The sequence below is a fragment of the Spea bombifrons genome, chromosome 12 (genome assembly GCF_027358695.1).
Source record: "Spea bombifrons isolate aSpeBom1 chromosome 12, aSpeBom1.2.pri, whole genome shotgun sequence".
Classification (NCBI taxonomy): domain Eukaryota; kingdom Metazoa; phylum Chordata; class Amphibia; order Anura; family Pelobatidae; genus Spea; species Spea bombifrons.
The window spans coordinates 21,798,043-21,921,234 of NC_071098.1; the positions used below are offsets into that span (position 1 = coordinate 21,798,043).

Genomic DNA, 123,192 nt, shown 5'->3' on the forward strand with positions numbered 1-123,192 from the left:
AAAGTCCTGTTTGTTTTCTGTGTTTAACAGGAGCTTCCATCATTAAATTAAGTATATACAGCATATGTATAGTGGCATATATTCATTGAGCCACCAAACTTTACAAACATGCTGTTCATTTTACAAAGCAGTAATAATTTAAGGTTAAAACCTGCTTCCTCCTACTATCAGGCACTGCTTTCTCCTAAATCAATAGTGAATATTGTAACTAAATCTCATTAATTGGGTTAGAGTGGAAACAAACATTTCTCACTGCGAGAGCCACAAAAGAAGATACTCCATTCTGTCCTGTGCATACATTTCATACAGACCATCTGTGAAGCTGCATGGAAAAACCTGTATTTTACATGTCCTTCTATAAACAAACCACTCGTTTTAAGCTTTAGAGGCACTTCAATAATCAAAGATGCTTGGCATTCAGGACAAAAATGACTAAAGGCTAAAGGATCTTAATACATATAGCTTGCAGAATAAAAAGATAAAAAGATAGGAGATGTCATAGAAACATTTAAATACATAAAAGGGATTTAACAAAGTGCAGGAGGGAGGTTTATTTCAAACGCGACATGTCAGACATAACAAGAGGTTATAATGTAAAACTAGGGGGTAATGGAAGTTTTACATTACTGAAAGGGTCGTAGATAAGTAGAACAGCCTCCCAATATATGTGGTAAGGACTAAAACAGTTATGGGAGAAGGAAAATGCTATCCTGAACCTAGGATGGGATCACCGACTGATTAAGGACCAAGTCTGTGTTGAATGGTTCTTACCTGATGTTATATTCTAAGTTCCTATATTTAAAATAGGAAAGGTAGCATAGTGAGTTTTATGGTACTACTACTAATTTAAACCTTTTTTAATTGGAAAGGATTAAAGTTACAAGATAAGCATATATATGACTAAATGAGGATTCAAGTTCTGTGACCTCACACAGTGTTCTATGTGGTTGTCCAACATGCAGAACTGCTTGTCATCCCATTACCCAGACCACACACAGCCTTAGAATATGCGTTTGTATCCTGGCCTTGTGCACCGCACTACCATGCCAACGACTCAGTTTTTGCAGTTCTCAATTGCAGACAACACATAAGGTCATTGTTGGGTTGTATAGAGTTGAATATTAGAAAGTCAAATCTACCAACTTGAGCCCAAAATAAATTCCATGTATATGCGTTTGTGTTTTAATGTAAAACGTTCGCTCACAAACAAGAATAAAGTTAATGCATTCCAGTCATTTGGACTGCATGTGTGTTTTTCTTTTTGACAGACATGCAAAGGCACCTGTGTCAGACAGATTTAGTAGCACTTAATAATTGTGATGTTGGCATTTTATGAGGCTCCCAGGACAGTTAGTGAGTAGCCGAATGTAACGTAGAGGTAATTGGAAATTATTCCTATTAAGTACTATATGTCAGAATGACAGCAGGGAATCTGAAACGATTTAGAACAAGTAGCCTCAGATTTTCTTCTTTCAATGTTTGCCAGATCAGACGTTTGTATGACTGCATTTCTGGGTAAAAACTGGATTCAAGTTAACCTTTCAACAAACTTGGACCTAAATTAACTTTGGAAAATTGGCTGTCATTTCAGTTCTGAATGCGGTGAAATCAATATCTTAACACGTTAAAGTTCAAGAATCCATTTTAAACTCAATGCACAAATAAAACTAATACACACAAATGCCTACAGTACACATGCACAGCATAACTTTTTGTACTGAGTAAGTCTCGTACAGACAGGCAGACTCTGACAAATTATTCCAGTAGTCACTTTCTGAGCTACTATGTAACCATTAACAGAATAGTGTGTGTTGTTTTATGACATCAGTGAGATTATTTACCTAATGAGCCTGCTAACAGCTTGATTGCTAATTGCTGTTTAGTGTACATAAAATATAACACGTATTTAGAGATAGGGTTACAATTCACTGTGTGTCTAATAATGCAGACAAAACTGGTCCATGTGTTATTACCGAATATTTAACAGGAATTGCTTACAAATCTAATTCAACATGCTCATGGATACAATTCTTTCATTTTCATAAATACTGCCTGGGTTTGCACACATGTTTTAAGCCATTCATTTTTTTTAAGGTTCTCAATGTGTATGGCTAGGTACTTAACCCCTTAAGGACAATGGGCGGTCCCAAAACCCATTGAAAACAATGCATTTTGAGCCCGTCCATGTACGATGCCTTTGTCATTAAGGGGTTAATACATATTTGATGCTACTGGAATCAGTAGATTGTACATGATTATGGATTATAACAATTATTATGAGAAGTATCACTATTCTATGCATTGGCTGTGGTTAGTTGAGCACTGGTTTGAGTATTGCTATAGTCAATATAGCCTCATTAGATTATAAAAAAAAGATGAACAAAATTAAAATTATTAATAAAGCCGTAGAATGTATTATCTACAACAACACTTTCAACAGAGTTATGTATTTAGCTGGTATTAGTATTGTAAAACATTAACTGGTGATATGTATGAAACGTATACACACCAGAACTATAATACATTGATGACCATGTTGCAGGATTCAGTGGTCATTTCTGAGTTCTGGCCTTTTGAGTCACTTTAATTTTATAGTTTCCATTTTTTATGTTACTTTCATGTACCTGTTGTGCATGAAGCTCAAACTAAGTAATACAAACGTTTCAAATTGGTGAACAACTATACCGTGTGGATGCACTAAATTACAAAACAACATAGAACACTACGTGACAAATTCTCCCTTTCAAACCTGTGTTATGAAATATTTGTAATACCAAGGTAAATGTAGAAGGAAACAAAAGCATGGTAAGGCTGAAATAGGAGACAAAAAAAAGGTTCAGACAAAGCGAAGGTTAAAATGACATCATATGATTTAATGGATGTTTGCATAAGTTGACTAATTTAAAGAAAGCAACAAAAAGGCAAAGGAGTAAACTTTGAATTTACTTCCTTTTACATATCTGGCAGCTAAGCCCGACGAGTCTGCCAGGGCTGCCAGGAAAAAAATGTCACAAAGGGAGGGAAGTAACAGAACTGAAAACAAAGGCTTACAAAAGAATGTTAATTCATACCGATCTCCAGTAATTCTGGATTTGTAACGCACACATTACTCAGTGAGGCAATCAAAAGAAGGGCTTAGCAGTAGTGCCACATATTCCACAATAAGGAAAATCTTTGCATATTATTTCACAGATGATTTTAAAAAACATGTACAATTGCATGCATCATAAGATTTTGTCAAATAAAAATTAGTATACCAATAACACAATCATTTTGTCTACCTGTAAGTAAATAGTTTTTTCACCACTGATGGAAAGGTAATCAAATTAAAAAAAGATGTTTTATAAAATGATACATAATAATAAAAATAAATCTTATTGTTTCCTCAAATGCACTAGGGAGATACCACAAATAAAGAGACTAAAACTCATAGTCGGGCTACAAAACAAATGAGAGGAATGGAATACCTTAGTTATGAAGATAACTAGAGATGTCGAATGTGTTTATACTAGAAGGACTTTTAGAGGGTATTTGGCATTATTATCATACCTGGGAACTCTCTGGGTTTTTACCCGGAGATCTCCGGGTGAAGCACCACTTCTTCGGTCCCCCGGGTCAACCCCCGAACCCTCCGGGTTGCGGGAGCGGGGTCTTGACATGCCCCGCTCCCCACCCATTGCCCTTTAAATGGGAGCGTGTCCCGTTGACATCAGCAGAAACGCCCCCCGACGTAAGCAGGAACTCCCACCGATGTCAGCGGGACCGCCTGCTGGCGTCAGCGGGCAGTCCTGGCCGCGTGCCGCAAGGGTAGCCAGAGTGAAGAAGTTACCAGATATGATTATTATACAAATATGGCAACAATAATTGGCACTCTCTGGTGACCTGTTTATAAATAGGACTGTACAGAGAACAAGAGGTCATGCATTCAGACTTCAAAAAAGGCATTTTCATCTAAAGGAGAAGAAAGGGTTCATTACAGTAAAAAGTTTAGTACCCACATTGGTTGTGCTTTCAAATTCAGTAGATGTCTTCAAACATGGGTTGGAAGATTTTTTAGCAATAAAGAATATACAGGTATATAATTGGTTATGATGACATGTTTAGTTATAGCTTGTTGATCCAGTGAGAAATCAGAAGTCAAAAAGAAGGAATTTTCCCACCTTTCTGAGACACAGCAAAAATGATTGTGGGCTGCAAAGTGAAATTATTTCAATACTTTCAATATGGACCTGTCTAAAAATAATCCTTCCCCGAATTCAAAATATGCCATGCCAATGCACTGTAAGAATTCTGGGCAGAGAATGAAAAAGAGTAAAAGGCGTGATATAAGATTACTAATCTTATATTATACGATTATATACGAAGGTAAAATGCAAGTAGGGTACATTTTTAGTGTAGATTACCATATTTCTTGTTATAGAATTATGCCATTCCAGAATATACATTTATATTTATATGGATTTTCTCAGTGAATAATAGTTCCATTGCTAGTATGTAATTAATGACTTTCATATTCTATACTTGTTATATTTCCTACATCCTTGGTGTTCCCTAAAATGGCATAGAAGGAAAGTTGCATTCTGGGTGGATGACAGCCAAAATTTTGTTATTCAGCTGTTCTAGACCACTTATATAAACAGCATGGGCCACACACCTCCTTCTCTTTTAATTAGGTGGCATGTTTATAACAGTGGTTATGGCACTGCTACAGGACCCTTATTAGTTAGACCTGACCTTGTGAGATTTTAATTTTAACATAGTCCTTTTATCCTTTTTTATACCCACAAGTATCTGCTGGTCTTCCATAGGATTCTAACCAAATGTTGAAAAGTTAATTTGTCCCAGTCATTATGAGAAATTCTATTATAAAAACATATTTTGTAATGTTATTTTTCCTAGCTGAAGTTGAGCAATGGGTAAATCTTCACTTCAATAGTTCTGGGCTATTTACTCAACCTGACATTTTGTTATAGACAGCTGTAGAAACTCCACAGCTAGGAAGCAATAAAATTTCTACCATTATTGTCAAATATGTAAGTTCTATGCAACTTGGTGGGTCTTGGTGGGATGGGAATATTTACTCCTAAAACTGGTGTAACTGGATTAATGTGGGTCACCATGGAAAATCATGTCATAGTGTCCATTACAGAATAATAACACACTTATGCTGCATAATCCCACACAAGGCAACTATAAATCTATGTTCCTTAAGTTTAACCATTCTTGTTCATGTAGTGGTATACTGGTGGTGGGGCAAGACAGGCACTTTCTTCATTTTACAAGTTGTAAGCTACTTGCTGTAAAGCAAGCTGCCAGTCCATGTAGAACCATCGAGGACCCACCTTGTATAAAAAATAATAATACTGTGAAAAATTTTATTTTAGTGTGTGTACATGAATTGATATATTTGTGTTTTTTCTTTTTAAATAACGTTGTTGCTTAATAGCTCACATTTACCTTTCTTTCGAAGCACCTAATAACGCTTGGCAATTAGCAGCTCTCTATCCATTTGAACATGAACAACTATATTATTTTTCTAATTATTTTTTCCATAATGAGATTCATGCTTTCTTAATTACTATTTCTTTTTTTTATATTTACAGGCAGTTTCTGTCAGCTAGCTCTAGCTATATTGAGCCTTTGTGAGGGGTTAAAGGCCTTTCCTCACTTGAGAACAAAGCCTTCTGACCCAAAAGTGGACTTTGAAAATATACTAAGCATGGCTAAGCATCTCTTAAGTGATACCAAACATCTCTACCATAACTTTGTAAGTAAATGTAGTAATTATCCGGAATATGTTATTGATAATCGCTCACTTTATTAGCAAAGTCACCATAGCATTTAACAAAAAAGGTTGTGCTTGCACCAGTGTCTCCAAATAAACACCACACAGGATTTCCATCTGTTTCATTGAGGCTGGGAAGTACAAATTGATTGAATTGCACCTTTCTTCCCAATAGCCCAGATTAGTTTTCATACACCTGCTCTAAGGGGCAATTCCATGGCAGTTCTAATAAATTAGCCTGGGAGTTTATATAAAAAAAGAAGAAACAAGTGTAACAAAGAAAACAGGAAGTAGGAGATAACAACAGGAGGTATCAAATGAAAGTTCTGACTCCTCAATATAGAAAATAGATTTTTATTTAAAAATTATAATTCACAGCATGCTGTGTAATGGCAGGGGTGCACCTCTCACATCAGAGTCATGAAGAAAGCCACCTAATGTGTTTCACACTGTTCTCAGCACTTACTCATGTGGTGGTGAGCATAAAAGGCTGAGGTGGCCCTGCGTAACATATCATTAATGAGAAGATATTCTAAATCCCACAACATTTATTATAGAATAGTTTTGTACTGTGGCATATTCAAGGGTGTAATGTGGACCCAATCGCCCCTTTGGGTGATCATTCTCATTTTATTGTCACCAATAGTCCAGATTAAACAGATATCATTGTTCTTCCCAACTGGCCCATTAACACTATGGGGGACTACAAAAAAATATAAAGAATAAAGTCCCAAAAAGGAAAACTATCACAAAATATTCCCACCAACCCAACATCAGGTTGGCACTGTAGACTACCTAGCTAATCTGAAACCACATCAACTTCAAATGCTGTACCAAGAGCTAGGAAATACTCTGCAGTTTTGCTTTGTCATATATCGTGAAAATAAGCTTTGTAGAATTGTTAACTTCAACTTTTTTAATGACATAGTGGGAAATTCTTAGCAAGCAAGGCATGGATAAAGATCTATGATATGAGTTTTGCAGTTGGTTGTGTTTCAGAAAAGTATTCACAGTACTTTCAGAAGTACAGTACTGTTCTATGGAATTACAGAACCAATGGAAGTTATGCAGTAATGTAATTTTCAGTTTATCACAGCTTTGTTCCTATGAGCTCCCAGTAAGTAATTCCTGCTCTGGCCGCAGTCATGTTTCTGTCACATCAGTTAGACTATTCTGCTTCTGGAGCAGTTGTGATCATTTTAGTTGCAGTCAGCTTCCCTTGTCAATTTACGCTAAAGTGCAAAATAATAGAATGTATTCCAGTTACTGTGTTGGCACTTATAGTTTGGTGCTATTTTAAATAAACATTCATTTTTTAAAGAAAAAATACACAGTAGTGGAATGGTAAAAAAGTATTTTATCTAATGAACAGGAATATATGTATTTTAACAGTTTTGGTATCTATTATGCAGTTAGTCCTGCTTTTGAGAGGATATGTTATATACAAACAGAAATTTGGAAACCAATAGCCATTTTAAGGTCCATCCCCCTTAATTTATAGATATGACACTCTGCCCCCCCAGATGTGCCCTATGCCCCCTGATATGCCACTCTGCACCCAGATATGCCATTCTACTTCCCAGATATGCCATTATGCTCCCCAGACATGCCACTCTGCTCCCCAAACATGCCACTCTACCCCCCCCAGACTCACAGACTGTCTAGTGGGGGCAGCCGGTGGCCGACTGCAAAATGCCCATAGACAACTTCCGCTGCTGCCTGGCACCTCCACTGAGGCTTCCATGAAGGAGCGCCGGAAGGTCATGTCACGCCGAGGCTTCTATGACGGACTGAAGTGCCGGCAGAAGCAGAGGTTGTCTGCATTCATGGTGCAGACATCCACCGGCTGCTAGAGAGGAGGACCCAAGTCTCCTGCAGCGCTGCGCGGGATCCTCCTCTCTGGCAGCCGGTATTTCAATCTACGCATTACCATATATGCATTCTGAACAAATATTTAGATATTTGAAATGTACTTTAAAGCATCCTGACAGAAGACTCTAGCTGTAATGAAAGCAGGTGGTAGACTAATACAAATGTTCCTGTTCTTCTTTTGCAGAAATTCAAGTATCCATTAGAAGGGGAGCATAAACTAGATACATTGCCTGTGCTCTCTATAAATGCAATTGAATTATCTACTATACAGGTAACATTATCATTTCCAGGTTTTATGTCTTATCATAAATATTTTAAGTGAATACAAAAAAATATTTGTTATATATATATATATATATATGTGTGTGTGTGTGTGTGATTTCAAACCATTAACCTTATTACCAATAAAGGTAGTGGGTTAATATTTACTGTATTTACGGTCTTCAATTCAGTATTCAATTTGACCACTTTGAATACTATTGCTGCTTCACAGAAATCTCTTTTTCAGGCATACTTACATTTTCCATTAGCATTTACTGTAAACCTGCAGTGCGATTTTATCTATAAATGACATTCATTTGTTGCTTGACCTCATCATTATGATCCTACTATTATGCTGGGAAATGGAAATATGCTGCAAATTAATTTTAAACTTGAAAGCAGCCGTTATAGTTTGATTAATCACATGGTTGTCTAAATAATAGTTCTATTTTTGTTGAGACTGTGTACAGATGATATCATGCTTAAAAGATAATAACACTTCCAGATTAAGCTGTGTCATTGGTGTTAACAATAATGCACCAGAGGAAGTTTACATCAGTGATGCAGATGAAATCACAAGGGATAGCTGCTGTAGCTCTGATTATATTATGTGGAATGTCATGCTCAGGCCACTTGATGTAATCAACAGCTGCAAGATTTTGGAAACAACTTCCAAACATGGATCTTCCTGCACATCTTCTAAATCCAGGAAGTCAAATGCTTAAAAACCTCCCACGACACTTAATAAATGTCCATCTGAAAATGCAGAGGAGTAGGAAATAGATTCTTGTCCCCACTCATTGCCCTGCCTGAGAAGGATGAACCACACAAACGTGCAAAAACAAAAACTAACAAATACTTTTTCAAAACAATATATGCTAGAAGCAAACCACACAGTATTGTCAGTAAAAAGTAAGAATAAGTAGAACTCTGGGAAGAGTAGTGAAACTAATAATGCAGATAGTGTGCTGTGCTGACACCATGTGGCTCAACTGTTTATGTTTCTGCTTCAGTAATGTTGGTCACTAGCAATAAAGATGAACTGAATGTAGACAATGCCTTTTTGTCTGTCATTGTTGGAAGGTTAACATTTTAAAAAGTTTTTCCTAAATGTGCATAGTTCTCCAAAAAAAATACAAATAAAATAAAAATGCATTATTAAAAGAAAATCTAAAATGAAATTAATAGGTTACCTTCCATATGTTAAAATGTGTACCAGCTTAGATAAGATATCAGACCTATGAATAATAATACGTTTATTGCCATGCCTGTTTAATCAGATAAATATGGTATTATTGGTAATATATTCTTATAAAAGTCTTTATTGGTGAAAAATGAATTTTCCGTGTTGAAGAAGACATTTACTCTTTCAAAAAGTATATATTCTGCATAAATAAGGGCATTATATCTTACCCCATTGTTAAATATTGCAGTATTCTAAATGACTGATTTCATAAATTGTTTAGCACAGATTGTACTAAGGATTTTCTGCATAAATTCTCTTACCTAAACTGCTCCATTTCATTTTGTGCCACTTTTTTTTCCAACATTCGTCTTAGAAATGAAAACCTTTTTAAAAATAGGGGCCTGTGCCTTAAGAGTTTCCATGTGGTTGACTCAGTTGCTCCTTGGGTTTAGAAACAAAGTAACCCTTCATCTGCCAGCAGTTTTCTCATTTCTACCAAATGAATGTATCACTGTTTCAGTTTAATTTCCATAAGCACACTGAAAGCATGGGAATAATTCCCAACTCACTTTAGTAATTTCTAATGCAATAAAAGTGTTCCACACTTTAGTCCCTTGTGAATTGACCACTCATCAAAGAATGTTAAAAAGATGATATTTATACCATTTAAGAAGTCCTGCGTTAATGTTTAAATCTACATTTGCTTCACATTTCAAATTCCTCCACTTATTGTTTAGTCTCAAGGTTCCACCAAGTCCTACATAAATATTTTAAACGTTTTTTCAAAGAGAAATAACAATAAGGCAGGCTATTAAAACATGTCACATTTTTATAGCTGAGCAAAGTGCCACAAATTGGAGGAAAATATAACACTATTAGTATGAAACAGCAGCTTGTTTCAGAAGGAAAAGCAAACTATGATGTGATTTTCCTAGGTATCCTTTTATGAGATAAGGGATCATTATACAATTAGCACAACCTCTCAGTGTGAATCCAAAACAGTAACGGTTTATTTCATTTGAGTCTCCAAAATCATCACGTTCTATTTTATATCCAGAATTAGGAGACATGATCATTTGCAGGGGTATTTTCATGCTGGTTAAAGGTCTGCTAGGGTAAACACACAATACATTTGGCAATGTCTTGGGCAATTACACTGTTATTTTTCTCTCTAAGGAAAAACTGATATCTGTGCAGCATTTTCCTATTTGGCTATTGAATGGACACTGACATATTACTTTATATTTAATGCATGCCTTGCCATTCAGACTTTTGCTATCCTTATGCTCATAATTAATGTCCTAACACTAGTAATTTTAGCCTATGTTAGACTGGATTCTTCTTGTTTCCAGTGGAAATTGTCGTGGAAATATGTACTATTCAATTACTTGTGATAGATGTATCTCTGAAACATATCTCAGTCCATGACAGACAGTAATGTCTGATGTTTGAATTCTCTTCCAGATTCCGACAGGCCTCACAAAACTCAGCTCTGACCTCTTCCTATATCAGAAACATTTTGATTGGCTTAAGAAGGCAGCTCACGTCGTTCGGCCTATGGACCATGAATTTACCAGTGTCCATAACCGCATTGACAAGCTAGTGAAAAAAATAGATTTGTTGGTAAGAGAACTTTGTATTTCCACATAGTAAAACAAGGACAAATTATATAGGTACAGTTGTGTTTAAACATAAAAACACATTTGGTATAACGTAGGTTAATATTTGTTGAGCTACAAAAAATACATACATTTATAAATGATATAAAGTTCTATGAGTTCCTTTCTAGTGTCTACTGAGGGGAAAACTATATCTCAGCATGCAGTTCTTTTCTCATTACTTTATATGTATGGTAATATATAAATAAAACCTATACAATATTTTAGAGTAGTAGATTAAATATTTACCCTAATACATCCTGACTAGTGAAGATACAGTTGGAACAGTAAACAGTTTCAGTCTAAACAGATAAAGAGATAAAGAGATAATATAGCACTTTACTTGCAATAATTCTGGCTGCTCAGGCTTGAAAATAATTAGTAATAATTAAGCATCCATCTGTTCAATGAAAACATTGCTCAATAATATCAAACTTTGGCTTTCTTTTTCTCCACAGATTATAAAGCACAACATAGTACGTGTCAGTGATCCACCTCTGCCTCAGCTACCCAACACAACAACCCAGTGGGGGGTAGTGCAAATGGGCCATGCTATTTTCCACCATTTCCATCTATTTTTGGACTATGCTACCCGTGTTTTGGTTCTGATGAAAAACAAACTGTGAATGTTCTTCAACTTGAACTTCTTCATCCAGAAATGACAAGCATGTTGCGGTAAAAATACTATTGGCCTGAATTTAAATTGAGACGTGGCTTTGATCAACTGGAATCCAAGGGCCTCTTAGAATGCACCTATGCCCTCACCTTGATCAGATTGGATTCATGGGCCTTGTGGGATGCATATATGCCCTCTGCTTCATCTGAGTTGTGTAAGCACATAAGAAACACTACACGTCTTTTCCGTGTAGACTAGTGATGTAGCGTATCTGTTTTAATGACCAACTATTTATTTATTTATTTTTTTAACTGGTATATTTAAATGTATATTTTTTTCCTACGCATTGAAAAAATATGTTAGTGGCTGATCTCCATTGTAAGGAGAATATGGATAACTGGAGCCTTGTTGTTTCAAAACCTCTTTTCTTTAATTCATCAGACTGTCCAACAAATTTGTTTTTATTTCCCCCTTTGTTTGGAAACACTGGGGTGGTTGTGTAATAACATGCTCAGTACCTCAATCTGCCTTTCATTTTTCACTTTACCAATTTTATAATGCACTAAAATGAAAATGTTGTCTTGTCAAGGATGATTTATCAAGGGTAGACCAACAGTCCAATTCCCTTTTCTGGAAAAAAAAACTTGAATATGGAATGTAGTTTTCTATAGAATCAGTGCATATAAAATTGGAGAACGGCTCTTTACGTTATGTTGGTCTTATGGTCCCTTGAGCAGGATAACATTTCTAGGTTTTGTTGTATTATAGAATCTATGTAATTTTTTTGATCCTACTTTTCATTCCCCTGACTGATAAACACAACACTGCACCCTAAACATAAGTAAAATGCACATTGGATTTTTTTTTTATATATTCAAGTTGTAAGATAAGATATCTGCCTAATTTAACCTGTTTTTTGCACTGTATCACATATACACAAGTATCCCTTTGGGATTTCAACTCACATACTTGCAAGTCAATGGGTAGTTTATGAGTTGAACTCACCATGGCTTCAATGGAACACCACCTTCCATACTACTAAATTTAACTGACATGTATTACAGTGCATGCACTGGCAGCGCATAAATGTATATGAATTGCTTCAGTAGAAGCAGACTGAAGAGGATGAGAATGAGACAAATTATTAATTAACATCCTTATTTTCTAATTCCAATAAAAAAATGAACGCATACACTCTTCTCCATGCAGTAAATGCACTGGTGTCCTGGCAAAATCGATTCTGGTGTGCACTGAAAACCACATTTAGGAACTGGAGTATGCTTTTTTAATAAATTAGACAGCAATTGACAGCATGAATATTTTGCACGAAGCATCAAGACAAAAAAATAGTGAAATTATAAATGTCCTCTGAAATACTCATTTAAATGCTGTAAAAAGTTAACAGTTATTATAATATGTTATTGTTTTATAAAACCAAAATCTAAATGACTAAAAACTGCAAAGAAACAAAATGCAATCGTACCACAGTTTGTTTTATGCTTAGGGAAAAATTATGCTGTGTATCATATACATTTTCCTTGTATTCTTTTTTTTCTACAACTTTTTTATTGTATTTTATTTAATTTTGTTGCTCACATATTGCTCTAAATGGGTGTGACCCAAGCAGCCCAGTACTCAATCCTTCCACTTAGAGATGTACGCAATATTATGCCTTGTTCTAACAAACTGGTTAGTTTCAGCCAAACTGTCTGACAGTTCTGCAATGCCAACAGTTCTTTGCTAAGCAGTGGGGACACCTTGTGACTGTTCTCATAATTCCATATCTGCCTTTTACCTGTGTTTGCTGCCTTAAATTATTCAGCACAGTCCCTAGCATTAATGAAAATCTATTTTGTGAACTATGTGATATGTTAAGGAAATCTATTAATGTATTTTGTAGCTAGTTCTTACAATTTAAAAAAGTTAAGGTAATAACAAATGCTATTTATTATTGTTACTGGTTTATTTATTATTGTGTATCTATGGTTCTAGCTATTTATTTATAGTAGGATTAATTTGTCTGCCTCTCCAGCATTTCAAAACAATGCTGCTAACTGGTGTTTAGAGATACCTTCAAACTAATAGTATAAAGCAGTGCAAGTATAAAGCAGTGCAAGTATAAAGTATAAAGCAACTCAAGTTACTGTTTGCCACCTACTTGTACACCTATTTTCAGTAATTATTCCCATAAAGGCTTCACAGTAGGAGAAGCATGTAGACAATAAAGCTTGTATAACTGAACACAAGTTGTTTATGAACAGAGGAATACACCTTTCTGGTATTGATTGTAGTCAATTAGAACAGTGCTTCTGAAACCAGTCTTCAAGGACTATTAATGCTTCAGGTACTGACTATATCTCTATTTTAAGACAATGGTTAAATATCACAGATTGTTGATGGTTCTGGAGGACCTGTCTGCTAACCACTAAGTTTTTGAAGCACTGTATAGGAAAAGCTCAACAGTTTTTCACAAACCAACTATGAAACATTGTACCTGCCATAGCATCATGGCCAAACTGGCACTTTGATGGCCGTCTGATGACATAAGCGCGTACGACTAGATTTGAATGGCCGTACGCTATGTTTTTATGCTGACGGAGCATGCCACTGGGCATATCCAGCTGGCAACGGCACACTGCAGCACCCGATCTGCCACTAGAGAGGCATTGGGTTGAGTACTGGGGTACTGTCGGCCTCCAGCCCATCAGGTATTTGCCCAGTGTGCCAGATGGCCAGTGCAGGCCTTAATTGTAGTCTTATAAAATATATACAATATAGTGCAGGAACACAAACACATTAATACACACTCTTAAATATACACAAAAAAGAAACCGTCAAGTGATTTGTGAGGCAAGTTGCTTTTACATGTGTATAATACAATTCCAAGTTTCCACAATTCCCAGAAGTACATATTTTCATATACTTACTGGTGAAGAAAACAGTATCACAAAACATTGTGGCATAGGCAGTGGTTATTGTACTGTAGATGATCTCAAAGAATCCTAACACAATTTCTCCAAAGGTGTTTTGAGGGTTGAATAAAATATCAGATATTTCTTTCTTGATAAATTATTTTATTTATTATGTTTTTATTGTACTTATTTATTTGTAAAAATATCTTTTTTTATATTAATATTTAATAATAAAATAAATAATCAGAAAGTATGCTGGTCTTTATTTTACTAGATAGATGGCACTTTCCTTATATAAACGTGGTTGCTACATGTGTGTCACCTTTTCTGAACATCATTAGGATTAATGGTTTTATTTTTATACATCTGATAAAGCATTATGGCTTATGGCACATTTATTGATAGATGTCACATAATGTGTACTATACAAAGTGAAAAACAAAAAAAAAAACAATACCTAGTAACATGGAATAAACTGAACTAAATCTTATGATTAAAAACAAAATCACCAATAAGCCCCTCTTCCTGTACCTAAAATATGTCGATAAGTGGTAGGAACGATAGACTTCAAGGACAAACCATGGTGATATTAAAAATGAGGCCACTAGAGATCAAACATGGGCTTCACTAGCTGAGCTCACCCAACGTCCATAATAATGTCCTGCCTGAAAACAAAAAACACAGGGAATTAATGTTCAAAATGTCCTTATGGAGGTAATAGAATATGCCAGGTAAGAGCTAAGGTAACAAGCAATGTGTATTTCTATGGCCAATGGCATCTCCAGCTTTCATATTTAGGGGGGCACATGGGGGGACAGGGACCAAAGTGTGTGTGGGGGGCAATTATAAAACGCCAAATGTACACATTATATATATCTATTTACACCAATAACAAAAGTTATGGCGGGTAAAGGTGATGGAAAACCCTTCCACCTAAAATTAAGGGGTAGTAGAAGTATTATTAAACACTTTTTCCACAATTACCAGACAAGCCAGAAGGCTTATTTTCCCCCCCAGAAATCCCATGGTGGTGCCACAACCACAAGGAATTCTGGGTAGGCGAATGCAAATAAGGAAAAGAAGAAATGTCGGTGCGCTAAGCTAGTCACAGGCTCAAATAATACAAATGTATAATACGAGGCCTACCAAACAGGCGTAAGCATGCTGCAAGAAACTGTGTATTGGCTGTACAATGTATACAAAAAACAAAAACTGTCTGCGCTTCTTACCCTAATAAAGTTGGCAACAAATATATAAACATAATATAAATGAGAGGTTTTGGTTATATGAATTGGCCAAAGCATAATTAAGCTCACCCGCCACGTCAAGGCACACTCTCAATAGGTAGTGGACACAAAAAACAGGTTTTGGTAGCAGTATAAACTGCTTTGTGTGTCCACTACGTAGGAGGTGAGAGTAGGTTCTCACCCTATTGAGAGTGTGCCTTGACGTGGCGGGTGAGCTTAATTATGCTTTGGCCAATTCATATAACCAAAACCTTTCATTTATATCATGTTTATATATTTGTTGCCAACTTTATTAGGGTAAGAAGCGCAGACAGTTTTTGTTTTTTTAATGCAAATAAGGTCAACAATGATCACCTTTTGCCTCTATATCCACTTTATAAATGGATCCCTTAAAGGTAAATGCCCACTGTACAAGACAGCCTTTAGACAAAACCCATAATATGTACTTATCTCTTTGAGGTAAAGACCTTGATTAAAATATGATTTAAAAATAACAGCTGAACTGGCAGTTAGTTTTCATTCTTTAATATTAGACTCTGCTGCCGATATATACTAATATTATACCCTGCTGCTGATATATATAAAAATATTAGACCCTGCTGCCAATGTATAAAATATTAGACCCTGCTTCTCATATACAGTATCTCACAAAAGTGTGTACACCCTCACATTTTTGTAAATATTTTATGTGACAACACTAAAGAAATGACACTCTGCTACAATGTAAAGTAGTGAGTGTACAGCCTGTATAACAGTGTAAATTTGCTGTCCCCCTAACAATAACTTAACACACAGCCATTAATGTCTAAAACTTGGAAAAAAGTGAGTACACCCCTAAGTGGAAATTACCAAATTGGGCCCAATAAGCCATTTTCCCTCCCTGGTGTCATGTGACTGACAGGGCAGACGGCAGGAAGCCCACTGGCAGGGTGGATGGCAGGAACAACACAGGGTCAGGTACTGGGCCAAGGCAAAGCGGTCCAAACACATTAATGCAAAGGCCCTGACTGAAGGGCAGGGCAGGTTTATATTGGCCAGGTTCCACTCAGGTAATCATACTCAGCTGTCCCAAGCAATCAATAACTCAGGGGTGGGCAATTAATTTTCCCATGGGGCCACATGAGAAATTGGAATGGTTTTAGAGGGCCAGACCTCTACAAACTACAAACTCCGAAGCCTTGTCCATTTTGTTAACTTATGTGCTGTTTAATAAAGTTATTCAAGCCTACGTCATTGGTAGAGGTGCTTGAATAAGTAAGGCCTGAATAACTATTAGCACAGCACAGAAGTGAACAAAATGAACAAGGCTTCGGAGTGCATACCGTATTTTTCGCTCTATAAGACGCACCTGCTGATAAGACGCACCTAGATTTTAGAGGAGAAAAAAAAGGAAAAAATATTTTGAGCTAAAAAATGGGCTAAAATATTTATTACAATAACTGAATAAGCTATGAACACAGTAAGACACACGCAGTAAGACACACACAGACACAGTAAGACACACACAGACACAGTAAGACACACACAGACACAGTGAGACACACACAGACACAGTAAGACACACACAGACACAGTAAGACACACACAGACACAGTGAGACACACACAGACACAGTAAGATACACACAGACACAGTGAGACACACACAGACACAGTAAGACACACACAGACACAGTAAGACACACACAGACACAGTGAGACACACACAGACACAGTAAGACACACACAGACACAGTAAGACACACACAGACACAGTGAGACACACACAGACACAGTAAGACACACACAGACACAGTAAGACACACACAGACACAGTGAGACACACACAGACACAGTAAGATACACACACACACAGTAAGACACACACACACAAACACAGTAAGACACACACACACAGTAAGACCTCCCTCCCTAACCCCCCTTCTCAGTATCTCCCCTCTAACTCCCTAACCCCCCCTTCTCAGTATCTCCCCTCTAACTCCCTAACCCCCCCTTCTCAGGATCTCCCCCCTAACTCCCTAACCCCCCCTTCTCAGGATCTCCCCCCCCCCGCCCCGGTCACTTACCTTAAACTCCTGTGTTGGAAGCGTGAGGCGTTTGTCTCGGGTGCCGGCGCTTCACTGCTGATCGCCGGCGTCTGACGTCATATGCCGGCGCCCAGCGTAAAGCGCCGGCACCCGAGACAAACGCTTCCAACACAGGAGTTTAAGGTAAGTGACCGGGGCGGGGGGGGACACCGGACTCATTGGTGAGTCACCAGGACACTCTTTGCGGGCCGGTCCGAGCTATTCAGCGGGCCGGATGTGGCCCGCGGGCCGTGCTTTGCCCAGGTCTGCAATAACTGGTGCTCCAGAGAAGAGCGGCCACTAGTGTGTGCAGACACACATGACAGCAAATAATTATTGCATGGTCCGGGCTAGTAGGGTGGAATCCTGACAGGTGTACTCACTTTTGTTGCCAAGGTTTAGACATTATTGGCTGTGTGTTGAGTTATTTTTAAGGGAACAGCAAATTTACACTGTTATACAGGCTGTACACTCACTACTGTACATTGTACCAGAGGTCAATTTCTTCAGTGTTGTCACATGAAAAGATATAATAAAATATTTACAAAAATGTGAGGGGTGTACCCACTTTTGTGAGATACTGTATATTAATATTAGATGCTGCTGCCGATATATTTAACCCCTTAATGACAAAGCCCGTACATGTACGGGCTCAAAATGCATTGTTTTCAATGGGTTTTGGGACCGCCCACTGTCCTTAAGGGGTTAATATCATACGCTGCTGCCGATATATTTATAAATATTAGCCTCTGCAGCCAATATATATAAATATTAGCCCCTGCTGCTGATATATACTGTATTTGCTCGATTATAAGACAAATACCCCTCGTCTTATAACCAAGGTCGTCTTCTAATCAGACCTTAAATGAGGTCTGACTATGAGACTAAGACCCAGATCCCCCGCAGCGCTGCAGGGGACCTGGATACTTCTGTCTGGTAACCTCAGCTGCTGCCGGCACTTACAGTGGGCGTCTGTCACTGAGCGAAAGTGCCGGCAGCAGCATTGGAGGTTGTCTACGTACATCTCACATACCTTCCCCAGCTGGCAGAGAGGAGAATTCCCCGCAGTGCTGCGTGGAGTTCTCTGCCAGCCGGCGAATGACTACTCGATCAACGCAGAACCCCCGCTATTGCTTTTACTTCTGCTGTAGCATCTATGACACAGCACCGGCGTCACATGACCTTCCCTTGCTCATAGAACTTCCGGTGGAACACCCGCTGCCCCCACCACTGGTAAGTCGGGGAGGGGTTGTATGGGTGGCATAAGGGTTTTCTGGAGGCAGAGTGCCCCATGATATTCCTTTTAACCCCCTGTATGCCACTCTGCCTCCAGAAATGCCCGTTAACCCCCTATATGCCACTCTGCCTCCAGAAATGCCTTATACCCCCCTATATGCCACTCTGTCCCATGATATGTCTTTTAACCCCCTATATGCCAGAGTGGTAGGGGGTAGGGGTAGGGGTATAAGGCATTTCTGGAGGCAGAGTGGCATATAAGGGGTGTAGAAGGCATAGCAGGGAGGCAGAGTGGCATATAGGATGGTATACGGCATATCAGGGAGGCAGAGTGGCATATAGGGGGTATAAGGCATATCAGGGAGGCAGAGTGGCAAGCTTGGGGGCAGATGTGCATAACTGGAGGGGCAAGTTGGCAAATAACAGGAAATAAAAACAAAAAAAATATTTTTCTCAATCATAGCTTTTATTAAACATGAAAAAATACTTAGGCTTTCTTTTTTTTCCTAAATTAATTATTCAGATTTTGGGGGGTTGTCTTATAATCAGCAATAATAAGCAAAAATGGTATTAATATTAGCCCCTGCTGCCAATATCTATGAATATTATACGCTGCTGCCGATATATATTAATATTTGACCCTGCTGCCAATATATCTTAATATAAGACCCTGCTGACAATATTTTTTAAATATTTGCCCCTGGTGCCAATATATTTTATAGTGAAAAGATTGGGCCCAGGAAAGAATTTCCTTGGACCCTGCTCCACGCTCCCTAGCATGCAGTCACTCCTTCCGCTACCACACAAAAAAAAATATTTGCCACATTGACTGCAGATCAGGGGAAGACTGTGAGAGTCAGTGCAGTCTTCCCTCCTTCTGACTGCATTGTGCACCCATAATCATCCCCAGAGTCCCTTTGTCCCCTCATTCACTAAACCACACCTCTCTTTTACTTACTCCCAGCATTTCAGGTATAGTTCAAATAAACAACACATGGAAACAGCACGTGCAACTGAATAAGACATAAAATCCCTGTATTTGCAGGTATACATAAATCATGTATGGAAACATAGAATTGCAGATATAGATCAACATAACACACAAACCCAGCATTGCAGGTATAGATCAACTGGAAATCGCATGTAAACTCAGCACTGAAGGTATAGATCAAATAAACAACACATGGAAACAGCACTCCAGGTATTGACTAACTGAGTAAGATATACAAATCCTGTATTTGCAGGTAAACATAAATAATTTCTGAAACATAGCATAGCAGATATAGATCCACAGAATAACACGAAAACCCAGCTTTGCAGGTATAGATCAATTGGAATTCACATAAAAACATAGCATTAAAGGTATAGCTAAAACCCCCTAAATTACAGGCATAGATCACAGGTTGCACACCCCAAAGCCAGCCCTGGCGTTCACATTGCCCACATAGAACTTGACCAGCACCCAAATTACACACATAGGACGTGACATCTTTGTCCCCAAACAGCCCAGCATGAGTCTACATGGTCCCCAAACAGCCGAGCGTACAACATCTTTGTCCCATAAACATGCTACCTGGGTGGGGGCGCGTCCGACCGCCGAGCAAGATGGCCGCTTGAGCCGATGTCTCCGCCGCCGCTCGCAACTTTATAGCGCTAAATTACGCATACAGCCATCATGGGTCGCTCCAAAAAACCGGCCACTGATCCTCCTACACCGGGGGACCGTTCGCGCTCCTCCAATCCTTCCTTCCATGAGTACTTTCGGACTCCGGCAGACCTGGCCTCCCAGGCCTCTGAGGACCACGAGGCTACAACCCTGGCGAGTTCCTCGTCGGTTGAGGAGCCAGCATCAGCATCGCACTTACCGCCTGCATCCTAGCCTCCAGAGGTGGTGAGACTCTTTTCCTCCGCGCCGTGGAAGTCCGACTTCTCGCTGCTAATCGCAGAGCTTAAGCAGGTGGTATGCGACGAGGTCTTTGTTGTACACTCTGACCTGGCCACGTTGGAAAAACGTGTGCAGACCCTCGAGGACTCCACGACACAACACCAGCTGGCAAACACTGAGTCCCAACAGACGGCGACGCAACATTCTCGTTATCTGCAAGAGCTCCGCCGCAGGATTGAAGATCTTGATAACAGGGGCCGTAGACACAATATTCGCGTCCGTGGGATCCCGGAGTCGGACGGTCCAGAAGATGTGAAGGCGCTCCTTACTAGTCTCTTCAACGGTCTCTTGGGCCGCTCAGCTGACTCCCCGATGCCTCTGGATAGAGCTCATAGGGCCCTTCGCCCTAGAGGGGGACCCGGGACCCCCCCAGAGACGTTATCTGCCACCTTGCAGACTTACGGGGAAAGAAGCCATCATGCTTCGAGCGCGAGAGGTGGGCACCTGGCCGTTTGGAGGACACCGGGTGTCCTTCTACCGCCTCAGAGCCGTAATCGTCTGGACCAGCCACGCAGGCTTCTCGTCGCCTGGGTGACATTGAGGAGTAGCTGTTCGTGAGGCATAAACCTTCTCTCATCTATCGTTCACTCGCTGCACTTACTAGACTTTCATTGGAACTTTCTTGCTGTCATATGCCCCATTTTCGGCATCAACACCCACGCTGTGCACACCCACATTCTCCACTATGGGACTTTTATTAATTTCCTTTTTTTTTTTCCCCCATATGAGTGTCAGATTGTGCCTAACCGCTTGCTCTCACGAAATATTATTAATGCCCATATGTTTCAACTCTACACTCCCTGCTGACGGGGTCGTGGCACACTATCCCCAATGTACGCATTCGCCCCCTGCTGCAACTATGGGTGATTCAGCCCACTTGCCTAACGGTCTCTGGTGCCCTATGCACACCATGTCGCGTCTTTTCCACTGACGTGGATCTTACCGGTCATGTGCCTGTCTATTTATTTTCCATACTGGTACTGTTTTTTTTTTTTTTGTTTCACCGAACCCGTGGGTGTTCTTCCCTGTCTGCCAATTGGTGCCTCGCCGCTCACTCGCACGATGCATCCCTGGTGCAGCAACCTTACCATATTTACTCTACCCTCCCCTTTCCTGGGGTCGTTGCACTCCGCTTTCACCACACGCATTTTCCCTCTGCTGACACCGTGACATGTTCTGATACATTACTCCCATGGTCGTGGTTACTCTCTTCCATATGTATGTTGGTGGGGGGTTTGTTGTTTTAGTGGTTCCTCCCCCTACACGGTGTCGCCCTTCAGTTACTGGGTTTGGTTTTCCCGGTGGGCGTAGTTGGTGTCTTTCTCCTCTCTTCCCCTTTCCTTTTCCTCTCCTCAGACCTTCCCTTCCCTGTGTCTCCCGACCCTCATTCCTCCCCTTTGACCCGTACTCTCCCACCTTTTACCCGTCTCCCCCCCTTTTTTTTGTTTTTTTTGTTTCTTGTTTCTGTCGTTGTCGCTGTCGTCGTTGTCATTGTCGTCGTTGTTTGTCTCCATCTCTGTCTCCGTGTGTAATGTTCACCCTTCGCTGTATAGACTTGTTTAAACTTGGTGCTACTCATTTTACGTTTTCAGCCACTAGTGGCCGCCCTTGCCACTCAGACTGATTATCAGGTGTAACAATTCGAGGAGAGACGGGTCCCGTATGCAGAATGGTAGGATATCAGGACGGGTAGTAGCAGGAGGAATAGTGGGACAACAGTAGGAAAGTTCCAATATAATAAACAGGTCACAGTCCAAGGTCGAGGCAGGCAGCAAACAGGCAAAGTCCAAAAAGCAATCCAAAGTCAATCCAGGTGGCGATCAAAGAGTAGTCAAGAACAAAGCAGGAGTCAGGAAACCAGTAAATCAGAATATAACACACTGAGACAGTGATAACGTTTGTACCAAACAAGGGCTCAGATTAGAGTGAGCAGGGGGTTTAAATTTGGTGCCAAACAGCTGCAGGCAATAATCAGCCAATCAGATAAAAAGCATGAGGACCCGCCCCCTAGCGTGAAGTACGCAGTTGCTGGGTATGGGATTCCTGGCCGCCATGACAGTGTGCACGTGTGCGCACCTCCAGTGCACCGAGGACGGCAGCAGAACCCTTCCAGGACCACCCGGCAGGAGAGACAGACGCCAGGACGGCCGAGGATGGCGAAGAAGGCGATCCCCGGCGGCGAGCATGGCTGGAGGACCCGACGGCGGGCACCCTCGAGGATGCCCCCACCCGAGGGCGGCAGCAGCGGAGCTCCCTGGACAGACCCGCCGGCGAAAGGTAACATCAGGTCCAGCTGCAGTTGATTACCTGATCAAGTCAGCCTTTATAAACCTGCCCAGCCCTGCAGTCTGGGCCTTGACATTGATGTTATAGAACTGCCTGTTTGGTTCCTGATCTGTTCCTGCTTTGGTTCCTGATTTGTTCCCTCTTTAGTTCCTGATTTGTTCCTGCTTTGGTTCCTGATCTGTTCCTGCTTTGTTTCTTGATTTGTTCCTGAGTTGCGGCCAGCGCCCCACTAAGTGGACTCCCAAGTCGAGTGCCCTGCAAGTGGGCAACCTGCCGTGTGCCCTGCAAGTGGGCAACTTGCCGTGTGCCCTGACAGAGGGCTTCTAGTCGTGTGCCCTGCAAGAGCGCTTCTAGCCATGCCGTGTGCCCTGGAAGAGGGCTTCTAGTCGTGTGCCCTGCAAGAGGGCTTCTAGCCGTGCCGTGTGCCCTGGAAGAGGGCTTCTAGTCGTGTGCCTTGCAAGAGGGCTTCTAGCCGCGCCGTGTGCCCTGGAAGAGGGCTTCTAGCCGTGCCGTGTGCCCTGGAAGAGGGCTTCTAGCCGTGTGCCCTGCAAGAGGGCTTCCTGCCGTGTGTGCCCCATCTCAAGGGCTTCCTGCCGTGTGTGTCCCATCTCAAGGGCTTCCTGCCGTGTGTGCCCCATCCCGAAGGCTTCCTGCTGTGTGTGCCCCATCCCGAGGGCTTCCTGCTGTGTGTGCCCCATACAGAGGGCTTTCAGCCAAGAGACTTTCCTTGTTTGTATGTTGTACCATCATCTACAATACAACTCTTAATCCGCATCTTCTGTCTGTGGTTTATTTCCGGCGCCTGTCTGTACCAACCCCAAGCCATCATGCATCGTGGGGTACAGACAGAGCCCCTCGTATCCCCTGCACCTGGGCTCCTATCAGACCTGCTCCCCCGGTTTGTGACAGAATGTCAAGGCCTTTACAAGGAGTCCGCGGGGATACCTACAGTACTGGGATTGTTGGCGGACTGTGTACTCCACTTATGCAAGTCAGTAAGGACTGTGTTAGAAGCTGATTGCGTGGACACAAAGACCAAGACCCAGACACAAAGAAAGATGGTGAGACCACAGGTCTGTGAGCATCCGGAGGCTGCTCCTTGCGGTGGGGTATGTAACGTTCACCCTTCGCTGTATGGACTTGTTTAAACTTGGTGCTACTCATTTTACGTTTTCAGCCACTAGTGGCCGCCCTTGCCACTCAGAACCACTCAGACTGATTATCAGGTCCAGCTGCAGTTGATTACCTGATCAAGTCAGCCTTTATAAACCTGCCCAGCCCTGCAGTCTGGGCCTTGACATTGATGTTATAGAACTGCCTGCTTTGGTGCCTGCTTTGGTGCCTGCTTTGGTGCCTGCTTTGGTGCCTGCTTTGGTGCCTGCTTTGGTGCCTGCTTTGGTTTGGTGCCTGCTTTGCTTTGGTTCCTGCTTTGTAGCCAGCGCCCCACTAAGTGGACTCCCAAGTCAAGTGCCCTGCAAGTGGGCAACCTGCCGTCTGCCCTGCAAGTGGGCAACCTGCCGCGTTCCTGAGTTGCGGCCAGCGCCCCACTAAGTGGACTCCCAAGTCAAGTGGCCTGCAAGTGGGCAACTTGCTGTGTGCCCTGCAAGTGGGCAACTTGCTGTGTGCCCTGCAAGTGGGCAACTTGCTGTGTGCCCTGGAAGAGGGTTTCTAGCCGTGCCGTGTGCCCTGCGAGAGGGCTTCTAGCCGTGCCGTGTGCCCTGCGAGAGGGCTTCTAGCCGTGCCGTGTGCCCTGCGAGAGGGCTTCTAGCCGTGCCGTGTGCCCTGCGAGAGGGCTTCTAGCCGTGCCGTGTGCCCTGCGAGAGGGCTTCTAGCCGTGCCGTGTGCCCTGCGAGAGGGCTTCTAGTCATGTGCCCTGGAACTCTCGGTCTATGGTGCTTTCTCAAATTTTAAGATTAACCCATCTAAATCTGAAATCCTCAACGTTGCCTTGCCTTGCGCTGAAGTTAGCTCCATTCAGTCGTGCTTCTCTTTCAGATGGAACACCCACAAAATTAAGTATCTGGGGACGTGGCTATCCCCTGACTTCTCACAGCTCTTTCGCTACAATTTTTTGCCTCTACTTGCTGGGATCCAGGCAGATTTGTCACGATGGCGCCGTCTGACAATCTCCTGGGTGGGCCGGATCAATGTGGTTAAAATGTCCATCATGCCCCGCGTGCTTTACCTTTTCCAGACCCTTCCCATATCTATCCCTCCGTCATTCTTTATGTGCTTGCGGCAGGCTCTCTTGAGGTTCATCTGGGGCTCTCGGGCCCCGTGTGTCCGATTCTCCACTCTGATTATGCCCAAATCCAGGGGGGCTTGGCGTTGCCCTGCCCCCGCACTTATTACAGGGCGTGTCACCTTCTTCGGGTCCTGGGGTGGTCCCATGGCCCTAGTCATAAGCAGTGGGTGGCTGTTGAGTCTGGCCTATTGGGGTCTCCTGCCCCCTCTCAGTTTCCTTTCCCTCATCCTCATCCCTACCTTGTCCCTTCCCTCCCCTGTCCCCCTTCCTCCTCCTTGATACCTTTTTTCCCTCGTCCGCCTCTTCCTTCTGTTTGCCCTGCGCCTTTCTGTAGCATCTGGGCCCTTGACTTTGGGCTTTACTGGGTACTATTGTAACGACTGTCTCTACCCGTTGTACGCTTCAATTTTCACGTACCCTTCTTAATTATCCATGAATACCGCAACTCTGATTTACCCTGACATGTGCACACACTGACCAACTCGAACCGTATTTACAGAATATAGATCCTTGGATATGTCGGTACTGCAGGTGCTGTTCTGTGTGATATTGTCATTGCACTTTGTTATTGCTTTTTCTTTGCTGTGGGTTGGCGTATTGGGCATCGCCTACTTTGATATTACCTGTGTTCGCCCTCTCATTTTTTCCTTTCTGTTCCCCTCCCCGTATTATTTGAAAATTACAATAAAATTTGATTTACCCTAAACATGCTACCTGTGCCATCTTTGTCCCATAAACACCCTGCCTGTGCCATCTTGATCCCCAATCCTTAAACACCCTGCTTATACCATCTTTGCCTTTTTGGCAAATCAATTATACACCTATGATTCACACAAACACTTTTACAGTCACTCACTAATTCACTTTCATTCATACAATCATTTACTCTTTCACACAAATTATTTACACATATTCATTAATTCACTCACTCACACAATTCATATACACAATTTATTTATTTTCTCACTCATTCACACAATGCATCCACACATTAATCCATTAATTCTCTCTCGCATTCTGACTATTTATTTCAATGTTCTTGCTACCCTCCTTTTATACTATCTAACCCCCCACTCACTCCTTTCTCCCTATCTACCCCCTCCTCACTATCTACCCTCTCTCAATTGGGGGGGCACAGCATATTGTAGGGGGGGCCATGGCCCCCTCTGCTGATGCCACTGTCAATGGCTCAAACACCAGCTTCACCAGGGTGTGTGAAAAGTGCTTTGCTCTTTTGCATTGTACTCAATCCCTGAGGTTTGTATTAAACATTGAGGATGAGGAAGCACTTTAATGTTTATTTAATATCGGTCACAGCTAACTGTATTGTGCACTTTATTTTCCTATGGTACATGCCCCACCCCCTTTTTTTACAGTCTGTAATAGTACAGTCCAAAAAAGGGGGGACATGCTACACAATTTTCATCTCTAGCCCCTTAAATCCTTTAATTCAGCACTGCCTGTGCTTAAACTTCCACCAAACATATACTATTAACCCAGTTAGGACAACAGTAACTTAATAATTTATCTCTGGTTCATGTGGGCACTCACCTACCCATGTTTTTGTGCCATTTGGGAAACTAGGTCTTGTGACCGTGAAGCCTCTTTCAGATTGGAATATTGCACTGAAACTAATTACTGATACCACAAATGGCATCAAACCCTCTTACACAAGCCATGTATTGTTGTAAAAATAGCAAATTGTATCTATATTTGCAACAATACTCTGGTTTTGTGTACAGTGCTTTTGCCATCAGCTCAGGCTAGTACTACCCCTTTGAGTCTGAAGTCTGACTAGCAAAGCTGACAACTGTAGCAAACACGAAACACTGTGCAAAACTGTGTATGTTTTACTCCGCTTCAATTGACAAAAATAAAATATTTAGCACCCGTTAGTAGGTACCATACTCACAATGCAAATATGCCACATACAGATAAAAAGCTCCCCCTTAAAACCATCATAACGTTCCATGCCATCACCGAGGCAGTCTGTGGGAATAGACTAGTTTGTAGACAGAGGGACCACTTCTAGAGCAACACTTATTGGAGCTGGTCCTTAAAGTATGTCGGAGGGTGCCACGGAGAAAAGCTGAACAGCAGATATTGCTCTGCTGCTGGTGGGACCTCAGTAGGTACTCGGGCTAAAAGCCTTCTCCTTAATGAGTCTCTGTAGGAATTGGTTGGTTTTCAGGGACGCCTTCCCCCAATAGTTATGAATAAAAGAAGCCCTTCCAAGCAACAAGGTAAGGCTGAGTTCTTTTTTTTCCCCTTCCATTTAAGTGTTCTGGCACTGTTTCTGGCCTTCCCAGTAGACTGCCTCCCCTGAGGGCAGCCATCTAATTATACATGCGCCCCTAGCGGCCAATGATGATCTGCAAGTCCAGACTGCCAGACTCAGAGTATGTTAAGGTCAGGGGAGAAATTTGTTGAATTATATGAATTAATGAAAATAACAGTTGAATAGTGTATAGAGACAAGGAGAAGTATTGTTAGGGGCATGACGATGGAGGGGGATGATTGTGGTGCAATATGGGGTGACAATGGTAGGGGACAGGATATGATAGGAGTATAAATATGGTGGTTGGGGAATAATGATTGTGGTGGGGGATTGGAATGAATTAGGATGGTGGGGGTATGTTGATGGTCGGGCAGGTCTACACTAACCCATACCTACAGCAACTCTAACACCAAAACCATACATACATATAGACATACCTACTCTTACACTGTACATACACACAGATACTCTAAAACCATACATTTACACATACAGTAACAAGAAAAAGTGAACCCCTTTGGAATTACCAGCTTTTATGTATAATATAGCCTGATGTTAATTAAAGTTACAATAATGAACACATTTTATCAAAATCATAACACACAAATGGTAGTCTTCTCTGAAGAAGTAAGTTTTGAGATGTTTCTTGAATGTTGGGAGGGAGGGTGAATGCTGAAGGTTCGGTGTAAGTAGATTCCAGAGATATGGGGCAGCCCGAGTGAAATCTTGTAGACGGAAAAAGGAAGAGGTGATAAGAGGGCAGAAATGTATGGAGGAGCAGTGTTATGGAGGGCCTTATATGTTAGTACCAGGATTTGAAATTTAATTCTAAAGGTAATTGGGAACCAGTGGATGGTTTCACAGAATGGGGAACCATTACATATGGGGCTGGTATTAAACTACCGTATTTGCTCGATTTATAAGACAAGGTTTTTTCCAGAGCAAATGCTCTGAAAAATACCCCTCGCCTTATAATCGGGGTCATCTTATAATCAGACCTCAAATAGGTCTGACGATGAGACTAGGATCCTCCTGTGTATGCCCCCCCCAACTTACCGGTGCTTCTGAGTCCCCAGTGCTTAGTCCGGGCAGCGTGTAGAGCTCGTGTACACGCTGCCCGGACTAAGCACCGGGGACTCAGATGCAGGGGACCTGGATCCTCCTGTGTTATGCGGTAAGCAGCTTACCGGTGCTTCTGAGTCCCCGGTGCTTAGTCCGGGCAGCGGAAGTTGTCTACGTGAATCGTGTAGAGTTCTACACGCTGCCTGGGCTAAGCACCGGGGACTCGGATGCAGGGGACCTGGATCATCCTGTGTTATGCCCCCCCCCACTTACCAGTGCTTCTGAGTCCCCGGTGCTTAGTCCGGGCAGCGTGTAGAGCTCTACGCAATTCGCGTAGAGCGGAAGTTGTCTACGCGAATCGCATAGAGCTCTACACGCTGCCCGGACTAAGCGCCGGGGACTCAGAAGCACCGGTAAGTTTGGAGGGGGAAGGAGTGTTAAATGGGGGGGCATAAGGCATTTCTGGAGGCAGAGTGCTCTGTGAAATGCCTTTTAACCCCCTTAATGCCACTCTGCCGCCAGAAATGCCTTTTAACCCTCTATGTGCCACTCTGCCTCCTGAAATGCCCTATACCTCCCTATATGCCACTGTGCCCCATAATATGCCTTTTAACCCCCTATATGCCAGAGTGGCATATAGGGGTATAAGGCATTTCTGGAGACAGAGTGGCACATAGGGGGGTCAAAAGGCATATCATGGGTCACAGTGGCATTTAGAGGGTTAAAAGGCATATCATGGGGCATAGTGGCATATATGGGGTATAAGGCATTTCTGGGGCAGAATGGCAAGCCTGGGGGCAGATGTGCATAACTGGGGGGGCAGGTTGAAGAAACAAAAAGGAAATAAAAACAAAATATTTTTCTCAATGGTAGCTTTTATTAACAAACTATTGTTCACATAGTTTAACTGGTAAAACTTTTTTCCTATAGGGTCGTCTTATATTCGGGCTTTTTCTTTTTTTCATAAATTAATATTCAGATTTTGAGGGGGCGTCTTATAATCGAGCAAATACGGTATTTCCGGGTTATTAATTCCTAGTACGGTCCTGTGCTTCTGTCACTAACCATGCTGACTGACAACTTTTTAGACCAAGCTCCAAGAAACAACTTGCAAACAGGTGATTTTACTAGACTTGTTTAAACTCCATTCCCTATCCCCCGTTGCCCCTGGATAGGAGTTCTTTAAATTTAATTTTAGGCCCTGCCCCAAAACACAGGAGGGTCAATCCTTCCACTCAGCCTAGAACACTCCCTTGAGTGTCTCATCTTCTATCTGTTTTATCCTTTGTAAGCTGTCAGTAGTACTTTGCCTGTTCTGTGAGCTAATTATTGACTAAGTGTGATTCCAGTGTGTTGATTGAGACTGCTTGCATCTCAATATCCTGTAGTCTATTTCAAATCCAGGCAGCCACGCAAACCCAAGGGCTTAAGATGAGGGGAATGTGGCTGTTATTGGTGAAGATTATTATAGATGGTTTTGCATATCTATTTATAGAGCATCCAGTCCTTAAATCCATGCATTCCATCTCCTGCTTCAGACCTGAGATGCATACTCTGTCTTGTTTCTCAGCATACGATATGTAGTAGACTTGTTGTTTTCTGATTGTTCGGTTCAGATAAAAGAAATTTGAGTCCTTTTTTGATAAGCAGCCGTGATCACCACCAGTAACAGCAGCACTGCACCAGTGGGTACACCCATCCAGCAGCACGCTATGGGACTGAATTTCCCCAAAACTTGATGACTTGATCTCTCAGAGTAAGGTAGGTGATCAAGCAGCACCAATACTAGTAGGTAGACAGTGACACTGACAGATAGACACATCCAGCCCCGCCGTACAGGACACTAAATTTGTCCAAAATTTGAAAAATTTCCCAGAGTAAGAAAGGAGACAGGCTGCAGTAGGGCAATGGGTCTGGGCAGGCACTGGCAGATAATAGGCACATGCAGCCCCTTGGTGCAGGACCGATTCTTCACAGAGCAATCAGGCAACAGGGGAGGGTTGGGGCTGGTCTCCACACTCATGTGGAGACCGAAGAACCCTTTCTCCCCGTCCCTGCAGCTGTCCCCGCGATTGCAGGGAGGAGTATATGGGGCACTATGGGGTAGCGTTTTGCTATTTTAAAACCATTTTTTCCAAATCTGGTAATTCTTCCCCATGTGCTATTTTGGGTATCTTTAAAGCTGGCCAATGCAATTTACCCCATCAAACCATATATTTTTTAAGACTAGACACCCCAGGGTATTTGAAATGCTAGTATTTTAACTCTTTCCATGCACTAATTCTACCAGCAGTCTTTATCAAACTTTGGTAGTCGTTTTTTTGTGTTTTTTTTTTTTTTCACACACATTTTACTTCATGTATGAATTAACAGGTCCTGGTATAACTCACTGTCACACAGTACTGTCATTATATGTGTTCAGTAACATCTCCTGAGTACAGTGATACCACCCATGCATGGGTTAGCCTGGTTGTTTGGGGGCTAAAAGGCCACATTTGGGACGTGTGGAAATTTGGAAGTTAGACATGTGGCCATCCTTTTCTGTGTGTTAATTGGGACATTGTTGAGCCTGGCCAATTCAATTTACCCCATCAAATCATAATTTTTTTTAAAGTAGGCACCCCATGGACATTTAACATGCCAGCATTTTAACTCTTTCCATGGGAGAATTGTTTTAAGCTAAAGCGCAATGGTGGGAATTCCTTTAGCAGTTATTTTATCAACATACCATTTTGACTTCTTGGAGCCAATGTTATAATACCAAATAATTAGACTTGGTTTCATTTTAAATTTTATTATATTTCTTTTTTCTTTACAACTGTAAACAGCGTTTTTTTTAAAACGGGCGTCCGCTGACATACAGCGTATGGAGGATGTTGACGCCCCGGGGTGCAGAAAGAGAATGTAGATTGCTTTCTGCACCCGTTTGAAGTCAGGACAGCCCTGGCACGTCAATTGTCATTAACCTTTTGCTTTCACGGACCGTCAATTGTCATCAAGGGGTTAAGCATCAGAATGAGGATGTAATTCACTCAATTTCTTCTTCATCCTTGGAAGTCCTCTCTCAGCTCACGGCACTTTTCCAGACACCATCTTGCGCATTCTGATGGGTCACTTGACCCAGAACACTTCTTTGACTGACTCTTGTAGCCCCTAACTAGTTATCCTAAAATCCTTGTACCTCCCAGAAAGTGAAATAGAATAAAGTGTTGCGCCTAAAATTGTGAGAAATAGTGATTTGCTAATTATTCCAATACAAGTGCAATATAATAAAAAATAAACAAATACTTATATTGGTTTCCAGTTTTCGTTCGTTGTGTCAATATCGCGTGTCAATATATAGAAACATAAAAAAACAAAAAATCATAGTGCTTTCCGCAAATATGTGAAAATCAAATATATCTTTGTATAGTGTTCCACTCACATGAAAATGAGCAATAAGTTTGCTCTGACTTGTTGGGATGTATAACGAAAAAATGCCGGCTTCGTTCCCGCCGAACAAATTGCTTTGGAGATGCCCTCCTCGAAAGTTTGCGTCGTCCACACAGCAGCAACCCGGGTTTAGCCGATATAAGAACAGAAAGGCAGGGAGGTGAAGTATAAATATATATTTAATATTTAAAAAAAATGCAGCATGCTTTTAAAAAAGCAATCTATAGCGCATCTAAGTCTCAGCGTTCCTTTTCAAGGTAAACGATTTACAGATTTAGCGCGATGACGATAATCCAACACGCAAACGCGTTTCACCCAATAGGGCTTCTTCAGTGACGTGTTGGTTGGTTCTCTCCTCCCTCCTTAAATACTTGATCTCATGTGTGGCATATTAATTGTCTCCTGTTACTTTGTATCCAGTTTCAATTAGTCCTCTATGACGTGTTAATTGGCTCTTGTTACATTGTATCAGATGTCAATTAGCTCTCTATAGTAATTTTTTAACCCTTGTTATATTAAAACAAATAGCAATGGTACATAATGAATTCATATGCCATAATATATATTTGAACAATCAATTAAGAATACATCCATATATTAGCACAAAAAATATATAATATACAAAATTGATTCTAATCTGTCAGTATAATAAATATTCGAGTAATCATTAGAACAGGGGTCCTCAAACTTTTTAAACAGGGGGCCAGTTCACGGTCCCTCAGACCGTTGGAGGGCCGGACTATAGTTAAAAAAAAAACTATGAACAAATACCTATGCACACACATACCAATCCACACACATATACAAATCCACACACATACACCAATCCACACACATATACCAATCCACACACATACACCAATCCACACACATACACCAATCCACACACATACACCAATCCACACACATACACCAATCCACACATATACTAATCCACACACACATACCAATCCACACACATATACTAAAATAGAATAAAATGATATATGCTGGGGTTTTTTTTAGGTTGTATTGGCTAGAAGGATCTTTACATAAAGACTAAATGTTTTTGTGTTTATTGCCACAATTGATAATTAAACAGAAGTAGGAGTTATTAATAGATTTAAATATATGGCTTGGTACTCGCCACCAATGTTCCATCTAATTTTTCTTAGTTGGCGTGCACAGAAAATTTCTCCTGTGCAAAAAGTTTCACAGAGCACAAATTTTGTGCGCACAATATCCGCGCCGCATAAAGTTTCAAATTAATATTTTTTTCTTTTTTTGGGAAAAACTGTTGTGCGCACAATTTTTGGACGTGTGCGCTCTCTAAAAAAGCTATGTGCGCGCGCACAAGCGCACAGCTTAGAGGGAACACTGCTCGCCACCAACATAATTGGAAATGGGACAATAGGGAGACTGTTATTTTAGTATATTTTAGCATTTTGTGTGTCCATACCCTGTCCAATGCAGTAAAAGCATGTTATGCGGTGAGAACGGTAGATTCCAAAACTCATAAAATGAGCGGTCACAACGCGTCCTGGGGTGAGTGTTCGGTGTCACTGAACGCCTCATTGATCGCCTCCTAAACGCTTTTTAAAACGTGCGTCCGCCGCCATACAGGGGAGGGGCCAAACATGGCCCCTGATGTCGATCTCTGTGTTGCTGAATGCCTCGACGTCAAGGCATTACACCTTAGGTTATATGAGGTCCAAGTCTATTTTTGCTCAGGCCTGCAACTGTTACTTGCATTACTCACAATACTATAATCCTAATAATATTTCAGCATATTCATCTTATTTGGCAATTTCATACTAAAACAGTAAGGTTTCATTTTTAATACAAAATAAATAAGTAGCTTAAGAAGGCTTCCCATTAACAAGCCTCACAGAATTAGCTGGAACCCGTGGCTGCTCCCTACCCCTGAACCAAAATGATCCGACTGCAGCTTGGTTAAAGGATTTCAATTATTGGCGGGGTTATTCTGATCAAAACCTGGCACTGTGACATCACGTCTCGGCTATTTCTATTTCGGTTCATAACGAGAGCTATCACATTAAACAGCTGCGCGAAACCCCATCCGAACCGCTGAACGCTTAAGGAGGCGTTACCCTTCCTTCTCCTCATGTTTCCTCTTATCAAGCACCTATCACGTGGTCAAGTGCGTCACATGACCAAGCCAGAAGGTAGAGTTTCTCCTCCCCCGCACCTCTTGCGAAGTCTGAGAAGATCAGGAAGCGGCTATATCCAACCTGGTGACATATCTCATTGGTCAATACCTTCACGTTTTACAATGCTGATTGACCAGCTCTATTGTCAGTCAAGTAAAGCACCCGCCTCCCTCCTTCCTCAATCTCTTTGCCCCCTCGCTTGTGTGAAAGACTTAGTGTAATTTACAGTTAACTTGATGCTGAATTTGGGGTTGTTTCACCTTAGACAGTAGTACTGAGTATTCACAAGCAAACGGCTGACACACACAAATAGGTATTTTAACCTGGAAGGAAACTTTGGATGACCCTGAAGACAGGAGAGAAGTTATGTGTAATGAGACACCTAATGGGAAGCTGCTGACATGCCACCACTTGGGAGGAAGCTGCCTGGTGATATAATAAGAACTGTTTACTTTTGCTGCAGTAATGACAGGGACAGACATTGTAGATTTTGGTGATTTGTACAATTTTCTTTTCCATTTAATGCACAAACTTTATGTAAAACCTGATGGTCAGATCTGTAAGAAGATGACACGCTGACTTTGACACTGAGGGGAGTACAGAAGATTAATAAGCCAGTTATTTATGGGTGATATGCAAAGGACGGATTACTGATTTTGTCGCGCTAGTGTTGTTACTGTGCCCGTTGCTTCAGCTATGGATGGTAGGTTAGAAGAGATTTTTGGAGATGAGGTAGAGAACACACCTTCTCTAGAAGTCTGTGATGCAATGGTCACAGCAATGGCTGGAAACATATATTCTGAACTGGAGAAACTGATAGAAGCATATGGGCATGCTGCTGTCACAGACCTGATGCCTTTACTGGTGACTGTACTGGAAAGTCTCGAGACTACTTGTGCCCAAGCAAAAGAGAGAGAGGAGCAACTGGAACTGGTAAAAGAAGACAAGCAAAGACTTCTGATCCAGTATGAAAGAGAACGAGATGGGAGAAAACGAGCCGAGGAGGTAACCACGTTTGTCAAGATCATTTTGTATTTTATTATTTATTTTTGTTTACGTAACGTAGCCAGTAACGCTTCTCATAATTTGTTAAAAGATGTCAAACATGTTTCAGTGTGGAATATGTCTCTGGAAAAAATGGTTACTTAATCTAACTCTGTGTTAATTTAAAGGGACATTCCAGTCATCTTATGCATTAAAGTGCATAAGATGACGGGAGGTTCCTTTAACTTTACCTGATGTTCCTTGTGTAAATGCATGGGGAGATCAAGCAGAATCCTCTTGCACATTATATACTTACCGCCAGTCAGCTTCGCCGCTGGTTTCAGGTGCCCATGAGACCGCGGTGCGAATGCACAGAATGTGCTGTCATTGATTTCAACCAGAGCAGGCAATCAAGAATCCTTAGTCCACTGAAGGGGTGAGAAGCTGCAGCTATACAGCTGCAGCTTTCCCCCAAGGTAAGTACATTTCTTTTTTTAACTTTAAGACTTCAGTTATAGACGGATGCCTCACATTTGCTCTTTAAAATGTGTGGCTCTGTCTAGGGAGAAGAGAACCTGTTTACGACCAATCGGAAGTGGGCATGCCAACATGACTGCTTGTTGCCATGGTGACAAATAGGCCTTAAACACATCTAAATGTGCCAGTAATACTGCCAGCTGTTCTAGTTATCTGACTGCCAAGCTGAAAAATCCTGATCCTGATGTCACAGCCCCCACTTACCAAAACTCCCTCTTCAATAAAAAAAATGTAGAAAAAAATAATAGTTTAAGAGTGTTAAGGTTGCATTTATTGGTATCCATTTTTTTTCTTCTGGACTACAACTCCCATTACCTTTATGCAGAGTGATGAAGAGGGTAATAGGACCTGTAGCCTTTAAAGGTTGGTGCAAAAATGTTACCATACTATGCAGTATTTTTATGCTGTGACAGAACCCAAAAATTGAACTGTCCTGGCAAATTTAGGACTTTTGGCAGGTAGGACCTTACACATCCATGCTCACACACATGCATGCTCAGAAACACTTCCATCGTTCCTTCCTTCCCTCACTCACCAGTCCTTGGCTTAGCTCCACATTTTCTTTGCTGCTTGCAAGCAGCTTAACTGCAGGGTCACAAGATCTAGCGTTACATGAACCGGGTCTGTTTGTCCCTTCCTGGGCCAATCCAAAATTGTCCACGCTATTGTCTGGTCTCCGGTCGGACTGGCTCTTTGTGAGCAATTTTGTGCTGGCCAGAAACAGAGCAGGGTCACGTTATACCAGGTCACATGACAAATATACCACTCCCTGTATTTGGGGCTTTTAGAGGTCTGTGTTCTCCCTAACCATCCTGTAGCCCCCAATGGAGTTACGGAATTCAAGATTATAGGTGTAAGTAAAACCCTGGATAGGTGAGTGTGGCGAGTTGCGGGTTGTGGAAAGAAGAAAGAGGGCAGTTAAAAGATTATTTTGTTTAGCGCTATGTGCTGAGATATAGGAGGTACAAGGCAAGTATGCTATTCTGATTATAGGGGATTGATATAGTAGGCCCTGATAGCCATAAAGTGTCAGGGCTGCCTAGTCAATCCCAGTCCGGTCCTAGACATAGGTGTGCCTGCTGGCTTGATATGCGTGGCTGTACATTATGTTTTCGTACTCATACAGCATGCATCTGGGCATAGCCAGCACAATCTGGTGCTGGAGTGGCAGATCAGGTGAATCTAGAGTGCAGTTAGCAGGCGGCCCTCCAAGCTTTTGTCCAATGTGTCAGATGGCCTGGGTATAGTGGAGCAGCAGAAGAAGATAAATGGGATAAAACAAATAGTCTGGCAGCATTCTTTAGGATGGATTGGAGTGGTGAAAGGCAATGGAAGGGGTGGCCATGTTCATGTCTTACCATGAGTATATTTTTGACAGCCACATGCAGCAGCAGTACTGGCAAACATCCTGGCTGTACTAGTGGTAGAATATTCTTCAACCCACCTTCTAACATGAGGTACACTTTTTAGTCACTACCAAGGACTCACAGAGGCCAGTTCCTGGTGCCTTGGTGGGATCACAGGTGAAGATTGCCTGTAAGGTATTCTATGGTGAAGCACAGAATAAAACAATTAGCAGTGCCACCACTACCGCAAGCACTGCCATCACTGGATGATAGAAAGGCAGATCTATGTTTGGGTCAGGAGAAAGTAGGAAGAGGAAAGGACAGTACTTGCAGAAGCAGGTCTTTCTCTTGTATATGGTCATCGACAAGGTCAATGATGATGACCTGAATTTAGATTATGAGCCAGACCAGGAGTTCCAGTAATTTCTCTGTTGGATGTGTTGCTCATTCCACTCTGCAAAAGCAGCTGCAGGGTAGCTATACAACTGGTTCCCCTAAATGTACAGGCACCAGTACCATCTTACATTACATTACAATAAAACTCTCATGGGAAAAAAAAAAAAAACACACAAGTACCTCTACTACCTCACCTGGTGTATCAATCTGGGGAAATACATACATACATGCATGCCTATACAGATGTATTTGGTGTAAGGGCTAAAAATCTTGGATATGGAAAGTTGTAAATAGAAAAAATATTTAATACTGATAAAAATATACAATACTGTGTATTAAAAAGGTGAACAAATAATACATAAAAATGTGTATTTGCAACAATTCAATTTAAAGGTTGCACAAGAACCTGATGCGTTTTGCCAAATAGACGTCCTTGGACGTTAATGATGGAACTCAATACTAAAACTGTGCATGTAATATTCCCTCATGCTTTGGAGGTTGTATTTGTACTGAACCTTTCGCAGAAGTACCGGGGAGTGTTCAGTGTGGCTCCAAGGAGCCCCTGTTGGTATATCTGGGCTCTAAAGCAGAGTTGGTTAAAACTGTTCTGTGTACCAGGGTGAATTACCAGGAATGAAAAATAACAAAAAGCAGACCGAACACCAGTTGGGCTTAGTGATTCAAAATTGGTGGTTTTCACGGTTGCAAATGGGAGGACTGTGTTTGTTGCTTGAATAAAAATAATTATTACTCTATTTTTATTCATGCAACACAGTCCTCCCCTTTGCAACCCATATTGAATCATCGATGTCCTGGATTATTACCCAGACAGTTTTAGTATTGCTTTTCATCAATAACCTCTGAGGATGTCTATTTGGAGGGACGTGTCAGGTTCTTATGCAAACTTGTAATTGATTTGTTACAAATTCACATCTTTATGTATTTGTTCACCTTTTTAACCCCCTTAGCGTCTGGCAACGTACCAGGTACACCATGCCCAAGTGGGCTCAACGGTTCTGTGACGTACCTGGTACGTCCTCCAAAAAAAAATGCCCCCACGTCACCACAATCGTGTGGAGACCAGACCCAACAATCCCCTGCTGCCCGATCGCTCCATTTAGAGCAAACGTGCAGTGTTAACTCCTGAGTCTCTGTGTGTGTGACTGCCTGAGTCTCTGTGTGTGAGAGAGACTGCCTGAGTCTCTGGGTGTGAGGGTTTTTATTTTTTAGTAAGAAAGCTAGGAAGTGGCTACTAAAAAAAAAATTGAATCCCACTACTGGACAGAACGCTCATATTTTCCACCCGGGGCGGCAGCAGCACAACGAAAAAAAAAATACATAATTCCTACATGATCAACTGGTGACGTTTTAGTCACTGATTATTGATTGATCTCCCGATTAATGTCAGCGACCTTAACTTGTCACTTACAAGGGCTGCAACTAACGATTATTATTTTCATAATCAATTAGTTGGCCGGTTTATTATTTTGATTAAATAATCAAAATAATAATACAAATGTGCCACTGTGCCCCTACTATGTGTTATACCCCCTGATATGCCACTCTGCACCCCCTCCAGACCTTCCCCCCGTACTCCAGACTCCTTGGTGTCTGGTATGGGCAGCCGGTGAGCGTCTCCGCGATGCGCATAGAAAAACCTCTGCTGCTGGCCGGGACTTTATCTGGAGCTTCTATGACTGAGCACCGGAGGGTCATATGACGCTGATGCTCCATCATAGAAGCCCAAGTGGAAGTAATGGCAGTAGCGGAGGTTGCCTGCGCACGTTGCACAGACGCCCCCCGGCTGCCAGGGAGAAGCATCCAGGTCCCCTGCAGCACTGCAGGGGATTCTTCTCTCTGGCAGCAGGCAAATGTTGCGCAATGCGCACAGACAACCCCTGCTGCTGCTGGCCGGTACTTTTGCCGGCTGTCAGAGAGAAGGATCCTGGTCCTCTGCAGCGCTGCGGGGGATCTGGATATTAGTGTTATTATATTTGCTCTGAAGAAACCCTAATCTTATATTCGATAAAATCGATTCAACTATTAGTTGTTGCAGCGCCAGATCTGATTAAAAAAATATTTTAAAAAGTTTAAAAAATTAAAATGCGCATGTTCCAGTTTTTTGACTTCACAATATCTGAGAAACATGACTTAACTACGCATGTGGGGTATTGCTGCTCTTGGGGGGGTGTTACTGAACCCAAATCAAGACCTATTTTGTTAATTCACATATCCACTCAGAAAAATAAATATGGTGAAACTGCAAAGTGGATGTGAAAAATGTTTTCTTTTTTGTTAGACTAAATTTGGAAGGTGCTGGTGTGTAAATGGGACAGGCCAATATGCCCCTAACTAGATTTCATGAGCTATCTAGTTATTGGAAATATATAGTTATAGGGGTTAAAGTGAAATATGGGACCTTTACCATGTCTCAAATGAGACCTGGACCCAGGAAACGGAACTGTCAAAATTCCATGTTTGAAAACTGTACTGCGCGTGTTCCAATTTTGAACCCGCAGTGCCAAAGAGACATACCCTACCCATGCATATGGGGTATTCCTGTACTCCGGGGGTGTTTCTGATTACAAATCACAAGTTGTTTTAGTAATTTCACATACCTAGGGAAAACGATTTACTGAAATACTGTGTTTGGATAGAATGGGTTTATTAAAAATTTTAAAAAATGACATTTTACTCAAATGTTTAGGACAGGCTGGCACTAAAATGGTTAAATCAAAAGTGTTAAGATGCCCCAAGTAAAATACTTTGGGATGTCAACTTTCAAAAAATGTATACTTTACTATACTGTTTAGCAGTTTTTCTTTTTCTGCCCGCTATTGGGGCGCAAGTCCCAACATACGACATTTAAAAAAAATCTTGTTTAGAAACAGCGATGCGCATCATTCATATTTAACCCTGTAAGTGCCAAAATAGGGTTAAAAAAAAAAACAGGCATATGTGGTGTTTCCAAAAAAGGACAAATACCTAAATACACTTTTGAAGTTTTTTTTTTCCATGTGCGCTGGTTATATATAGTTTTAACAGGTAAAACCGTTAGAATATTTCCTTTTTTTTCCTTCTAATTTTCCCCACATTTTTAGATATTTTTCATATTAAATGATGGTTTATATATATATATATATATATATATATTTATATAGTTATTATTTCAAAACAAAGCCCTAATTGTGTTGAAACCCAATATATAATGTCTGGGGTGCACTAAATGACTTAGTGGGTAATCAGAGTTGAATAAATGCATAGCGAAAACACAGACTCCTCTGGTCATTAAACATGATTTTTTTAAAAAATTATCGGTGTTAAATATTTATTACCATTTGCAGTTTATATCCAAGATTCTTAGGGCTCACACCAATCAAATACATTTACTTTGGACCTTTTCTAGACCACTAGAACTGCTCACTGGTGTTAGAAGCTGGTTTCCCCGGGCAAATGCCCGGTGTGCCCGATGGCCAGTCCGGGCCTGTCTTTGAGTGTGTGGTTTTATACTGTTATGTCAGAGTCAGTGTGCGTGTGGGTATATGTATAGTGCTGGAGTCAGTCTGTGAGTGTGTATATGTGTATACTCTAGTGTCAGAGTTGATATGGTGTATATGTATAGTGATGTAGTTACTCTATGACTTTATCTAAATGTTTAGCGCCAGAGTCAGTATGTCTACTGTACTGTAGTGTCAAATTCAGTGTGTATGTGAGCATAGTGTGTGTCTTTACATATGTATAGTGTTAGCCAGTGTTTGTATGTTGTTGGATAGTGTGTGCATGTGTATGGGTGTAGAGTCCGCATGTATGATGTTGTGTATGTTTGTGTATTGCATTAGCATGAGTGTGTATATCAGCATAGAGTGTGTATTAGTGTATGATATTAGCATGTGTGTTACTGTAAGGTGTTTGTGAGCATAAGATGTGTGTCTGTTACTGTATGGTGTTAGTGTGTGTAAGTGTACGAATAATGGTTAAACATAAGAGTCTTTATGGTGTAAAATGCCCCTTGTCATGGAGGGGTTAACTGCAGTACCATACAAAGTGGGTGCAGCACTGAAGAAGGGTGTGTTTTATGTTGTATTGCCCCAATAAATATAATTTAACTGCAGACCAGGGGGTAATTTATGGAAATAAAAACATGATTAGGGAAGAAAAAAAATTGGCTCCTAAATTGTGTTGGCTGGCTCGTAGATCCAAACCAAATTTGTCAACCACTGAAATAAGGTTGGTTTCTAATACAAATATTTTTTTTTAATCTTAAAACATGATTTAAATTGTTTGCTTTTTGTTTGTAGTCAGTTTAGAAATACAAGCAAGCTTAAGAAGCTTATATAGGATTTGTGAAAAATTACACTTTAAGAGTTCATGTCCCATTCATAGGTTTTTGTCCTGATTGTTGCTTTTGCCATAAAGTTTTATATATATTATATAAACCAAATATGGATTTACGTCTCCCAGTTTTATCCCAGTTACTTTGCCATACTGGATCATGTACTAAGCGTCTTAAGCTTGTACTTCTAAACCTGTGTAGCTTGAGTAGTAATTATAAAGGGGCTGCTTGGCAAATATTTTCATGTCCTATAGTTCCTACGTGCAGCGTTATATGCCTTGAAACTCTAGGTAATTTAGGTTTACTTTTGGTAACAAAAAATGAAGTGAACTATTACCGTTGCAGTCATTCACAAATAACCATGTAAAATACAACATTGATTATTTTATCATACCACTGCCCATACGATGATTCACTGTACATGACGTACTTTCAAGTCTAAATTACACAGTATGTATAATGAATGATTTATAATCTATTTTTATTCTGGTTTTACTAAAAGGTTTTAATTCTGTAAAGTGTGACTTGCTGACTCACCGTGTCCAGTGTAGTTTCTGTTCTTTATTGCTTCAATTTTATTTCCATTGCTCTGTAATGTATGTATGCTACTTAGTAATGCTGTGGCAAAATTGAATATTTTGTAATTATGGTATGTCTCAGAATGACGTATGTTTCGGTGAGCTCATTACCGAGAAGGGTTCTGTCTGACAAAGCTATTCTAATTCTAATGTCTTGTGTTTTCAGTAGAACCAAATAAGTGCACATCTGGAAATTTCAAGTAATCTGCTAACTTGGTACAAATATATATGGTTATTTGGACAGTTTGCACCTAAATATAGTAGGTGTTCTATATGATTGTAAGTTGATGAAATATACACTTAAGATAGACTGCACACTAGAAATACATTGCTAGTATTGGCACCCTTGGTAACTATGAGCAAAGAATGTTGTGAAAAATTCTTTAATGATTAACCCTTTGATTGTTTCTGCACAAAATACAAAATGGATAGAGACTTTTTTTTTTTTTTGAAACCCTTCCAAATAATTTGTGGTGATGTAGGTAACGTCAGATTATACTTTTGGAGAATTTTGGACCCCAAGTTTCAACTAACTTCTGCAATTCTCCAGCTATGTTCCTTGGAGATTTTTGGCCACTCAAACCATCCTCTTCACAGTGCATTGAGATAATACAGACACATGTCTTCTTCCACCTTGATTCATAACATTTCTGGTTGACTGGAACTTCTTAATTATTGCCCTGATGGTGGAAATTGGCATTTTCAATGGTTTTACTACTTTCTTATAGCCACTTCCCATTTTGTGAAGTCCAACAACCTTTTGTTGCACATCACAGCTATGTTCCTTGGTCCTACCCATTGTGTTGAATGACAAGAGAATTTGGCCCGTGTGTTACCTGATATTTATAAACCTGTGAAACAGGAAGTCATAGTTGAACATCTTCAGGTTCCTAGTCACACAGATTTAATTTAAAATAATGTGAAATATCAATGGGAATATGCCTACCTTGTGGACCAAACTCTTGATTTGGCCACTCCAAATGTTCCTGCTATCTCTCTGATGTTTTTTTTTTTGCAGCCTAAGGATGGTCTGTTTTACTTGCATTAAAAGCTCCTTTGACTGCATGTTGGGGTATGACAAGACTATAATTGACAGACTAAGATAAACCGATGCATTAGATGGAGAGAGCCCTACTCGCAAGCTTACAATCTTGAGGTTCACAGCAACAGCTTTCAAATGCGAATGCCAAACCTCAAATCAACTCCAGACCTTTTACCTACTTAATTGATGAAGAAATAATGAAGGAATGGCTCACACTTGTCAATGAAACGGCTTTTGAATAAATTGTCCAATTACTTTTGGTCCCTCAATCCAATTTGGATGTGAATACCGTCAAAATAAAGCTGAGAGACCATATATATATAATATATAATATATATATATATATAAAATATATATATATATATATATATATATATAAAATTTCTTAAAAACATCAAATGTATGTCTTTTCAAATCTGTCTGGTTATGTTTTTTCTCAGAGATGTATGGAGATGGAAGACAGTATTGAACAAGAAAGGAAACTGTTTAAAGCTAATTTGATAACAATGGAAGCACAGACAAAAAACATGGAAACGAAAGCTCGGAGCTATGCAGATCAGAGTGAGTAAGAAAAAATGAAATTAGAGAATTAACAGAGGTAGTATTTATACTAATACTTAAGTGAAAAAATGGTAGAACGCATGAGATAAAGCTGTTTAACCTCTAAGTGACCATAGGATTTAGTATTACATCCTATAACATAGGCCCTAGATGACCAAGAACATAATAGTACGTCCTATGGTTTTTGCAATTGGAGATCTGGGTGTCATTAAACAACCTGTGGACGCGTCTGTCAGCAGGAGCTAGCAATCGAGGACAATGGATCACTGCTTGCTGGTCACTCTGTGATGAGCTGCAGTGGGGATCAAATGAAATAGGGAGAAGCAGTGTTTAAAAAATATTTTAAAAAAAGTAATTTAAAAAATAATAAACCCCAGTGATGTCACCATGACATCATAAGTGGTATCCCATCCAGTTCTAAGAGAGATCCCTAAGGTCTTTAGGGTCAGTAAGAAAAAAATAAATGCATATTAATAAAAAAAAATGGTTTTTTTTTTAAATTAAAAATGGTGCCCAAATTCTTTGTGTCCCTCCCACTAGAAATGTACATAAAAACCTCTTTCTTGCACCCAATCCAAAGTTCCAAAAAAAAATTGTATAGTATGTAATCATGCATTTTGCTAACTTGCAAAATTAAAATCTATGCATGTGGTTTATTCTTCTTCTCAGCAGATAATGTTGAACATGAATGTGACTTATACAAAAAAAATAAGGGGAAAGCCTTTTCTGTCCTTGAAAAAAAACAATATATAATTTGTGTAGGTACACTAAACATGTAAAAGGGGAATGATAGTTAAACAAGTAAATGCTAAAAATGCTCTGGTCACTTGGAGGGGTAAAACCGTGGTCACGAAGGGGTTAATACTTGTAAGCATTACGGTTAAAACAAAAGAGGGTTAATACTTGTAAGCATTACGATTAGATGTTGACGTATCTTGCAGAACTAACAATATATTCCAGACTCGGAATGGTTACCAAAGCATCTGGTACTAGTTACTGTACCTTTAAAAACATGTGGCCAAAGTAGATCATGCCTTAAACATTCTCAACATACCTGGCCAGAGCAACTATGAAAACACTTGATGAAGGAGAGCACCCAAGTAGTTTGTATTAACGTAGAGGATTTGACATCCCTATGCCAAATATTCTTTAGAATTAGACCCCAAGATGACCTTTCCATGCCACTGGCACACAAGCCTGTTGGACAGACAAACCTGCATACAACATAATAGAAAGACACAAGGGAAAACGGAATAGGTCATTTGTTTCAGATACTTAAAAAAAAAAAAATACTGTTAAGTTTACCTGCCTTGTAAACACAAAAATAGTGGTTAAACGTCTTTTTTTTTATATAGTGTATGGTATAAATTATCCGTGTGTAATGTTTTACTGCTGTGGTTACTGCTGAAAAAGACAGAAATTGAATCTGTTTTTGTTTTGATCAATACATGTGCTAAGCATTCAGACCTCAAAATGTATAAAATATTGATTGCCTCTTGTGTCGTACTCATGGAAAAACAAATGTCTTTTGGCAGAACCATTTCAGCAAATGCTCATGACTGTTTTATGAGAAGTAAACCACCTTTTTAATATGCTGTGCAACATTTATTTCCCAGAGAGTAGTTTGAAAGCCATGGATTCTGATTTATTTATAAAAGAAATATAAAATTGTGAGAAGGCTAACACCTATGTAAAGAACATTTAATGATTTTTTGTGTTTTTCCCCCCAACATGAAAGACCAGAACACATTTTGGTGTGCTTTGTAGACAGTAGGCTAGTGTTAATTTTGATCTGTCTTACATGCTGTTTGTTTAATGCCTCTTTCCATCAGTTGTTGGTCTGGAAGAACAGAAGGGACTCTTGAACAAAGAACTTGCATCGCTGATGCAAGTCTATGCCAAGGTAAGTGAAAATGTGAGATTAAGTATAAATATATCTGGCAAACCCTTTTTTAACAAATTTTCCATCTTAGCTTTTTATATTTCCTTACCCAAGTGGCATATATACCGTATTAGCTTAATTATAAGACGAATTTGAATATTAATTTAGGAAAAAAAGCCTGAATATAAGACTACCCTATAGGAAAAAAGGTTTTACTAGTAAATATTAATGTAAACAATTGTTTTATATTTAATAAAAAGTATGATTGAAAAAAATGAATTTTTTATTTTTTTTTATTTGCCAGCCTGCCCCCAATTATGCACATCTGCCCCCAGGCTTGCCACTCTACCTCCAGAAATACCTTATATCCCCCCCATATGCCACTCTGCCCCCCCCTACTTGCCAATGCATCCCTAGTCTTGTCCCCCGTGGTTCAGACTCCCTGGTCTCTAGTGGGGGCAGCCGGTGGACATCTGCACGATAGAAAACCTCTGCTGCCCATTAGTTCCGCTGGGGCTTCTATGACAGAGCACCGGAAGGTCATGTCACGCCAGTGTTCTGTCATAGAAACCCCGGCGGAAGTGCCAAGCACTTCTGCCGGGGCTTCTATGATGGAGCACCGGAAGGTCATGTGATGTCGGTGCTCTGTCTAAGAAGCCCCAGTGGCAGCAGATGTTGCCAGAGAGGAGGATCCAGGTCCCCTGCAGCGGGGAATCTGGATCTTAGTCTTGGTCTATTTGAGGCCCGACTGTAAGGCGACCTTGAATATAAGACGACAGTTTTTTTTTCATTTGCTCGAGCAAACACGGTATATTATCCCAAGAATGGAAGGCACACTGGAATCCATACGTTTACTTGCCCCGGTGCTGATCCTCGACCACAATTAGACATCCATGGAAAGAATAGGAGCACTCACAGGACTTCATATTAAAGTCCTGTGAGTGCTCCTGATTGTATAAATATATAAAATGTATACAATCGTTTGTGAGTGTTATGTTGGGATTATGTGGAAGAAAGGTGACATTTCAGAGATATTCCATTTCCACAGAGAAAAGCAAATAACCATTGTTTAATATAGAAAAAGGCACAAAATTGATAATCGTTGAACTTGTATTTCGGCTTACAAAGCTCATTAGTGGTTTATTCTGTACGGTAACAAATATACAACAAACACAAAACTCAACCAAAACATGTCAATAATGCAGTACCTTGAGATCAGGGAGACATTCCTTGGCTTCCTGGCCAATATTACTATGTGGATTTTCATTTCATTGTTATCGGTGTTTTCAGCAATTCTTTAGTCCACATGTGTCATATGTGTTTGCAATATAGTACCACAAATCTGTTTGTAATTCACCCTGTAGGCGTCTTCTTGTAAAGTCTTTACACAGACTTAAGACATTTCCAATGTGCCTTTTATCTATGCTAACAAATAAGAGTAGCTCTGGAACAAAAATTCTAATTCTGAAGAAATATGTATGTTTAATTGAATACCTTGAAATGCATGACCAGGTGTCAATGGCTGTAGGCTTAGCTCTGTGGTCCTGGAGATGAATTACAACTCCGGTTGGTTGCTGCATCGAGAAACCTTTCTTTAAACTGTTTTAAAGAAAAAACCATTTATGTGATTTCTTTTCTTTTCGCAGGTCTTAAAGAGTTACAAGGAGTTGCGGTATCAGAGATCTCTGTCGATGGAGGCGGCCCGTATTTCTGGCCGGAATACTCCACTTCAGGGCTTGTAAGTTGTGAAGATAACAGCTTGCGAATTATCGACGTTAAAGAATATGGGCAGCAGTGATTGGATGGATAAGTGTTGTATGAACTGTTGAATTATAAATATGGCATTAACCTAAGTCCGTATTAGTAAAGATTATAACACTTTTGGGGACTAATTCAAACACAATGTCCTTTAGATAAAATAAAAATTATAACCGTGAAACCGCACCAACCGCAAGTATACTTAAACGTTCATGGGGTATTGCATAACATTACACTGAACGTATACCAAGCCAGTGACTAAAAGGTAATGACAACCAGCAGAACTGTAGATGGGTGAGGTGTTTAGGGCACAAATGGAAATTGCTCTTGGTGTGAGACTTTTGCCTCCTGCATCAAGAGCGTGGTTGAACATGATGGACTTGTGCCCTCTTTAAACTGGAATTCCTATACTGCTATAAGACATAAGCCTCGTTTCCTGATTTCAATAAGTAAGCAAAGCATGCTCCAATATTAATGCAGTAAAATGCAGTGGAGTTCATGCAAAATGGACTCAACATTCGGTAAAAAAATAAAAATGTGAGGACTGGACTATTCCTTTAAGCTGTCTGTGTAAGTGGTTTTTCACTACTCAATGACTTTTCTCTTAAAAGTAACTTGTATTTAGTCTCCCTCTAGTGTTTTCATGGTGAGCTGGTTTTCAGATTTTTGGTTTGCGTGGATATAATTCCTACCTAATTTGAATTTGAATTGAATACTTGAAATATATCGGCTTTGGCTGTGAACGGAATCTTCAATCCTTAGCTCAACACAACACACTACAAATTCTTGAAACCATTCAAAGAATGTGCAGATTAAGTCACTCATATATTTAAGTAAAACACATATTTTTGTATTGGAATATTAAAAATCTGTTGCAGCTAATAACACTGGAGTCTGTGCAAAATTTACTCTAAAATGCAATATTTAAAAAAAGATACAAAAAAAAACAAAACAAACCCTAAATCTAAAAATTGGAGATTAGGCTGTCCCTACCTACAACAAGTGCAGTTCCAGTGAGGCCAACAGGGTATTTACCTGCACCTCAATCCTTTCGAGACACTACATTGATGATATTTGATCATTTCGGTTGGGTTTTTCTTTACCTAAAGTGTGTTCCTTGTATACATCCAGTGGAGATTTGGTTTCTAGATTCTAAAACATCTAATATATTCTATAGCCTTCTTTACACCAACTGACCACCATAGCTACATACACTATTCCAGATGTCACCATCCAAATTTGTTAAGAAAATATTTAACATTGGTATTTAGGAGATCAATTGGATTATATTATATGACCCCACATTTTAAAAGATGGATTGATGAAAACAAAATCGACCCTTAAGAAATTTTAGACTTTGAACAAAGGGGACGGAGATGGAATTCTACAGAAAATAATAGGGGAGCTCATGGCTCTAGTTTGTAGATGAATACTGACAGATTTTATTTTGTGATGTTTTAAGAGATTAACCCTTTTTTAAAACAAAAAAGCACAAAACATAAAATATTACAGCACCTAGTTTATTACCAGACAAAAATAAAGTAGAAAACTTGCAACGATTTCAAACACCAAACCTAAAGGCTTCCGCAAATGTGGAAAATGTACATGGTTTGTCAGTACTAAACAGGACTGAGTCATATGATAGATTATTTTATTTGCTGTTCTACTATATTATAGTTTATTTATTACAATCTCCGTATGGCGTACAATTTGTAGGCAGAACCTCTAGGTCTAGAGCAGGTTTCAGGATATTGGGGTAACGTTGAAAATAAAAAGATAAAACAAAGTGTTCTGAGACATTGCAATTAATTGTCCCTATTTTTCAGGAAATGCTTCTCATTATAGGCATTGATTTTTATCGTTACTTGTTGTAGAGTCTCTGCGGATTTATAAAATAGGCACATATTTTCACGGAGGTCTTTAATTTGAACTAGATATTTTATCTAACCGGCCAAAATGTGCCTAGACTTCTGCCACGTAAAACGTTGAAGGTGCTTTTCCACTTTTGAATTTGATATTTTGCTACTAAATCCAGCGTTAGAAAAATGGTTCCCGATACTGCTTAATGTCCAAACCCTTCCAAGAAAGGGATCTTCATGTGAAATTTGGCATGATTCATAATTTGTGCCCAAACACTTAATTGTCATGTGAACTAAAAGCAGGCCCTAATAGGTTGTTACCATAGAAGCTAGATATTTAAAGTTTGTTTTCTTTTTATGTGATTAAAGCTTCACACAAAGGAATAAAATGACAGATCTGTTAATTTTTATTTGTTTAACATGCCAGAGAGCAAAAATGAATGTTTTGTCTATCTTTTTTTCAGAGAAAAGAAGGTGTTGCTGCTTGATTTCCAGGAAGCACCGTCATCCATAGAGAGCAACTCTGACAACGGATTTCCAGAAATAATTCCCACTGAAAAGGTTTTCTTCATGTCAACTTCCTTAATTAGAAGCCTTTATAAAAAAAAATTTAGAGGCATGTTTTCTGTTTATATAACGAGCACTGTTTGTAGCACTATGTTTGTAGTGTATTGTTGGTGTTTTATAGGATTTGTGGTATATACGTAAAGTTCATATGTATTTAGAGGAAATAAAGCTAGTTTTGGATGAAGTCGCTGACACGTGAGCCTAGCAATGCCGTCCGCTCTGTCCCTCTTTCTTTTCCTGATGTTTTTGTTTTCTAGTATTTCAGCATGTTTGTTGAGCAATAGATAATTGAAATGCTTATCGCTTGTCCCTTACCTCTGTGTGCTTGCAGATTTTCCAGAGGTAGAACAAGTGAGCGTAATAATGAAACAGTCAACAGATGCATTTTTACTGTATCTTTACTCGACTATGATTTAAAAGTAACCATTTATTACCAAAATAATTTGCATATTCACAAACTGATCTGGCTACAGTGTGCTTTAGTTAAAAGTTAACATGGGCAGAATTTGCCTCCAAAGTGCTATGCTCCACTAATATATATGTTTAGTGTATATTATAATAATAACTATATGTTACAAAGGCTGGATATAGACAAGGACAGAGTAGAGCATGGGCAGTAGAGGAGGATTGAACTATCATTGCTAGGGTCCAGATAGATACTGTAGCAGTCAGCATTATGGGACAGCTATGAGTGACATAGTGCTTGGTCTCTTCTGCTAATTCAACACGAATGGATTACATTTTGAAATACCGTATTTGCTCGATTATAAGACGAGGTTTTTTTCAGAGCAAATGCTCTGAAAAATACCCCTCGTCTTCTAATCGGGGTCGTCTTCTAATCAGACCTCAAATAGAGGTCTGATTAGGAGACTAAGATCCAGATCCCCCGCACCGCTGCAGGGGACCTGGATCCTCCTGTTTCACCCCCCCCCATCATACACACACTTACCGTAGACAAAGTCCGCTGCAGCCGGAAGGGGGTGTGGCTAGCAGCGGGGGTTGTCTGCGTCCGTCGCATAGACCTTCCCCGACTGTCAGAGATCAGAGTTCCCCGCACCGGTGCGGGGAACTTTGATCTCTGACAGCCGGGGAAAGTATACGCGACGGACGCATACAAACCCCCGCTGCTAGCCACACCTCCTTCCGGCTGCAGCAGAAGGCGACGTCAACCCGCTGCCCCGGCTGGAAGCATCGGTAAGAGAGGGGGGAGAGCAGGGGAAGGGGGGTGAGAGAGGGGGAGAGAGAGAGAGAGAGAGGGAGGGGAGGAGAGAGAGAGAGGGAGGGGGGGAGAGAGAGAGAGAGAGAGTGTGTGTGTGTGTTAGTTAAATGGGGGCATAGGACATTTCTGGAGTGGCGTTAAGGGGGGATTTAATAGAGCACTCTGCCTCCTGAAATGCCTTATACCTCCCTATATGCCACTCTGCCCCATAATATGCCTTTTAACCCCCTAAATGGCAGAGTGGCATATAGGGGTATAAGGCATTTCTGGAGGCAGAGTGCTCTATACAATGCCTTTTAACTCCCTTAATGCCACTCTGCCTCCTGAAATGCCTTATACCTCCCTATATGCCACTCTGCCCCATAATATGCATTTTAACCCCCTAAATGCCAGAATGGGATATAGGGGTATAAGGCATTTCTGGAGGCAGAGTGGCACATAGGGGGTCAAAAGGCATACCATGGGGCACAGTGGCATATAGAGGGTTAAAAGGCATATCATGGGCCACAGTGCCATATTGGAGTGGCAAGCCTGGGGGCAGATGTGCGTAACTGGGGGACAGGTTGGAAAATACAAGAAATAAAAACAAAAAAAATCTTTTTCTCAATCATAGCTTTTATTAAAAAAAATAGTTTACATGAATTAACATTTACTGGTAAAACTTTTTTCCTTTGGGGTCGTCTTATATTCAGGCTTTTTCTTTTTTTCCTAAGTTAATATTCAGATTTTGGGGGGTCGTCTTATAATCAGGGTCGTCTTATAATCGAGCAAATACGGTACTAACCCTTAAAAGTAAAGCATGTCTTCTTCTATGATGCGCTGTATCGGGTTTTGACACGGGCTGTTATTGTATCTTTTGTTCCTTTTTTGGGGGCCTTGCGTAAAGGTCTATAACATCTCAACGCCTTATGTTTTTGATCCCTGCTATGTATCCGAGATAGGACTGTTTTGTGCTCTATTCTAACACGTGCCATTGTAACATTGCTTTCTGTATGCTTTCTTTTAATATTCGGAGAATTGAGAAAAAATAAATAAAGCTCTCAATAATGCTACTTCTACCTACACCTTTTCTCTGATCTCTAAATACTTTCATATTGTTCCCTTTGCTTTACTTTGGTATACTATTTACCTTATTTGTTATTATCGCCTCTTATTATTCTTTTGTTTGTTTCCATACGACTATTCATCACATTTCTCATTCCTTAACTGCTCCCTTATACACTTCAATCCTGTCCGTATTGTCATTAATAGCTACGTAGCTTGTCTCTGCAGCATCCTCCACATTGCTTTTATATAAACTTTTATTTCATAGTTCTAATTGTTAGATAAATATATATTTACCTGTTTTAGGGCTTATCTGAGGGGTTGAAGAAAATCAAAGAACCCAAGTCTCATATTTCCATGGATGCTACCAATGGTAAAACAGATGCAGAAAATAACAGCCTTACTTTGGAAAATGAGTTGAAATCACCAGACATAACCATAGAAGAAGGTAACAAGTTAACATAAATAAAATGGAGTCTACTATGCAAAAGTCTACATCAGGGCTGTCCGCAGCTGCTGTAGTTGTTTCAGTTGGTGAGTGCTTTCTTTTACCATAAGAAGGTACTGTAAAATCCTTAAAGAAATTATTATTATTATTATTATTATTATCTTTTATTTATATCGCATTTATATCGTAAAACAATTTACGCAGCACTTAATACAATATATAAATTCAAGGGGTATGGCAAGACGAGAATTGACAGACTAAGACAAACCGATACATTAGGTGGAGAGAGCCCTGCTCGCAAGCTTAATGACTTAGTTTAATGACCGCCTCAACTCGCCTATCACAGGATTGTTATAGGCTCTACAGGTCAGGTCAGGTTTAAATTTGATTCCGGAGCAGGATCCAATTGCGTGAGTGAGGCAGCAGATCTGCGGGAAAGGAAAATGAGTCTAGCAGCAGTGATTGGGATGGATTGGAGCAGTGAAAGATAGGAGAGGGGGAGATCAGTTAGTAGGGAGTTGCAATAATCCAGACTGCATAACAAAAGGGAGTTGTATTTTAGTTGTAATGCTTGTGAGTGTCTGACCTCCACGTTTTTTTGTTGTTGGATCAATTTGTTTTTGTTTTTTGAGCCCATACAGTAATTCAGGAGCCAGAGGTGCAGTCTGTGGTCGATGAAATCATTCATTCTACACCAGAATTAAAGTTGAATTCTGAACCATTTGAAGCAAGGTAAGAATTCAGAAAATCAAATTATTATTGATTTCATGCAGGTGTCTTTTTATATTTGCCATACTGGGTTAGAAATAGAAAAAGACTGTGGCAGATACCTTCTCCTCTGAGACGTCCCACAGAAAAATGTTTTTCTCGTTGAACATAAAGTAGTGATGTGTGTAAGCATTCACAGAAATCTGGTTGTATCTTTTGTTCCAATAAAGGTCGTTTATTTGCAGACCTGTAGGCCGCCATGTGATGGTATGGTTGACTTACCCTGCTCAAACGCAACACTTTGCTGATTCTTTATGGCAATGCCAATGACTCCTGTTCTGTTTGCCACATGCTTTATGATAAGCAGTGAGTGTGTTTGTCTAGTAGATTGGGCTCAGATAACAGAGGCTAATATGCAGCTGCCTAAAATCGTTATATTATGCAAACACTAAAACTGTTTTAAATAAGAAAACATTACATTAATAGAAATTGGTGAAAGCTCCCCTTAAAGATTGCGTCCTGTCCTAAGATCAAATGTCAAACGGTCAAATGTTTTTTCTATTACAATTATTATTATCTTCTATTAAACAGTTAAGCACCAAACCTTTTTTGTTTTTGTTAATATCTAAGCAGGCTATACATCAGGTTTTCAGGTAATAGTGATAAAAAAATTGGCATGTATGTTTCTTTTCTCTTCTACATAGAAGAGGTAAACTCAGCATGCAACTAACCACTGCTGGTACCTGGAAACTTCCAGGCTCCAGCTGCCTGGAGCCCTCCCTTTTTGGGATGTCGTCAGTGGTCCCGCTGATGTTACGTTTGAGGCTAGCCCCATACGCAGGAAAACTGGCTATAGTGGGGTGTGCCGCGACCCGGAGTTTCTCCGTGGTGACCCAGAGAAGCAGCGCTTCACCTGGAGTCCCCAGGCTGGACAGCCTAGGTATGCTGGTCATTTAACATCTTTTTAAATCAAGGTTAAGCAAACAACATTTTCACTGTTCCAATCCTTTAGCTTTCCAGTAGTGTTTTAGGGGGAAAATGCTGCTCAGTAACTAGACAGCTCTAGACAGCTCTAGACAGTTCTAGACAGCTTGCCCACCAGGATGCCCTTGCTCCCTGCTTAAACATAGCTTTTACACAGGCACTTCTTCCAAGTGCTTTACCTACTTGCTCTGTCCGCGGATGCCAAGGGCTTAGTGGCTTTTCAGGCGGTTTCTCATATTTAACCCCCATGAGCACTGGATTCCACTTATGTGAGTAAAACTTAAGAATGCTTCTGCTTTCAGTAGAGACTCGTCTCATTTTCTACTCCAAAAACAACATTACATTCTGTCTTATTAATAGATTATTATATTATTATTATTCATTGTTTTATATAGCGCCATGAAATTCCATAGTGCTGTACAATGAGGTGGACAGGACGTAACAAGTAGTATTTAACATAACAATTTGACTAACAGAGACAACAGGTGAGGAGGGCCCTGCTCAGACGAGCTTACAGTATAGAGGGAGTTGTATTACACAAAAGGTAAAAGGTAAAAGTGCCATTGTTTAGGGATGGACCAGCCACACTAGTAAAGGTATTGCAGGAGAGGGACTGGGAAAGTTGAGCTAAAGGAATATGTGCGGGCGTTAATGTGCAGTGTTGTAAGCGTCCTTAAAGAAGTGGGTCTTGAGGGATTTTTTGAAGGAATAAAGATGGATAGACCGGGGGAGAGCTTTCCAGAGGATAGGGGGCAGCCCTTGAGAAATCTTGTAAGCATGCATGAGAGCTAGAAATCAGAGGAGAGGACAGAAGGAGATCATTGGATGAGCGGAGAGACCGGTTAGGAGTGTATTTAGAGATGAGTGAGGAGATGTAGGGAGGGGAACCGCTGTGAAGGGCTTTGAAAGTAAGAGTGAGGATTTTGAAATGAATCCTGAAGCGCACAGGCAGCCGGTGAAGAGACTGACAGAGGGGAGAGATGTTAGTAAAGCGATGGGAGAGGAAGATAAGTCTGGCAGCAGCATTCATGGCGGATTGTATAGGGGTGAGACAGTTAAGAGGAAGACCAGCTAAGACAGAGCTACAATAATCAAGGCGGGAGATACTAAGGGCATAGACAAGAGCCTTAGTTGCATCCTGTGTTAGGAAGGAATGGATGCGGGCAATGTTTTTATGACTGAGACAGCAGTTTTTAGAGACCGACTGAATGTGGGGGGTGAACGAAAGGCCGAAGTCAAGGGTGACAACCAAGACAGCGGGTATGAGTAGACGGGGAGATGATAGCACCATTAACATTGAGAAAAACTGATGGGGGAATCTTAGTGTTGGAGGGAGAGAAGATGAGAAGTTCGGTTTTGGAGAGATTGAGTTTAAGAAAACGTGCAGACATCCAGGTAGAGATAGAGGCGAGTTAGTTACACGATCTAAGACAGAGGGAGAGAGATCAGGAGAGGATAGATAGATCTGGGTGTCATCAGCATACACTTAAACAAACCGATACATTAGGGAACGAGGGCCCTGCTCACAGTACATCGCAACAGATCACATGTAGCAGTTTCTCTTTAACAACATAGTTTAACTAGAAATTCATATGATTAGTAAAAATACATATATTATTTCAAAAGGTGGTTCCTGCCACGGGAGGCTGATCTATTCCATTGTCTGTGGCATTTTCACCTGTCAATCTTTCGGACACATAATCGAGCATTCTGTAGACCCATAGGCATTCCCATAACAAACACCAGAATTGTCCATCTTGGGGATTATTGAGGATGGCCAAAACCATTAAGAATCTTTATGGCTGCGACCAGGAAAGCAATACTGCAACAGTGGGTACACTTCTTGCTTACAACAATAGCCTTAATGCAATTCAAATTGTTGTACATAATGCAGGTGGATTGGTTGGAGGCCAGTCTTGACAAAGAAACCTATACTAAAGAATTTTTCAAAATCTGGCAGGGCTTTATTGAGTTATGGAATTGGGTTCCATAATCCTTATATCAGCACATTAAAGATATTATTATAGATAAGTAAACGTACAGTTATATGAAGCAAATTTCAGCATCATGTTCCGAGCAGAAATGTTTACTTTTTGATTACAAGCAGATATTACATTTGAATGTGCGGAGAATGTTTATATATCCATAATTTACATGTACATGCAGAAAATATTTGTGTATATCTTTGAAGGAATCCCTCCTCTCAAGAAAAAAAAAAGTAAAAAAAAAAATAATAATGAATAAAAAGGTGGTGCTATATTTTATGTTACAAGACAATTTATTAGTTTTTATGTTTCTTTAAAGAAAACTTAACGTTATGTTAAATGAAACTACAAAGCTACGTCATTCAGTCACTATGTGTTTATCTGCATCTGGTGAGCAAATCTATAGGAAACCACATCCCCTTGACCAGTAGCCACTCAATTTTTAAAATAACTTTTATTGTTAGACACTGATCAGCTGCCTTTGCTTTCAGAAATGCTAGTTTTCACCTAAAAATGATAGTTGAACAATGTATGATTTTACATTTATGTAGCACTCCGTTGGCCCTTTTGGTGTTGGACCAGGAAGAGGCGACACGTAACAATGATTCTCTTTTTGCTGAGGTGTGTGGAACAAGCCCAGGATTCATTTCGGATATAGATGAGGGTGCAGACTTGCAAGGTAACTTCTGTGCATTATAACATTACACCTAAAGCTATTACCGCAAAGTTTTTTACATAAAAAATGTAACTTTGGTTGATACGTGTGCTGTAGCTTCCAAAAACCGTACAATAAATTATACATGTGGGGTATTTCTGTTACATCAGTCTTTGGTCCTATAGTGAGGATAGCTTAATATCTATCCTATATCTGTTTAAATTCCCTCATTGTATTAGCCTCCACCACTTTTGCTGGAAGGCTGTTCCGTTTATCTACTACCCCCTCCGTAAAGTAGAACTTCCTTACATTAACTTCAAAGCCTCTGATCCTCTAGTTTTAGACTATGATCCCTTGTTTTAACATTGCTCCTCCTTTCCAATAAGCTTTCCTCGTGTACTTTGTTGAATCCATTTAAGTATTTAAATACCGTAATTGCTTGATTATAAGACGACCCTGATGATAAGATGTCCCCTACTACCTTTTTTGTGCAGTGGTACTACGGTTACCATTTTCCAGTCTTCAGCCAAATTATGTATAATAGCTAAGTTAAATAGAGATTAGTGGCCAAATGGCCCTGCTTAACAAGAGCCTAAACGTTCCAAGTGAATACTCGGGGTTATCTGCTTTCATAAATATATACTTTGTGGGTTATTCATGCTTTTTTTTGTTCGTTGTTATCGTAAACTGACTAAAAGTAGTGCAAGACTTTGAAACAGTGATTTATACCTTGTTATTCACAGAATTATATACATAAAAGGTATTTCCTACCTATTAATATACCTATTAATATATTTTGATGTAGTTTTATTAACCCAACTACTTCAGTGACAATTATTATAGCAAAGTCATACAAAATGTTTTTTTGTTTTTTTTTTTCATTTTTCAAATATATTATTTATACTAAATGTTGGACTATACAATTAAAAATGATATCAAAAGAAAGCCCTATCTTTCCTTTTAATAAAAAAAAAGTGTAATTTATGTAGATACACAAATCTCAAATAACACTACATACAATTAGAACATGAGCTGGTAAAAGGAAATCATTCCATATGTGGTCTTTGGAAATAAAACCTTCATTTATAGCGTGAGAGGTTGTGGTATCAGCATAGCAACCAAAGAATTGGTCCTGCTTGTTTAGGTCTGGCACATTGATTAACAAAATCAATTGACAAAATCATTTTTACCCATCTCATAAATACCCATGAATCATATATAGTTAGTTTACATGTTATCAATATATAGTTTTTTTTGTAATTGTACATTTATATTGGTTGTTAGTTATGGTATTTCTTGACTTGTATTTGTTGCAGGTGTCGGAAGTCCAGTTGAAGATCTTATGGTTGAAAATGCACAACTTAAAGAAGCGCAGTAAGTGGACAAGCTTCTAGTTTGCATGCGTTGGTGTGGATAGCTAGATGTCCTATATTGGTTCATTCTTAATTCCATGAGTTTAAGCTTTTCCATATTACTACACGCTTGTACCTTTTAGCCTTAAAACATATTTATTTTCCATATGTTTTGTTTTTTAATTGCATGTTTAAAGTGTTTTGTATTTATTCTATAATTGACTTACATGGTTTTTTTTTTAAAATGCAGTAATGTAAGCAGACTACATAGAAGTACACATTTTTTATATCACCTTTTCAGTTCCGTCGTTCTTTTTTCCCTGTAGAAATGAAATGGACATGGCCAGGAAGAGTCTTATTGCAAGAGTGGAGGAGCTGACTGCAGAGCGGGAAGCTCTTAAACGAGAAGCTGAAAATGTAACTCAGTGCCTGAGTCGCTGCGAAGTTAAGCTACGAGAGACGGAACAGGACCTGCAGAGGTGCTTGCCTAGCAAATCATTCTTTTCCCTTTGTGCTGACTTCCTCACATTGTTGTCTATTTTGATTTTTTGCTTAACTCAGTAGCTATGCAGGAAGGACAAGTATTAAACATGATATCAAGCATGTAGTACACAAGTGACTTTAACAGGGACATTTGTTGGTTTCTTCCAGTGCCAGAGTTTCACTGGAGGAAATAATAACCATTGTTAAAGGGGTAGAAATGAGCAGAATGTTTTCTTCCATGTATCACGAAGGCCAGCTGTACTTGTCACGCTGATGGGTCCATGCTAACTAGCTGTAACCAAGCCGAGCAAAGTAGCTCAGCAAAGTTTTTACAGAAAAACACTCTACAGGGAATGGAGGGAGATTTGCGGTTTACAGATTTATTGTTAAAATCCTAGTTCTGCAACATAATTACATAAAATTCATTGGATAGACAAGTTTGTGAATCAGCATAAACAGTGTTACTGAATCGCTGAGATGGTATTGTTTCACTGAACTGGTGACCTTAGATTGTGGTTATCTAAGTGACAACACATTTTCTGTACTTCACATGAACATAACCCCTAGAGTGCCAGGTATCCAACAAGGACCAGTGATTGTGATGTTTCAGGTGCCATCCGCTCTAAGCACCCCTTCCCTCGTAAAAAAATGAAATGGAAAAAGAAATATAAAACAATGGATGCACCATACATGAAAGAAAGAAAGGAAGAGAATTACTTTTGTAATTGTAGCATTGTAAAAAGCAAAATGCCTAATGGCATTGTTGTAGGCAAGGCGGAGGTGGAAGGAGATTTATTCCAAAGGAGGAGAAATGTTGGAACATGAGGTCATACTCTTAAATAAGAGGGTCAGAGGCTTTGATGTAATGTAAGGAAGTTTCACTGCACTGTGATGGTAGATATTAACCCCTTAATGACAAAGCCCGTACATGTATGGGCTCAAAATGCATTGTTTTCAATAGGTTTAGGGACCGCCCATTGTCCTTAAGGGGTTAAACATGCATTGGATAGGAATGTGGTTTTCCTGAATCTAAGACAAGTCCACGTACTGATTAAAGTTTGTATACATATTTATTTTATCATTGATTATGTGATGGAATGCTTGGCTGTATTAAAAAAAATAAAAAATAAACATAGGTTTTTGCCAGGTAAAGTGTCAAACCTAAAAATACAACCATATAGTATTTTTAGATATTTCTGACAATATTATGAGATTTATTATTGCATTATTTTTTGCAGCCTAAACCTTATATTTTATTTCATTTCTTTTTATAAATGTAAGGACTCAACTTGAATTAGAAGAAACAAGGAAACAAAGCAGAGAAGATGCTGAGGTAATAGTCATCGCTATGTATTGTAACAAGTGCCAACAGCTCTTACCTGTAAGTAAATTAGGGACATATTTATTCAGGTAATGAAACGGAATTACAAGAGTGTTTTACGTGCCTCAGGTCACCATATTCTGGAATTAAATCCACCTGGGAAATACAGTGCTGCTATATTGCAAATACTGGAAAATCTTTATTCACCTCCTCTTTCCTTTAAATTAAAATGTAGGTTTTATGTGAAAAATAATAATTGCTCTAAGTGAAGCATTGAACCACACATGTATTACATTGTATTATCTCTAGAGCACTAGCAGAGAACACGGCACTATTACAATAAAAGCACAGTGAAAAGGAACAATAACATTAAAACTGACATGATGCCATGTGATGATAAGCTTATCACGAGTTAAGACATACTATTACAGAAGGAAAAGAGGACCCTAAACTTATAGGCAGACAGTCTAGCAGATATTACACGACAATTACATATTGTGTTCCATTCACACGCTGTGGATTTTAGGCTTCATCTTTAACCCCTTAAGGACAATGGGCGGTCCCTAAACCCATTAAAAACAATGCATTTTGCGCCCGTACATATACGGGCTTTGTCATTAAGGGGTTAAGTAGGATGTATAAAATTGAAATAAAAAAGCCTATTATGTGAGCACTTGTTTCATTAATTGAACCCTAAAACATATTACAGTACATTGCGTTTATAAGACAAGACCAATGACTGATTACATTTTGAGTCTTTACTCAAAAAAGACAGGAAGACTAGATGGGTAGAATGGTTCCTATCTTTCTTAAAATGTTATGTTCCTGTGTTCTGTTTGCTATGTTACTATTTAATGCAAGAAAATATTTGGAATATTTTGTTTAGTTGTTTTGCTTTATTTTTTTGTAAACAAAAAAGGAAGACTATTTTTGTATTTCAATATTAGGATAAAATTCCATAGTTTTTTTTTCAGTCTGGGTAAGCATTCGAGCACTGCTTATTACACATGGCTGCCATGTTTTTAACCTAAGAATAGACTTCGTCATAGCTTTGTATCTAATGATGTGTTATCCCAGGTGGACATCCCAGCAGCTCAGAGAAAGCGTTTTACCAGAGCAGAAATGGCACGTGTGTTAATGGAAAGGAACCAGTATAAGGAGCGACTGATGGAACTCCAAGATGCAGTACGCCGATCTGAAATGCTGCGGTAAAGTTGCAGTTCAATTTTTTTTGTACAAATAACTTTTTAAATGTCCAATGAGCATTTGTAGTAAATAGAGTAAAGAACAGTCTAGTTTCTAAAAATGTATTTTTTACGTTTAAATTAGGGCTGCAACTAACGATTATTTTAATAATCGATTAGTTGGCCGATTATTTTTTCGATTAATCGATTAATCGGATAAAAAAAATGCAATTTTTTTTAAATTTTAAATAATGTAATAAAAAACGTACAATTTACACTTTCATCTCTTTATTGCAATGGCCTCTCTCTATTCACCTTCTTATTTTACTGACATAATAATAAAAGCTACAAGAACCCGAACACGGTGTTTCTCAAACTAGGTTTTAATACAAAGTTATTAGTAAATATTAATTCATATGTTAACTATTTTTCATATTTAATAAAAACTGAGAAAAAAGCCTTGTTTAATTTTTTTTATTTACCAAACTGCCCCCAGTTATGCACATCTGACCCCCAGCTTGCCACTCTGCCCCCATATATGCCTTATACCTCTTATATGCCAGATTCCACTGTACCCCCTGATATGCCACTGTGCCCCTGATATGCCTTATACTCCTTATATGCCAGTGATATGCAACTGAGCCCCCTGATATACCTTTTACCCCCAGATGTTTTATGACCCCCTGATATGCCTAATATCGATATGCCTTATACCCCCTATATGCCCTGAAATTCATAATACCCCCCATACACCACTATAACTCACCCATACACCACTCGATTAGTTGTTTCAGCCCTAGTTTAAATGCATGTTGAAGTCATGGAGTGAAAAGCATTTTAAAGCATTAAATCATGCTTTAGTTATCTAGGTTAGAAGACTCCTATCTTTTTAACTCCTCTCCTTGTTACTACTACTGAAACCAGAATGTTTAACCAGGAAGCATACTTCCTGTACATTCTCGATGGTACTCACATTGAGGTCACTGGGTGCTCAGATCAATTGGAGTAATAGCAGCCAAGCACATGTATGATAAGGAAACATCAGTTTTCACATGGTCAATAAACAATTCCACAGTGGAGCTGGATCCAAGGAGATGCAGGTTTTGGGTGCGAGAGGTGATGATGCCTTATGGCTCCCATCTGTCTTTGAAAACTTCAGAGGTGCCCTCCTCATTGCATCTTTTGAGAGCAACCAAGAAAGTACTGCCCCCTGAAAGGGAGAAGGAGAGATATGTCATCTCCCAAAAGATTTTGGGACCTGGTATCCACTGTGGCTCTTCCAGAGCACTTTTTTGGCTTTACTTCGGGGTGCTGGTGCTTTGGTATCCAAATGTCAATAGAAAAATGCGATTGGCTGCTTCTAATACCATTGATTTCAATACAAGTGCCACTGAGCATGTGTATAAGGTTTACACTAGAGTGGTCCCTGCTTTTCTTAAATACAGATGGAAGAGGAGTTAAATTTATCATAATGTTATGCATTCTACGCTATTGTTGCTTGACGTCTTGTGTGGGCATTGGAGAGTGCTTTATTTGGGTTGCAGTTGTGCATTGGACTATTACTTGGTACTTTATTTCACATATACTGACATATATCCTTTATCATTACAATAATGCCAAAGGTAATACATTTTGCTTGTGTAAAAATAACTAAAGAAAAACAGGACCAACACTCTTAAAAATACATAATTATTACCCTCATCATCAATACTAGTATCAGCAACTATAGTACCCAGCGTTGGGGAAGAAAATAGGGATCTTGTTAGTAAACGCTGTATGCATCTGATTTGGTGGTCTCTTGTTTAACACTGACTGACATAGGTATGAAATTTGAATGAAATAAACAATGCCCAACATTTGTTTTCAGGAGAATAGAACCATTTTTAATCATGGATAATGTTTCGACTTATTAAAATGTTTGAGTTCTGTAATATTTGAAGCCAGGAGCGTAACTAGACACCACAGAGCCCTGGTAAGAAAATTCCCCCCAGGCCCCCCAACTTCAACAGCTAGTCTGTGCCATCATTGCCCCCCACAGAACTGGTCTGTGCCTTCTTTGCCCCTTGCCCCCCTTTCCAACATAAAACATATGTAAACACACAAATTACACACACTTACTCATATTCACTAACCCACACTCCATCTCACAACACTTACACATCCGCACACACACATCCATGCTCACGCCCACACAATTACACATCCATGCTCACGCCCACACAATTACACATCCATGCTCACGCGCACACAATTACACATCCATGTTCACCTGCGCACAAGTACACATCCATGCTTTATATATATATATATATATATATATATATTTGCGTATATATATATCGTATTTGCTCGATTATAAGACGACCCCCCAAAATCTGAATATTAATTTAGAAAAAAAAGAAAAAGCCTGAATATAAGACGACCCTATAGGAAAAAGTTTTACTAGTAAATATTCATGTAAACAATGTTTTCATATTTAATAAAAGCTATGATTGAGAATTTTTTTTGTTTTGTTTTTATTTCCTTTTATTTTCCAACCTGCCCCCCCAGTTATGCACATCTGCCCCAGGCTTGCCACTCTGCCCCCAGAAATGCCTTATACCCCCCCTATATGCCACTCTGCCTCCCTGATATGCCTTATACCCTCCTATATGCCACTCTGCCTCCAGAAATGCCTCATGCCCCCTATATGCCACTCTGCCTCCAGAAATGCCTTATACGCCTATATGCCACTCATATAGGCATATAGGGGGTTAAAAGGCATATCATGGGACAGAGTGGCATATAGGGGGTTAAAAGGCATTTCTGGAGGTAGAGCGGCATATAGGTGGTTAAAAGGCATTTCTGGAGGTAGAGCGGCATATAGGTGGTTAAAAGGCATTTCTAGAGGTAGAGTGGCATAAAGGGGGTTAAAAAGCATATAATTGGGCACTCTGCCTCCAGAAAAGCCTTATGCCCTCCCATTTAACACTCCCCCCCGACTTACCAGTGCTTCTGACTCCTTGGTGTCTAGTGGAGGCAGCGGGTGGAGGCTGGCATTAGTTCCGCCGTGGCTTCTATGACTGAGCACCGGAAGGTCATGTGATGCCGGTGCTCCGTCATAGAAGCCCCGGCGGAAGTGCCAGCACCAGAAGGGGTTGTCTGCGTCCATCGCGCAGACGTTCGCCGGCTGCCAGATAAGAGAATTCCCGTAGCTCTGCGGGGAATTCTCCTCTCTGGCAGCCTGGGAAGGTCTGCGCAATGCTCATAGATCTCACCAGCGCTAGGTGATAAAAGCCCCGGTGGAAGTGCCGGTAGCAGCTGAGGTTACCAGACAGGAGGATTCAGGTCCCCTGCAGCGCGTCTTATAATCAAGCAAATACGCTATATATATCTATATATCCACAAATGCATATACATACATCCAGCCTTCCTCCCTTCTGCCCCCATTTACCTCTCACTGCTCCTACAGCTTTCCCTCTGCCGGTTCAAAATTATTTAGAAAGGGCCCTTCCGACCTGGACCGCACCAAACTTTTTAAACAATTTTGTACCGGTACGAGGAGACAGGAAGAAGAGGTTGCAGGGGTCGCACCAGGCCCCCTGTAGTTCCGCCAGTGTTTGAAGCTTGCGTTCAAGTCTGTACATGTTAAAAAAAAATATATATATATATATATAGATATAGATATATATATATATATATATATATATATATATATATATATATCTCTTTAATGGGAGGTTTGGCCTTGATAAAGGAGAGAGCTAGCTGTTTATTTGCTAAAATGATAGTTGGAGGGATAGTTTGCAGGAGAGATGTAGTTTAAACTCTCTTACTCCACTGTTCATTATGAAGTGGTAACACTAGCAAGTGTCTGACATTGAGGAGTTACACACATCTCTCCTGACATCTCTTCTGTCGGCTTTGTGGGTTGGCCATGAATATCCCCAAGCCAGCTCTGCAGCTTGCGTAATCTATCCATGCGTTTGCAAGGGGACGACTGCTCAGCATATGCATTAAAGTGCATGTGATGGCTGGTGTGTCCCTTTTAAAGTATACACTGTTCAGTACTTTTGTGTTACAATAATTGTGTTATTACTGGCCATGTTAAGTTATTTGTAATACAGGATCCATTGAAATTCTTACTAAACAAAGGCTACATATAGCGTTGCTAACCATGTTGCTTACCATTGTTTGATTACATTACATACGTTTGCATTTATAGATTACATAGTGATGCTCAATATATATTTAAGTAGGAGTTTTTTTATTTATTTTATGTATTTTTTCTTTTATTTAGGGCTTCAAAAGATATTCAGACTGTCCAAATGAAAAAATCTTCATTCTGGAAAGTGTAAGTGTAAACCTCAAACTATGCGGACTTCTTGAAATGTGTGTGAATACCTTTTAGTAATTCAAGTGTCCAGTCATTAGACTCGTTGGCATGACTTGAATGAGTTGTCATAGTAAACTTAATAAGAAAGATAATGCAGTGTGAGTTTGCAGGGATTAAATTTCATTCCCTCCTTCACCATCACGATGTATAGACTGGATTTTGTATATGCATGCTGCAGACATGTTTTGTAAATGCAACCCACCTGAATAGATGTATCGTACTTTATTAATCATAAATGTCTTAAAACACTTAGGTAGCTTAGTTTTTTATATTGTTTCCATATATTTGATATAATCTAGATTCTTATTTGCATGTAACATGTTGTGTTTTGTTGCAGTTTTGTCATAAAATCATATTTTAATAGCTTCCGGTCATAGCAGTGGCCTTCTTGAAATACAGTCATCAAGTATAACAACATGAACTTTCAGACCAACAATACACATTAATACACAACCAATGGTCCCTCTTGTGTTTTTACACTTAATTATAACGTAGCTATACATAACTGCCGATCGCACTACAATAGGAGTAATTGGGGAAGACTTTTAGCCTTAGCATTGAGAATTAACAATTTTTGTATGTCCAGGTTTGACCGGCTTTTTAGCTCTTCAAGTGCACCACCGGGAAAACTGACAGCAACAGACACCGCTCTTCCTCTTTCCGCGATAAACAGAAACCGACCTATCTCTACTTCAGTGCCTTCTCTGAGCCATGAAACCAGTACTGTACAGAGCAATTCTGTGAATTTTCCTCTTCGTGCTACTTCACATGCAGAGTAAGTACTCTTGTCAACCGTAAACATGATTTAATAGATACCTGTTTAACACATAAAGTAATTTAGCTGCCACATAATGAGATTGTGCTTGTCAGTAAAGTCCACTTTATACCTGTATTGAAATGTCCCATAGTAGGTTTTGTTCATGATTTTTGTGGTTTTCTCGTTTTTTTTACAAAGAATAAAAAATATAATCTGAACAGTTTATGCAGGTGACGTTTTAGCCTTTTTAGAGACCCAAAGCGAAGAATGTAGACTGTTAAAGCAGCACAACTTATTCTGTTTGTTATAATATATTCTTCTGCTTTGAAAACTTGCTTCGCTATATTTCTTGTTAACAATTAAATGTATATATAAAAATTCTAGATTGAGCCACCTAGTGATTAGCGATGTCTTTAACCACAATATCATTGTCTAATCTCAGGGAAGCTGATGGAATGCCGCTACGGGGGAAGAAGCATGAACTTTACCGCCAGATTCGTTCCCACATTTGGAAAACGCATGGAAGAGCACAGCTCCATGGCTGGAGCCATCCTATTACAGGGAATAAGGTGATTAGTGGGCAAAACTACAATTTAATGTGTTTCCATCATTTCAGTCATGTACTATATGCCAAATATCAATATATCAATATATACATATATATATATATATATATACACCTTTCTCATGTTCATTAGAAATACACCTTATGTGAGATGGAAGCAGCCATCTTAATATACTATTCAGACAAATTTGATGATTCCTTTTCACTTTATTTGGGATGGTCTAAGGATAATTTGATTATAAACAAAGTTTACCTTTTTTTTTTTTTTTTAGAGAAAGGGCTATTACAAGTATAAGGGATGTTCAAAGCAAAGTTCCATTCCCTTTTAAATGTAATAAGTGTAATAGCACAAGCAGGTGCAAAATGAAAATTACGGTCTATTGAATCCAGCCATCACACAAAGATTGACAGTGTGATGTAATGAAATTAAGGGTCAGATTCAGTAACCTGAAACAAGAAAAAGCCCCACATGTTTTTTGTTTTGTAACAAATGCTGTTTTATACCTCAGGGAGATCAGCAAGTTGGAAACGAGATCAAAGGTGTCCCAGTATTAACGCAACTTCGTCTTTTGGATCAAAAAGATCCAAGCACAAAGGTACATTATTTTTGTAATGTTGGTTAAAAAATGTTGGTTAAAAATGGGAAAAAAACTATTATTAATTTGTGCTTAATCAGTTCAATGCATTTAACCATGTCAGGTGATGCCATGTTAATGCCTTTGGATGTACCCATCATCTAACAATACAAGTAACACTGTTATTACCTTACCCACTTACCTTAAGCAGAGGTGCGTTTAGCCTTTGCTTACTGGTGATAATGGTTAGATACCCCCAGCAGTCGGTTTGCTTGCAGGATTCCTCACGCTTTTTAGGGGCTCTCTTTACTGCTGCCCTTCCTGCACCCCTCCGTTACATAACCTGCGCAATGACTGTTTAGAGACTTTGATACAAAAAGTAGAATATTAGATTTCTTTTTATTCACTCTGACATTTGCTAAATCAATAAATAATAGTGGAGAATACACTGATAATCTGAAAATCCCAATTGAACAGTAATGAAAAGGGTCATGTTTAGGGCTGCAACAACTAATCGATAAAATCGATAATAATCGATAATGAAATTCGTTGGCAACGAATTTCATTATCGATTAGTTGAATCGATTATTATCGATTATAAAATGAGGGTTTTTTCAGAGCAAACGCTCTGAAAAATCCCCCTCATTATATAATCCGTTTAGTCTGACTCACCGTCTCACAGCAGCAGCTCCTACTTACTCCCCCTCCCTGTAATCACTGTGACAACTGGCCCCGCCCCCTTCCTTCTCCAGGCCAGAACCACATGGCTGTGACACTCATCTAACTGTAAGTATATGTATATATGTATATATATGTATATATATATGTATGTATGTGTATATATATATATATATATATATATATATGTAATATATATATATATATATATTTGGGCTACTGAAAGTTAGGGGAGATGGGGGTTAATTTAGGGGCAGTTATGGTTAGTGGGGTGTTTAGGGTTAATTTAGGGGCAGTTATGGTTAATTGGGTGTTTAGGGTTAATTTAGGGGCAGTTATGTTAATAGGGTGTTTAGGGTTAATTTAGGAGCAGCTGTGGTTAATGGGGTGTTTGGGGTTAATTTGAGGCAGTTGTGGTTGATGGGGTCTTTAGGGTTAATTTAGGGGATGCTGTGGTTAAGGGGGTGTTAAGGGTTAATTTAGGGGCAGTTATGGTTAATGGGGAGTTTAGGGTTAATTTAGGGGAATCTAAATCCTGGGGGCAGTGAAGTGACATATCTGGGGGTATAAGGCATATACAGTATATAAGGCATATGTGGGGAGGGCAGTGTGGCATGTCTGGGGAGGACGGAGTGGTGTATCAGGGTGTATAAGGCATATCTGGGGGTAGAGTGGCATATCTGGGGGTAGAGAAGTGGCATGTCTGGGAGGCAGGGTGGCATGTCTGGGGAGGATGGAGTGGGGTATCAGGGGATATAAGGCGTATCAGGCACAGTGGCATATGTGGGAGGCAGCGTGGAGTGGCAGATGTGGAAGGCAGCATGGCGTGGCATATGTGGGGAGGGCAGGGTGGCATGTCTGGGGAGGATGGAGTGGTGTTTCAGGGGGTATAAGGCGTACCAGGCACAGTGGCATGTGGGGGGTAGAGTGGCGTGGCAGATGTGGGAGGCAGCGTGGAGTGGCATATGTGGGAGGCAGCGTGGAGTGGCAGATGTGGGAGGCAGCGTGGAGTGGCATATGTGGGAGGCAGCGTGGAGTGGCATATGTGGGAGGCAGCGTGGTGTGGTAAATGTGGGAGGCAGCGTGGAGTGCTGTGGTAGGCAGCGTGGCATATGTGGGGGGGCAGCATGGCATGTCTGGGAGGCAGCGTAGCAAATTAGTAAATTATTTTAAATAAATGAAAAATGTACATTTTTTTTATCCGATTAATCGATTAATCGAAAAAATAATCGGCCAACTAATCGATTATTAAAATAATCGTTAGTTGCAGCCCTAGCTCATGTTTAACTTAATAAACCATTTAAATATTCCTTTTCTTTGACAACTTGAAATGATTCTGCAATTCATTTAGATTGTTGTTTGCTCTTCAGGTGTTGAATAAAGGTTATTGTTTCACTTCACATGATGTAAGGGTAGAAGTAAAAAAATATATATATAGTTTTGTTTTGTATGCAGCAGGTGGGTTTAGATTTTTTTCAACAGAATTCAGAATCTCAGGATAGATCACCTGGCAGCATGCTGTCACTTTTTCATTGTCATTGTTGTCAAGATTGCCACAATCCACATTAGGCTTTTTGCTTCCTGAACCTTTTTGGAAGGGCACAGACAAACCTGACGGCAGTGTTGTAAAAAGCATAATTGTCTTTTGCTGTTTTGATCTTATTATATTCTCTCTTATAGCTTTGGTGTGCAACTGGAGTAATGGGTGCTGCAAGTAAGGTAATTAAAGTAAATGTACATAAGATTTGTGTATATGTGTGTATTTTATGCATATATTTTAATATATATATATTATAATCTACAGTATATGTCACTGATATGTGCAAGTGTCTATACATACACACACATTATTAGAAACCTACCTTATGTGTATAACGTGACAGAAAGTTTGTTTAACTTCCTGTTATTTTGATGGTTTTATTTCCCCATCAAGCTCTTTCTTCCATTTTGTTGAGTTGCTGCCCTTTTTTGTGCTGGTAACATTTTGTGATAAAGAAGGTGAAATAACAATAGGATGGAAATTAGTTTATCTGCCAGTTCTATGTGTGTCACCAAGTGTAGCTTTCTTGGGGAAGGATAGTTCTTTATTTTTAAACTTAATGTCAACAAAAGTGTAAGCTGTAGGTAGTTTTAATACATGCACTTTTAGGGGTTTTTTGGGGGGGGAATGTAACATTTAATTGAAGTGGCTCCAAATGTTTATGACTCTGAAGAGAGTTATTAATCAAACTAACGATAAAGTAAAATTTACATAATCCCATAAAGGATTGGTAAGAGAAGCTACCTTTCTTATCTGCGATACTTACGTTCCTGCAGGAGCTGGTCAGGACAGGAGTGTACAGGAGATGTTTGTTACCACAAAAAACTGTAGCATTTGATTGTACATTATAGACATTAGACTTTTGCACAGCACACATTTTTGCCACTTTTGAGATGCGAGACTGGTAAAGAGAGGGGACTATGGTCTTGCTGAAGTTGGTGCAACAGGGGAGGTTTTTGTTCGCAGCGAGGGCCTCTAGCAGGTGCCTCAAGGGCTCCCTTCAGTCATGGAGAAGGAAGCACCTGCGATAGATAAGCTGTCCAAGCAGCCATGTCAATTTATTGGACTGCTACTTTCACCATGCTCTAGGCTAGGCTGGTGCAGTGGTATCCTGCCTCAGCTTTCTCTGTGAACCAGCCACACTGTTGGGGAAGGCTGAGGCCTCACCATGACCCTAAAGCAAATCTACGCTGTGTGTACATAGGTGTTCATACCCAGGGATGTACGAAACTGCACCCATCTCCCACCATTTCAAAATGATTCCACACTTTAGTACGGCATTGCCTACCATACAAAATAGCAGTGGTGCTGTTGTTGTTTTTGTTTCATGGCAGTATTAGTGATGGTGGTAATACTTGGTGGTAGTACTTGCTGTGTGCTAAAAGACCGCTTGGACACGCAGTGCTCTCGCAAACCTCCATTTTGGGCAGCAACTTAACACTAGGTAACATATGTAATCTTACAGATTCTAAAAAAGTAAAATTCTCCCCAAGGATATACACAATAGGTGGGTTATATTAATATATGTGTGTATACGTTATTTGTAAGGGCAGTTGATATCCCCAAAATGGCAGCACAAAATTATGCACATATTTTGTAAATGGATCAAGAGCATGAAATGAATAGAACATTTTAAAATTCATTTACAAAAGCAAATTAATAATTATTTTTAGTTTTACTGCCAATTAAATAATTGTGTTTTTTTGTGTTTGTGATCTAATTCCATGGCAGAATGAACGCTTGCCAAGTTTAGTATGGATCTGCTCAGGTACCCATTCCGTCAGTGAGATTATGGTAATAGACGCCAGCTCTGCAAACCATGTTATGGATCAGTTTGTGATCCAAAACACTCACATTCTCTGTGTCACAAGTGTCCCAGGTAATTTCTTTATTGATTTTACTGTTATGCCTCTATGTTATCTATTAGGATTTACAGTAGTTTGAAATGTTGCTGCTGCACATAGCAGCTTTGTTCATGCCAGTGGTGTGTGAATATGCTACTACTAACATGCTGACATTAGAAACTGGCTAGCAGTGATTTTTTTTTACCATGTTTGGTTGATTTTCTTTCATTACATAATTTTACAAATCTTTTTTATGTAAATGGTCTGTGCCTTACAATGATTACTGCCCGTAAGGTGGGATCTGTCTGCTTTGTCAGTCATGAAAATCTCATACGGTTGATACTCAAATCAAGACAGTCCTAGTGTTTGCAGGACATGGTGCAAGGTTATATATAAATACTATGTATTTACACACACACACAATATTTAAGATGCACACACGTTTTTTTTTTGTTTTAACAATTTGCATTTAAAAGTTTTTTTTATATTAGTTTTATTTATTTTTTATCAGTTATTACCCCTCTTCCACTTTCATCTCTCTGCCTATGGACCACTGAAATCTAGAAGCACGGCTTTGCTAAGGGTTAATGAAGGTTACCTATAGTTACAAATAATGTAGCATAGCACATAAGTGTTATATGTATACCATAGCTTTCCGTTTTTAGACTTTCTGTGTTAGTATGGCTCCATTCAGTTATTCATCTCCTTTGGTAGAACTTGATCTTTATTATTAGCTTTTCTAAGGGTGTAGTTTGTAGGTGAAAGTGAACAGTTACACCAATTGAAAAACTAAATGTAAAAGCTATAGATAGTTTAATGGAATAATTATAAATCAGTATAGATGGTGGCTCATTTGGATTTTCTTTTTGCTTTTAGTCGTTTAATCGTTTAAGATCACTTATTTAGTGTTACCAGATTTTCTCCTTAACCTTGGGGAAACTTATGGAAATTAACATTGTAGCTCTGCATGAAAATGGTTGCTTAATGGCTTGGAAGCTTGCGGTCGGGGCCCTGTTTACCTAATGTATTGGTTTGTCTTTCAAGTCTAGGCTTTTTCCTTCGAATCTATGTTTTGTCAGAAGTGCCATGTTGGCGCTATGTAGATAAAAGATAACTTATTTGTGTGAAGTGTTATATATTCTCCATGTGTAAGTGACATTACCTGTGATAGAGTAAGTAGTCTAGCACCACATATAAAAATAGGTAACATTTTAAAATGGAATTCATGTGTGATTTTAATTTCTTTAAAATGTTTCCTTACAATTATTTGCGTCATAAATGTGCAGGTTACAATCTAGATGTTTTGGAATTGGGACAACCCGAAGAAGTACAGGGCTGTGAATACAACAGCAGGGGTGCCACTGTCTGGCTCGGAACACAGGAAGGAAGGTAAAGAAAATATATTTACACTATTTATATTCATGTCATGAAAGTAAGTTGTTGTATAGGAACAATTTGTTTTAGTAGATTTTAGTAATACATTAGTAGCTATTAATTTGCTTGTTTAAATACATATGGGCTATTACTAACCCCTAGTACTTCAGTTTTTACATTAATATGTCACATTGTATTAAAACATTTCATGAACTGCCAAAAATATGGTTGCACCACAACTCACTTTTCATGTGACATGACAACTTGTCAGTTTTAGATCATTTTTAAACTTTAGTGGTATCTACATATCGTTAAGTCATTTTTTATTTACATTTTGTACACTGTGAAATAAAAATGCCTATATTTATATTATATTTTCAGTGTATTTGTACACTCAGCTGTGAGTAACTGGAGAAATTGTTTGCAGAAAATTCAACTAAAAGATGCTGTCCACAGTATTATGTGAGTTTTCCGGATTTTTCTCTTGCAACATACAATTGTTTTTTATGTTTAGTTAAAAAAATTGGTCCTTTTTCATGTTACATTGTTGTTGTGAAAGACAAACACATCCATACTGGCACACATTCATGTTGTGCTGCTGATCCAAAAGGCAGAACTTCAGGTTGATGAAAATAACCTCACAGGGCGCCAGCCAACTCTTCGTGTTCATCCTAGTGTTCTTCTTCATGGGAGAAAAAGTCATATTCCACGAATATTTGCCCGCTCCTGTGTCCCGCTCCAAGAGTTAAAGGTCCCTGAGAACGACCAATAGAGTCGCTTGTACGGACCTTTAACTCTTGGTCTTGTTGGTTCACTAAACGAAGGGGGAGAAAATAACAGCTAAACACGAGTACAGCAGAAATGCCTAAAGTCACAAAGGCTTTTTGGTTAGGATTTCCTGAACACAGTAGGTACCACTGCTGAACAATGACCCAATTTATGTTTGGCAACATTCCCTGATTACAGTAATGCCCTACATATATAGTTTGTGTTCTAGATGGTTATATGCATCCCTTACATATTGACCTGTATTGTATTTTGTACTTGTTTAAGCTGTTTGGATTTAGTGTATTTTTAATACAGCTTTTTACTTGTAATTCTTTTTTGTTTTCTCTATAAAGTTTGTTTCCCTTTTTTTATTAATATTAGATATATGTAGCTTGCAAAACGGCCGTGCGGCCGCGCACTAAAGTAGTCGATGCGGCTGCACGACTGCCAGGGCCGTCTTTAGTGGGGGACAAAATCCTGCAGCAACCGCAATCGCAAGGGTCGCATTCACTTCCGCAGGGGCTCTGCTGCTTACCTGTGCATTGCTCACACGCACACACTGTGCGAGCAACGTCTCTTGTTCCGCCCAGGGCAAGCAGGAACCCAGCAGAGTTTTCCCCGGGGTGGGACAAGAGAAGTTGTTCGCACAGAGTGCAAGCAACGGAGAGGGAAGCAGCGGCCCATACGGAAGTCTGCGATCGGCACCGAGAAATCTGCAGTGCAGGTAAGAGGGGGTGGGGAAGGGTGTATGCGTGATTGAGGGAATAAATTAGTATCTGTGAATGAATGGGTATCTGTAAATGAATGAGTGTCTGTAATTAAGTATACAAATGAGTGAATGAATGAGTAGGTGTGAGATAGCATGGATGTGTAAGTGGGGGGGAGCATGGCACAGGGGGGCTGTTTAAGGCTAGGATGCCACATGGAGGCTGTTTGAGGCTGGGATGCCACAGGCAGGTTGTTTGGGAGCAACGGTGACGAGTCTTGTGCTTCCAGACGGGGTGTCTGATATGACATGATACTAAAGTAGGAGCATTCATTTACAAGGGGGTGCTGGCTGGGGGCATCACATAAATCAATACTAAATGGGGGCTGGGTGGTAGGATAAATATACAATGTGAGGCTTTCTGTACACAAGGTTGTGGGGGCACTAGGGTGGCCACATCGGCCATGTTTTCTAGGACACATAACTTTTACATATTGCGGACCAGCCCAGATAAAATGCTGCCCTGCAGTATGGGAGATTCATAGACTCATGGAAGGAACCAACTAGTCAGTTATACATTCTTCATACTGCACGGCATCTGTGCTGGTGGCATCAAAACATAAGGGGGGCAGCTGGGGCCATTGCATAAATCAATACTAAAGCAAGAGGCAGGCTGGGGGCATACACTTTTTCTAATGATCAATCAGTCTTTTAAACTTGGATTTGCTAGCATGCGCCACTGGAACAAGAGTGATGGGAGTGATAAATGGCCTCAGTACGCCTAGGAAGATATTCCATTAAAATCAGCAGTTTCCAGCTAAAATAGTCATTTATAACATTTACAACGTATATATGGTATTTTTGAGCCGTTTGGTATTTTAATGGACAAGATTTGCTTTTCCTTTCAAAAACAAGGACATTTTAAGTGTTCAAACAAGTGACCACAAACTTCTGAACAGTATTTTATGTATTTTACTTTTTCCTCAACATTACTGTTTGGCCAGTAACCATAATCATGGTGTTTCCTGCTTTCTTGCCATTTAATTCAAGTGTTTGATGTATGTTTGGTTTTTATTGACAACAGGCCTGCCAATGGTCGAGTAATTGCTACTTTGGGAGATGGCACTCTTGCAATTTTTAATCGAAGTGCTGGTAAGGAGAATATCATCCTGTTTTAATTTGTTTTTGATAGGAAATTTTTCAGTTAAATAAAACTTTTTTCTCTTCTTGCCTATATTTTTTTTATAGACTTTTATATGCTATATATGTTTGATATAAGTGTTATTACATGATTTGTTGCTGTTTGTGCATTTTTCCAACCAAGGCATTCATAGCTACCTGGCAGATCTTTTTGGGGTAAAAAATAGGCTACATTTTATTTTAATGGCTTGGCTACATTGCAGAAACCATTTCTTCACTACAGGGAATATAAGAGAGTATGCAGGAGAATACAAATGTATTTTGTAGATTAAGGTGTAGATTTTCGATAGATATATCATGCTAAACTATGCATATATTATGGGATATATTGAGTTTTGTATGACAACGCTTGTACTTTTATTTTCTCTGTTTCCAACAAGACAGGAATTGGGACCTTGAAAACCCAAAGGTTGTTGACCTTGGGAGACCGCAGCAGTCCATCCGTTGTTCTGTGGCTGTCAATAACGAAGTGTGGTGTGGGTACAGGAATAGGATATATGTTTTAGAACCACGGACTGCTAAAATCAAAGTAAGACATGCCAAATTATGCACAAAAAATACAGAAATGAAAAAACACCCTCAAAAGCATAAACGTTCAGATTTTGGGTTGCTGCTGACATGAACAAATATGTCATTTTGTTGTATGCCATATTATGCAATTACAATAACTACTACTTCACCTCCCTGTCTCATAACCTGAACAAGTCTTTAGTACTTTTAATTCCCTTTTTCGACCTATCCATACTACCCCTTCCACTAACCGTAATGCCTCTGACTTTGCCACATAGTTTGATTTTAATATTAAAGTATCAGATATGAAATATCTGTACAGTCACCATCGTGCCCTCACCCTCCTTCTGACTATGTGCCCTCCTACCCACTGACCCTTTCTTCCTTTGCTACTTTAAAGCAATTCTCTGCTGTTAGTGAAGAGGAGGTGCATGCTCTTTTTCTTTCCTCTTGTCCAACCACATGTCCCCTTGAACCGATCCCTTCCCATCTTACTCAGTCTCTTTCATCCACTCTTGTCCCTACTCTAGCTCATATCTTAAACCTCTCTCTCCCTCTACTGGATCTGTCCCATCCTTCTTCAATCTTAAAAAAGCCCTCCTTGGACTTGATTCATCTGTCCAATAACAGTCACATCTCTCTACCTCCTCTCGCCTTCAAGCTTCTTGAAAGAATTGTTTATACCAAACTAACTGAGTTTCTTGATTCCAACGCCTTACTTGACTCTCTTCAATCTGAAGTTATTAATGACCTACTCACTGCTAAATCCAAAGGCCACTACTCCATGCTAATCCTACTGGACGTTTCTGCTGCTTTCGACACTGTAGTGGTCTCTTGGTTTACTTCGGATCGTACCTTCAGCGTCTCCAGCACCTCCTCTCCCCCTCTCAGTCGGGGTACCCCAAGGCTCAGTTCTAAGACCCCTTCATTGTGCTCAAACTTCAATATCCCAAAAGGGACACATTTAAAATTAAGTTTTCAACGTTAATTTAAAAGTTTAAATGAAATAGAATGCTGTTTAGAATGTTTGTTTACATTGCTTTCGCAAACTTGAGCAGAAAAGTTTATTTCATGCGGTTTTCCATTTTGTAATTTTTTTTAGAAATGGTTTGAAGCAACGCCACGAACAGAAAGCCAGGTACGACACCTAGCTGCAGCTGGGCAAAGTGTGTGGGTATCCGTTCGTCTAGATTCTATCTTGCGCCTTTTCCATGCTGAGACAGGGCAACTTTTGCAAGAGCTGGAATTGCATCCCTTTATTCAGAGAATGTTGGGTGAGTATCTTAGTGGGATAGATAGATGCTTAGATGCTGTTTTTTTTTCTGACTACCCTGTTTATTTGGTAAAAATGTTTTTTAAATCACAGCCCCTATCTAGTTGAAAATGTTTTCGCAATAAATTAGCCAATTTGGATAATATACAAAATTGTCTATTCACTAAAAAGCAATTTTACAGGAGAGTGAAATTTTGACTCACTTATGTCACTATACAAGGCAAACCCGATTGAGCATCTCCTGCAAGGGCTGAGCTGATGATTATCATAATGCTTAACTAAACCAGCAGTGATGCATCAATTCTGGGTGCAGCACTAGGCCTAGCCCAGGACACCACCCAGCCACTGCCTGGACCTCTGTGACCACCATCCTTATTACTGAGCACTTGCATATGATGTCATATTCTGTGTTATTCCTCCAAAAGTGACCGTTTAGGGTCTCACACCCCCCCCTCTAAAGAGGTATGCATGTTAAAGCACTCTGAGCACTTTAAACTCTTTTGATGTAATGCATTGTGGTGTACAATAGAAGGTATCAGTCTTAAAGGGGAACTCCTACCAAACATTTGTACAGACAGCTGCATATTAGTCATTTTATGTGTTCTTGTTATGTAATTTTAGCTCATTATATACTCTTTTGTGGTAAACAATGGAATGGCTCAATCTTAACCACCCTGCCTGATGCTAAGTAATGAGAGTCTATGGAGAAAAGTAACTACGCGAGCTGGAATTCATTAACATTGCCATAACATGTGGCGTGGTTGTTACGAGCTCAAGAGGCAGCTTTTTTCGCCACCCTAGGAATTACTGGGCCCGGGACAGCTGCCCCGTTTGCCATGCGTCAAAAATGGCCCTGACCTAAAGCACTGTATTTAATGCTTTAACTTCAATTTCTGGAAACCACTGATTGGTATTGGTTGATGTATTCCAGTGTGAATTCCCTTTACGTGTACAAATAACACCATTATTGCTTACAGGTTCGGTCAGCTTCGGTTTGTCTATGGCCCAGGTCTCTGCACTGGAAATGTTTTGTGGACGTCTATGGGTTGGAACAGCCAGTGGTGCAATAATTTCTATCCCATTTCCAAGTGGTAAGCAAGATCAGACTATTTATGTACTATATAGCGTGTTTGCCAGATTATAGGCTGCACCCGATATAGTTTGGTGCTATTTTAAAGAAAAATGTATACGCATTAAAAACACAGAAAACATACACATTAGTATTTGGAAAAACAATAGCCATTTTAAGGTCCCTTAAATTCAGAATGCACCTTTCTTACGCCACTCTGCTCCCCAGATAGGCCACTCTGCTCCCAGATATCCCTTATGCCCCCCAGATATGCCACTCTGCTCCCCAGATATGCCACTCTGCCCCTGCCCCTAGATTTACCAACGCATTCCCCAAACTCCCTGGTGTCTAGCTGGTGGACGTCTGCGCGATGCGCGTAAACAACCTCTGCTGCTGCCCCCCACTTCCACTGAGGCTTCCATGACAGAGTGCTGGAAGGTCATGTCATGCTGGCGCTCCGTCATAGAAGCCCACAGTGGAAGTGCCAGCAGCAGCAGAGGTTGTCTGCATGCATCGCGCAGACATCCACTGGCTGCCAGAGAGGAGGATCCCCCGCAGCACTGAAAAATGGTAAATGAAAAAGAAAAAACACCTGACCGTTGCCCGGAGCTGCATGTCCCAGGTGTCGGGCAATACAAAATTCAAAAACTGGTCTAATGAGCTTCTTGGACCACATGTCCTATCTCAGTCACAATGCTTATGCATGTGATGGCAGTTGTAGCTCACAAAAGAGGTGCTATGCTTGGGGACATTTCCCAGAGTGGTTATTTCTTAAGCATTTTTATGGGATTTAAACCCTTCTTATGTATGCCTGCCCTGCATTTTTTGTGTGTGTGTTGTGACCTATCGGCAGAGTATGCGATTATATATACAGTATATTGCATAAGTTTTAAAAAAAATGTTTAGGTAGATTTGCAAATTATAGGGGGATATTACATTTTTGGGGAAAGTTTGAGAGGCTAAAATACACCTTTGCCAAGAAAACTTGCTAATTTCTTAATTTCTGATGCTTCTGTCTTCTCCATCACCTCTCCTGTTTAATAATAGAGTGCTCTCTTTATTTGTTTTTCTCCTGCTCAGTTGCTTTAATATATATCTCACTCTGTTTACCTTGCTCACTTCTTTAGTAGTTTTTTCTCTCCCAATTAGTTTAGCTTTCCTTTCTCCTCACATTTTAGTTGACCTCTCTAGTGTCTCTCTTTAGATCTTAAGATATAGTCTTATATTTCATCTCCCCCCTTGTGACCACCCTTTAGCTCAGCTTCCCCGCCCAGACAAAAAACGTTTTCATAAAAATGTCCCCAATATACAGAAGAAGCTCTGTGTTGATACATGTTGTAATTCTGGGGCAATTCTTTCACAGAACAGCCAGGAGAAGGTACAGAGAGCCCAGGAAGAGATTCAAATTGTTTACTGGAATATGCACAGGTCTCTTTTCATGGTCACAGGGATGCTGTCAAGTTTTTTGCATGCGTTCCAGGTAAGAACACCCTTTTCCTATCATTTTCCATGTATTATAAACAGTTATGTGATAAATGTTTAGCACTTATTGGCTGCATTCAGTGTGAGAGATGAACAATAGATTGCACCTGAAGAAAATGAGATAGAAAAGGCTATGTGTTTCATCTCAGTTAGCGTATTTTATTTGTTTTGTTTAAAATTTGCGTGGATTACTGTTTAATTTCTTGTGATGGATTTATCTCCAGCATTGAATCTCGCCTATTCTTATGTAACTGTCAATTTTACATGAATGCACTTAAAAATGAGTACTTAGTTGTTTGAAAAGTTTATGTACATGACGCTTTTATTCAAAATTTCTTCTTGAAGGCTGCATGAATGCACCAATGCCAGGAGGGGGCAGTGAAATTACAGAAAACTTTAACATGTTGGTGATGAGTGGAGGGGAAGGATACATTAACTTCAGAATAGGTATGTGGGAGTTTTGTTTGTTTCTTTGGTCTCTGTAGGAAACATATAGATTTGCATAAACTATTATTTTTTTATTTTATTTACATAGCGCTATCAATTTACACAGCGCTTAATACAATACATATATTCAAGGGGAATGACAAGATGAGAATTGACAGATTAAGACAAACCGATACATTACATTAGGTGGAGAGGGCCCTGCTTGCAAGCTTACAATCTTCAGGACTAGACTAGAAATAGACTAGGTTTATTAAGCAAATTAGTTTGAAAAGTCAACCTTTATGTGTAAAAGTCTACTTATATTCAGACATCCACCTTCCAGGATTGTTATGCCTGCACCTGTGGTGCCTTCCTGTGTTACGAGCTGTGTGAGCTTTAGTATGTTAGTGAGGGACATCCTGTAGCCTACGAATTTTTGCTGGTAATACATTGCAGGTGGCAACACAATCAAGGCAAAATAATTACACAGATTTTAACCCCTTCTCGACAAAGCCAATACATATGCATATATACATATAAATGCTTCGAGATCACTTGCGTTTTTGCAGTGACTGACGGCATCACAACTTTCCTGGTACCCTCACAAGTTAGGCTATCTAGTAAAGCCTCAACCCCTCCCCAAAAAAAAATAGCAGCCGGCTCAAAAAAGAACTTAGGGAAGCGATCAACGTTCAAATCGATGTTCCTGAAACGCCATGATATCGCGTGTTAAAAAACAAACAAGAGTCTCCTGCGAACTCTAGGCTCCTCTTGCAGGTTGAATACAGATACTACATTCAACCACGCAAGTCAATGCAGCCCAGCTTACTAATCACTATGTGATTAGTAACATATATATATATATATATATATATATATATAATAAAAATAGCTTAAATAAATAAAAATGTGGTAAAAATAATTCTCTTGTGATGTCACAATCAGGGGAACCATCTAGCTTAAAAAAAAAAAAAAAGTCCAAGAAATGTAAAAAAGGAAAAAAAAAGGTTTATTTTATTAAGCAAGTCCTAAAGTTGGTTCTGTATTTTCCCAAATATCACAGCATGGAAAGTGTTAAAATACCAGCGTTTAAAATACCCTGGAGTGTCTAGTTTTCAGAAATATATGGTGTGATGGGGTAAATTGATTTTGCTGGCGTGAAAGATGTGCGAAATTGGATATGAGGGCAGGCTGACTAGATGTAAAAATTCCAATTTGAAAAACTAAAAGGTGCATGTCCTAAATGTGACCTTTTAGCCCCAAAATAACCCAGACAAATCTATGCATGAGTGGTATTGCTGTACTCAGGAGATGTTGCTGAACACATTGGGTGTTTGTGAGTAACCTATACCAGGAGCTGTAAATTCACTCCTAGTACAATGTGTGTACCACAAACTTTAACAATGGCTGGTGGTAGAATTAGTGCATGGAAAAAGTTTAATTAGTAGCATTTAAAATACGCTGATGTGTCTACTTTTCAAACAAATGTGGTTTAATGGAAGTAAATTGAATTCAAGTGTAGTAAAAAAAAATGTGTTGCGCAGGAAAAAAAAAGCATAAAAGAGTACTGAAAAAATAAAAATAAATGTGTGACTCTGAAAATATAAGTTACAGTGTAAATCCTCCTTTAGGAAATGCGCTCACATGTACAGGAGCCTGTAAAATGCCAGTTCTAGTATATCAAGTGTAGTTCATTTCTCCATAGTAAGATTCAAACCTGGGTGATTCAATATCACTAAAAATAGAAATATTACCGAATTGGCTCAGATATAGGCCACACACGAATATAGGCCGCACCCTAAAAGTTTGGTGCTTTTTTAAAGAAAAGGTTTTGTAATAGATATGCTGTCACTCTGCCCTACCCCCCCCGAGATATGCTGCCATGCTATCCCCCCACCACCGAGATATGCTGCCACTCTGCCCTCCTTCCCGAGATATGCTGCTACTCTGCCCTTCCTCCCGAGATATGCTGCCACTCTGCCCTCCCTCCCGAGATATGCTGCCACTCTGTCCTCTCCCCCGAGATATACTGCCACTCTGTCCTCTCCCCCGAGATATACTGCCACTCTATCCTCCCCCCCGAGATATACTGCCACTCTGTCCTCTCCCCCGAGATATGCTGCCACTCTGTCCTCCCCCCCCCGAGATATGCTGCCACTCTGTCCTCCCCCCCCCCGAGATATGCTGCCACTCTGTCCTCCCCCCCCCGAGATATGCTGCCACTCTCTCCTCCCCCCCGAGATATACTGCCACTCTGTCCTCTCCCCCGAGATATGCTGCCACTCTGTCCTCCCCCCCCCGAGATATGCTGCCACTCTCTCCTCCCCCCCGAGATATGCTGCCACTCTCTCCCCCCCCTCGAGATATGCTGCCACCCTGCCCCCCCCGACTTACCAGAGCAGACTCCCGGGTGTCTTGCGGGGCCGGCGGGGGACATCTACGTAATACGCGTATACAACTTCCGGTGCCGGTCACCCAAAATGCAAGCCTCCTGTTCATATATGTAAAACATTATTCTTTTTATAATTAACATGTAAAAAAGTGGCTTTAAAAAAATACATTTACTCACAGTTTGACAAAATGCCAAAAATATATTGAACTTTCTACGTTTTTTAACTCCTAAAGCTAACAAATCACCCACTAACTAACCATCCACCACACTAATTAAAACAGTAAAAATAACCTGTTTTTAGCAGAAAAAACTTGAGACTTGGGACCCAGGGAGGCTGGGAGGTGTTTTTTTGTGTTCTCTGTCTCTCTCCAGCACATGATCAAAGTGAGAAAGAGAGAGGCTGAGAAAAAGATAGGGCTTATAAGCATTACTTTTGTCCTCTCCTGTTATCCTTCATGTGGTTTGCTGTAGAAGCGGTCACAGGAGTAGAAATGAGGGGGGTTGGCTCTAGATTGACCACTTGGGTGGTGGAGCGATCAGCAACAACGGTATCCTTACGATCGCAGCGACGTGGGGATGAATTTTACAGATGACGTACCAAGTATATCACAGGGCCTGTAGAACATTTTTTTAATCATGTACTTGGTACATCATTTGGAGCATGAACAGAAGGCTTCTCGTCTTAGTCTGAAAAACCACCAGCAGTAGAGAGAAATGTTGCAGCCGTAAGAAGGGAGAAAACACTTTGCATGTTTCACATCTATAGGCACTGCATATGATTAAGCTTCTGTGGGTGTGAAACATGTAAGGTAACCGTGGTTGAAGCATCTACGCCAGTGTGAGCCAATAGTGAGTTTTTATACATTTATTAATCATTAAGCTTGTCCTGAAAAAATGTAGGCTTCTGTATTTAAGCTGCTGTTGTCATCTACGTGTAGCTATAGAAATACTAGGAAAAATATAAAGTTTCCACGATTGAAAACTTTTGTTAGAATACAGTTTTATTGCTACTGATTCTCACGCCATAGCATTTGTTCTGGTGAATTATTTCAACAGCTGGTGGCACTTGGAACTTAACAGTAAGTTTGGGACACGATTAAAGCGTCTCCTTACCTGAATATCGTTATACTTAAAAAACACTTGCAGAAATCTGAAGTAGATTCAACGTGATTATTTCATGTTGTTGATTTTAAAAAAAAAGTATTAGTATTGCCATACCTGGGATTTTCCTAGATATTGTCCACCTCCTGCTCAGTATAGGAGTCAGGCCTGGTTGCTCCTATATAAGCATGAGCTGCCGGAGAGTATATGGTTAATGTGTGTAACTGGGTGGAAAGTGAACAGAATATGACACCGCTCCCCAACCAGACGATAAAAGGCTTCCTTGTGTTCTGGTAATCCGCTATGATACCTTAACGCTTTAAGCGGGCCGAGCCTAGGGTCACTGACACCTGGATGCCCCCAGGTGGGTATTGCTATATTGCTTATTCCTCCCCTTAACATAACCATTCTAACTGCACCCATTTTGTACCTTTTTTGGCCCCCATGTAACATGTCACAAACAGGTCATCAATGATATATTTGCCCCCAAACAGTATTACACTAAATGACTGACTGCTGCTGAGACATAGCTCTTTTTGCACCCGAGCCAAGAACAGAAAAGTGTGTCCCCTTGCTATATATTTACCAAGGTTATTTTGAGGAAAGTGGATAAATAACATGGAAATGTGTGATATTAGACCTGCAGATAGTAAAATAAATGAATACCGTATTTGCTCGATTATAAGACGACCCCCCAAAATCTGAATATTAATATTATATTATATATTATATTATTATAATCTGAATATTCCCTATAGGAAAAAAGTTTTACCAGTAAATGTTAGTTCATGTAAAGTATGTGACCAATTGTTTGTTAATAAAAGCTATGATTGAGAAAAATATTTTGTTTTTATTTCCTTTTTTTTTCAACCTGCCCCCCCCCAGTTATGCACATCTGCCCCCAGGCTTGCCACTCTGCCCCAGTAATGCCTTATACCCCTTTATGCCACTCTGCCCCATGATATGCCTTTTAACCCTCTAAATGCCACTGTCCCCCATGATACGCCTTTTAACCCTCTATATGCCACTGTGCCCCATGATATGCCTTTTGACCCCCTATGTGCCACTCTGCCTCCAGAATTGCCTTATACCCCTATATGCCACTCTGGGTTAAAAGGCATATTATGGGGCAGAGTGGCATATAGGGAGGTATAAGGCATTTCAGGAGACAGAGTGGCGTATAGAGGGTTAAAAGGCATTTCTGGAGGCAGAGTGGTATTAAAGGGGTTAAAAGGCATTTCACAGAGCACTCTGCCTCCAGAAATGCCTTACACCCCCCATTTAACACTCCCTCCCCCTCCCTCCTCCAAACTTACCGGTGCTTCTGAGTCCCCGGTGCTTAGTCCGGGCAGCGTGTAGAGCTCTACGCGATTCGCGTAGACAACTTCCGCTTGGCCCAGCAGTCAGCATCATATGCACTTCAACTTCGTATCATATAGCTTTACATTTTTGTGTGTTTTGCAAATTACATGGGAGATTCATCAGAATCCTCAAGGGTGCATTTCCCCATTTCATCATCTGCAGCTTAATGCTGTGCAGGAGATGTGTTCGACCAAATACATCTCCCTGCACATGATATGCTTATCTCCAAACGGCTCCAGTGCTGGCTTTGAAAATGCTGGGGACAGGGGTCTGTTCAGATCCCTGTGCACATCTGTTTAAGTACCCACATTGATTTCAATGGGAGAGTTTTGCTGCCACGGATTGGCTGCTTCAAGACAGAGATGATGGAACAGCACCTTTAAGTGGTTAAAGTTATTATTAAAAAGTCTTTATTTTTTGTTGCTCCCAGTAATATACTTTTTATTTCTTTATTTATATTTTTTATATTTTATAATTCTCTGTATGAATCTAGGAGACGAATCTGGGGATGCTGGTGAAGGTTATGGAGAACTTCTGATCGCAAACCCAAGGAGCAGAAGAGCGGAACGAAGCCATCTTATAGTATGGCAGTTACAGACTTGAAAACGTATCAACATGTGAATGATGTTTTGTTTGTTTTTCTTAACAAATTTTGTGTTCAAAACAAATATTGCAGAAATCTATTTTTTCACAAACTGAATGAAAGCTTAATGCTTTATGTGGGACTTTGGTAATATCTGCCTGCTCTGATTACAAAGTATTTGCCTTAAGGTGACAAGAACGTATTGCCTTTGTGGGCTTTTGTGCAATTCAAGTCTTTGGAATAGACGAAGATCTATGCTGGAAGTTATTTTTTTTTGTTTTTATATTAATTTTGGAGAGTTTCACATCTCATGTGGTTCCTATTGACTAACTGGCTTTGTGGTTGCCAGTTACAGGGTATTTTTGTTGCTCTGTGTGATGTTATTTGCACTGCATCTAATTAGATCAGTATTCTAATTGTACATCAGATTAATGCTAACACAGTCGGTGTGATGTATTCTATGATGTTTTCACCTGTTCTAAACTTATTTATTATTCTCATTTATTAGGCCAGTGTTTCTTCCGATCTTGGAAATGCAGACTAGCGCGCTACTCTTAGCATTAGTACTGACGGATTATTTTATGAACCTTGCTGGCGCAGAATGTATAAGCATCTCTCACCTCAGAAAAGAGTTGAGAGAAGACAATTTGATCTCAGGGCTTTCTGTACTGATCCTATACCAGCAAATGTCTGTTTAGGCACACATTTTCATTACATTTTTTACATGAAAAACTGTTGGGAGGGGGACAGGCCTTTTACATACAAAAAGTAGACCTTACATTAGTATATGTTCTAGAGCTCTATGGGATTTGGTTGAATTTATATCGAATATTATCTAACAAATGCTGAGACAGGTGGTTTAATTTATCACCTCCTATTTAGTTTGATCAAGGTTCTATATATAATTTTAATTTTTTTGTCTTGATACTTTTTGTTCAAATTGCAAGGTATTACTGCCACATTATTTCATTCATAATGTAATGAAATTCTGTTTTGCTTCTGATGATGTAGTTACCTGTACTGTACATACATTTGAATCAATATACATCTTAAAAGTTCACCTGCCTATGCGTTGCTGTGTCCATTTCTTTTTAATCCTTGCAGCTCGTAGAGGATTTACTGTGAAAGGGATTATATGATAACTTTTTCTGGAAGTGAACCACACAGAGTTGCTTACATGGTCATCCACTCGTCTTGCTCGCTAGACCACATGGCGGGGCTCTATCATCTGAGCGTGCATCACATCCATGCACTTTTACATCTTGGAAACATGGGTAACAGGACTAAAAATTTCAGAAAAACATCTTAATAATCTAACTTTATTATTAAAGGGGCTCTTTAGTCCTCAAGCCTCTTTCAGATACGTTGTCTAACTTCTATAGGGCTAACAGTTACACTTCCTGTTCGTTATTTCTATACTATATTTCATATATGTTGGGAAATTATCCCAATAATGGTACTGTCATTGTACCATATCTGAGTACCGTCATAATTTTTACGCTGACAACTATGTCTGTAGTTACAAAAAGATATCTAACCCGAGCAGTTGCATTTTACATTTTAAAGCTGTGCATCTTTTTACTAAATTTAATCTGATCTCTGTGAAATTAAAGAGCCCAGTCTCTGTTTACTATCTGCCTGTCTGTGTTAATCCATTCATGTACATATGGTGGCCCATGATCCAGATGCAGACCTCCAGAGTTGTATGTCTCCTCTGGACTGCCTAAAACCACATTGGTTGAATTGCCTTAATGGTGACCTGTCCTACCCTCTTGGCTCTCATTGTACCCAAAGATAGAGACACACATATACCTATTCATATATATTTGTGTTTTTAATGCAGTGTTGGTTCACTATTTAGGGGGAAAAACAGGGGAGGTCTAACAACATTTACAGGAAGGCGCACAAAGAGGATCCAGTTTTTATGTTGCTTAAAATCCTTAAAGGTACACTCCAGCCATCATATACAATTAAAGGGCATATGATAGCTTACACGTGCATTTAGGGATTCATGACAATTGCCTCTATTTGCTGTCGTTCCCACCCAGATATCTACATTGCAGAAGATGTGTTTGGCCACAAGATATTTACGTTGCATACATACAGCCAGACAACTTCAGGGATGCAAGCGTTCTAAATGGAATCCTCTGCACACATTTATTTCAAATTTATATTCAGGCTCAAATGTGGAGAGTTGGGGGGGTTCTCAAGGTAAGTCAGTTTTTTATGGACATGAAAATCATGTTTATCAAAGTAGTTACAAACTACTTTGATATACATTCTTTGTTGGTAGAACTGTATAGGCCGTTAGACTATCCCGTTAATACTCTAGACAGACCACAGTGGCTATATGCTGCATTGCACGTAAAACATAAAAAAATGCTTCAGGCAGTTGCCAAATGCTTAAAAACAGAGAAGCCCCCAACCCTCACTTGGTCCTAACTAATCCAAATAATGTATAGCTCCACTATGTAAGCCAAAATTGCAAAAACAACTCTTAACTTACTGAATACAGGTTCAAATAAAAAATCTGATTTATCTAGAAAAGCCACACGCCTTGCTAACATGTATATACTGTAAAAGCATATAGGCAGCCATCTCCATAGACAAATATTGTCTGTAGAATTGGTCCTACTGAGGAGCTCAGTGATTTTAAACATAGTATTGTCATAGGATGCCACAGGAAGCAACATCAACAGTGGCTTCATTAAATGAGACCAACTCCATATTAATGCCTGTAACATCAAGCAGTTTGACCGCTCTATCCCTGGCCCTTGTCGTCTTCGGAGCAAATATGCTTTTCTGGGGAAAATATCTATACTGCCCAGCACACAGCAGATACCAGCCCAGAAGCGAGACAAAACACATACTTTATTCAGATAACACATGGCTTTTTCAAAGAGAGTCAAAGGTGATAAAAGGGGCATTAACATAAATTCACATTCTAATTGGGTTAAAAGGGAAAGAGTGGAACAGGGAACCAATTATAAAACTCAAAGACAAACCAGGGAACCAATGGCACTAAGGGATATATTTGGAAAGTGACCAGGGAGAGGGGGATTATGTGAAGTGACCACAAGCCCTCTAACCCGTAATCAGATACTCTGTAGAAATGTACACAGACAGCTGGATTAACACTTTAGGGTCTGTGGCTGCCTAATGCTTTGCTACACCACCCCACTTCCCAGTACATAGCAAGGTGAGCAAAGTTGCTTTGCCAGGAAGCTCTGCTTCACCAGTGTATACAGCCTATCTTAAATTTACTGGATTGAGCTTTAATATCGTAGTATGCTTTCTCTCAGGACTGTGCTTCGCAGATGATGTTGTGCACTAGGCCCAGGAGGGTTTCTAATTGATTTCACAATTTCACTACCTAAGTGACTGCTGAAGTTTCCTTGGGGTCATTCCTACCGTCCTAGTACTCCTGGAGGATATCCAGGAGACCACAGACCCCTGCACCCAAAGCTCAAAGGGGAAGTGTCCTGTAAGCTCCTGGGCAAAGAGGAAGTGAGGGAGGTACTTCTCTCAATCCGTGTAAAGGCCCAGAGCATCTGCCTGAGGTTTCTGGTGAACCTCTTGCATCGTGCTTTGGTTTGGGGGTGATATGGGAAGGATGTGAGAGGGGCTTATCCTACAAAGCTGCCAGACTTGCTGTAGAAAGTCAGACATAAATTGGATTCCCTGTCTCTCGCTGGGAAAACCAACACTGGTAAATAGTTATTATGGTTTCTGCAGTGATGCAAGCCAGGGACACTGCCTCAGGGTACCAGGTGGCAAAATATACTACTGTGAGGATAAACCTCTCCCTAGATTTACTGGGTTTGATTAGGGGGGCCTTTTATGTCTGCTGAAAGGGTTTTCCGACAATGGGCAGTGGTTGCAGAGGGTCGAGTGTTTCAGATCACTGGTGATACCAGGCCAAAAGAAGTTGCAAGTTAGCTGGTACTCAGAGCATCAGACTCCAAAGTGTCCAGCAAAGGGAGTTTTACAGGGAAAGGACATAAGATAATTCTGGTGCTTAGCACAGAAAATAAATTGTCTGCCCATCAAGAAATTGCATCTATGGTTTGTTCAGTGCAAAAGTCATCAGGTGTCACAAACCGGGTGACCAGGTCTGATAGGAGCCCAGGTTCAGGGGATACAAGGGGCTCCGTCTGTACCCCACGATGCATGATGACTTGTGGTTGTTCCAGACAGGCGCAGGAAATAAACCACAGACAGAATATGCAGTTAATATCTGTATTGCAGATGATGGTAAAACAACAGCGCACATGGCAGGTAGCCCTCTGGATGGGGCGCACATGACAGGTAGCCCTCTGGATGGGGCACACACAACAGGTAAGCACACTTGCAGGGCACACGGCAAATATCCCACTTTCAGGGCACTCAGCTTTGGAGTCCACTTGTGGGGCGCTGGTCGCAACTCAGGAACAGATCAGGAACCAAAACAGGAACAGATCAGGAACCAAAACTGGCGGTCCTATAACTTTAATGTCAAGACCCAGACTGAAGGGCTGGGCAGGTTTATAAAGGTAGTGGAATCCAGGTAATAAGGTGCAGTTGGACATGATAAGTCTGAGTGCTTCAGAGTGGCAAGGGCAGCCACTAGTGGTTGGTTATGGAAAATGAGCAGCACAAAGTGAAGATAATTCCAGACTGCCAACGGTGGATGTTACATCAGGAGGTGTCTAGGTCTGGGTTGGGGAATCATCGGTGGGCAGGGGGTGGTCTTACCTGAGTCTCCAGAGTGTTGTTGCACCAAGCCTTGGGCATGGTGACGACTTGGCACTCAGCTTCTCTTGTGATTCCACTGTGCGGCACAAAGGTGTCCAGTAGAATATCAGTTGGAAGCCAAGACGTAAGCTCTCAATGCCCATTTCCACATCCCCAGTCAAGGTGCACTTGGGCCAGAGATAGCTGGTAGATCTTGCCACTGGCCACTCGAACATTCTCAGCTCGCACAGACCATCAAGTGGGTGAAAGGCACCAACTTTTTCCTGTAAGGTGAACTTCTGGCAAAATGGTGGCGTCCTTTCTCCCGATTGGAGGATCAGGGTCATCAGTGGAAGTGCTGCCGATTTGGCAGAAGTTCACACCAGGTTATGTCCGCAGAGATGCCAACGGAGATAACAGAGAGTTGATGAAAGAGAGAAGGTGAAGAACAAGAAGATGAAGAAGTGGACGTGGTTAGCAGCGAACCTAGGGAAACGTTTAGAGAGCATGAGAAAGCGTGAACGAGAATGAGAGTGTGAGAGTGAATGTGGGCACTGGGCAACAGATTTCATTCCTGAATTAAAAATGCCCCCGATTTTCTTCCGAGCCAAGTGGGCAGGGAACGTAATTAATTGGCCAGAAACAACTGGGCCAAAATGGAACTGAAAAAGTTGCATATTTCTACTGTGGAACACTTAAAGCGCAGGTTTTGTAACCTTCAGTTAAAATATAAAGTGATTGACTAGAAGAAAACTCAAATCAATATTTTGACTTATTGCATTCATCAATTCTTCTAGGTACCCTTTCACAAAATTAGGGATTTGGTAGGCATATAGTTAGGTGTATTATTAGACAATTATACCAAACAGGTGCTACTGATTATCAGTGTAATATGTAGGTTGAAACACAATCATTAACTATAACAGAAGGAGGAATAAAACTGATCTACATTTGTTTACTGGTTTCATTATTTTGCCACATTTGTTACAAAATGCAATCAATTTATTCCTGATTTTCCTGGTGTTTCGCCTATTGTAATAGATGTCAGTTATATTCATACTTGCTGACCCCAGGAAGAGAGGGAGGGCTCCAAATTTCCTAAAACAAAGGAAACTGAATTGCAGCTAAGCAGCCTTTCCAGGGCAAGGACAGCTGAAGAGAAACTCATATTAGGAGTATCTCTGAAGTCAGAGGAATCTCACTGCAAAAAAAAAGAATATACCGATACCAATGGAAACAAATTGAATAATATCATCCACTATGAGTTTAGGGTAGACTTCTTTACATTAGATTGAATTTCTGATTTCCCTAGCGCTCGTTCTAGCTCATTATCCGTCATCTTTATAGTTGGCAGGATGCATTTGTTTCACAAGCTCTTCTGGATAATTACTTCGATAACTGCCCTCATGTAGGTGACCTAAGTTTGGGGCTTACTTTCTGGATCCTGGCAAAAGATGATGAACAACTGCTGACGTGACAATCCTAGCTGGGAACCAAAATCACTGCACAAGTGGTGTCCAGAGGTTTTTGTTGTACTACTAAGGGTGACTATACCATTTTATCTTGTTTTTTTTGTTTGTTTTTTTCACTTCATTGCATTTATGACTACAACATTGCAATTAACTTCAGTGATTAAAATGCTTTTCGTCTTGACAATGTTTGTGGCTTGATAAAAATGTTCAGATGTACTAAAGGATTTAGTGTAGAACTGTTTGCAGCAAGACTGTGACGGAACTTTAAGGTTAACGCTTTTTTATTTATTAGAAAGTAGCAAAAAATAAACATTAACATATAAAAAGGGTTGTATGCACGAAATAGGAGTCCAATTGGAGTGGTACAGTACAGGAATTCATTCAATTCACATAAGTTGTTCTTAATGGAAAGTAAAACCAAAAAGTAGTAAAGAACTTAGTTCTAAATGTTGCGTGTAAAATGGACCTTAGTTCATATTTGATGATTATGCCTCTTCAATCATATGCAAAACACAAGTGCGCATCAATATTTGAAAACAGGAATTGAATTACTTAAAATGGCCGGCGTCACTGTCTGTATTTCTTTGTGTTTTTAAGCAATGCCATTGTCCATGATTTACACAGAGTGCTGTCTTTTGGCGGAATATGTCTAATTGAGTCTACAAACTGTTTTTAAGCAATTCAACTAAATGTTAATTACACTCATAATTTGATTTCATTCTGCTTATGTAGTAACATAACAAAACAAGCTTGCATCCAACGATCTTCATTTATAGAAAATGCTTTTAGTAAAAATAAGTTTTTTTTCCCTCCAAAAATTAATGTATCATTATACTTTTTGGTTCAAATGTTTGTGACATTGTCTTTCATAAGGATTTCCTTGAATGGTCTGCTATTTCCTGCATCCTTTCTACTTTAAATGATGAGAACTTTTTCTTTTGTGTAATTATTTTCTTTATAATTATACACTTCTCTTCATTGTAGCTGTGCAGTTATTTTGAGACTGCTTTCTGGCTTATTTTTCTATAATATGCCACATGTTTATGTCCCTAAATTATAACAAGAGTGCTCTATTAAATAGATGGAAAGTTTGCGGTCAAATTATATGAGACCAATTCTCTATTACAATCTTACAATAGATCAATATTATTCACAAATTATCAGTGTATCATACTGTAACATTTTTTATTTGTACTACAGTAATTAACAACCCATCCAGTTCTTTTGCTCCATTTGCTTTCAGTTAAAATGTTTTGTTCAATCAGGAATGTATCAGTAACCCAAATGTGAATCCAATAATTATTTAGGTGTTATTTTCTGTGTGATACCAATAAATAATCCAATAATAAAAAATGAAATCATCCATAAAACATATTTAATTAACACCCCCTTTTTTTGGAAACTCCTTTCCTTTGGAACCTTTTTTCTTTTTGTTAAATGAAATTCTATAAGTAACCAATCAGAAGCATTACCATAAGTAATATGAGGAGAGTGGTAAGGGCAAAAGTCTGTTAATATAAATATCTTAACATATATTGAACTTTCTTTTTAAAGATGTGTGTATACATATATATAACCACATAAACTAGTGGCTGTTTCTTTATGGTCAGTCAATCTTCCATCTATATTAGAGGTGATCTTTGACAAAACAAACTATTATGCATTAACAAAATTCTGGTTTCAACAATTGGAAGCTTTAACATTTTTTCATCCCAGGTCTGAAAAGGTTAGACCATGTTTCACGAAGAGAAAAAGGAAGGAAGCCCCAGATTTGGAAAGCTTCATTTTCCTGTTGGACTGTGGATTAATTCTCCAAAGAAGCATTTTGCCAAATTAGGCCGGCGCTGGCCTAGTGTGGGTTCAATCAAGTAAGATTACAAATGATTCCCTATTCATATGTTGGACATGTGTCACATTATGTGGCCTTCACAGCTACTGCACGATCTGGATATAAATGGTCCTGTTTACCTAAAATACTAAAAAAGCAAATAATTATTTAAAAGGAAGACACATATTTAAATTGCAATGCTCTACCAACTTCTTATTTTGTGGCTATTTGTTACATTTAATTTATATTGATATTGTATTAATTTAATTGATGCCTTACCTAAAAGCTTTTTACACTTGTCATTTAATAAGTGTGTTGGAAAACAAAAACCTATGTTTTTCATATTAATGTAAAAGGAAAATGGTCAAAAATATGTTTCTAAATATATCTAATTAACAATTATCTAACAATTTTAGATTAATCAATTATTTTTCTTTTCCATTAGTCAGTTGCCTAAAGAACAGGAATCATTCTTAGGCCATAAAACTCTTCAGGCTTTGGTGTTAGAGGATTGGACATCTGCTGGACTATAACACTTATGAGCAATTAATCAAATTGTTTTGCTACGATCTTAAAAGGTCTCGTTATTTATGGAACAGGAGAATCCAAAGACAAGAAAAATGTGACAGTATGCAGGATAGATGTAGTTTAGAGAAAAGGCTATAATAGAAACATATTGTCTGACTTTAAACCAGAACAATAGTTACTAATTGCTTCAGTGTTTGAAATATTATATAACCTTCTGGAGCGTTAGATTGAATATAATATGTCTGCAGATCCAAAATGCCTACAGTAAAATCAAGTTGAATATTTTAATGGCTTTGCTGAGACAGTGCTTAGAAGGTGGGGTTTCCCTTCCGCCATCCTGTAGCACAATCATATGACAAACGTTGGAATGAAAGAGTGTAATGGGAGGAAATTAGAGGGTGGGTATCAAGAAGTTTAAGCTGTATCATTTCCGTAAGTCCTTGAAGTTTAGACTGGAAGGTTTGCTGGCAGAAACCAGCAGAATTAGCCATCGTCATCCTTCATCATATTCTAGGTGATATATGAATAGTCAGCTGTTGGCTATGATTGATTTGGCTTTTGTTTCAAATACGTTTGCACCATAGCCTTAAAAACAAGAGGTTAACTGCACAAAACTGAAAGTTCTCAAAAATAGCTGTCTGAAAAGTGTCAGCTTAATTGGTTTGGTGTTTTGGGTAGGACTGAGATTCATGTGCTGTTTGTGGTTAGTTTGTCCAAGTTGATAGCAGGGTGTCCTTGAAATTAAAGTTCAACTGAATTCTCTTTTGTCAGCTGTTCTACTTAAAGCAAATTACCAAATGTAGCAAAGTGGACATTCCAAAGTTACAAACGTGTAAGCATTTTATAGAATGTTCTTGAGCAAATGGAAGATAACACTGATGACTGCTACCTATTAATTTATTGTTGCTGGTATCTCAGTTAACTTGTTTGTGCGTACATATTTTTAAGCTATGGTATCTTTTATGCATGAGATGTTAATTAATTAATTAATTTGAGCTATGTATACATGTTTAAATCCAATTTGTTATACATGCAACTCCAGATATAAAAGAATATGCAGACAACATAAAAGTTAAAAACTAGTTCTTGTCTTTGTTTGCGTACCTAATATGCGATTCTTATTGACAGGTCAACCTCCTCAGACACAGCCAGCCGCAGCAATGAGACTGTGGAATTGCGCCAGCCAACTAAGAACAAAAACAACCGTCATAAACGCCTGTCAAACATTTTTCACCGCAGTACGAACAGTATTGTTGGTAGTATTAGTGCAGGTAGTGGAACAGGACGCTGGGGCAGCGAGAAGAAGTTGTCAGAGATCATTGACACTGTGCCTGAGGACCTGGTGGAGCTCTCTAGCCAAAAAAATTTGCCAGGTATTCTCAAGATATTTGGTGATGACATATCTTCTGGAACGAACTACAAAAGTGTTTTGGCCACTCCACGTTCTACTGCAAGGGAGTTAGTTAGGGAGGCCCTGGAAAGATATGCTGTAGTTGATTCAGACACAGAAACCTTTGTCCTGTGCGATGTTGTGGGTCGATTTGTGGGACATGAAGGGGAATGGAAGATGGAATACCTACGTATAGTAGGGGACCATGAACGCCCCCTGGTTCTGCAGGAAATGTGGAAGCCTAAAGCTGGTTTCTCTCGTCGCTTTGAAATTAGACGGAAGCAGGAAGTGGAGAAGATGACAACAGCCGAAGATAAAGAGACTGCAGGTGGGAATGTTCTAGATGGCCCTTTGTTGAAATACAAAAGTACACTCTGAGTTATTATGCATATTTAAAATTATGGAATTGTGATCCAGTTTAGCCATGGATCCAGTTTTCCACCTGTGAAATGTATTATGTAATGACTTTTGTTGAGGTGGCATATACATGAATTTTTGTTATTTGCTAATTGTATTTTTGTTGGACAAATCCACTTCAGTACATGAACCTTGATATAACCAAATATTGACTGTCCATCGTGGACCACTGTCAGCTTAAAAAATGTAACATTTCTGAAATAGCTCAAATATTGTGTAGGTAAGAAAAAAAAATGTACTCAAATACATTTGCTCCACTAACCTAAAACTACCCCCACAAAACACAAAAAAGGGAAAAAAACCAACAGAAAGAATCTGCAAAAGAGGTACTGATCTGATGAACAATAACATATAGGGCAAAACATGATGTATGGAGTGTTTCTAAATGTTTTTATTTGTATTATGTACATATTTCACAAGTGTGTTTTTGTCTTTTGAAATCTCTATGCATTATGTTACCACAGGTATCAATGCTCAAGCTCGCAGGTTACAGAAGAGTCGGTCTCGAGCGGCCTCAGGTGGAAATGCCCCAATGAGGGACCGAGAAGATAGCATCTCGCTTCGCCGCAGTATAAGTGATATCAATCTGAACTCCAAGAAGCGCAGAGAAAGGAAAAGCATTAAAAGCATGGTAGCTAACGATACAGATGCTACACAGGATGTAGATCCAAGTCAAAAGGATGGCAGTGTGGAGATACAAAGCTTGTCCGAAAACACTCATAATGCTGACAGCGTAGACTATGCTGCAGACAACTTAGATTTCGAACGTCTGTCTCAATGCTTGATTCAGCCACCTGTACAGCACCCATACTTTCTTCTTCTTCAAGGATACAACAAAGAGCAGGTATGATAAATATTACTTAATGCTTACATTTGTTAATCAGAAGGTTTTGCTGCATGTGGATGGGAATCAATTCAGTCATTTTTTAAAGTTATTATTATTAGTTAACTTTGTTTAAATCTTCTTTGCCCATCCTGCAATAGGTTTGGATTTCCTTTATTTAGTTGTGGTCTAGATCATTTAATTGTGACCATTTCAAAAAATTGTGATTGAAATACCTATGGAAATGTGAACACTTAATTTGTCTTCATGAATTTGGCTGCTTGGTTTAAAAGGAATATATTAATTTGTAAAGTCAAATGGGAAAGTGCAGAAGATGAAAGTGAGCAAGAAAAGGAAAAGTAATGGAGTAACGGTGGAGATTTAAAAACAAAATTATCAGTAAATATAACGGCGAGGTTGGAGATGGAAAGGATATAGGATGGGTCAGAGAAATGGTATTCAACTGGTAATCAATATGTGGTAATAATACCTTTTATTGCAGGTGTGATCATGTTTTTTTCGCAGTTATAAAATGTAGTTTTATTTACTTATATGTCACTGTAAACAGTTGTTATAACATAATGAGATTTTGTTGTTTTTTTTTTTGGCAGGACTTTGTTATATATGTAATGACCCGGAAGAAGCATCTATTTGGGAGATCAGAAAAATCTTCCAGGGACAAAGGACCTTATGTTGACACTTTCCTTTCGGCTCCAGATATCCTTCCTCGTCACTGTTGTGTATGGCATTTGGATTCCTCTGGACAGAAGAATATAGTCCGTGTAAGGCCTTACCGCGGGGCTCTTGTTATACATAATGGAGTAGTACTACAAAGAGAAGCTGAACTTCAGACTGGAGATTTGTTGGGACTTGGGGAACATTTTTTGTTCATGTATAAAGATCCTAGAGTGACCCAAGGCAAACCTGCCTGGCTTCCACAGTCCTGGTCATCACCTGGACTGAGTGGGGCCTTTTCATGCCAAATGTGTGGGCGCACGCTACAAGAGAGACAAGAGGCCGTGCAAGCATACATAGAGAGTCGGGATTTGATGTTGCAGTACCGCTCACAGGAAGAGGATGCTTTGTTGAAAGAAATTATTGAAAAAACTGGTAACCCTGGCAATGAGTTTAAACTGTCTCCTGCCTACCTCTTCAGCCTCTGTATTGAGCACTCAACTCGAGCCCTGGACCCTGGGCATTTCCCCAAGTTAGTCATGAAGATTGCCACGCTCATCAAGGAAGTAGTCTGGGTAATACCTATCTTCTATAACAATTCCCTGAAATTGATGTGTTGCATTTCTCAAAAAACAAACAATAGGCTTATAAATTAATATAAGTATTAAACGCAAAATGGAAAGTAGCTTATGAATGAATTAAATATGCATTACATGGACTGCATAAGCATCATCATGTGCATATCGTACCTACAAAATAATATGTAAATATTTACAGCAGTTTATTTGATAGGAGTCAGCAATTAAGGGTATATAAATCAAAGGTATAGGTTAAAACTGATGATGCTCCAATATAAAATGTCTAACTCTTTTTGTGTCTGCACCAGTAATATTAGAATACAGCACTGTAGGTAGTAAAGTAAAAAGTCAGACAGCAACTGGTCAAAGTTAGGAGTGTAAAAATAGGCAGCAGATGAGTATTGTAGAGGGTGGCATATGTGATCATTGGTCCAAATAGTGAGGTCAGGGCAGTATATAGAATGTTTAATTAAACAGCATTACATCAAGTTGGCAGCTATCTGGAGAGCAGTTAAAAAACAGACATGAATCATTATACCGCATAAAAGGAACTAATAACCAACTACCAATGGCACCAGTACTGTAGTACAAAATGTATTCAAAATATAACCATCCTCTTAGGCCATCATACCCACAAATCATGAACACGTACTTTAGCCATCCCAGATGCAGATCGTTAATTGTCAATTTACCCATCCCAGATGCAGATTGATTAGTGTCAGCTATATGTATGAGAAAAAACATGCTTAAAACAGCACATCCATTAAATGTGACACATCTGTGTATAGTTTTCCCTTCTTGCACTGGAACACCCCATTATGTTTGTCACCCAGCTTTAAGGTCTCTCAGAAATATTTTCCATAGCACAGGGAGGCTATGAGGACTAGTTTATAACATTATAAATAGTTATGTAAAAATTAAATTAATATTCACTTTCAAAAAGAGTGAGCTCTAATAGAACCTCAGCACGGCTATGTGCATATGTGTGTGTACCTATGTGCTTCTTGCCTTGTTATACTTGTCTATAGTAAGGATTGTACCAAGGCTATTATTTTCACCTGTGGATAATGTACAGGGTTATATATACATACACTATATGGAAAGAAAAATATTGGTATAACTGACTATTACACCAACAGGGACTTTGATGACATTGCATTCTAAATATATAGACATTATTATGTATAAGGTCTATTATATTATTGTTTTTTGCACTGGAGCACATCCATGCTGGATTAGAGAATAGGTCTTTCCCAAACTGTTCCCACAGTTGGAACCAAAGTTGGAACCAGCATTGTCCAAAATGGTATTCTGAAGCATTGAGATTTTCCTTCACCGGGAAGGAAGGGGCCCAAAACCTGATTTCAATTAACAGGTGTGTCCCAATATTTCTGTCCATATAGTGGTGCACAAAGAAAGGTCCATAAAGACATGGTCGGATGCGTTTGTTGTGGAAGAACTTGACTGGCCCGCACAAAGCCCTGACTGCAACCCTATTGAACACCTTTGGAATGGAGATTGTGAGCCAGACCTTCTTGTCCATCAGTGCCGGACCTCACAGATGCTCTACTGGATGAATGGGCAAAAATTCACAGAAGAGTGAAAACTAATAGGGACCAACTTCATATTAATGTCTATGCATTTAGAATACAATGTCATAAAAGTCTCTGTTGGTGTAATAGTCAGGTGTCTCAATACTTTTGTCCATATAGAGTGTGTGTGTATATATATATATATATATATATATATATTTATATAAAATGTATTTTATAAATGTATTTATAATTTATTTATTAATTCAGACAAGGTGGTTAAAAAATGTCCATGATTTAATGTTTAGTCATTTGTAAATGTAGTTTCATTCTTAAATATTTGTTAATGTGTTTTGTCTGTACAGGAGAAGATTAAAGAGATTGGAGACAAGCAACCAGAAAAGTAAGTTGTGATCATTTCCTGCCTTTCTTTACATTTCCTTGCTCAATTGTTCAGATCTATTGTAAATAGTGACTATTAGATATCAAAAGTTGTTGGATACGTTAAATGTTAAGAAATACCCTTTTCAAGTATATTTACAAGTAAAACTGGCAGAATTGTAGGCAGGGGTAGTAGAGACAGGTCAAACTTTAGTGCCTAGTCATACAGTTGTGTTAGCCAACTACATGTATGTGTCTGAACACTGATGTCCAACTAGCATACATGTAATTGGATGCTGCTGCTTCTACTGGTTTCAGGAGAGGAAGGGTTAAAGGGAAGTCTAATAGAGAGTAAGAAAAAAATATTTCTGGTTGAATTATACATTATACTGGGCCAGCCAAGCAGCAAAAGGTCTCTGTGTTGGACTTTCAGTGAATAGACATCTATTTTCTCTCTTCCCTGGTCTCTCTCCCCTACTCACTCTGTAATGCTATATCACATCTACTGGACTAGCCCACTACCCTCTATATTGCCCAAGTCAAGACCCCAGAGTTCTACACGGCAAATATATCATCTAACATTTTCAGCCATGCTAAATATCCATTCCACACAATACATAATCGCACGTAAGGTCAGGGCAACTATATGCAAACTTAGCAGCAAAAAGGTTGTGCATATGTGTCATCTCCTCAGGAGCAACAACACACATTAAGACCCCAAACTATGTTCTCCTCACCCACTGTGAATTTTTAGGCTGAGTATGCCAGAGCCCAGTCATACAATTGCACGCTGTTGTTACCTTTAAGAGCTGCCCAACATGTCGGAGAGGTACTACTGTAACTTGAGAGATGTTTTAGTTTTTTGTAGTTTGCGTACTGGTAATTAACTGGGGGGGGGGGCATTTGAAGAAGATTGTAATTTACTTGGTTGAATTTTTATAGTCAGCAGGACAAAGCTTTTATGAGTACTCTGGGCATTGAAGAGGTTGCTACTGACCTTCGGCCTCTAATGTTATGGATGGCAAACTCAATGGAACTTCTCAATTTTGTCCAAAGAAAAATCCTAGACATGGAAAAGGAATGGGAATCAGAAGGTAAAGCGCAAATAAGCACTGATCGCTGAACTCGGTTTTGAATAATGGAATTAAGAAAATATAATACAGTCTAGTCTTTAAGATGTTTTTACTATTCTAGACATGGTTTTATCATTCTGTCAATGTATTGTATTGTTTTGCTGAATATACTTGCTTATCAGGGGCTGTGAGTAGAGAATGGCTTGTGGGTGGGCTATTTACATAACTGGGTAACCAGGGCTGATTTTTCTACCAAGTTTGCTCCTTATTTGTTCTTTATCTACAGAGAAATGCCTGCCTAGTGTGACACAAAGTATCCCTTACTAGAGATGCCTTCTCTTTTTCACAAACATAAGTCCTTTGTCAGAAGCAGACTTTTTTATGGTATAGCTATGGAGTTGTTAAGGTGCCAAATGCTGTGTGCTTAGCTAGTGTTAGACGAAGCAGTTTGGTGGAAAACTTACTTTTCCATGGGTGTCCTTGCTTCTTTGGAAAGAAGCTCCAGTTTCTTCAGTCTTTACAACAGTGTCACCTCTTCCAGCTATGACACAGACTAGACTAGAGGGGAAAGTGACATCATCCAATGACATCAGACACCTCCTGTGTGAAGCTGTGTGTTGCTAAAAATAAGACCACAATTTGCAGCCTTTTCAGCAATATGTAACCTTACCAGTGCCAGAGGGTCATGGGGGGGGGGGGTGTATTTGTATTAAAGCTCCGGATAAGTAAAATGAATGTTTAAAAATGACTTAAAGGATTAAGTATGGGTTGCTTAAATACTTAATACTTTATTAAAACAACTGAGCTGTGGTGAGATTTCCCCTTTAAGTTGGTAAAAGTTGTTGGCAGGTCTTTCTTAGAATTATTTAAAAAAGGAGAGGACATGGGTCAGGAAATGTGTTAGCTGCAATAGTTTTATCGCTCCACTCCAGCCGCCAGGTGAATATGCCTGCTGCGCACTACGTCAAAGTGCCAGGGCCGCCTCATCATCGCCAGTCTAGGACAGGTTATGACATGAAATCTACCTGTATATACAACCACATTCATTAGATTTAGGGTTATTGTTGTTTTTTGCTTCATTTGTAATTTATGGGAAATATTTGAGGGGAGTCATGTTTTTTTTTGGGGGGGGGAGGGGTTACCACTATAGGTAACTATAGCTGGGTTTCTTTATTTGTGAAGGTTTCTCTAGTTAAATCTAAACTGTGTATAAAATTATCATATCACTATAACTATAGCAAAGCTGTGAAAACTGCCCAAGCCTTCCACAGCAAAATAAATTGTGCCCCAGCATAACGAAGAAGAATATACAGTATCAACGGGTAAAAAGGGTGACAAATACAACAGAACATGTGGCCTGGTATCACACAAGATGATATATATAAACTTTCAAACTAGTGCTAGGCGTTGGTACTACCAACGACAATAAAATCATTATGTATTGAGGATTAGAATGCAATATTAACATATAAGAGAAATAAAGATAATGCAAGCAAAATATATTGCACTTATCAGTATCTGACAGGTTGCAAGTATAAATGTAGTACTGTATGTTACAAGAAATTTGATTAATCAGTTGCATGGCACTCACAAGTTAAACATTTCTTGGTAGAATTTGTGTAGAGTTGTGTCATTTGTATATTTGTGCGGCTCTCTACAGGCACTTCCCAAGACGCTTTGCTCACAACTGATCTAGAAGCATGTGAGGAGTCGATGGCCCTCCTTGATGAAGTCATTATGTATACATTTCAACAGTGTGTGTATTACCTAACAAAGGTACCTGTGCGTTTTCCTTTTCACTTTGCTGTGACCTATCATTAATCTTTTTGACTGTGAACAACCCTAAAACAAATTTGTCTTCAGTATTTTGTAGACTCGCCTGCCAGGACGAATGCATCACTGCTTGTTATGTAAAACAGTTTTTTCATTGACTTACAACTTTATTATACTGAAAGTGTATTTTGTTCTATATTGTTTTCTATTGGTAGACATTGTATGCAGCTCTTCCTGCTCTCCTAGAAAGCAATCCTTTCACAGACCCCTCAAATCTCTCAGATGTTGGCGAGTTGAGCCGCATGCCTGAAGGTACCCGTGGAACACTCGCCATCTATCAAGCCACATTGGATTTAACACGGGAGTGTGAATTGCACGCCGATCTTGTGTCTCAGACATTTGGTTACCTCTTTTTTTTCTCTAATGCCTCCCTCTTCAATACTTTAATGGAAAAGGGTAAGTTTGTAACAAGAAATCCAAGACCAAAATACTGTATAATATGTGTGGTTTTTTTCACCCAAGTTATGTGACCACAGAATCCACACTTTTGTGTATGCTTAGTGTTCCATTTGGGAACTGTACATGTGCCATAGCTCAGACACAAGTACTAGTAAATGAGGGACAGTTGGCAGTTACATTTGGGTGAACATAAGTGTCCTTTGTATCTGTAAAGTTGATGGAAGGTAGCAGTTGAATATATCGCATTTTGACAATTCTAGTTGTCAGTGACTAAACAGAGGTTGGTAGCGTCTTGCATCTGCTAAACTCTTTAATTGAAGTTACTGAACTTAGAATATCGTTTTAATCACACTATAAAACGAGAATCTGAAAAATCCCACAAGTTTCCTATTATAAATAATCAACATCAATGTCTAGAATAATTTATAATTGGAAAGGAAGCACACCTTAAACGGAACTTGATATTTTAGAAGGTTTAGCATGTGTAGCCTTTAGCTAAATGCTGCAGGACTTACTGTATAACAATGATATTGCATTTCTTGTAAACTGGTGTAAAGCATCTTTTAAAAATGATTTATTAAAAATGTTATCTTTTTTTAATTTGACCATATTGCAAAAAAAAAGAAACATGATAGACTTTCTCCCTCTACTATTTCCATGCAATCAGCAGGTGTATCTTTTGTTTTATTTGAAATCTCTTGTGAAATTCCATCCTTGTGACATGTGATGTCATTTGTTAAGCGTGCTTCATATTGTTTATATATATTGTGACAAACCCTGTAGCATGAGGGCCATACAATGTCACAGTTAAGGGTCTTAAGCATAGTCCTCTAGGGCAATCAGGCTCAGGAACACCAACTTGTAGCATAAAACTTATTTATTTTGTATCGCTCAAACGAAACACCCCAAAACAAAATCATAAAAAGAAACAACGTAGCTCCCAATTGGAGCCCTCAGTAACTGCACTATGCTGGTCCACTAACTTGACCTCCCAACCACACTCTGGAAAACCTCTCCCAGACAGCGCACAAAAGGTCCAGTATTGCCTCACTTGGCTCAGGGATGGTCTTCTTCAGGGCCTTTCCTTGCCCTGGGAGTGCAGGGAAACTCAACAGTCTCTCTGATTATCAGGCTCCAGGGGGTTTTAATGCCCAGCACCTGTGCCTGATGCAGACCCCATAGTAATCCCGGACCGGATCCTGCAGACTTCTAGCCTTCTAGCTGGCATGGGTTTTCCACAGAATGGGGGAATGGAGCATTGGCCCACCCTGCTCTCCAATTGCTCCACCCCAGGGACCCATATGTATGATCTGCATAGCACCTGTACCCAAATGCCAAGCTATTCATCTCCCTGGGTTTTACAGCCTCACAATACATATATTTAATAATATCCAGATAAGTAAAGATATTATTTAGAGCCTACTCTATAAGAGGTTTTGTCCACCAAAAGTCAAACAATGAAACTTATTCTATATATGGAGAATGGAAAAAATGAAGCTCTAGCACAGATCAATGTATGAAGTCCCAATTCAGCAGCTGTTTACAAACTCTATATCAGTTTCAAGATTTTCAGTTCTTTTCAAACATTTGGGATTGTATGTCCTTCGCCAGTTGAAATCAATAATGGTGGAAGTAGAATGCCCAATGACCTATATTTGGCCTGGAAATATTACAGTGAGGCACTTCTGTCCAGCATTTTACTACCAAGGATCTTTCCCTGATTCATTTATCTTTACTATTGGAGGAGGGGCTGCTCACTTGCCTCATCTCAGGGCCACTAGTTCCTCTCATTGTCCTGCCAGGTTATCTGCAGGAAATGGTATGTTTCCTCCTGGCCTTGGTCTCAGGACTGCAGGGAACACTTTTTCCCTCCATAGCAGGAAGCTGAAGGTCGCCTACTCTGAAAAGAGAGAATGACGTCCTTTTTCATGTTCCATAACACCACAAACATTTAACTCTTTGTGCAATAAAATGTGGAACATTTTGAGCTTCTTTTCATCAACAGAGGTGACTAAAACAAATATTATATTTTGGCGCTTCACACAGCAATAGAGTTTTTATTGTTATCTGGGCTAAGCTTTCAAGAAATTTACCTTTTTATATTTAAAACAGAAACTGTCTATCTTGTTTTTCTCTGTTATAGATTCCAAAGTCTCTGATATTGTTTTGATATACCTGTTTTGCCTCATATATACTTCTGCTAATTCGTTTTTCCACCATATGCGTTAGAAAGCCTTATCAATCTTATATTTTACAGGTAATGGGGAGCCATTTTACCAATGGTCAAAGGCTGTTCAAATCCGTACTAATCTTGACTTGGTCCTTGATTGGTTGCAAGGGATTGGTCTGGGTGATATTGCAGCGGAATTCTTCCGAAAATTGTCTACCACTGTAAACTTGCTCTGCATTCCTAAAACTAGTCTACTAAAGGTAAGAGGAAGTTATTTTTTTTGGTTTTTATTAATGTAAGGTACAATCGGGACCATCAGGCAGCTTAAGTGATATTTGGCTCCTCAACGTCACTCCATAAACACAGATGTCAACATGTGACCATTTAACAAAATGGAGCTGTAAGTTTTCAGTTACACTAATTAGTCATCCTGACACTTTTTGACAGGATCAACTTTTTCCCCTCTAGAACCAAAAAACTGTATGAATCTGAACACTTGAAATCTGAAAAATCGCTTTATGATTGGAGGTTTCACGAGGCAGAATGTTTGAAAGTGTGTGAACAGTGATGATGTAACCACTTGGAAATACGCATATTAGAGCATTTATCGTGTTCACCATATATCCTTCCATTCAGCAAGGGTAGTAGTCATAGCCACATGCTGAAAAGATGTCACTTAACATCCTCTCTACAAGAAAGAGCAGGGAGAGGTTGCAGTGCTGAAGACAGGGGTGAACACGGAAAATGAGAACGCACAAAGGCATGTAAAGCTAGGATTACTCAGTAAACAGGATGTAGGGTAAGGATGGGATAACAATAGGTGGCAAGAAGGATAGTAAAAGTAGCAAGAAGACAGCATGAGAGAAGGACGTATTAAGAATGAGGCAGGGTTTAAAAGGAAATAAAGTTTATATTTTATTTCCATACCATATCATGCTATCCTCTAATGTTCTAGTTTCTGTACAACAAGAAATTAACAACATAAAAATCTTTGTTTAATACAAGGGTACAATTGTCCACATGTGCTTGGTACAAAAAATAGTACATTTATAGTAACCTGATATTTTTGGTGGTATTCCTGAGATGTATATATAAAAGAAGAAAAAAAATCATAGTGTATACTGTGTGAGAAATCAGCTGTAATGGCTGCACTCACAAATTAGCGATCAAGATCTAATTTTACTATTGATTCAACATTTTTTTGTACCAAGCGCACGTGGACAATTGTACTCTTGTATTTATTTGTATTTGAAAGTGTGTTGTGGGGGATTTGCACACTAGTCCCTATAGCAGCTGGTAGATTTCACTGGGTGCTGTTTCATCTTTTTGTTTTTTTAGTGATTTGAGGATTAACACCCTCTTTATAATTTCATGGTCAGGACCAGGAATTTTTGCTAGCCCACTCATCTGTAATGAACAAAGCAAAAGTGCCTAATAAAGTTACACAAAAAAACAGTAATTGACAAAAATACACTCCTATTGTGTACATCTTTGGCATCAAAAATTAAGTGGGCTGTCTTCCCTTGACAATATTAACTGAAATGTGTTGTTAGATAATTGTTATTTCAATCCTACTTTGTCTTCCACCCCACATGAAAATTGTCTAGTTTTGCCCTCTGTTGTCTGGAGAGCAATAATGATTGATATTGTTTCTGTATATAGAGAAAGATTGTGTCTTTTTGTAGAGGCTAGTGGTTTGTTGACGTTGTTTGATGTGGCCAATAATATATAAACTTTAATATGCCCCATTTTTAATATTCAGTAAGACCATTACCCTCTCTGTTTTGTTCGCCAGGCGCTTCTTTCATTCTGTGTTGAGCACTCATCTGTATTGACTAATGATTTCAAGTATTCTCCACTAAATTAATAACTTTTCTGGTAGTTTATAAATCTTCAGAATATATTTCAGCGCTTGTTTATCTCCCACTCATTGGTTAAGCCCCCAGAAAACATATTGCAATGACCAATTGCTCCTTTCAGAAATGGGTATTATTAAAAAGTTGCATTATTGCAAATATAGTATACATATAATGTTATTTGTGAAATATTTCTTTTCACTTTTCAATGCAGCTTTCTTGGGGTAGTCTTTGGAATGAATATCCAGCATTGAGTAGTGCTCAGCTCAATCACTTGTTAAGAAACTATCATCTGGGAGTGGGGCGATCACATCCTGCTGCTTGGGACCCCCCAGAGGAGGAAAAAGATGCAATCGCAAACAGTGAGTTCAATGAGTGCAGTCTGACCTTGTGTTTTGACCTTCTGTGTAGGCATCCTTCTTTTACTCTTATCCCGCAGACCTATTTTATCCTTAAATATTAAGTATGAAGATCATAAGGAATCTGAAATGCTTTGCGTAAAAGGTTTTAATTAATGTTTTTAATTTACCCACAAAGCTGTTACATGAATAAACTACAGAGGTAACACATGCAGGGCCATTTATGCATATTTGAATAAATGTCTGTATTTGTGTTTTTCTTTTGTAAGCTTTTTATCTTGGCTGACTTTTTAACCACTACCAGCTGTGAACCTTTTTTTTGGCTCAAGTCTATATAAACAAAATAACAATATAGAGATTAGAGCCATTCTTCTCAGAAAGGACAGTAAGAACAAAGGAAACAGGTGACAAGCATATTTGTCAAGAAGAAAAAAAAACAGCTAAAAAGAGCAATAGAATATATAGAATATAAATAGTTTTGCTGGTGTTTTATAGCATGCATCAATTTTTTTAGAAATATAAATACTTAGAGAAAAAGAAAAGTCAGGGCTAGATAGTGGAAGCCTTTTTTACGCTTCAGAAAACACTGAAACAAACCCTGATTAAATGTAAGGTTTGCATATTATTATTATTATTTATTGTTTTATATTGTGCCATCAAATTCCATAGCGCTGTACAATGGGTAGACAGGACATAAGTAGTATGTAACATAACCAATTGACTAACAGAGACAACAGGTGAGGAGGGCCCTTCTCAAACGAGCTTACAATATTAACCCCTTAATGACAAAGCCCGTACCTGTACGGGCTCAAAATGCATTGTTTTCAATGGGTTTAGGGACCGCCCATTGTCCTTAAGGGGTTAATTATTTGCTAAAATTCAAAAAAGCAGATAATCTCCAGTGCTTACTTCCGGCAGCATGCCTGCTCTCTGTGCCAGTGCGGCAGAGACTTCTCCAACATTACGAGTACCACATTCAGTTGGAGTCTCACTTCTGACAGTGTGGACCTGACATAGCATTGTGAACAATGATGGCTCCAACACTATATAGGCAACTTACCCTTCCCTCCAGGACAATAAAAAGGCACCCTGCATGGGAGTAAGCAATAGAAGAAAATTATTGTTATTATTATACTTTATTTATAAAGCGCGGACAGATTCTGCAGCGCTGTACAAGGTAAAAATTTTACAGATAACATCAAGTACAAAATTATTGTACTTGACATACAGATACAAGAGACATTTTTTTATGTGAATCACTTTCAGTGACAATTGTGGTGTTCTTACTTTTAATACAATCGTAAACTGGTTTGAGCAGGGTCCTCTTCACTATTTCTTATTTTCTATTTACCCATTGTGTATCACTGTTCAATATGGTTCTGTATCAAATATTATTATTATTCATTATTATGTACTATGTATTCTGAAGAGTAAAATAAAAAATACGGTCTATTTAACAGGGTGACAACCTGGTTACTTTTAGGGACACCCTGGCAAGGATTGGATGAAATGGGTTCAGTTTTGCCCAAGCTGGACAACAATTAAATTGGTGGCACAAAAGGCCATTATTGTACATTTTATTCTTCTATTAACTTACTTTATACTAACTTGATGCATTAGACTGACCTTGACTTATGGCAGTAGCTTATTAACAGGTTCCTGTTGTAGAATGCATTATATCTGGGTGGTTTTGTTAATACGCTCTTAAATCACTCAATTAGCAACTCAATGGTTTACAATGTAGTGTGTAAGCGGTAAGGACAACAAGAAAGACACTTTAAAATGCTAACATTGTGTGAATTCGAACAACTGATCAAACCTTCCACAGGAAATAAGTAAGAGAACTGTTTAAGGTCACATACCATCTGTCCCCTGATGATTCAGGTCTGGTGGTGATAGTAAAAGAGCTTAAAACCCCTCTTCCATCAAGATAAATATGAATCATGTTTAGATGTAATGTTGTAGCGATGCTTGATCCCTGTTTTCAAGTAATTTCTTAAGGGCAATATATAAAGGTTTGCAGCACTCAGTAGAAAAATTCTTCCGACAGACTATTTAGGGATTATTTGCACTGTGTACAGAAAAGTTGCAATTTGAGTATAAAAAGGTATGTGCCTTTTTTACACACAGATGTTCTACACAGTTTGTCAGACATGAATATATGCTAATATACGTTAACATGTCTCTGTACATAAAGATTTTTGTATTCATACACCATTAATTAGAAATATACTGTACTAACTTCCTTAATTATATTTGTCTACAGCAGACATCTTCGAGAGCTTCACTGACCACCCTCCATTGATTTTGCCTTGTGACAACTTCCGCCTTCAACTCTCTGACCCGATTGCAAATGATGCTTTTCACAAAATACTTTGTCAGCTTCGACATTTCGTCTGGGATCTTGAGCAGAAATCCTTGCCCGCTAACCAAAGAGCACCATATAGAATGGACAGCAAATAATAGACCACCGTGAATAAAAAAAAACAAAAACCTTCGGAAAACTCAGAGACTTTGTGAAGATTCAATGTATGGTTTTGATTCTTGTGCTTTGAGTGTGGAAGAAAGGGATGTTGGCAAAATATTGATTGTCTACTCGTAGAATAAGATAAGAAGCAGCAGGTATAAGTATGGATGTGCTTTCTGTTCTTGAAATAAGCCTCACACTGCGCTTGAACAGATCACTAACAAACGTTACCACAAAGAGGCAGCTGGACGCAGTGTCTGAAGTCAACAAGTGCTTGAGTATCTTTAAGTGGATATATAACATTTAGTGAAATAATCTACAGGACATCCTGTTTTGTTTGTATGTCTGGTCTAAACTCTAACTTACAGGATCTTTGCTATTTTAAGCATGACATCTCCTTGCTCAAATATTTTAATGAAACCTCCATTGCAATATATTATGTCATTGTCATATTATTGTGTTATATGACATAATAAATATCTTATTTAAAACCTTACAGCCCTACTTCGGTACCCAAGACACGAGTAAATATCTTTACACTGTATCATTTAGGATTTAACGTGTATTTTTTTTTGAATATATACACATAAAAAATGGAAAGTGACATATATATGCACCCTATATATATATATTCTTGCAGTTTTGCTACCACAGTTTCTAGAAGTGTTTTTTGATTCTCAGTCCAAATTTACAACTCTTCCATATCATCAACCATCCAACAGACTCCTATCTTATTGCCCAACTCAAAAGGTAGCAGATTCACAAGTATCTTTTCTGTTTTCTATGATTTTAATGTTTAACAGTTTAAGGTTTTTTTCCCCCCAACTCTGGTTTATTGCTGCCATTGCAGGATTTTAGGATTCTCTGCTATGGGTTTAGGTAACTTTGTCAGTAGTGTTGATCCACCTTTATGTGAGACAGATAACCTCTTCTTATGTAGTGTTTGCCAACTCAATGTAACTTGCTTAGGACAGAGAATATATATATTTAAAACAAATGACAGATAAAGCATTGTTTCAATATTTGATTTCCTTTTTTTTGGTATTATCTATATTTAAGCATTTTTTTGAAGCAGAGCTAAAATACATAAATACACCACCATGCCGTAGCCTTAGGAGTAGATGCAAAGAGCCAGTACTGCTAATTTTTATTTGTGTAAGTCTTATTTATATTATATTGATGAGCTGCGTATTTAGTGTTCATCATGCTGTTGGTAATTTGGAAACATTTTTGTTAGGTCTCAAAGTCATAATAGGGTAATAAAGCAAAAAGGGCCTAAAGGAAAGTTCCTTCCAAAGACCAGTATGAAGGCTATAAACTCCCAAAACCATACACAGTCATTCCAACATGTATCAGAAATATGCCTGTTTACCGTATCTATTAACATTGCACTGGGTCATGGACGGCCTCAGAAAGATCTGATGCTTCTGTTTACGGGCTCAAAATGCGTTGTTTTCAATGGGTTTAGGACCGCCCGTTGTCCTTAAGGGGTTAAACAAATGCAACTCCATATATCTGACCAATCCTAAGTACATAGCTTATATTTGCCTTAATATTTGTCCTAGGGAGGTAGAACATAACTTTAGAATCACTCCTTTTCTAAAATGTATTTTTAATGTTTCTAAAGTGGCATCTGTAACATTGATTTGTAAATTCCAGTATTTAAGACAATAGGGTAGAACATTACCGTCTACTCAATCATTTTTCATATATGCTTTTATTAGAATGTAATTCTTTTTTAGATATGCTTTTAATAAAATGTATTTTTCATGTGGAATCTATAATGTTGATTTCTGGTATTTAAGACTAGACAGTAGGTGAAAACATACCCCCGCACACCCAAAACACATGTAAAATTGGCCCGGCACTTTAACTTGTTATAGCCTTTATTACAGAAAAATAATCATACAGCCTAGAGGCCCAGATTCTATGTAGGGCCCAGAGCTCTAATGTATAATTTGGCTGTTGCACCGGCCACATTATGCAGGCATTATGTGGCAGGTGCTTAGTAGGGTCACATGTGAATCTCTTGAGTTTAGCAGTACACATGAGACTTCCTTTGGAGAAGAATGCCACAAGGTTATTTTTAAACATGCTGGCTTCCTTTAAAAAAAAAGAGAAAGCTAGAGATCAATCTGTATATAAAACACTACAAATGAAGTTCTGATCATTGCCTTTCACCAGGAAGCCCCTTGAATAGTAGCGTATATATATACCGTATTGGCCCGAATATAGGCCGCACTTTTCCCCCCCACTTTAAGTCTTTAAAGTGGGGGTGCGGCCTATATTCGGGGTCTAGCGCTCGACGCCCGGGACATGTAGTTCCGGGCGCCGGGCAAGCAGCAGGGTTAGGATACAGATCCCCCGCAGCGGTGCAGGGAACCCGTATCCTACTCTCTGATACGCTAAAACAGCCTCCCCTGCCGGCACTTTCCATGGGGGGAGTGCTGGCACGGGAGATTGTCTAAGCGCATTGTGCCGTCAGCGGATGTTGTTTACGCGCATCGCCGCAGCCAGTGAATGTCCGCACGATGCGTTTTAACTCTGCCCCCCCCCCGAATTACCAGAGCAGACTCCCGGGTGTCTTGCGGGGCCAGCGGGGGACATCTACGCAATACACGTATACAACTTCCGGTGCCAGCACTTCCGCTGAGTGCCGGCACCTGGAGTTGTATACGCGTATTGCGTAGATGTCCCCCTCCGGCCCTGCAAGACACCCGGGAGTCTGCTCTGGTAATTCGGGGGGGGCAGAGTGGCAGCATATCTCGAGGGGGGGAGGACAGAGTGGCAGCATATCTCGAGGGGGGAGGACAGAGTGGCAGCATATATGGGGGGGCAGAGTGGCAGCATATCTCGGGGGAGACAGAGTGGCAGCATATTTATTATTATAAAAAAAGCACCAAACTTTTAGGGTGCGGCCTATATTCGGGTGCGGCCTATATCCGAGCCAATACGGTATATATGGTGTGGACACAGGAACCATGAATGCTGGTTTGGGTAGCAGGCACCCATGGCGGCACCAACAGAGCAGGGCCGGTTGGGAAGATAGCAAACTCCTTCTAACCAGCCCAACATTAAGGGAGCGCCAGGTCTGTCACTTCAGACTTTGGCTTCCGTGCTCCCTAATCACTATGCGCTAGCAATTGATACCGAGTGCCGGGATATGAAGTCTAGTGATAGTGGTGCACCAAAGCAGAGGTCTGGAGTGACAGACCTCGCGCTCCCATGACAGAATAGAAGACAGAAGATGAAAGAGGAGAAAGGTAAGACATAGGGGGTAGGAGATGGGGAAAATTATTTTTGTGTGTATGGGCAGATGTCTATAAGGGCAGTGTATGTGGATATGTGTGTTTGTAAGCAGGCGTGTGTGAGGGCAGTGTATGTGTGTGTGTATGGACAGGCGTGTGTGAGGGCAGTGTATGTGTGTATGGACCGGCGTGTGTGTGGGCAATGTATGTGTGTATATAGGCAGGTGTGTGTAAGGGCAGTGTTTGTGGGGGCAGGCGTGTATAAGGGCAGTGTATGTGTGGGTGGGGGGCAGGTCTGTGTGTAAGGGCAGTATGTTAGTGTACATGCATAGGTTCTTTTATGGGTTTTGGAAATTATGGGGAACAACATGACCCATTCCTTTTTCCAAACTTGACATTTTCAAATTTTATTTTCTGGGGCATATACCTCTGTCTGATGTTTTTTGTCCTGGCATTGCCTAGCAGGCACGTCTCATTTTAGAAAATGTTACAAAATAGAGAAACACACAACCTTATAAGTAGGGATGCACCGATACTGGCATTGGTATCAGTGCCGATACACAGGAGTTGCACGAGTACCGGCAGACCCACATTCAAAACAGCCGCTGAGTGACTGCGAGCGGGATTGAAAGCCGCCTCCTCCAGCCGCCAGCACCTAATGAAATTAAAGGGGCTGGCATTCACGCACCACGCTGCCCAATGGCCGTTGCTCAGCACTTCGTCCCACGTCTTATAAGGAGTGGGACGAAGAGCAGAGGTACGGCCATTGGGCAGCGTGGTGCGGGCACGCCAGCCCCTTTAATTTCATGACACCAGGGAGTCAGAAGCAGTGGTAAGTCGGGGGGGGGGGGGTTATATGGGGGGCATAAGGCAGAGTGCCCCATGATATGCCTTTAACCCCCTTTATGCCACTCTGCCTCTAGAAATGCCTTTTAACCCCCTATATGCCACTCTGCCTCCAGAAATGCCTTGTACCTTTATATGCCACTCTGGCATATAGGGGATTGAAGGGCATATCATGGGACAGAGTGGCATATAGGGAGGTATAAGGCATTTCTGGAGGCAGAGTGGCATATAGGGTGTTAAATGGCATATCATGGGGCAGAGTGGCATATAGGAGGGTATAAGGCATATCAGGGAGGCAGAGTGGCATATAGGGGTATAAGGCATATCAGGGAGGCAGAGTGACATATAGGGGGGTATAAGGCATTTTTGGGGGCAGAGTGGCAAGCCTGGGGCAGAGGTGCATAACTGGGGGGGGCAGGTTGGCAAATAAAAGGAAATAAAAACAAAAATTAAAAAAACTATCGGTTATTGGTATCGATGAGTACTTGACAAAAAATATCGGTACTTGTACTCGGTCTCAAAAAAAATGGTATTCACTACCATGGTGCATCACTACTTAAAAGCATAAAAAGAATAAAAATTCAGGTTCCCGGGTTGCTGCTAGAATAATAACGACCAATAAGTACCCAAAACAAAGCAAGAATTCTGTACATACGCAGCACACACCATTCAAAACAACACGTATCTAAGAAATAAATATTGGGGATTCCATCACATTATATGGCCATATATCGCTTTACCCGCCACAATGTCAAAGTATCTCAAGTTTGGCCTAATTTTTCATGTCTATATTGCTTAACAGGGAGATTAATCAGTGGAACTGCACTGCACTTAAACCCAAAAGAGACTCTCAAGCGTTTTAAAGCATTCTCTGGACACCATTAGTGAGGCACCTGTGTGGCAGGAGGGGCTGCTGAACCCTAAGGTTTGGTTAGAACCTGCAAATATGCATATGCAAATATAGAGGAGGAGGAGTGCACAACCTAAAAAGCATAAATTACATAAAAATTCAGATTCCTGGATTGGTGAATAATAATAACTCCTAAAAACTAAGTTTGTAATGAAAGTACAGTAGTTAAAATAAAACTGTCAGTGTAGAAATATGAACATAATCACTATGTTATGGTGCATAGACAGCTACTTTTTTACATGTTAAAAATGTTAGTGTTGCATTAAATACAGATACAACCCAGTATAATAATAATAAAGCAACTTATTGTATATAACTCGTAAATGAGTGCACAGAACATAAACAATTCCAGAGTACTGAGTAAAGATTTTTTTAAACACTACATGAATGAGAGGTAAGAGGTAGAAGTAAGCTACTTCACTAGTGTTCACATGGAAATGATCATAACTTTTTTTTTATAGAATCTGATACCTGTGCCATCACAAGTGGAATTATGTATCAAAATGTTTACTGTATGAAATTTGACCCTCTTTTTGCTTATTCATCTTTATTTCTCGCTACACTTTTCTCTGTGGGAAAGAAAGCTTTAACCCCTTAATGACAAAGCCCGTACATGTACGGGCTCAAAATGCATTGTTTTCAATGGGTTTAGGGACCGCCCATTGTCCTTAAGGGGTTAATGTAAACTCTGGGGAAATGAAGAAAGGGCAGGGCAGAAGGGTGAAAAAAATGAGTGTGCATATCTTTAAATACCCAGGACTTAATCTGACACCGCAGCGTCAGTGAAATCCTGCTCACTCTCAGGATGGCTGGCAGCAGGTGACACCTGTTCAAGGAAAAACATGGATTAAAAAAAAACTTGTCCAAGATTCATGTTCAGTTTGCAGAGGTTGCATTAAAGGGCAGAGAGGAAAGCCTCCTTTTACTCCTTGCTGCCAGTACTGAGCTAACATTTAACAAGGAATCTACCATAAAGAAATCCTACTGTTAAATTTGAGCTATGTGACTTGCTTAGGATATGGATTTCACTACTGCAATAAAGTTACAAGCTCCGTTGCTGGGTTGATACCGGCAGTAGGCCGTGTGGATAGGGCCCATATTGACCAGCTACCTTTCCCTAACTGTCTGCCATGTCTTTGAGGCCTTTATGCTGAAGCAATGCTATTATCAGGGACTGTTTTATAAAAAAAATCCTTTATGGACTAGATTCTGAAATTTACTTGGTATTTTTGTTCCTGTTTTAAACCTCTTCTTTACCAGGGCTTCCCTTCATAGTGACAGAAGATGTTTTGCCACACCTTTCTTCGATTGTGATTCCCTCTTTATGTTCAGCAAAATCCCCTGAGTAGTAAAATAACCCCCTACCCTATTTCTTTTTCGTTATTTTCAAACTTTTGTGTTTTGGCACTATTTCTAGTGGGATGCATACGAGGTGTTTGGACAGCTATTGTAACTTTTTTTTTTTTTTTTTTTTACAATTTTTTGCATTAGTTTATTATTATTTTTATTTCTTTTTAAACTTTTTTTTATCTGGAGATCCATTTGGGGTCTTTAAAAAACCCCAGACATCTCTTTGGAACCAGATGGTACCCCTTATGATGTCATGATTACATCACTGGGGTCAATTTAGTTATTCATTTTCAACCATACCACCACCTAAATTAACCCTAAAGATCCCATCAACCATAACCACCCCTAAATTAACCCCAAAGACCCCATTAACCATAACTGCCCCTAAACTAACCCTAAACAGAACAATAACCATAACCTCCCCTAACTTTCAGCAGCCAAAATATTAATTTTATACTTACTGTTAGATGAGTTGCTGAGCAGTGTGGACGCTATAAGGAAAGGAGCGGGGCCAATTGTCAGTGTGACTGCAGGGAGGGACTGGGAAGCAGAAAGGGGCGTGGCCAATCGTCAGTGTGACTGCAGGGAGGGACTGGGAAGTAATAACTGCTGTGGGGGCGTTCGATGGGTGTTTGGGGCGGCGTTTTTTTGTCGCCGAAGGCAGTAGCCTTGTCTGCCTCGCAGCAGATACATTACTGCCTAAACCAGCGATGCTGGCTTCTGCTGATATGAGAGAGTCCAGCCTGTCTTATTGGCATTTCCTTGCCGATGCAAAAACCAAACTGTGTACTATTATGACCACGTCATCTAGACTATGTTTTTAATGTGATTAAAATATCTGCATCATAATTCCTCTCGATTTGCTAAGTTAATGTTTCCCTTTGCTAACAGCTTTTGGAAGAAGAAGTCATCAGGACAAGAATTTTTTCTAGTAATTCTGAGTTTGTAACTCACAAATCTCTGCTTCCTTAAGATAAGATAATACCTTTTCTGCGCCAAACACACATGTGATAAAGGGTTGGCAAAGTGGGCCCAGTATCGTACCTGGCATAAGGGGAAGATGGTCCACTCTAGGTTCCACTCATCAGGGGTGACTGGTGGGCCAGCTGAGTAGATGTCCGTGGCCTGGGGCCACCTAATGCAGCTTACCGATGTGGAGCTCGTACACTGTGTTTGCCCCGGGCTGCAAAGATATATGTGTGGCCCCAGTGCAGCTTGGACGGCCCCTGGACCAGTGAAAACTGCAGAAGAGGTAAGGGGATGCGGGAAGCTGAATGGGTGAATGAATGAATGAGTGGGTGTTTAGAGGCAGAAATGGGACAGGCAGGCTATTTGGGGGGCAGAGGTGGCACAGGCAGGCTGTTTGGGTGACAGAGGTGGCACAGGCAAAATGTTAAAGGGGGCAGAGGCCTACTATGTCGATGTCTGGCTTAGTACATAGTGATGGGGGTTATGCTACACTACTGTTAATGTCTGGCTCAGTGTATAGTGATGGGCATTATGCTGAACCACCATCAATGTCTGGCTCAGTGTAAAGTGATGGAAGTTATGCTGTACCATATCTGTTCAGCAAATGTTATTTATTTAAACTTATTTAATTTACTTATAATATAAAAATTTTCACATTTCTATTTTTTCAGTTGACATACAGTTTACAAATTTGTGAAATAAATGTTTTTTGTTGTTGTCTTTACATTTTAAGGTGTGGGGTGGGTGCCACATACAGGACCTGCCCCGGGTACCAAATCCTGCCCCTGAGTTTGCCCCAGAAGCCAATTATCTCATACATGATGGCTTTGAGGACCTCCTCTCCATTTCTGTACTATAGAGAAGGCTGCTGATTGGCTCCTGGGCAATGCACCACATGCTGCCATCTGTTGTAATATCGGATGGTTGTCATTTGGAAAAAAAACAAACTCACACAAATCTTGGCCACACTCCAGCCGCCCCAAACGCTAATGCTCCTCCAGGTGCCACAGCGCAGTTGGACTCACTCCAAGTCCGTTCCTCACAATTATACCAGCAAAAGAGCAGTTGCTTGTCCAGAGGAAGCAGAAATCAGTACAGCAACAGGCGAGGTAAAATCAAAAAGCTTTATTCGTGTCCTTGCACAGCAACAAACATCACACTTGACGCGTTTCACACATCCGTGCTTCATTTAAAGCAATCTGCTATAATTAATTATTATTAATTATCATAAATGTTTGCAGAAGAGCAATCAAGACAACAGCTTAAAAGTCTTGTTAAATAGGTTTATTCGTTAGAACAAACTAATTTATAAACAGCATTTATTCTAAAAAATAAAGCCAAAATGTAAAAGCCATATGTAAAAAACTAAGTACACTTATGATTCAACAGCTTGTAGAACCACCTCTAGCAGCAATAACATGAAGTAATCATTTTCTGTATGACTTTATCAGTCTCTCACATCGTTCTGGAAGAATTTTTTGGCCCATTCTTTTTTACAAGGTTGCTTCAGCTCATTGAGGTTTGCAGGCATTTGTTTATGCATAGCTCTCTTAAGGTCCCACCATAGCATTTTATTTGGGTTGAGGTCTGGACTTTGACTGGGCCATTGCAACACCTTAATTCTTTTCTTTTTCAGCAATTATGTTGTAGATTTGCTGGTGTAGTTGGGATCATCAGAAAAGCTTTTCTCCTGGCAACCCTTCCAAACAAACCATACCTGTTCAGTCTTTTTCTAATTGTGCTGTCATGATATTTAACGGTTAACACACCTGTAGAGTCGTATATGTAACTCTGACCTCTGCTGGGATCTCCACTCCTAGGAAGATTGGCAACTGTCTTGAATATTTTCCACTTTTGAATAATCTTTCTCACTGTAGAATAATGGACTTTAAATTGTTTGAAAATGGCCTTATCACCATTTCCAGATTGATGGGGAGCAACAACTGCTTCTCTGAGATCATTGCAGGTGTATTTTCTCCTTGGCATTGTGTTAACACACACCTGAATGCTTCAGACCAGCAAACTGCTAAAACTGCTGCTTTTATAGAGGTGGTCACATATGCTGATAATCAATTAATAAAGGACATTTGATTAGCAGCACTTGTCTGCTACTCAGCATTGTAATTCCTATGGAAGCAGCATGGCTTCTTCATTTTGGCTATATTTTTGTTGAATAAATCATAAAACGGTGTAATATTCCATGTGTTGTTGTTTTGTATTTACCTAATTTTTAGACCTGCTAAGGAACAGATGATTGTTATTATGTCATATGTAAAACCATATAAATCGAAAAGGGTGTACTTTCTTTTATGCTAAAAAAGGTTTAAGTGACATTCTCCAGTTAATCTTTATGAGCTTTTCAAACCCAATAACATAATGATTATGTTCAAATGTTTGTACATTTCAGCTACTGTCAGGCAAGTCTGCGGATGATATACGGTATAGATGTAAAATTTACTGGCAGTCTTTTTCAGTCCTTAGATTTAGGATGGCTTTATGCCTACGTTTAAATTCTCTTACTGTATTAGTCTCTACAATTCCTGATGGGAAGCTGTTCCTTTTATTTACCACCCTCTAAGTAAAGTAGAATGTCCTCACTTTACATCTAAACCTCTGCATTAAACTGCAGCTACATTCTTCTAACTTACTTAACCCACTTGCCATTTGGCTTGTCCCACCAGGAATGTGTACCCTGTAGAAGACTTTTGTATCATCTGCAAAAAGACCTACTTTACCATTAAGAGCTAATGTTTTTTTTTGCAGAGCCTGACCACACACTGTACACCAGCCCACCAGGCAGTTTCGGAGTGTACCAGATGGCGATTCCATGCATGACTACTGTATTTTCTTTGGAAGTGATCATACCATTGAATACATTATTTCACGCTGGTTCAGTGATATACTAGAAGACGTTGGGTGATCAAACACACAGTGGGCATGGTTTAAAGTTTTGCTATAGTAAATTTATCAACAATTGGCAATATTTAGCTATTGTGAAAATCTTTAAAGCAATTTCCAACATTATTTTGTCACTAATTCGCAAGACTGTATGTGTGAAGGTCATACCTGGAAACTTTGCAGGTTTGACCCTGCTTCCATAAGTCATTTTATTCTTTCTCCAGGCAGTTGAGTGGCATTTGGACATGCCCACTCACCCACATTTTGCATACGTCCTGCCAACTTTCCCCCATGCCTCACCCACATTATAGTGAAGAGAAAAGAAAACTAAGGTTACAGATGACAAAACTGATGCATACAGAACAATAATACTGTTATATATGAAGACATGACCTATTATGCATACTTATGCATCTATAGATCATCAGTGAATAGGTTATCTACAGATTATGTTATCTCTGGAAAAATAAGGTAATATCCTTTTTTATGTGCTAAAACAGAACCACAGTTGATGAACAATGCTAAAGGAACTTTCTGTTTAGGTGATCATGGTATGAAACGCACAGATTGTCTCCTCTGCTACCACCATACCTGGGAACTTCCAGTGCTTACTGTATAGATACCATATGACCAAAAGTATTTGAACACCCTTCCTAATTATTGAGTTTAGGTGTTTCAGCCACATTCATTGCTAACAGGTATATAAAATCAAGCACATGATCTCCAGCTATCTCCATAGACAAACATTGGAAGTATAATGGGTTGTACTGAAGAACTCATTGAGTTTAAATGTGGACCGGTCATAAGAGGCCACCTTTGCCACAAGTCATTTAATGAAATTGATGTCCTTCTAGTTCTGCCCCGGCCCACTATAAGTGATATTATTGTGAAGCGGAAGAGTCTAGAACAACAACTCAGCCACGAAGCAGTAGACCACTCACACTCACAGAGTGGTGCTGGTGAGTGCTGAAGCACAGATCATGAAAAAATAAAACATGCTCTAGAAGTACTGCAGAGCATCAATACTCTATGCTACCTTCTAAAGCACAGCAAACATAACATCCAAGGATATAATTGTTAGTTCCTTATTACTACTCTACTGTCCTTTTTTGTGCTCTGTTTTTGTGCTCTGTTATCATAAAATCCACAGGATGCATACTTTTAAAATATGTTTTCTTCTGATTTACCTAGTTACATAAATAGCTATAAGTAGCTTAAGAACAGCTAAAAGAGGTTTGTATTCCATCTCAATATCTACATTATTTATAAAACCTGTTTGAAATGTAGCGTAGAATAGTCCCATGTACAGTACCAACATTATATGTACCAAGTATTATATTTATACTGTGTGCAATGGAAACCCTGGGGCGTTTTAGATCTATGGGCCTATCAAAGTCTTAGGGAGGAGAAGGTAAACACACTATTTAGCCAATTCAAAGCAAATGCAAATCACTAGAACAAGATGGATTTAGACTCTGCCTATTTATTTAGTGTTGAGGTTAGGCTTTTATATATTTTGTGCATTAGTGCGGGTTACTTTATGACATTCTAAAAAAATAGGGAAATTTAGATACCTACAGTGCTAGCACCTCTTCAATCATGACTAGCTTGTTTATTTAAAGCAGCAGCAGTAGTTTGCAGAAAAGTTGTGTTTTTTAACCCTGGATCCGCAATGCATTATAAACATATTTAGAAGGGCTAAGCAGAACCTGAATAATGTTTAGTTCAATCAGTAAGGTGACTTTCAACAACTCGCCACTGATATAAATATGCTTTTTATAGAGCCATCTAAGCTATTCTTGGATCAGGAGCTCACTATGGTTTGCCCTCCATGATGTATTGTGAAGTCAGTGAGATGAAAATGCAACTGTCCTGCAAACCCTCCTTTCGACTCATTTCTTAGTTTGTAACCCCAAGAGTTCAGGCATCCATTATATCTGGGTTTGCCCAATAGTGTTTCTGCATTGTGATAAAGCATCTTTTGTTCTTGAATAAACATGGCCGGACGGGGAATGAAAAGCAGCCCTGGAAATATTTGGACACCAGCCCCATGTATCGTATTGCATGGTCGAGCTCTTGTGCCCCCATGCCACACCCCTTACACATGCCTATCTGAGCCACACTATTTACCATGCAAATAGCTATAAATCTTTCTTTTATATAAAATTTTTCCTTTACGATAACAGAATATCGCATTATTCTTTAAGTGTTAAAAGCCCAAATAAGTACCTGGGAACAGGCAGATTCTTAACTCCTCACCACCCATGTGTGCTGGATAAAGATGACATCAGAGCTCAGCAGATGTATAAGATAGAATCTTATGTGATGGGATTGGGAGTACATCTAAACACACACACATCAGGACAGGCTCTTCCACACTGACACCCAGAGACACACACACCCAGACACACATCCCAGCACTGCTCTGGCTCTGC

At 39.7% G+C, this 123,192-nt stretch overlaps 3 protein-coding genes across 4 annotated transcripts; all 3 read left to right on the plus strand.

The window, feature by feature from the left end:
- Positions 1 to 4,912: 4,912 nt before the first annotated feature.
- Positions 4,913 to 11,388, plus strand: IL11 (interleukin 11). The gene is made up of 5 exons (XM_053451506.1): positions 4,913 to 4,916; positions 5,604 to 5,767; positions 7,842 to 7,928; positions 10,569 to 10,727; positions 11,221 to 11,388. The coding sequence occupies exons 1-5, from the start codon at positions 4,913 to 4,915 to the stop codon at positions 11,386 to 11,388; spliced, it is 582 nt and encodes a 193-aa protein (XP_053307481.1).
- Positions 11,389 to 34,369: 22,981 nt separating this feature from the next.
- LOC128469702 (C-Jun-amino-terminal kinase-interacting protein 4-like) lies at positions 34,370 to 87,108 on the plus strand. Its single transcript, XM_053451507.1, has 27 exons — positions 34,370 to 35,241; positions 43,893 to 44,013; positions 45,846 to 45,916; positions 47,542 to 47,633; positions 49,977 to 50,073; positions 52,649 to 52,790; positions 53,423 to 53,522; positions 57,019 to 57,146; positions 58,439 to 58,496; positions 58,801 to 58,953; positions 60,239 to 60,290; positions 61,356 to 61,486; positions 65,742 to 65,795; positions 66,424 to 66,612; positions 67,037 to 67,163; positions 67,669 to 67,755; positions 70,093 to 70,131; positions 71,684 to 71,831; positions 73,083 to 73,185; positions 73,552 to 73,632; positions 75,729 to 75,796; positions 76,225 to 76,373; positions 77,457 to 77,628; positions 78,605 to 78,718; positions 80,060 to 80,176; positions 80,524 to 80,625; positions 85,953 to 87,108. Exons 1-27 carry the CDS (start codon positions 34,933 to 34,935, stop codon positions 86,060 to 86,062), a joined length of 3,114 nt encoding a protein of 1,037 aa, XP_053307482.1. The 5' UTR covers positions 34,370 to 34,932; the 3' UTR covers positions 86,063 to 87,108.
- A 6,728-nt stretch (positions 87,109 to 93,836) lies between these two features.
- Positions 93,837 to 111,032, plus strand: RASIP1 (Ras interacting protein 1). 2 transcript variants are annotated; one of them, XM_053452370.1, is made up of 11 exons: positions 93,837 to 94,095; positions 95,712 to 96,301; positions 96,855 to 97,234; positions 97,825 to 98,463; positions 100,364 to 100,401; positions 101,322 to 101,473; positions 103,113 to 103,228; positions 103,441 to 103,681; positions 105,942 to 106,114; positions 107,925 to 108,072; positions 110,339 to 111,032. In XM_053452370.1, the coding sequence occupies exons 1-11, from the start codon at positions 93,962 to 93,964 to the stop codon at positions 110,530 to 110,532; spliced, it is 2,805 nt and encodes a 934-aa protein (XP_053308345.1). In that variant the 5' UTR covers positions 93,837 to 93,961; the 3' UTR covers positions 110,533 to 111,032. The 2 variants fall into 2 exon arrangements, with proteins under 2 accessions (XP_053308345.1, XP_053308344.1); XM_053452369.1 differs by having other exon boundaries at positions 93,840 to 94,095; positions 110,336 to 111,032.
- The last annotated feature ends 12,160 nt before the right edge of the window (positions 111,033 to 123,192 follow it).

Bases quoted from the DNA above. Each gene is read 5' to 3' on its own strand.
- LOC128469702 (XM_053451507.1), top strand. From the start codon at position 34,933: ATGGATGGTAGGTTAGAAGAGATTTTTGGAGATGAGGTAGAGAACACA. The intron at 47,634-49,976 runs GTAAGTTGTGAA...TCTTTTTTTCAG, and splicing joins AATACTCCACTTCAGGGCTT to AGAAAAGAAGGTGTTGCTGC. The intron at 75,797-76,224 runs GTAAGGAGAATA...GTTTCCAACAAG, and splicing joins AATTTTTAATCGAAGTGCTG to ACAGGAATTGGGACCTTGAA.
- RASIP1 (XM_053452369.1), top strand. From the start codon at position 93,962: ATGTTTCACGAAGAGAAAAAGGAAGGAAGCCCCAGATTTGGAAAGCTT. The intron at 98,464-100,363 runs GTAATACCTATC...TTGTCTGTACAG, and splicing joins TCATCAAGGAAGTAGTCTGG to GAGAAGATTAAAGAGATTGG. The intron at 108,073-110,335 runs GTGAGTTCAATG...ATTTGTCTACAG, and splicing joins AAAAGATGCAATCGCAAACA to CAGACATCTTCGAGAGCTTC.
- IL11 (XM_053451506.1), top strand. The intron at 5,768-7,841 runs GTAAGTAAATGT...CTTCTTTTGCAG, and splicing joins AACATCTCTACCATAACTTT to AAATTCAAGTATCCATTAGA. The intron at 10,728-11,220 runs GTAAGAGAACTT...TTTTCTCCACAG, and splicing joins TGAAAAAAATAGATTTGTTG to ATTATAAAGCACAACATAGT.